The 127,703-nt window shown below is 36.8% G+C and overlaps 9 protein-coding genes across 20 annotated transcripts; 1 reads left to right on the top strand and 8 right to left on the bottom strand.

Annotated features, from left to right (window-relative positions):
* Window positions 1-1,436: 1,436 nt before the first annotated feature.
* On the bottom strand, window positions 1,437-12,360 carry impg2a (interphotoreceptor matrix proteoglycan 2a). The gene is made up of 15 exons (XM_051905756.1): window positions 11,927-12,360; window positions 11,181-11,311; window positions 10,825-10,989; window positions 10,680-10,738; window positions 9,781-9,801; window positions 9,299-9,489; window positions 9,156-9,214; window positions 8,535-8,721; window positions 7,278-8,317; window positions 6,021-6,240; window positions 5,693-5,903; window positions 5,327-5,515; window positions 3,700-3,901; window positions 3,279-3,521; window positions 1,437-3,115 (listed from the first exon to the last, which is right to left on the bottom strand). Exons 2-14 carry the CDS (start codon window positions 11,235-11,237, stop codon window positions 3,426-3,428), a joined length of 2,697 nt encoding a protein of 898 aa, XP_051761716.1. The 5' UTR covers window positions 11,238-11,311; window positions 11,927-12,360; the 3' UTR covers window positions 1,437-3,115; window positions 3,279-3,425.
* Window positions 12,361-20,487: 8,127 nt separating this feature from the next.
* On the bottom strand, window positions 20,488-31,942 carry senp7 (SUMO specific peptidase 7). Of its 5 annotated transcripts, none has more exons than XM_051905356.1 (21): window positions 31,915-31,942; window positions 31,297-31,405; window positions 30,915-31,010; window positions 30,391-30,494; window positions 28,684-29,242; window positions 27,790-28,078; window positions 25,398-25,570; window positions 25,155-25,232; window positions 24,947-24,980; window positions 24,521-24,718; window positions 24,156-24,406; window positions 23,783-23,919; window positions 22,962-23,078; window positions 22,670-22,789; window positions 22,464-22,556; window positions 22,025-22,194; window positions 21,889-21,926; window positions 21,713-21,756; window positions 21,196-21,264; window positions 20,903-21,053; window positions 20,488-20,806 (listed from the first exon to the last, which is right to left on the bottom strand). In XM_051905356.1, exons 2-21 carry the CDS (start codon window positions 31,402-31,404, stop codon window positions 20,627-20,629), a joined length of 3,009 nt encoding a protein of 1,002 aa, XP_051761316.1. In that variant the 5' UTR covers window position 31,405; window positions 31,915-31,942; the 3' UTR covers window positions 20,488-20,626. The 5 variants fall into 5 exon arrangements, with proteins under 5 accessions (XP_051761316.1, XP_051761318.1, XP_051761320.1 ...); XM_051905358.1 differs by having other exon boundaries at window positions 31,789-31,935; XM_051905360.1 differs by lacking the exon at window positions 31,915-31,942 and adding an exon at window positions 30,787-30,844 and having other exon boundaries at window positions 31,297-31,411.
* Window positions 31,943-33,402: 1,460 nt separating this feature from the next.
* On the bottom strand, window positions 33,403-41,586 carry si:dkey-100n23.5 (cyclic AMP receptor-like protein A). 2 transcript variants are annotated; one of them, XM_051905362.1, is made up of 15 exons: window positions 41,398-41,586; window positions 40,831-40,883; window positions 40,690-40,744; window positions 40,052-40,108; window positions 39,836-39,896; window positions 39,395-39,482; window positions 39,220-39,309; window positions 39,090-39,128; window positions 37,911-37,989; window positions 37,281-37,328; window positions 37,107-37,189; window positions 36,787-36,928; window positions 35,266-36,603; window positions 34,984-35,076; window positions 33,403-34,006 (listed from the first exon to the last, which is right to left on the bottom strand). In XM_051905362.1, exons 1-13 carry the CDS (start codon window positions 41,485-41,487, stop codon window positions 36,427-36,429), a joined length of 1,062 nt encoding a protein of 353 aa, XP_051761322.1. In that variant the 5' UTR covers window positions 41,488-41,586; the 3' UTR covers window positions 33,403-34,006; window positions 34,984-35,076; window positions 35,266-36,426. The 2 variants fall into 2 exon arrangements, with proteins under 2 accessions (XP_051761322.1, XP_051761323.1); XM_051905363.1 differs by lacking the exon at window positions 40,690-40,744 and having other exon boundaries at window positions 41,398-41,536.
* A 1,023-nt stretch (window positions 41,587-42,609) lies between these two features.
* mid1ip1a (MID1 interacting protein 1a) lies at window positions 42,610-44,130 on the bottom strand. The gene has a single exon (XM_051905695.1). The coding sequence runs from the start codon at window positions 43,791-43,793 to the stop codon at window positions 43,335-43,337; it is 459 nt and encodes a 152-aa protein (XP_051761655.1). The 5' UTR covers window positions 43,794-44,130; the 3' UTR covers window positions 42,610-43,334.
* Window positions 44,131-49,334: 5,204 nt separating this feature from the next.
* otc (ornithine transcarbamylase) lies at window positions 49,335-52,652 on the bottom strand. The gene is made up of 10 exons (XM_051906548.1): window positions 52,526-52,652; window positions 51,752-51,890; window positions 51,569-51,650; window positions 51,325-51,412; window positions 51,081-51,234; window positions 50,884-51,006; window positions 50,328-50,381; window positions 49,937-50,086; window positions 49,631-49,768; window positions 49,335-49,551 (listed from the first exon to the last, which is right to left on the bottom strand). The coding sequence occupies exons 1-10, from the start codon at window positions 52,615-52,617 to the stop codon at window positions 49,483-49,485; spliced, it is 1,089 nt and encodes a 362-aa protein (XP_051762508.1). The 5' UTR covers window positions 52,618-52,652; the 3' UTR covers window positions 49,335-49,482.
* Window positions 52,653-52,796: 144 nt separating this feature from the next.
* On the top strand, window positions 52,797-73,913 carry LOC127519094 (sushi repeat-containing protein SRPX-like). Of its 4 annotated transcripts, XM_051906545.1 has the most exons (20): window positions 52,952-53,091; window positions 53,424-53,549; window positions 53,646-53,738; window positions 53,821-53,883; window positions 54,450-54,608; window positions 54,712-54,861; window positions 54,942-55,097; window positions 55,434-55,589; window positions 56,425-56,549; window positions 56,656-56,913; window positions 57,275-57,467; window positions 68,014-68,061; window positions 68,432-68,623; window positions 69,786-69,962; window positions 70,067-70,193; window positions 70,358-70,479; window positions 72,081-72,260; window positions 72,554-72,687; window positions 73,132-73,253; window positions 73,433-73,913. In XM_051906545.1, the coding sequence occupies exons 1-20, from the start codon at window positions 53,061-53,063 to the stop codon at window positions 73,608-73,610; spliced, it is 2,790 nt and encodes a 929-aa protein (XP_051762505.1). In that variant the 5' UTR covers window positions 52,952-53,060; the 3' UTR covers window positions 73,611-73,913. The 4 variants fall into 4 exon arrangements, with proteins under 4 accessions (XP_051762503.1, XP_051762505.1, XP_051762506.1 ...); XM_051906543.1 differs by lacking the exons at window positions 68,014-68,061; window positions 68,432-68,623; window positions 69,786-69,962; ... (4 more) ...; window positions 73,132-73,253; window positions 73,433-73,913 and adding exons at window positions 57,658-57,728; window positions 57,823-62,207 and having other exon boundaries at window positions 52,797-53,091; XM_051906546.1 differs by lacking the exons at window positions 52,952-53,091; window positions 53,424-53,549; window positions 53,646-53,738; ... (6 more) ...; window positions 56,656-56,913; window positions 57,275-57,467 and adding an exon at window positions 62,841-63,017.
* Window positions 73,914-75,809: 1,896 nt separating this feature from the next.
* Window positions 75,810-104,389, bottom strand: sytl5 (synaptotagmin-like 5). 3 transcript variants are annotated; one of them, XM_051906768.1, is made up of 17 exons: window positions 104,189-104,389; window positions 94,771-95,143; window positions 93,239-93,445; window positions 92,892-93,007; window positions 90,967-91,075; window positions 90,407-90,521; window positions 90,179-90,308; window positions 88,108-88,208; window positions 87,822-87,899; window positions 86,098-86,163; window positions 85,754-85,932; window positions 83,692-83,794; window positions 83,420-83,581; window positions 83,208-83,316; window positions 82,162-82,294; window positions 81,876-82,084; window positions 75,810-78,137 (listed from the first exon to the last, which is right to left on the bottom strand). In XM_051906768.1, exons 2-17 carry the CDS (start codon window positions 94,893-94,895, stop codon window positions 77,995-77,997), a joined length of 2,085 nt encoding a protein of 694 aa, XP_051762728.1. In that variant the 5' UTR covers window positions 94,896-95,143; window positions 104,189-104,389; the 3' UTR covers window positions 75,810-77,994. The 3 variants fall into 3 exon arrangements, with proteins under 3 accessions (XP_051762728.1, XP_051762729.1, XP_051762730.1); XM_051906769.1 differs by having other exon boundaries at window positions 90,407-90,509; window positions 104,189-104,388; XM_051906770.1 differs by lacking the exon at window positions 86,098-86,163 and having other exon boundaries at window positions 104,189-104,388.
* A 762-nt stretch (window positions 104,390-105,151) lies between these two features.
* Window positions 105,152-109,061, bottom strand: asb11 (ankyrin repeat and SOCS box containing 11). Its single transcript, XM_051906466.1, has 7 exons — window positions 108,155-109,061; window positions 106,949-107,028; window positions 106,614-106,721; window positions 106,361-106,511; window positions 106,142-106,276; window positions 105,498-105,683; window positions 105,152-105,418 (listed from the first exon to the last, which is right to left on the bottom strand). The coding sequence occupies exons 1-7, from the start codon at window positions 108,249-108,251 to the stop codon at window positions 105,294-105,296; spliced, it is 882 nt and encodes a 293-aa protein (XP_051762426.1). The 5' UTR covers window positions 108,252-109,061; the 3' UTR covers window positions 105,152-105,293.
* A 129-nt stretch (window positions 109,062-109,190) lies between these two features.
* Window positions 109,191-115,766, bottom strand: piga (phosphatidylinositol glycan anchor biosynthesis, class A). 2 transcript variants are annotated; one of them, XM_051906465.1, is made up of 8 exons: window positions 115,514-115,766; window positions 114,929-115,248; window positions 113,530-113,962; window positions 112,978-113,110; window positions 112,761-112,893; window positions 110,767-110,973; window positions 109,930-110,228; window positions 109,191-109,837 (listed from the first exon to the last, which is right to left on the bottom strand). In XM_051906465.1, exons 2-7 carry the CDS (start codon window positions 115,223-115,225, stop codon window positions 109,965-109,967), a joined length of 1,467 nt encoding a protein of 488 aa, XP_051762425.1. In that variant the 5' UTR covers window positions 115,226-115,248; window positions 115,514-115,766; the 3' UTR covers window positions 109,191-109,837; window positions 109,930-109,964. The 2 variants fall into 2 exon arrangements, with proteins under 2 accessions (XP_051762425.1, XP_051762424.1); XM_051906464.1 differs by having other exon boundaries at window positions 109,191-110,228.
* Between the last annotated feature and the right edge of the window lie 11,937 nt (window positions 115,767-127,703).

Raw genomic sequence — 127,703 nt, 5'->3', positions numbered from 1 at the left:
CCTCACCAAAGTTTCTTACATATATTGGACAAAGTGTGTCAAAGATAATGACCTCATTTGTGTAAAGAACAGAATACTATGTTTGGATGCTGCTAGAATGATCTGTACTGTTAGAACCTGTAGAAATGACATCAACTGATTATCCATTAGACTATCTGTAAGTAATAGTGTTTCTGTATCCAAAGTTAATTCAAGGCTGGATCCTCTTACTCATTCTCTACAGCCTCTGGAAGTGTGAAGAAATTTGTCTTCAATAAAAACTCTCTTACAACTGACTGAACTACAACTTTGACTCCTGGTCATCATTGAGCATACTGTTCTCTTTATGTCCATATTTAAAACTTTATAAAGTAAAATAACTAGCTTCCGGCAGACAGCCAGTGAAGAAGAGTGAACTCTGACCTGATGCATGAATATTTTTTAATAAATCTCCAACTGTGTTTATCTGAAAGAAGATATTCATATACACCTAGAATGGCTTGAGGGTGAGTAAGGCTTGGGATAATTTTCATTTTTGGGTGAACTATCACTTTAAACATAATCAGCCGAACAGGTAAATTTATCTAGTCACTAGTCCTCTTTCACAGCCTTTTGGAGTTTATAATTACACTTTTGTAAACTATTATAACTCGATCTTTCCGGGAAAATATTTAAAAAACAAAAACTGAAAAAGTTTTCAGAAGCAAAAGTTTTCTTACACAAAACGTGTAAGAATCATGAGCTTTTGTTTGTCACAGACCTTATTTTCTGCACTAATCCAAATGCCAATGGAAAAATCCTTTTAGGTTTTTGTTGAGGGAACCAGGGTGATGCTAACTTCCAGGTTGTTGGCCTACAAAAATAAAAATACATCATCCTTGCACCACTCTATTGGTTCAACTGAATTAGAGATTCGAAAAGCTTTGTTTCTCCCATCACTACTTACAAGAACTGTAGCAACATTAAGAGAGAGTGCAACTGTCTCATAGCCAATGCAGAACCTAAAAAAGAAAAGCATAGGAATTTTACACCAGCCACTTGATCAAATAGAGTGTGATGCATTGAGCACACTTTGAAATAGGCCTAGTAAAAACAGAAACAACGCCCTCTAGAGTTTAAATTGTGAGGTGTAACTTTAAGTTGTTCAATTAAACTTGACATGTTGACAAAATCACTGGACCATCAGTTCTCTTTCACTACTGATATTGTAGAGAGAGAAAAACTGCCCATTTCTTTGCGGCTCAAGCACCCAGTCTGGTTCTAATTGTAGCCCTTTCTGGTTATAACACTAGCAATCAAATGATGCATGTCAAATGATTTCATGTTACAAGTCTCCACGTTGGTCTCCATTTAGTTCTCATAAAATCAACAAAATCAAGTATGTGACTTAGATCTTTTCATTGCCATTAAACGATCAATTCACCAAAATATGAAAACATTTTACTCAACCTCATGCCATCAAAACCCACATGATGTATTATTGCACATATGCAGTATGTCTCAGATTGGACCTCACTATGTAGTACTACATATATTAGCCATTTACATGTAAGCATTTTCATGGTATAAAAGACAAACACACATAGTCACATCTCCATGCTTTCAGCATAGGCTGCAGGTACAGTAATTCCCTGTAATCTGGGCTGTAATCTCAGCTTTGACTAATTGTAGTGAGCTCTCTGTACTCCTAAATTAGCTGTGATACATGGAAGACGAGCAGCACAACTCAGGAAAAGACATCATATCATCCACACAATACACACTAAATTAACACACATAGACAAAACTGCAATAAACCATATACTGTAAACAGCACCTGTACCTTAGCACCTATAATAAAACTTGTAAATAAAAGTCTTTAATATAACATTTTATTCTCACAAAAATTCTTAAAGGCATAATTCACACAAATATGACAATTCTGTCAAATCATTTACTCACATGAGTAATGGTGTATTTAAAAGATGACAGTATTTTTATGTGAACTATCCTTACTGACACAACTTTAAATACAGTAAATGTTTTTTAAAAAAATACATACAAATGTCAATTATTGCAACAGCCATTATTGCAAGGTGGTGACAGACCATTCACTGAAAAATGAAAGGGAGAAATTGCAACACCTAAATAGGATAGCTGTAGGAATAGAAGTCTAGACTTTTTGTCAAAAGAAAAGAGCTAATTACCTATTTCATTATTTGAGCTTAAGCAGCAAGATTTATGATACCACAGCTGTATCTTATTGCTGATTTGAAATATGTTTTTAAAACAAATGTGTTTAGAGATTTTGGTCTTCTTCATTCAAGTATATAGGAACTGTACTTATATGACTATTGCACACTGTACATAGAAAATAGCTGCCCGAGGATGTTTGCTAGATGGCTGCCAAGTGAAGTGACTAGCCTTAAAGGGATTTTGGCTGAAAGGAGCCACTCCATTAAGGGCAGTTAAAACAATGACAATATATATTATCATTACATATTATTACTATAACCCCTGTTAATACATTCTTCACATTCTTCATTCAACACTTGAAGACACAAATCTACTTTACAAATAACATTTTAGTGTTTGGAACGTTATTAGAGGCCACTTTTTATAGCTTTGTAAGTTTACAATTAATTTTCAAACATTTTTGATATTCAATAAAATAAACATTAAAATTATCTGTTTGTTTTGTCTTTTTGAACAGCAGTGAAACTATAAAAGGTACCAAAGAATAAAACATACATATAATGTACTAAAAGTAATAGAATATTAATGGTCAGTGATTCAAGTAACTTTCAAGAATAATGCATCAGGGATCTCTGAAGATCTCTGAACACTAAAGATTGTTTGGCTGAGAGACGGACCACAGCTATAAGAATAGAAGGCACTAACAAAACATTTCAATCAATGACATAGATATTGTCTGTGACCATGATCTTCAACTAATACAGACAAAAAGTGAAACGGTCTTTAACAGTAGGGGGAAAAAAAAAGGAACAAAATAGCTTTTTCTTTTTTAAAACTTATTTTAAGAAAGATCCATAGTTATCCATTTTAATTTGTGATGGCGAATTCTCTAAGAGAAAAAGAGAGGCTGAAGAAAAATTGCTCCAGGAGCAGGTCATTTTCCAAAAGACAAGACAAGTTTCTGAAAGAGGAACACATCAAGCAAATCAATACAAACACTGTTTTAGAATAAAAAAAATAAAAGCTGAAAAGCCCTAAAGTTCCATTTATATTTACACCAGAAGCAACATTGGGGACACAAAACATACTGTTAAAGTATAACATGCCGTTCTCATAACATTCACCTTCAACGTCATGCACCCAGCAGGATACTGGACATATTTCCTATGTGGAGGAGCTTTCTCTTCGATTATCCATTGTTCTGATTAAATAAAAATAAATTAATGTGAGGGGTGAAAATATGCAAAGCTATATGCTATGAATAAGACATCTTAAAAAAATACTTGCATTTGATGCTGCCGCAAAAAATCTGCAAACTGACGATCTCTCGTGTAGAGTTCAAGGATGCGTATGCGATCTTGAATCTCCTACGGAATGGACAGGAAGAGAAAATCCCAGAAACATGTATCACACACTTGCTCATATACAATTTTCAAATCAATAAATAAATAAATAAAATAAAAAATTCACTTGCTCACCTAAATGGGTATACAAAGTAATTTGTTGTCAACATATTACTCTATTTTTGTGCACACAGACCCATACCTCCTTGGTGAGTTCGCTGTTCTCATAAATATGCTGTATCTCTTCACTGCTGAAGTCAGTGGATGCTTCAGCACTGGTGCTGCTGTGGACTGGGGGCTCTGGGTACCGCTGGTAGTAATGGCTGTAGCCTGTTGTTAAATCGCTCTCGAACATGGGGTTGTACTTAGTGGCTCTGTCTATAAACGGTGGACTGTCGTCGCTCCTTCATACAAACATGTAAACACACAAAGTTGCAACAGTCATTGTTACATCCACAGGGGTAAAGAAGTCATGATCTAAAGAGGGTCATGGGATCAAAGATCAGCCTTGTTGATGAAGTAATACAAATCTCATAATGGCATTACTGGAGATGTAAGCTTCTTCCTAGGTACTGCACATGCAGAGAGAAAAAAGAACATTAAACTGCCCCTATTATGCTATTTTAAAGGTTCCTAATTTTGTTTTGGAGGTCTCCTACAATAAACTTACATGCATCTAAGGTCAAAAAGCACAAATTTTCTCATTAAATACATTGCACATTATCTAATTTCTCAAACACTCTGAAAACGGTTCATTCAAACATTGTCTTTCTAAACCCCTCCTTTCCGCGAGCCTACTCTACCCTAATTGGTCAGATGGCCCAGTTTGTTGTAAATGGTCAACGGCTTACAGGACGTGACGGAAACGAAATAGCCATAACCATTACCGGATTTTTAGCTCCTAAGCACTTGTATACACAGTGATACAAACAGTAAAGATGCCGTTGTTTTGTTCCGCACGAGTCCTCATCCTTTTGAAGTGCATGCAAAGAGGAGGTACAGTGCTGAAAACAGCGTCTTCTTGACATGTCGACAATACAATCCAAACTCTTCCAGGTCTCAGCTACAACTACAGTGTTTGAGAGTGGACCAAAGTAGATGTTGTTCGTGGGCAGCCAATAAAGACCATAGACCATGGCATATTGCAAATTTGTTACATTGCTACATAGGTATGTAACAGGAAGTGAGACTGGAATTGCTGGTAGTTTAGAATTGATTCTTTCTTTTAAGAGACTATATTTGTCGTCCACTTTGATCTTTATAACTTTGCAGACCTTTTACATTCACAAAAACAGCTATATTACATACTGCATGAAAGGTAGTACTCGAAAAAGCTTAAACGGGGCACTTTAAATGTAAATGTAACTGATCATTATAATTTCAATAAATAATTGATTTCAAGATTTGACTTGGTTTAGTGTGTAATGCAAAAGGAAAGTTTTATTTTAAAATATTTTTTTTAATAAACAATTTGCAAGTTTGCATTTATCACCATTACAATTTAATGGTTTAATTTTGCTTTTATTGAAATATCATATCTCTTAAAATATCATACTTCCATTGTGATTTTTTTTGTGAAGTTTTAGTTATATAGCACCTTTCTAGAAGCTCAAGGCTACTTTACTCAAGGTCAAACTCTTATCAAGAGTTCATAGCAGGTGATCGGCTCTAAAAGCTCAGGCTTCTGAGGTAAAGCTTTCATGTACTGAAGTTCACTTACATAAGACAAAGTCCATATTAGAAAGAATATTATAATGAACAGTTAAAGTATGCGGGTTGGGATGATGGTATGATTTACCAGATTGACTGTGATAGAGAATGTGTCTTACCGTACTGGGTCTTCTGTCTCGTCCTTGTCATACTGGTCTCTCAGAGTTCTTGCTAAGAAGAAGATTACTCCCGATGCCACCAGCAGGAACCCAGCAACAGATGCTATGGCAATGCCAACTACGAGTGGCTCAGAAACATATTCTTCACAATGTTCTCCTCTGTACCACCAGTTTTCCCCCACACGGCATCTACAGAGCAGACACAAACATAAACGCCTTAAGAAAATGCCAGCCTAGCAGCTACGTACTTGTTCTCCAGGTAATACAGACCTCGCTGTACAGTATATGATCTGTATTCAGGCTTTCTTAAAAGTGCACAAATTCATTCAAAATTTCCTGAGCATTATATAATCGAAATAAACATACCTGCAAATGGCTCCTTGTCCTGGAATGACATCACATTTCCCATCATTCAGGCAGAAGTCATGCTGAAGGTCACAGATGCTCTGGCAGGGTAGTCCGTCCACGCTGAAGTAACCAGCATTACACACACATTCAGCCTCACCTGACCAGCGGTTCACTGTACATTCTGCAAACTCATTACATGCCTGAAACTTGCACGGGTCTGCATGTTCCCCTGAAAACAAACCACCATACATACACATTGAATAGCTGCAGCATAAAGGTGGCATGTGATGAGGTACCTGAACACAGACAGATTACCAAAGTGAGAGGTTTTCTGAATTTGTCTTACCTGATTCGACATCCAATGAATATTTGTCAATGGCAAGGTTCATGGTCTGGTAAGCAGTGTTGCAAAAGTCCTCAAGAATGAGGTAAACAGCAGTATTGATTACACGAGGAACGGGCTTCCCAAACTTCATACGGCTATTCACCACAATACTTCCATTTCTAAAGTTTAAGATCTCCAGGTTCTCAAAGTGACTGAGGTTTGACTGCAGATATGGCACCAACTGTGTGACATACAACCCAATGATGAGTTCATAATCTCACAAACATAAAAAGCAAATAACAGGCCTTTTCAACTCCAGTCCTGGAGGGCCAGTGTCCTGCAGACTTTAGTACCAATCCCAGTCTAACCCACCTGTCTGTAATTTGCAAGCAATTCTGGACACCTTGGCTGTGTCCGAAATCACCCCCTATTCACTATTTCCTACATTGGTCCACTAATATGGTTCACTTGAGGGTGTGAATGAAAACAAGGCAGTGAATTCGCATACTGAGTGTGCCAGAAATGCTTGCTGGCAGCTCCAGTAGTAAGATGATAAGATTTATCTTGAACTCTGCCATGGAAACTCTGTATAAACCTTAATTAAACAATTTAATAAATCATGTATACTTGTATCATATTGCGCTGTAGCTAAATGGAAGATTCAGCTGCGTGTGCCATCTTCTTGTCAGACGCGAGAATTAATTTGGCGCACAACTCTAAAGGTGCATTAAGGGTATTCTGTAGCCGTTGAGCGTACATTGGTTGTACACTCGTTATCGCAGTGCATTATGGGATTGAATGAGTGCACTCGATAACGTCCACTATGGTTTCGGACACTACAAATGGCTGTCCCCTCAAATAGGGGGCGATTTCGGACACAGCCTCAGATTAGCTTGTTTGGGTGTGTTTGGTTAGGGTTAAAGCAAAACTCAGCAGGAAACTGGCCCTCCAAGACTGGAGTTATTGAGCCCTATAAATTAGAGAATAATTTAATCTGAATTAGGAATGTCCATTTCTGCTCCTGGAGGGCCACCTTCGTGCAGAGTTTAACTCCAATACACCGTTTCTAGAAATCCTGAAGGGTTTATATGGTAATGGTTCAGGTGTGTTTTATTGTGGCTGCAGCTACAGTAAACTCAGCTGGAAGGTGGCCCTCCAGGAGCAGGATTGGACACTCTTGATTTGGATTGATAAGTGAAAATTTCAAAGAGGAAGAAGTGATAGTAGGAAAAGGAAAGAAAAAAGAGGCACAAATATATTTTGGAGGAAATACACTACCAGTTCAAGGAACCGTTGCTCCAAGGCTTTGTACTCTGCAGAGCTCTTATTGAACAGATCGTCAGAAAACATCATGTTAGTTACACGAAGACTGAAAAACACTATCAAAGACCTCCCAGGGTTAGTTGGCAAGGCAATGCTGGAAACTCCATCACCCTGAATGACACTAGGGAAACCACTACCCTCTTCCTCTCTGTAATCAATCACATCCAGAGATGTAGTCATGACTTCTGAATTTAAGGTATGCCCCAACTCAACCTCTTCTGGGGTCTTCATGGTCATGAGGGAGAAGGGTTGTTCTATCTCAGGTGAAAGTGGTGTTGGGTAGACTGGGCTTGCTGGTTCAATTGTGACCAATAGGATCTCATCCTCTTTTAGAATTTCCTCTGAAAACTGTATAACTGAAGTATCTGTTAGCACAAAATCTTTGTTCTCCTGTGGCATTGTGGTAATGTCAACATATTCTTCCTCTTCTTCAGCCTCCTCTGATTTCTCCTTTGTGATTACAGCAACTTCACTATCCTCATCCTTTTGTGTTTCTGTTAGAATACTTTCTTCCTTGTTGTCTTCCTCTTGCCCCTCTTCTTCTGCAGGTAATATGAGCTCTTTCTCAGGTTCTGGGGTAGATTCTACCTCAGCCACCTTGACTGATGGCACTGCGGGCGCATCACTAATATGTTGTAGGTTTTTATCTTCTCCAGCTTCAACAGTAATCAATTCTGTGGTTTCCTCAGGCAAGATCTGGTCTTCTTCAACCACTGTTGTAATTGTGGAGAATTCATAGTTATCTATCTGTGGCATGTCTACGTTAATCAAAAACTCTTCATCAACCTCTGTCTCTCCAGCTGGCTCTTGAGCCTCAGTAGGAAGGACAGTTACCCAATTGTATTCTATTGCACCAGATCCTGAGGCGGGATCAAGGTCATACATTGTAATGTCACTGTCTTGCTTGGCATCGATAATGGAACCAACAGTTTCACCTTCCACAGCAGGGGTCTGGCTAGGAGGAAACAGTAATGCCATGTCCTTGTCTTGAAGGTCTGAAAGGAGGAATAAACAAGCATCTTGACACAAGTCTTTCACCACCATATTGGTTTAAATCAGGGGTGTCAATCCTTCTCTTAGAGGACCACCGTCCTGCAGAATTTAGAAGAAGTTGGACAGGTTGAAGCTAAACCCTGCAGTCCACTGACCCTCCAGGTACAGGATTGGACACCCCTGCTGTAAATCATTGTACATGTGAATGTTGGTTCTTACCCTCTGAGAAACTACCGCTGGGATGGTCTATAAGGGGTGGTGTGTTCTCATCTAAATGTATGACATCTTGCTCTCCCATACCTTCCTCTTCAGACATTGTAGGATCCAAATGGTCATTAATGGTAAAGACCTCCTTTGCCACTTCTCCAGGCAGCTCAGACGGTTTTTCTACCGATAAAATATCATCCTAGACAATAAAAAAAATAAAACAGCTGGTTCTCAGACTATGTGAAAGTTATTGGTGGTGTTTGCTAAGGCTATCATTAATATTAATACTGTTTCTGCTATTCCATTCTTAGAGTTAGGGCTTTGTTGAAAATAATACCTCAATTAGTGTGCATTGTTAAGTAAAGGTAAAGTCTGGAGTGATAGATTTATATTAAAGGATTTTACATCTACAGACCAGAATATCACATATACTTGCACTTTTGTAATCACCTTACAATACCCTAGAAACCACCCAGATCACCAAAACCTAGCCTAGCAATATCCTGTAAACAACCCTAGCAATGTGCTGGTGAGTTGTATACTAGGAATCAGCATTTAGATTTTAAGAATATATAAATATCTTGATGGTATACTGGAAACTTCCCTGTCACCTTGACAGAAATCTTAATTCACCTTGTGGTCAGGGTCTGGGAACTCCTCGGCAGGATGGGTTTCCTCTGGAGATGTTTCCTCTGACAAAAAGAAAATATTATACCATTACAGACTGCTGAGATGTACCATAGAGGACTAGTAGCTACAAGCAGGTAGAGCCGTACCATGCAGAGCCTCAGTGATGTCAGGGTGGAGGTCAATAATGGTGTACTGGACTGTGGGCCCCTCTGAGTAACTAAAGGTGCCCTCTACCATGTTGGATTGAAGATTAATGAAGTCTAGCGTCTCACTGCTGATCACTTCACTGTTGCTCTGGAGGGACACAACATATTCCACCAGTACAGCCTTATCACCACTGCAGAGAGAAAACACCAACCAGACAGCTGAACATGATCATGACAGGAGTTGAAAAATGGGATAACTTTGCAATAGTCTCAGATCATTAAATGTAATGTTTAAGTCTTGTGGCTATATTTTCAAAACACTGGATATTTTAATGTTTGTATAAGAACAATGTGTTGCTCCATAGTTTTCCATTGTGATTGCATGACTAGATTCTTGCTTGTTTATACAAGGAAAGACTGCAAAAAAATGCATTCTCTCACTCACTAACCTGCATTCATGCACACAATGAAGTGCAATTTACCTTGAGGGATCCACCTGTGGCCTACAGAAAAGATAAAGTTCATATTTTTAGTAAAATAGTCTTACCACTATAGCAGGTGAAAGGCTAATGCTGCATATTGTCTATGAACATGCCATTCCCTCGCTAACTTCCCTCTGTCTCGTTCACTCAGATGTACGTCATTGCTTACGTTACTCACTACTGCCAGAACCCTTGCAATGGGTTTAAAAGGAACACCCTAAGCCCTTGATTACTTGTGAGTAAATTAAGTGACACTGCGAGTTGCTGTTGGGTCAAGGGTCTGTCCCAAGTGTGCCATACAAGTCCTGAAAAGTGAAGCCAAAGAATTTCAATCACCCCCTGGTGGCTGGTTGCAGTATAGATCATAAACCCCGCCCTCTCCATGTAATCGAATGGGACGTGAGCCAAACTAAAAATCCAACTACACTTTCAAATATTTTTTTCCAAAGACGGTTTGTGTCATTTTATGTAGTTCTTAACAAGCAGTTAAGCAATTTGTTCAAGTATTCATTATTCCAATAAGTCTGGTTTTAGTTAGTTATTTGATGCTGTAAAAATGGGGCGTAACACGGCTGCTCGCACTGTGTAGTCAACTTCATTATCAGATATGACTATGAGCCAGTTCTTTTAGGTGAGTCATAAACACACAGCACAACCAGTGTAGTAGCCCAATTCACAAACAAATGGACTGTTTCCCATTATTTAAATGTTTAAATTTATTATTCTTTCTGTAAAAAAACCTTTTGCTTGAAAAGTGTGCTTGATCGGTCTTAAAATGCCATCATATGTTCTAATCTAATGCAATGATATTCATACATTTTTAAGTGTGAACTAAGTGTCTAAATACTTTTTGGAGCCACTTTATAGTAACTAGCAAAATTAAACATGAACTAACACACCTGATGTTCAATACTGAAACACTCTTGAATTCTGTTAGTTTCTCCAAAGCAGCGGAAATCTGTAACAATGACATATAACGTAAAAATTTGCAGCAGTGCAAACATAACATTAGTGTAAAAAAGCAAGTAAATGTGTGTGTTGTACCTTCTCTGTGATCCGCTGAGTGAGTCTGCCATGCTCACTGCTGGTGGAGTTGAGCAGCGCTTCACTCCATGGTTCTCCACTCAGTAACATAGCCAGCTCTACCCTCTGCTCAACCAGAGGACGTGTAGGCAAAGCAGCTGCCTCCTGCTCAATCTCATTAGTGATCTACCACAGACAACACACACACAAACTTTGTTTAGCAGGTGTTCAGTATTTAAAATTCGTTTATATGTATATTTTTTCAATGTATCATTCATGACTCATGAGTGCATCAGATTAGAACCAGACCTCACTCTTACATTTTGAGTATATCTTCACCAATGATCACAGTATGTTTCAGCCTATCAGCTATCTACCTCAGTATCCAGCTCCATTGTCACGACAGCAGATGGTGCTTCTGCAGTAACTTCCATCACGCTCTCAGAGATAACCTCATCTGGAACCGCTGTGGTCACCAACACAGTGGTCTCTGCTGGAAACTCATCACCTACCAAGTTTTAAAGACATTTTTTTGTCTCTTGGTGTTCAGGCACATGTTATAAGATCTCTTTAGGTTTATTTCATGCCATTTCCAATTACAACATCTGAATTGCAAACAAAGTTTGGATCAAAATCCTGTACAAACTCAGAGAAAATGTATAAGTGTTAACTGAAATTCAAACCAAATACTAAATGCCAAGAATTTTATCTTGCTTATTTTAAAGCCATTTGATTTTTTATATTCTGCCACAATAAATGTGCATCAGCACTAACTCGTTTAACAGCGGCTAGTTGCTGAACATCTAGAAATTGCTGTTGATTGTTTAGAAGCAAATGTCTCTCCATACAGGACTGAAACCAGGAGGGTCAGTGCCAAAAATATGGTCCAGAACATGCCAAATTTATACAGTATTTCACCCCAAGATATTATAGTCCATAAATAATTTTGACATGTTGTTTAAATTATGGCTCAATACAAAAAACTGAATGGTCTTACAATATTATTTTCCTTTTGATTTTCAAAATCAATGTCAAATATGATCCAGACATATCCTTAACAGGTAAGGGTTTTATACACTTTATATAAGATACTGTATAAGTAACACAATCATAACAGACAGACCTGGTGGCACACTGTCTTGCTCTTGGGAAGTATCCTCTGGTCTGTTTAAAAAAAAAAGAGAGAAGAAAAAGGAAAAAGACAGTTAGAAATGACACACAGACCTTCAAATGTAAGAGTTAACCCTTCAACCACAAACACAAGATCTCTAATGCACAGTCTGTTTAATAAAAATTGAGTCTCTAATGCACAGTCCATTTAAATAAAAAAAAGGGTGTAATACCTGCATACTGAGTATGTAGGTATCTTACTGAGAAAAAAAGAGGAAGACGAAAGGTGAGGAGAAAATCAGAGACTAATAACAATGAATAAATGGCTGGGAGAAAATGGGGTATTTGTAAAAGTATGGGTTGAGGGTAAAAATGTTTAACTGCACCTTTTCAGTATCGTCTGTGCAAGTCTCTGCAATGGACCATAAAGATTCAAAAGACTCAATATGTAAGACATTCTGATATGCACATGCACCACTGACCCATAATACTTTATTCATATAGAAGTATCAGCTAACATAAATAGTACAAAGTTAATTATACATGTCTTATGCTACATACTCTGTGGACAAGTGCCAAGTGTTCCTCTGATTGGCTAAAATAAGTGCCAATCTCCCGTATGGAGACTCTATCTGTCTGGCATTGGCTCATCCAGTTCTGGTACTCTTCCTGACTGGGGAGGCGCTCCAAGAAGATTTTGAAGGCCTCCCACACAACTTCCTGACACACTGTAAAACAACAACAGGATCATATTAGTGCAACAAAACAATCAGAACAGTAGGAAATACAATCAGACTGCTCACTTTTTTTGCTTGAGTAACACTGAGTTTCTTGTCTGGGCAGTTTAATGGAAAAGTTTTTAATCTCAAAAGATACAACTCTTTTGCATTTATTATGATACAAGCTTTGGTATTGTCTTATGTAGTGATATCACAGGATTGACCACTTAAGTAGGGATTGGACACTCACATGTTTGGGTCTAACTAGGAGGTTGGAACTTACCACAACAAACATACGGCTCATGACACTAACATTTAGCCTAACACTTCACATAATCCTTTAGTCAGCTGGTATATCAAATGTATTAAATGACATAATGGAATTACCATGTTTTTGACTTGAAAAAAATGAACATTAATAATACTGTCATAGTCCTTAAAAGTGAAAATGTTAATTAATCAGTACCACACTATATATCAAAGTGCCACAGTTATACCATCTTATACCATTGCAATGATGCATGCATTTAGCCCAAATAACCTGCTAGGATCTTTTCGTAATTTTAATTTCTAAGGTCAAAAACGCTGAAATTGGATTTCTGCGTCACAGTTGTTTTGACGGTAATACTTTTTAATACTGTTCTGTCATTAATTAATAACTACACAAGAACAAATGAGTAACACACTATTAACATTCTTGTAACCGCTATTAACTAACAAGAAACTCTGATTAATGAGTTAGTAAGTAATAGAGCTCAGATGAATGACGGTATTCACCATAATCTAATCCATAACTACTATTTTTTATACCTCCCAGAGGCCTACTAAAAACTACTATACAGGTTCATAATTAATGTGAATAATTCATAATGTAATTAATTCTGAAGATCATGGTAACTTACTAGTAATGACTCAAGTATTACCAAATCCTTCTGAAGGAATTACTAATTATTTGAAACAGTATTCTAAAGAGAAAGTCAATGTAAGCTTTTGAGGTTTTTGTAAGGTTTTGTACAGTTATTCCTTTTGAAGAATTTGGTAACACTTGAGTCATTACTAGTGGGTTACCATCAGTGTTGGGTAAGTTACTTCAAAAAAGTAATTAATTACTAATTACATCATCAATGTAGTATTTAAAATACTTTTCTAATTACTCTGTCTGAAAAGTAATTTAATTACTCAGTAAGTAACTTATTACTAATTACTTCTTAAAATCCCTATAAACCTTGACTGGATAGACAATAGAAAGGAAACTCTTTTAATAATTTAGTCAAACATGGAATAGTTTAGCCTTTTATAGCTTTTTAAAACATTTTAACTTTATTAAAACATATACTATAATACTTTTATTTACTTTAGTAACAAATAGGGATGTCACTATACCAAAGATCTAGTAGTCGGTACCGATACCACCAAAAGTGCACAATACTCAATACCAAAGTCGATACCACGGTAAAAATATATAAAAATACAAATAAAACAATGCTATATATTTTTTTCCAGGTAGGTCTAATAGTAGTAAGTAAAAATACCACAGAAATTGTATAATCAAATATAAAATAACTCTGCATAGTCATAACTGTATAAATTATATATAGATTTATCCTTATTAAAGCTTTTCTTTTGTTGTTTGATTATCATTTATAATACAGACAGCCAATAGTAGACAGTAGCATGTTTTAAAGACTGCTGTCACTAAGACCTAATGGACGGAGACAATATGCTGTTACACATGCTGTTCACATTCACATAACCAACATGAATATACGCCAAGACGGGAATTTTGACATAACTGTGTGTGTATTTGAACGTTTATATGTAATAAACCGGGAAAAGAGAGGCGGCTATGTGTGTGCGCTTTGGCTGAGAGCTCACTGACTGAAGACTGTCTCTCAGAGAGCGCGCGCAGTTTTTTCTCTCTAGGACATAGCTTACATTTTACCGTAATGTTCTTGCCTAACGTTACCTGTGTCAAAAAAGTGAAGTGATTGGAATATTTCCATTCTGCAAAACAGTTTCTGCCGACATCTTCAGACAGCGACTACACAGCCAAATGGTGCGAAGTTGCGAACTCACGCGCAACTGCACTACAGCTAACGATTTTAAAGAGGCAGCGTTCACTTTTACCTTTAGACGACAAATTTAGATTTTAAATTCAATATTGATTTAAACAGAACTAATTTACAGTAGGCCTATGTAACGCAAGTACATTATAAGTAACTGTAATTAAATTCCCTTTTTCAATAAAATTACTTTTTCAGTGGATAAGTAATTTAATTACAGTAAGGCGTTACACCCAACACTGGTTACCATGATCTTCACTTTAGAATACTGTTCCAAATAAATAGTAATTCTTTTAGAAGGATGTAGTAACACTTGAGTCATTACAATCCAAAACCTTATAGACCTCAAAAGCTTACGGTGACTTCAGTCAATATTAGGGAGTATTCATTCTTTTCACTTTAGAATACTGATCAAAATAATTAATAATTCCTTCTGAAAGATGTGGTAATACTTGAGTCATTAGTGGATTAACCTGAGCTTTACTGTAGAATTATACAATATGCATTATTTGCATCAATTATGAACCTGTATATAGTTAGTAGTTCACTGGGAGATATGAAAAAATCGTAGTTATTGATTAGATAATAGAAAACTACCTCACTGAACTAAGCTCTATTACTTACCAATTCCTTAATCAGAGTTTCTTGTTAGTTAATTGTAGTTACTAAAATGTTAACATTGCGTTACACATTTGTTCCTGTGTAGTTATTTATTAATGATGGAATTCTAAAGTGTTACCGTTTTGACATATGGTTGTATTTTTTTGACGGACAGCAATTACCTGTCCAGATGACATTGTGGTTCAATCCCAATTTTGCAATTAGTGTCTCAATGGTATGCTTAGACAAGATTGCTGACACCCTCATTCTCAGCCATGGATATAAAAGTTTACCTTTGACCTTATTGGCTCCAATCCAATGTGTTAACTGACTATTAACCTCACCATACTGCCGTCTAATTTGTTTAGGGAGAAATCACACGTGAACTGTGAAAGATTGTCTTGGTGTCTCTCAACACTAACCCGAGACCTCTGAGTGGATCTAACTGCCAAACGCTGATGAGATCCCATTGTTATACTTAACTGTCAGCTTTACAAAACTGCATGCCAGTTGATGAATTTAACGGTAACCTTTGTTGAGTCTTAATCTTGTGTCCTTAACATAAATATGGCTTTGATTTGAGTCTTCTTACTTGGGTCAAGTTAGTACTAGTAATTTCTTGTCCAGTTTAAAGTGAGCCTTTTCTCATGTCAGAACACTTTTTCAGCCAGTACTTTAATTGCTGCAAGTCCAGATTCACTTCTTGGCTTTGAGTACTTGGGTCATTCCTATTATGCAGTATCTTTTGAGATCAACCTGCTGTGTTGTAATTTAAGGAAAAATTTCTATAAAAGGGCATACCAGAATCTTAGAAATATGACCTGGCCATGCTCAGGCACTAAATCTTTATTAATTATAGCTTAAGACAGAGATACCATGAGACGATCAACAATTCTCATGTTTGTTTTCCCACCAAAATGATGTAAATTCCTGTAGGATATTGTCATTAAGGGCCAACAGGACGGAAAAATTCATTCAAACCTGAGTAGTTAAATTATTTCAAATTCACCCCAGTTCACTTTATTGTAATTGTGTGACAAAATTTTATATGATTTATCTTTACAAATAATCTCACTAAAAATGGATTTTTAGAGGATTTTTTTTTTATCATTTTAGAATGTTACAAAAAATGGAGCAGCAGATACAAATTCTACTTTCAGTTCTTCAATATATTATATATATATGATTAAACAGAGTTATTCAATATATAAGCAATTTTAACCGTATTAATAGTAATAGTATTGCAATAGTGTCTCACCTCTGAGTTGGTAGTATTTGAGATGGTTCGTGATGGCTTGCTGCACTGTTTCTTGATAGCAAAGGCGTACTCCACTGGACAAAAAAACATTACGCTTATGTCTTGGCAAGTGTTCTTGGCCTCCAAGCTTTTCCACAAACATTCGAAACAATCTTTGCGAGCGCTTATTTGTGTTCATGAGCGTGGGAATCCGTTCAGCTTCCTCTGAAACATAAATACACATAAACGTATTATAACCATCATCCTCTCATCACACTCCGACCTAATATATACACAAAGATACATACCTGCAGTAGTATCCAATTGGCCTACTGCAAAAATGCAGCCTAACCACAAGGTGCAGGTCCATATGAGCTTCCACATAGTGACTTCCTGTGGCTTTAAAATTAAGCTGTTGTGCAATAGTTGCTGCTTCACTTCGTACGATGTGACCAAAGCTTCCAACACCTGTGCATACCTGTTACACAGTATCCACTGATAGTTATGACAGTATATTATTGTTGTTATAAAGTGCTGTCCAGGTCGTCAAAGATAAGTGCAGGTGAATAAGGCGATCCTGTGGCAGGTAGGCAGATGGAAAGGGATTTTTCTTTTTTTTCTTCTAATCTTGTTTGGTAATCCTGTAGAGCAGCTCATCAAGAAGTAACTGGAGGAACTGGAGTTAACCAAGACTGCTAAGCAAAAATACATGTGCAGGGAATGAGTGATAGGTAGTGAAGGAGAAAACGAGGAAAAGGTGATTTGCCAGATATCCATAAACCAAAATAATCTGAACCCAATAGGATCCAAAAAGTTGGAGGCATACTAATTTGGCGCTTACATCATAATTTCTCAGCTGAATACTTGACCACCTGTAAGGTTAAGGACTGGTAATGGTTTGACCCTTAAAGTCTGCAACAACTGTAAAAGAACTGGAATCAAGTAGCTTAAGTCACATTATTAAGACTGAGAGCAGGTGTGAGACAGAGAGAAGTCTTCGTTGTTTCACTGGAAGATTGAGTTCTGACATTTTGATTAAACATTTCAAGGTCAAAAAAAAAAATTAGAAACTGAAACATACATTATAATCGTTCTAGAAAATAGATGTGGGTGAATTTTCATGCTGACTTTAAAGCTGTAATAGATATTCTAACGTCTCTCAAGCTGCTCCCTAGTTAGCAACACTTATCAGGGGATCAGCCATTTCCATGACAGTACTATTGTAATTCCTGTATCCAGTTCTCAGAAACCTTTGCAAGACGAAACCAAAAGAATAACGATAGAATGTCATACAACTATGTTACTGAAAATTATCTGCTACATTTAAATGCGCAATCTCGCAATACTGTTACAATGTTTAGCAGCTCAAGGCCCTTGCTAGTATCCAAATTTGTATTTACAAAATTGATTCATGGCATAGAGAGCAAGGGAATGGAATTAGACCTGCAATCACATGCCCTTTCACCAAAAGACTTGACTGACAGGGCTGTCATAAAGACCGGTGTGATTTCTCAGATACTATTTAGAGAAACAATTAATTCTAAATAAGATTTTGTTTTAGATGTGGGTCTTTTGAGGAGATGGGGCCGTGCGTGTCTTGCATGGCTAAGGCAAAGACAGGATTTTGTAGTTTTAATAACCCCCTGTGCTCTCTAATTTATCAGCCACAATACAATTACTGTCCAGGTGGTTTAGTGTCAGTGTCCTTAGAAATTAACCACCACAAATAGCATACAAATAGCTTTTTCTATTTGTGTAAAAAAAAAAAAAAAAATCCCTTTCCCTCTGGTAATTTGATCAAATAGTGTGGTAAAGAACCAGATTTTGTTGACAACAATTGTTCTTTACTTGATATATTCTAAATATTTAGAATATATATTTGCTGTATAATACAGCAAATATAGCAGAAATAGTAATAGTATGGTAGTATGCAGTTCCAAAAATAGACTTCTTGTGGCATGACTCAAAGGGGTTAAGGTTTGTTAGGAAATGGTACAAACCCGATTCCAAAAAAGTTGGGACACTGTACAAATTGTGAATAAAAAAGGAATGCAATAATTTACAAATCTCATAAACTTATATTTTATTCACAATAGAATATAGATAACATATCAAATGTTGAAAGTGAGACATTTTGAAATGTCATGCCAAATATTGGCTCATTTTAGATTTCATGAGAGCTACACATTCCAAAAAAGTTGGGACAGGTAGCAATAAGAGGCCGGAAAAGTTAAATGTACATATAAGGAACAGCTGGAGGACCAATTTGCAACTTATTAGGTCAATTGGCAACATGATTGGGTATAAAAAGAGCCTCTCAGTGTGGCAGTGTCTCTCAGAAGTCAAGATGGGCAGAGGATCACCAATTCCCCCAATGCTGCGGCGAAAAATAGTGGAGCAATATCAGAAAGGAGTTTCTCAGAGAATGCTAATGAACTGTAATGGAAATCACAACATGGGCTCAGGAATACTTCCAGAAAACGTTGTCGGTGAAGACAATCCACCGTGCCATTCACCGTTGCCGGCTAAAACTCTATAGGTCAAAAAAGAAGCCATATCTAAACATGATCCAGAAGCGCAGGCATTTTCTCTGGGCCAAGGCTCATTTAAAATGGACTGTGGCAAAGTTGAAAACTGTTCTGTGGTCAGACGAATCAAAATTTGAAGTTCTTTTTGGAAAACTGGGACGCCATGTCATCTGGACTAAAGAGGACAAGGACAACCCAAGTTGTTATCAGCGCTCAGTTCAGAAGCCTGCATCTCTGATGGTATGGGGTTGCATGAGTGCGTGTGGCATGGGCAGCTTACACATCTGGAAAGGCACCATCAATGCTGAAAGGTATATTCAAGTTCTAGAACAACATGCTCCCATCCCGACGTTGTCTCATTCAGGGAAGACCTTGCATTTTCCAACATGACAATGCCAGACCACATACTGCATCAATTACAACATCATGGCTGCGTAGAAGGAGGATCTGGGTACTGAAATGGCCAGCCTGAAGTCCAGATCTTTCACCCATAGAAAACATTTGGCGCATCATAAAGAGGAAGATGCGACAAAGAAGACCTAAGACAGTTGAGCAACTAGAAGCCTGTATTAGACAAGAATGGGACAACATTCTTATTCCTAAACTTGAGCAACTTGTCTCCTCAGTCCCCAGACGTTTGCAGACTGTTATAAAAAGAAGAGGGGATGCCACACAGTTGTAAACATGGCCTTGTCCCAACTTTTTTGAGATGTGTTGATGCCATGAAATTTAAAATCAACTTATTTTTCCCTTAAAATGATACATTTTCTCAGTTTAAACATTTGATATGTCATCTATGTTGTATTCTGAATAAAATATTGAAATTTGAAACTTCCATATCATTGCATTCCTTTTTTATTCACATTTTGTACAGTGTCCCAACTTTTTTGGAATCGGGTTTGTATTATAGACCTCCTTGGTACACACACAGAGAAAGATTAAAAATCACTAGGTTTACTGACTTTATACTAGATTTTTAAGTAAACAGACACAGACAAATATTGTACACAGGCTGCAATGCTGGGATTACTGGAAGAAGGTGGGTGGTCTGTAAATCGGTCTAATCTCTGTCTGATTAGCATTAAACCATACATCCCTGCACGCACACGCCCTTCTGATGCTCTCCTTGACAACAATTAATGAGCTGGCCAATCAGAAAACTGGCCTAAGCCACACCCGACTGCTTAACCAATCATGCTTAACCAGCTGACTTCTCCTACATTCATTCATCACAACCAAAGCCACTGAGAGGGACTACAATCACATGTACAGAGCACAAATATCCATGTTTAAAAGGGTCTTATTTGTTGCTTAAAAGATCAAGGAAAATTTATTTCTTGCAGTATAAGCCCTTTAAAGAAAGCTACTTACTTATATACACATATACATACAGAAAATGTGAGATTAAAAAGAGCAAAACTGTTCAATTTCATTTGATCAACATTTATTTCTTTCTAAAGTTTTTCCAACAATGTATACAAAAGCATAAAATATAAAAGTTTCAAAATCAGCTAAAATATAAATACATCCAAAGTAAAATAATAATGTGTTCCTAAAAGCTTTACATCACTGAGTGACATTTCCATGATCTGTTCCATCTTCTAGAGCTTCATTTCCCAAAGAGCCTTTCTGAAATCTGTACAGGTTTAGAATGAGGTCTCGAATCTCCTCCCGTTTGCCTCGCACCTGTTGCCGTGGAAACCAGCGCTCCAATCTCAACGGCAAGTCAAAGTGTAGTACAGGGTCCTGAAAGATACACAAACATCATTGCGGTTGCCTTTGAGGTCAAAACAAAAACATACTTACACACATTTTTGTATTTGAAATAAAGAATAAGTCTACCTGTAAAAAACTTTCAGCATATTGTAGCAGGTAAAGGCCACAGTCACTGCTGTTGTCCTGTAGGGGGACCTTACAGTGGGAACCTACCATGTGGTCAACACTAAAGTCACGATAACCACCTCTCTTTACCTCCCACTCCACCTGAAGGTATCTTAAAAAAAACAAAACTCAAAATTAATCACATCATGTAAAATATCTATATCTCTCTCTCTCCATATATATATAATACAATTATAATAACACTTAACATAAATGTGCTACAGTTGGACTGCTGTCAGAGTGCAAACACTCACTCGCGCAAGAGTTTGAAGATACGTTCATGAACCGACAACTTCAGGGAATCCATTATGAGAATACATGGTCTGAAAAAAAATAGAGTAAAATAATCCTCAACATTAAAAATGTTACTTCTGTCACTGTTCTGCCCATTAAAAGGCAAAAGCCAATAAATTAAATATTTAAATTAATTTGTTAAATTAAAATTTAATACATTAGCAGTGAAATCCCTTTCCTGAAAGTCTGCCTAATAAAAAAATATATAGTAAAATGTTTAAAGTGGACCATCGAAATAAAGTGTTACTTGTAAGAAACTCTGCAATGATATGTCAACTAACTCTTATTAGAGTATTAGTAGAATGTCTGCTTAATATCTGATGACACATAAATTAAACATACCAAAAGCTAATATTATTGTAACATATGCACTATATAATTTAATTGGAAAACCTAAAATATCTTTTCTCCCACAAAATTCACTCCTTTATGAAACAAAAAAAATTAATTTGAGTTCATTTAAAAACACACACATACCTTTTACACACAGTGTGTCTCTTGCAGGTATTTTCCGTACAGTTCTACAGAAAAAGAAGCACAAGGTTCTGCTGTTGCTGTGCATGTGCACATTATCTATCCACATCGCATTATATCAAATCAAATGCAAACCAATCGAGATTTCTGATCGTTATTTAACATTTATTTTGACTTACGAGAGTATGAGACGTGCTTGACTTTATATGACTGTCATCTAGATTAAGAACAAAATTTGTCTAGAATCAAGAAATAATTCTTAAAGTAGTAAGCATGAGTAAATTAGTAGTAAAGCATTAGAATTAAATTTTTTACCTGTATTTTTGTCGTCATCACTGTTGGATCTATTCTCTCCCTGCATCTCCCCCTCAGACTCACCCAAACCTTCACTTCCATCGCTCTGCACAGAGCCTCTGCCGTCCCTCTTCACATACTGCGGCTCTTCTAACCCGGGGAAACAGATCACCACGAGGTACCAGTGAGCTCTAGAACAAACACCAGACTTGATATAAAATACTTATAAAAACAACATGATGTACACTGGTACATTCACAGCACATTAAATCTCACAAGTTGCATAATACGCATAAAGCCTAGTCAGTGAAAAAAGTCCATAATATACAATATGTCCATATGAACACAAACTAATGAACAGAAACTAGTGATCTAAAGTAAAAAAAAAAAAGAAAACTGGCCCACAAAAGTAAATACAACTTAAGTATCCAAACACTGTATTTATATAGCTAATACTTACTCTTGATTGACAGGCACAAACAGGAAGTCTTTGTCAAAGATGTCTACATGACGGGTCCATGTCCTCACACGCTGATGCCTTCTGACCTGAGCTCTGATGGCACATATCCATCATAAAAAATATACTGTTGTATCGTTGTGTAACAAAAACCATTTGTAACAATAAGCATGAGAGCTATACATGAACTCTGTGTGACAAATACTCACGGTGTGCTTGTACTGTCTTCATTAGCATTGTCTCTGCGTGTGAGCTGCTTATAGAAAAAACTGCTGAAAACATGGGATCTGTTTACAGATGCCTGTGGGGCCTTTCGCACCATGAGATACCTGAAACACATGTATAAAATACAACATCAGTTTGCAAGTTTTGTGGTTGATATTGAAAAGAGTATTGGTTGACACTTGGTAGCACGTAAAAAAACCCTTTCCTCCCCAAATGACTGTGAAGGAGTGGCTTTGAGTCAACTCCTCCCACTGAAACATTGTGTCTTAGTCTTACTTGAGGTAGAAGTCGATGATGACGTCATTAAGAAACTCGCCGCTGTCTAAACATTCCAGGTCCTCTGTCGTCACGGTGATGGCTCCTTTCGAGGGTGGAGGAGGGAACAGAATCAACCTAAACAGAGATGAATAGTGGTAAATTAGTACTGAGGTGCAGAGAATGTGTGTAAATATGGGGTTATGTAAAACCCTTTAAGGCTGCGCATTACTTTTATTAATATTATTTAAAGTGGAGTATGCAACCGTTCAAAATTCAGTCTTTTATTTTTTTTTTAAAGAAATTAATACTTGTTAATGCATTAAATTGATCCAAAGTGACAAATTCCAAAGAATGAAATTCTTTGTGAAAATTCCAAAGAATTTTATAGTTTATAGTGAAATTCCAAAGAATTTTATAGTTTCAAATAAATGCTGTTCTTCTGAACTTTCTATTCATCAAAGAATCTTGAAAAAAAGTATCTCAGTATTCACAAAAAAATTAAGCAGCACAACTGTTTCCAACATTGATAATGATAAGAAATGTTTCTTGAACACCAAATCAGCATATCAGAATGATTTCTGAAGGATCATGTGACACTGAAGACTGGAGTAATGACTGCTGAAATTCAGCTTGGCCATTGCAGGATATTAAAATATATTCAAATAGAAAGAGTTATTTTAAATTGTAGCATTATTTCATTATATAACCGTTTTAACTGTATTTCTGATCAAATAAACAGCCTTGTCGAGCATAAGAGAACAAAAAAAATCTTACTGACTCCAAACTTTTAAATGAGTGTGTAAATCCCCTTTGAACATGGTAAAACTTGTAATTTTCACCTGCGTGCTGGAACACAGTGTCGGTACGGTGTCCATTCTGCCCCGAGGGTAGATGCCAAGGAAACACTGTATGAACCCTGAGCTCTTTTATGGCACAGTGTGTAGACTGGCTTCAAATGAACATCAGAATCCTGAGACTGGAGACACACATCCATAAAATGGCTTTATAACGGGAAACAGGATTTTTTCCCCTTCCTATAATCAATAATTCCCTTTCCATTCTGCCCACATCAAACTAAGCTCGAAAACAGATCATTCAAAAACCACCTTGGCTATGAGCATGGTAACAAAATTACTAACATTAAAAGTGAACTTCAGGGAAGAACTTGCAAACAAGGAAAAAAGATACATAGATACAATATTTTGTCTGAACCTTCACAGCAGATACAGCTGCATGCGCAGCAGTGCTAGTTTGGGCTTCAATTTTGGGCGTCAGCAGCTGGAGCAGGTGTGTTTCCTGGGAGCTCTGCAGCAGTTTCAGGCTGTCTGGCTGTGTGAGGGGGCACAAGAGGTCGGAGCTGCTCTGCTTCAAACCCACTAAGTCCATTAAAGAGGCCAAGACCGCACTCTCAACACCACTTACAGGTTCAGCCAAACACAGCAACACACATGTACTGCCTTCAGCTGTACACACACAGCAAAACAAATGTAAAAGGAGAGAGAATAAAAGAAAGTACGGTTACTACTTTCAAAAAATAATAACAATACAGTAATCTATAAACAAGTCAGTAATCTGACCTGGACGTGTGCCTGACTCGATGACAGACAGGTCATCGCGTAGCTTTTGTGCCTGAGCATCAGACAGCCAAAGCAGGAGCAGAGAAGGGGGCGGGACCTCATTGTCCTTAACCAGGCCACACCCCCTCAATGTAGGCACCTCCCACAAACTGTATTTGCGCACACTAGCCGTCAATATAGAAATTTTCACTGAAGAATCTGAGTAAACAAAGAGAAAAAAAGATCTTTACAACAATTAAGGTATATCTTAAACATACATGGTCTTGATCTAATCTATCTAACCTATATTATAATATAAAAAAATTAAATAATTAAAGTTATAGTTATTTTACAGTTAAATAATATTAAAAAGTAAATGCTTAAAAATAATTAATTTACACTTCACGAGAATATTTCTAATCATTTTTGTTCTTAAAACATGTTTACCTTTCAACGAAAAGGTGATCTTGTCTGTACTGATCTGAAAAAATATTATATTAAAAATCAGTGACGCACTAAGACGGACACAGATTCAAAAACATTCCTCATACACCTATTTTATTATGTAAACAATAGCTATATGACTTTGATCAGAATGAATCAGACATATTTAATCACTCCAACCAAACCCATCACATCAACATATCGTTCTCACCTCCATACTCTCACCGGATGTGACATTAACTCCACCCATGTGAAGAGAAGACAGCTGTAGCTCCATCACAGCAGAACTCTGATGACGAAAACATACGAACACTCATCAGTAAACCAGTTCCCAGTTGTAACAGACCCCTTATGTTAAGCTAGATGTTTGCTATATACAGATGAGCTATGTTTAATAATTATTTAGTAAACTAACTATATTCTTTTAGTCCAGTATTTAGATTATCATACAAACCTGGGCATCCATCTCCATGATGTCAGAGTGACACTCAGGTGTATTTTCCTGCTCATAAACTCTTGCTGATTTATCTACTTTATTCATGACTTTTGCACACTCCGGTGGCTGGATGTTTAAAGCAGAGGATTCCTCCTCTTCTCTTTCCTCTTCCTCTTCACTGGAGAGAACAACTAAACGAGGTAATGATAGAATTGTTGTTTTTAAATAATAAACATACAAAGTTTGGAAGCAAAACAAGAGGTGGACAACTTTAGAAAAAATGCTTTGTTATATCTGTGTAGCATGTAAATATCAAATGATTAAAATGGGTTTGATATTTTATTAGTTAAATGTAATTTATCAATTACATACACTACCGTTCAAAAGTTTGGTGTGGGTTTGATTTTTAAAGATGTTTTTTTTTTTTTTTTATTGCATGTACTGAAAAAAAAAAAAAAAAAGATTTTTTGTTTATTAAGATATAATGTTTCTGACACAGGGATTAGGGAAGGAGGGCAAAAGTAATTTTTCAAAAGAGTGTAAACTTGTTAAGAATGTAAGGGGATGAACCGAAGGTTCAAAGCAAGGTGCTGCCCAACAGAAGTTATGCAATACATACAGTATAAGGGTTAAATTTTGACTGATAAGCATGGAGATGTTGTAAGTTATCTGAGGCACTCAAATGCAAGGCCTCAGATAACTACTGAGCACTGGCCCCTCTTACTGTCACACACTTGGTAAAGGACTCAGATATATTGCTTTTTTATTTTTTCTCCCTCTCTCTCTGATGTTTCAAGTCTAATCTACAAATGCTGTGAGAAGCAACTTGTAAATAATGCCTTTTTCTACAGTCAGCAGGCCTGGGGAGAGTCTAGTTAATCTGATAAAATGTTTCCAATTAAAAAATATTTATGCACGTCAGTTGGGCATATTATGGGATGTTGAGGAAGACCAATGTGGATGAAGATGAACTGGAAAGTGTACATATATGACAAAAGGAAGTAGGAATCCTTATGAAAATCTGTTCATTTTCTTATCCAATCAACTTTGAAAGTATTTGTTCAATGATAAATAAATATGTATGATTTTACTGAATAAATACTTAGAGCTCATTTTGTAGCTCTCTGGGATATGTTTGTTTATATGTTGTAAGAGAGACTACTCTGGATAGTTCAGAAAAATATATTTTATTTATTTTTTTTTTTTTACCATGGAGTGGCCTGACTTTAATTTTATTGGTGAATTTCCACTACAACAAAGTTCAATTTTTCCTCACTATTTAGTCCTAACTGGATATATGAACTAATTTCTTTAAAAAAATAAAATAAAAATTCATACTGACAAACTTTTGAATGGCAGTGTAAGTTATAATGCGTAGCAAGTTATTTGCTTTAAAATGTTTTATTACAACATATATGTTGCTAAAAACTGTTGTTTATTACTATGTACTCTTATTGGGGTGTGACGATACACTGAACTCAAGATAAGATACTTGGTATTTTAAGTCAAAATAAAGAAGAGGGTTTTTTTATTATTATTACTTCTAAGACATGGTAAAAAGATAACAAAAAAATGAACTGTTCATTAAAATGCAACATTTGGTATGCACTGGAATAGACTTGAACTTGGTCCTGGACCCCAACGCACAGGGCAATGGTGACACTAGAATAAAAATCTCTCTCTCCCTCTATTAATGCACTTACATGGTAAGAACAATCCATCTAAAATGATTTGACCCATCACACTACTAAAACTAAATGCGATACGGTGATTAAAATGATGTTTGCGATTTCAGCTCCAGCACGTATGTGCTTCAGATTATCAATGCAATCAATAACAGTTCTAATCGAAAAGTGTGTCAAAATGACTACTCCCAAACTTTAAAGGGTTAGTTCATCCAAAAATTAAATTTCTGTCTCCATTTACTCACTCTCATGTTGTTCTCACCCATCAAGCATGCATTTGAACATCTGTGTTTACTAAAGTATGCGCGTTGTAAATCTGTTGACCATATAAAGCCATCATGTCTCTTCAGAAGACATGGATTTGGATTAGACCACTTGACTAATAATTTTTACGATGCCTTTATGACCTTTTTGGGATATTTTAAGTGTTAGGGGAATGGACTTTAAATGGAGGGACAATGAAATCTCTCAGGTTTCATAAAAAATATCTTCATTTGTGCTTGGAAGATAAACGAAAATCTTATAGGCCTAAATACAGTAAGCTGAGTCTTAGATAAAACTAACTCTATATCATGAATCACATCGTTTACATCACCGATACATATCACATTTTTATATCACGATTTATTGATAGAACAATATATCGTTACACCCCCTGGACCTAACTGTTATATTGGTACATATTAATGAAAATGATTGCTGAACATTGGATACTAATCACTTACTAGTTTCAGATAGGTTGAGCTTAGAGGATTCTATGATGAAGCTCCGCCCCTCTGTACTCCCAGAGGTGAGGTCTGAGTTGGGAACCTGTTCAGCTGAGAAGCCATCCATACGACATCTTTTGACTGGGATTTGCCCGTCGGCCCCGACTGAGAGGCGTAACACACTTCCTCTCATCCCTTCCACTTCCTGCACCACCTCTCCATTCCTGCACAAGTGATTTTCCTTATCTCCTGCAGAATCCTTTGGAGACTCTTGTGTTTCTCTCCTTTCTTTCTTATTGGGTAGATGCTGTAAAATCAAAGGCAGAATCAAAAATAATCATCTACAATAAAATAATAACGTTTCTAAGTGAATCCTAAACAGATGTAATTAAAAAGGTTCAATGGGGAACCTTATATTATTCTTTGCTAAACCTATATAATAATTGTGATTAATCTTAAGATTACTAATTATGAGATAAGATAATACAATTATTTTATTTTAAAATGTAATTTATTCCTGTGATGGCAAAGGAATTTTCTAGCAGCCATTACCCCAGACTTCAGAGTCACTTGATCCTTCAGAAATGACTGATTTGGTGCTCAAGTAACATTTCTTATTATTATTACCAATGTTGAAAACAGTTGTGCTGCCTAATATTTATGTGAAAACCATCCATAATACATTTTTTTTTTAATAAAAAGCTCAAAAGAACAGCATTTATTTGAAATAGAAATCTTTTGTAACATTATAAATGTCTTTACTGTCACTTTTCATCAAATTATTGCATCCTTGCTTAAAGTAATTATTTCTTTTTTCCTTTAAAAAAAAAAATAAAATACTGACCCCAAACTTTTGAATGGCAGTGCACATTAAGTGTTCCAACTGCTTTTGCCAAGGTGTACAGGTCTTACCTCACTTGCAGATTTTTTCTCTCTCAGGCAACCCTGCGTTGCTAATGGTGACGAGGGACTGCATGCAATTTCAAAACCAGAGGAAAGTGCTTCCTCATCCTGTGAAGAACCTTCAAAAAGTGATGCTTCATTCTCTTCAAAAGTAGATGGTTTGGTCTGTTTTGGCAACTGTTCACTAATCTGAACAGCCTGTGGTAAGTCACTTTCCCTGGCTGAACAAGAGTTACTTGATACTTCAGATGACTCCGATAGTTTCAGTGACGAGTTCATTTGTTTGGAAAGCAGATTTTTGATTTCCTTGTGTGGACATGATTCATTTTCAGTGTATGACTCAGTCTGATTATGGGATGGTGAAGTATCTTTTGGTTCAGTAGAGTCTGTTCCTCCTCTTGTTGTTAAACTGGTCCTCCTCTCGTCTTTAAGCGCAGCTGTTGAGGTGGGAACACTCCGTCTTTTGCTCTCTGATGGGTCTGTCTTTTTGCAACTCTGCCCACTACATTTTAGTCTCTGTCCGATTTCTGTCTGAAGGACATCTTCTAAGACCACCCTGACCTGACGCCTGTAGGAAATAAATAAATAAATAATCAACAATCAAATTGATACTGCTCAAACATACACACATATACATATATAATAAGTAAATATAATCAAACATATCAATCAAATGACTGCCACATAAATATCCCAAAATATTAACTAAAATACAGCATAAAAACACTGTAGCTCCTTAACTACCAGACAGACAGTTTAAACACATTTGGTACATGTTGCACAGCTGTTTATTGACTTATCATTCTAACGAATGGTACATTAGCCATTTTAACATATTAGCAGGGTGCACATGGAATGAGATGGGTCAACATGCACAGATGGTGCACGAATGATAAGCAAAAAACTTCAGTGGGAGATTGTAGATGTGCACCATATCAGGCAAAACAGGATTTCCCTCTGCTCTTTTGAAATAAGAGTCTGATACATTATATTCTAACATTTCCAAGGCAAAACTCCCTCCCTAGGTTTAACTTTAATGAAACTAAGTATCAAAAACAGCCAACAATTATGTGCTCAACAACACAACAACAGCAATTTAGTATTCTTTTTAGTATTCTTTTTTACAACTTTATCCAACAAGCCTATTTTAAGAATCAGAGAGAGGGTGGAAAATTACAAAAATTAACTTGATTAAAATTATAAGTCGACATAAGGGAAAAATAATACAAAAACTGCCCAAGGTCCCACATTTCACAGGAATTTGTTAAAGCCAGGTAAGAGAAACCACTTCAGTTCTAGCAGTACAGTCTTACTGTAACCCAAAAAAACAAAACTGGCTCCAAACATTGCAATGTTGAAGTAGGCAAAATGTGCTCAATGCATCACTTCCTGTCAGGAAACAGGTGTCGGGTAATCAAGAATGTAAAGAAAATTCAGTTTAAAACCACTGATATTTGAATTCTTGTCACAATACATGCAATGTTGAGTCACACAATAATTTATAATCATTTCAATGATAATTTCACATTAAACATTTAGTCATTCGGTAAACATTTGTGTGGTTCAAAACTACATAGTTCAAGTAATGCAATGTAAACAATATTATTCTTTGACACAAAATGTGTTCATACAACTAAATAACTAACTGTTTACAGTGAGTGAGGAAGAACAGGCTTCGGCATTAGGATCTGACTATTAATGTTTTCAGAAAGTTACCTTTGGATTTCCTGCCATACTGGATATTTTTTAATGCTGTTTTTTTGTGATTTGGGATCTGACTGGGAGGATGTACCATTTGAGGCCAGCTGTGTCCAGTGGATCTAACAGTAGAAAAGAAAACAAAGCCAATCACAAACTCCAAAACATTAGGAGATCTCAGGTTGAACTATTGACAGATGTAGTTTACTAGATCAGTAGAACATCAAAAAACAGATAAACACAAATTCTATATTAATTTGCCAAAAGAATTCAGTGCTTTGCTACCATATAGTTAGGCTAATAAACTATATAACTTGGTGAAATAACATAATTCATTGAACACTGGTGAGTTTTATCATATTGCTGTAGTTTATAAAAGCAGTAACACACAAAAGAATTATAATTATATTTTACTTCCACTGGCGAAATGTCCATAATGTCTTAGAGGTCCAAATGTAGTTCTTTACTAGAACTTGAGAAAAAAAATTGTCAACAAATACACAAACACCTATCATGCATCATTTCCTGTCCATCTCAGTCACCTTGGAGTGGCTCTTTTTCCGATCTTTAAACATCTCTGTATCTACACACACATCCTCAGCTGTAGAAACTCTGGGGATCTTTAGGGGACTCTCAGTCTGAGACACATGAAAAGATGGATTACACTTTATTTTATGGTGTCCTTGTTATATTATATTAGTACTAAGTAATATTAATTAACAGCCAGTACTTTATGGTTAGGATTAGGTTTAGTTGCATGTAATTATGCATAAGTTACTGTTGTTACTACAATAAATACATGCAACATATGTAACAAGGACACTGTAAAACAAAGTGTTACAGAAAGATGTTTTGGATTTAGGTGAAAGCACTGAAACACTGTAAACACCACAATCCCCAATGTTGTTTAATTCATGGACATACCTGACAGTTGTCACGTTTGATCCCTGGTGACAGAGTCAGAGCTCTCCTCCGGTCCAGCGTAAAGTTACAGGAATCAGAAAGGCTGTTGCGGCTTTCTTCATGTGGCATTCTGCAAACAGATGTTTCATTGCCTCTTTGAGATCACAGATAAAGCATTGAGAAGAAGTACACAGTCAGGACATCATAAGAACCTTAATATACTACTTTGTAGATTGTTTGCTTCAGTTTTAAGTCGCTCTGGATAAAAACGTCTGCTAACATTCAAATGTACTGCTAAAACCAGTCCTAGAATAGAGGAATCAGATTATTTTATCATTAGATGATTTTAACCGATAGCCTGAGTCAGAATCTGCAAGTTGTAACTTTTCACATCTGTCAGTGCAGTAAAATTTTACACACATGCACAATAAAAGTGATCTTAACTGGCCTGTAGCTAAACACAATGTCCTATAATACCTTCATCTGGTTTCAGTGTTTATACAGTACACCTACTTTTTAAGTCCAGGAGTCAATTTAAGCTGTAGAACATGATTGATGAAGTTAATTTAGTTGATGAACAGAAAATGAACACATGAATATTAGGATTATATCCCTCGATTGAAAACTTCCGCCACTCACAGGAAACCGAGTGCTCTTCTTCTCTTCTCTCCTTCCTTCTCTCTGCGAGGTATTATTGTGCTCCATCTAGCGGCATAGAGCTGAGTTAAAAACTAAGCTCCTGTTTTCACAGAGGTTGAATACAATGTATGGATACAATGAATACAATGCATGCGGGCAATTAAACACCACACCAATATGTATTTGTTGAGCATTTATTTAAAACAAAACAAACAACAACAACAAAACATAGGCGTATAGGGAGTTGGTTCTCTCTAAATGCATTATCTCTTCATGAAAAGCTTTCATTGTGTTTTGGAACTAACAGTAGGGATTTGGTCCCATTCAGACATAAGATCATCAGTGAGGTCAGGCACTGCCGGAGTTTCACAGTCAGCAATCCAATTCATCCCATAGATGTTCAATATGGGTTCAGGGCTAGGCTTTGTTCAGGTTTACGTTTTCACACCAGGGTCAAATCCTCAAATTGATAATATATAATATAATATAATATAATATAATATAATATAATATAATATAATACGCATTTTTGCTTATTTTTTCTTCTAGTTTTGTTTATATTTCTTTTTATAATTTACATTATGTGATGCAAAATCATTTCCCTCAGTATTTTTTACCATGACCATTAGTATTTATCAAAATCTAAACCACTTCCTTTTCTTAATCAGTTTATAATGGCATAAAATACATAATAAACTGCATATATTTTCAACTGCATATGATTATTTGATTATAACCAAAGTCCCTTTAAGACAAGTCATTTCACTCGGCGGCCATCTTTGAAACGCCTCTCGGGCATGCAAGTGCAGCTCCTATCTCTTTGAATGGGGTAACATCAAATTCTCTAAAGCGGTTTGCCAAGCTTTCGATTACATTTAATATTTGAAATCATCAATGAAATCTGACAACAACTGTCTCATAAATTTTGTTTGTGAACGCTTGAATCATGACAAAAAAAGGGCATTTTTTCAGGCTAGATCAAGCTAATGCGCATGCGCAGTCCTAACTGCGCGTCTCTATAGACCTTATGTAGCCCCGCCCCTTTTTAGCGCTGCGCTCGTTGTCTTTTGTCTTCCGGTTTGTATTGCCACAGCGAACTTACGTATTTATGAATGAACTGCTCGTTTTAAAATCTTACTGTTTGACTGATATTTGTTAAGACATCTGCTTTAAACATTACAAAGCTCAGGATAACTTTCATTAACTCTACAAGTAAATCTTCTTCACCAGCTAATTATTCTATGACAGCGATGCCATATAGAAATATACAGAGCTACCGCGAAAACGGAAGTTCAAAGACAATATTATAAAGATAGCGGTGCACTTGTTTATCTGGCGCATAAGGTCTATAAGACCTTATTTACAGAAATATACAGAGCTGTGTTTATCTTATGAAAGAATAGAGGTTCAGGTGAGAAGACATGTTTATTACAAAAAAAAAAAAAAAATGATGTTGAGATGTTTAGAAAGAATGTGAGCAAACAAAGATTGGAGTTTCACAATTTTATTAGTTGTTTTTGTCATAACAAACATGACATGATGTTATAAATATCATCAGTTATTTTTAGTGACAGTGATATGTGTTTAGTCTGTTTGTTGGTGAGTATAAATGTAAAAGCTGCAGGTAAACATCAGATCTGAACTGTCCCTGAAGCAGAGGTTGATGAACAGACCTTCACATACTACAGCTGATGGGAAAAAGAAAAAGAGAAAGAGCTAGGAGAAAGAGAGCAAGTTAGTGTCGGCACGTGAGAATAAAGGTCACGCAGAGCAAAACTGGTCTGATATCAGGTCTTTGTGATACAATCTAACTTCTGCTACTGTCAAGTCTCTGCTGAAAAGACCAGCTTAGATGGCCTTGTTGGAACTCCAGCATGCAAAACACAACATATACACAAGACAGTTTTTTTTTTTTTTTTTTTTTTTTAGCAGGGATGGCCTCCATTGTGTCCAGATTTGCTTCTGCGTGACCTTTAACCTCAGGAACCACATTTCTGTATAGCTGTCTCTGTAGGTGCAGATGACCCAGCAGCACCCTCTGGCTCTGGAGCTGCCATTAATGCACTGTCTGATGCATTTCTCTTCTTTTTACCTGGAAACACACAAACAAGACCAGCAACTTCAGTGACATTTGAAAACACCCTCTGTACATAGTGGAATGGACTGATGTACTCTGATGTACTCTGATGCCTTATTCAGATAAGGCTATAGAGTAATAAATCACTGACATACACTTTCACCCTGTAGTGCAACAGCTGGGTTCAGAAGTTAAAACTCCCTTCATTTTCTCCACAAGGAAATTGATTTTGAACGATAACATAAACCTTTAAAGAAAGACCTACTGTGAGCTAGGAGGTTGTTAATTCATGGAAGCTGCCAGCCCACATTATTTCAGTTTATTTTTTTTAAATAATCGTGTTTAACAATGAAATTCCTGGTGGAAAAACTACATTACTCATGATGCTGTACAGAAAATTACACCACAAAATACTGAAATGTTTGTATGTATATATATATATATATATATATATATATTGCAATAAAAATATATTGTTTTTATACAGATAATCAATATTTGTAAATTATTAGTTTTATATTTGTTTTTAATTCGATTATGCTGTTCGCAATGCTTCATGGGATTGTAGTTCTTTCCCTCAAAAAGTACACAGTCTGTACCTTCGTCTTTTTGTCGATTTTCAAAAACTTTTTTGCTTCAAATCAAAGTTTTATAGTGTTATGTTTTTACACCGTAGCTGATTGGCTTGGTTCATGGCTTATAACTCTTGAACAAAGACTATTTTAAAATTCCTATCGAGAAAAAAAAAAAAAAAAAACTTCCGGAACCAGCGCCACTGAAAGGGGCGGAAACTGTTGCACTCTACATGTTTCTGGTTATGGTTTCTGGTCTTGCTGTGAATGACACATCGATGCTGTTCCAAATTTAGAATTCTCTTATTTCATTAAGAATTTTACATTTCGTAATATGTAATCACAATTTGATAACTTGCTATTCCTGTGAATTGACTACTTTAAATAACAAATATCTATTTATTTATAATATAAACTCACCTTTAGCCAGGCTACATGGTGTGAGAACAGGTTGTTCTGTTTGCTCTCCCTCTTTAAGAGCAGCTCTGATCTTGCGCACCACATAGACGCTGGCTGTAGAGGAAAGGATACAAGTCATCATACAAAACACAAATCACTACACTGCTACATGTCAAGAAAGGTAATGCCTTTTTGTTAATGTTTGTTAATAAAAAACTAATATTATTTAACTAAACTACTAAACTAAATGTTTTGAATCTTATTTCTAATGTTAAAGGCTTATAAAGAAGTAATAAGTCTTACCTTTTATTAGAAGTCATACCATGATGTAGGCTACAGAATGTACAGTTTCTACTGTATTCCGTTTCCTAACTAACAATTTGACTTGAAACACAAGCGTTTACAGGTTATGAATGTTACCGTTGTCTTTACGGATGCGCCCTGACTGTCCAGTTCGCCAGCTGCTGTTATGAAAATATGTTACGTATGGTTACTGTTGCATTTATCATCAATTTAACAACGCACTCTTTACTGATTGGCTCCTTCGTCACTTATGATGAGTTGTTCACCAATCGCTATTAAACGCGCTTAGATGATATAACAAACCACAGCCAATCAGAAAAACAGAAACAGCGAAATAACAGGTCTTCTTTTGCTCATTTTTTTTTTTTTTTAAACACTTTAAATTATGTTTAAATACTTTTAGAATCAACTTTTTTGGATTTTTATTCCATAAAGCTATATACAGAGCGATAAATATGGTCTATTTCTGACGAGAATAAGCAGTGTTCACACTTCTGTCCACTCGGTGTCAGTATTGTTTAAATTAGCTTTCGTAAGACAAAGTTACACAAACAGACACCAGTTCATATCACTGGCTTATTCCGAGAAGCTTTTATAACCCTCTTATTAGGCAGTTCATGGGAATCATGTCTTACTCCACAGGACTTTCTCATTAAAACATCCTGATTTAAGTGCTGAGACTCAATATCTAGAACTTAAAGTTAATTCTAAAGTTAGAGTGCTACCTCATTCTACAAGACAAGACACAAACACGAGAGAAATATATTTGTATTTAAAAATTGTTGAATCCGTAAACAATACAAAAATATAGCATACATTTTCATAAATATAATAGTAAAACATGCTCAAATTTTCTCAAAGTATATCATATGTCTGAAATATTCAGCTGAATGAAATACAAAAGGCAGTCTTTAATTCCATTATATGCAACAAAATCTATTAGAGGTGGTAAATAGCTTGAATGAAAGCTTTCCCACATTAATACAGTACAAACAAACGTTATGATACTACCCGTCATTAAAGGCAAAGGAAGACGTTCTATCAACCATTTTCTTTTCTGTTTTCCAACTATAATAATACATATTTTAATTGAACATAAAAGCTGCAACACAGAAACACTGAATGAAATTCTTTAAAGGCACACACAGACACACTTCTTTTCTAAACATTTTCCAAGGGTCCCCTGTCTTTTAAGATCATGTTCGGACTGTAAAAGATGACGTTGTTGTCCTCATCATCAGAATCGGAGTGTGTATCAAGGTCATGTGTGTATCTTACATTCGTGGCATGGTACTCTCCAATCCTTGTGCTGTCACACAGTCGAGACTGGACCGCCATCTGAGGAAAACACATATGTTGCGTGAATGAGAGATTAAAATCAAACAGCAAAAATGTGTCTGGTCTGCATTGCTGCTTATGTTGCCCAGTAACCATAATGATACAGGAAGGGACCGTCTCACTGACATACAAGGAGACGAGTCACAGCCATCCATGGCTGAGTTTGGTAAGTGTGAACTGTACCTTTATTCCTGTTGAACTCAGTTGACTCCAGGTGTCCTTACCGAAGACGAGAGCATTTGCAAGTCCATGCAATGGTGCACTGAGCACGTGCAGTAATGTCAGAGAAAACACAGGGTCCTCTGGGTAAGCAGCATTATGCAGTCTGCAGAAATACACATACATATCAGACACACGTACAATGATTACAATTCTCATTACAAATTTGCATTTACGCAATTCATGTGGGACATACATCAGGTCAGAAAATGCAGAAATTCATATAAATACAGAAGATCACACCCCTGAGGTTCAGTATGTAAAATGTGAAAAAACACAGTTACCGATTAATGAGGGGGAAGATGGAGACGAGCAGATAGACAGAGGGATACCACTTCAACGGTCTGATCTCTTCAGCTAGAGAGATCTGCAGGAAGGAGTAATGATACATTATTGATGTATAAACTAGTGGATGGCAGGACTGTCATATCTGCACATGCACTAATACACACACTTACCTTCCTCCGCTCTCTTTCAGGATTAAAGGTGCCTAACCAGGAACGCATCTGAAATAAAGACAGTAACTTTAAACATGCATTTACACTCCTGGTACATGGATCATAATGTGGTGTGTGGCTGAACAAAGCACTGCTCCACCACCATAGCACAAAACTCATCATCTCATCAGTGATATTTTACTGTACAATGCTGAAAGAAATCCCATAATTTGTTTAATAAAACAAGCTTCAATATAAAGAGTTTTGACAGAAAGAACATTTTGGTGGAACTTCTCCTAGTAAACTTGTGTGTCCTCCTGCAATGGCCTATTCTGCAATGGGTGTAAACAATCTGGTAAGAAACCACGTAAAACCTGTGCAGAGTACACGGATGTCTGCACGTACATGAGCATGTGTGGCCTGTTTTATTGCGTCAATGTCTAAGAATCTGCCAGTCGTGCAAAAATTTCACTTTCAGCCTTACCGCGGCACGTCAACGTTACAGAGAACAGGGAAGAGATAAGCAAAGTGCTTTTTTTCAAGATAAATTTGAATCACACACCTAAGTTAGACCTAACATTGCCATGCAATCAAATTTTCAAAGTAGTGATACAATTTTTTAGCAGATTTTTGTAAGCTACATTCACTCACCCTCTCGTTGGCCACACAGATGATTCGAGCATAACAGCAGATCATGAGGATAATAAGGCTAAACAGTGGGATGTACCATCTGCAAAAAATAAACAAAGAAATACTTTACACCTCAAACAAGACAATACACACAAACAGAGGCCTCTAAAAGTATTTGTACACGTTCACTTGATAGTGTGCTTGTTGTATTATTCTTTAAAATAAATACCAAGGGATTCTGGCTGATAACGATAAGACGATAACTATTTTCATGTTATGGCCAATAATATATAATGTAATAATTAAATTTAAAATATATGATGTAATATATATTTTTATAACTTGTCTAAAGTTTGAAATAAATCACTAAAAACTAAAATAATTTTTTATAATATAATAATTTTCTTTACATTTGTCTAAATGAGTTTAAAACACTAAGGGCTGGTTTCACAGACAGTGCTTAGATTAAGCCTGGATTAGGCTTTAGTTCAATTAGGACGTTTAAGTAGTTTTTATAAATGCGCTTTAGAAAAAACATTACTGATGTGCATCTTGAGACAAAACAATGGCACTGACATATTTTAAGAGATGTCAGTACAAGTTGCTTTCAGTTAAAACAGCTCAAACATGCATTTTAGTCTGGGACTAGGCCTAAGCCTTGTCTCTGAAACCAGGGGTAAAAAGTAAAATCAAGAATTTAAATGCTACAAGTGAATTTAAGTATCACAACATTTTAAAATAATTTTGAAGTATGAAAAATGTATATTCATTTTTAGATTTGCTAAAGTTTAACATTATTAATAAGTTAGAATTTTTAAAGATTACTTTTAAGTGATATTTGGATTATGGCAAAGGTAATGCAAATGTAAATGTATGGGAAATTAACATGACCAATTAAATATTCAATATCGACCAATAACTTTAGGTGTCCAAATATATTTGTGGCCAGTGTTTACCAGTGTGATATAACACAGCAATAATAACTATAACTGTACATAATTAGTAGAGTGAAAAATATTCTAAGCAGCTCCAGCATGCACAAAAACCTGTCAGAACAAGAACGGAAATTCCTGAGATTCAAATAGCATGAGCTACGTAAACCTCATAACATAGTTACATTACTCCGACCCAGATTCATCCCTAGAAACAACATGCATTTCCGCAAAACACTCATACACATGCTGAACATTACAAACTTACATGCCAAACCTCCACCCAACATGATTATCTGTGATCCAACTGCAGGACAAGAATGAGACAAAAAGGACTGATGACTAAAGTAGTGTTGCAACTGCAATTAAAAATATATCAAAAATGAAAGGTCATATACCACCAGGCTCCAGCAGGACCGTAGTATCCAGCCATCAGGGGGAGGGTGGACATGAACAGAGGAACCCCCCATGCCACCACATGGTACGGTCTGAGAAACACATGCAGATGTTAGGAACACTTTATATGTATGTGTACACAACTAAACATGTGTTTGTTTGTGTATAATGACTCACATCTCATAATGTTCAGTTCTGATTTCTTTCACCAGGTTCAGGTAGAGATTGAAAGTAATAAGACACACCCACACCAGTGCAGTCCAGTCTGAAACAAACAGCCAAAAACTAGAACAACAACAGCAATCTATCATGACATCAGTCTACAAAGGATGTCTTCTTTCTATTTTGATGCACTGCAGTTACTAGAGATACTGCATATTCACACTTGTCTGTAATATTTAATTTTATTCACAAATATCATACTGTATGTGTTTTTTGTTGTTGTTGTTTTTTTGTGGTGTGAATTTTATTTCTGTATTTAAATGTCTTCTGCAAGTTACATCAAAGACAAAATTAAATAATCTTATTATACCCGGTTAGAATTGATGATCTGTTACTTTACATTAACATGACTGTACACAAATAAACACACATCTTTTAATAAGTTGACAAATTTACCAAAATATGTGAGCCACCAGGCTTGAAAATTACACAGAGAGCCCACTGGATGAGACTCTCCCTGCAGATGAGAGGAAAGGAAAAGATGAAATAAAGTTATTAAAGAGGGTTTAAAAACTCCATTTTCAACATACATTAGCTTGAATAATTACTCTCTGCCTACATATGTCTCTCTCTCTTAGGCATACATACAAATTTATACTCAACACAACTTACCATAACATATGCAACACTGTCAAAAAAAGCAGCTACTGTCAAACTGACTACCATTTTCTGAAAAACAAAGGAAAAGATAGAAATACAATTATAAAATACAGATAGAAAAAGATGCAATATTCCAAATAATTAATAATAATCAACAATATAACTGAATATGTAATCAGAATTTTACTGAATTTTAAATTATGTTGGGAAATTACACTACTGTTCAAAAGTTTGGGGTTGGTAAGAGTTGTTTATGTTTTTGAATGAAATCTTGAACAAGACTGCACTTTTAATTTAAAAAAAAACAGTTTACTATTTTAATACATTGTAAGAAGTTGTTTATTCCTGTGATGGCAAAGCTGAATTTTCAGCATCATTACTCCAGTCTTCAGTGTCACATGATCCTTCATAAATCATTCTTATATGCTGATTTGTTGTACAAGAAACATTTATTATTATTATCAATGTTGAAAACATCTATATATATATATGTAACAAAACATCTTTACTATCACTTTTGATTAATATAATGCATCCTTGCTGAATAAAAGTATTCATTTCTTTTAAATAAAAAATAAAAAAGATCTTACTACCACCAAACAGTTGAACAGTAGTGCATGTATCTTGGCAATTCAAATGAAACACTGTACCTGAGCCAAAGAGTTATATCTGCGCAGCAGCCATATTACAAAGAGCATGAAAAAGCTACAGATAGGAAATTTTAAGATGGTTAAGAATCCTCAAAAGTCACTTTAAAACAAAGCAGCAATATGCCAAATGAATTGACTCACCATGCCACTAATGAAAATGTCCCTGTAGCTCTTTTCACTTTAAGAATCACATCCTGAGGATTAAAATACATATACACATCTAATGAAAACTAAAATGACAAATCAGGAAAGAAAAGATCTATGACATTAGGCTAAAGAACGCTTACAACAGCATTTTCACATATTTTACTTTTCATTTTAAATACACGTCTTTTCCCCCTATATTTCTTTACATTTTTATCATTATACAGTTCTTTTAGACACTTTGCAACCATTTACCAAAGAAATGTAAACCGTTTTCCTACTCCTCGTGTGTTGGGTGGTTCATCCCACCACAGATCAATAAGTAATTCATTTCCAACTGAACTCACCTCACCGTGAGCCATCTTATATACTTTCCACAAGAATGTTTAAATGTTTAACTGAAATTAATTGATTATCAATCATAATACTTTCTTACTTTCACGTCTAAGAGTTAAACTAGTGAACACCATCATCCCTACCTGGAACCGATGATGTCATGCTGTGATTAGCATGAGTGCTAACAGTTAAGCATTACAGTAATTTTTAAAACAAGTTTATACTTACACATCGATAGTCGTCAGGCGCTGCTTTGAAGAAAGTACAGCGGGAGCTGCTGCTAGCGTTGTTAACCTGGAATGGATGGTCATCTCCCATTTTTATTGTTTCTTTTTACCAACTAATATTTTGATGTGGACAACACACATCATGAGAACGCCACAGCCACATTGACACGTAAGGCAGGCGCACTGGGACAAACAACACAACAATACGAAACGCGGTGACGTTTTTCCTTCGCAAAAAGTTACTGCCAGTATTTTTCATATAAAACATTATATTTTCTACAGACTTAGCTGTTGTTTATACAGGGAGGTCATGTTATTATATTACTTTCATTTAAATTTTATTTGAATTAAAATAGGTTAAATGGATAAGACTAGCATGTCTGTTACATTTGATCAAGATTTGTTTATTCATTTTTTATGTAGTGTCTTATGTTATGTTTTCATAATATGGTATGAAACATTTAGAAGAGTGAAAGCAAGATTCATTCAAGGAACATAGTGTGCCAGTTCACTTTGTCAAAATGTTTGTTGAGGTTTAGGTCCAAAAAAATAAGAATCTTTGGTATCTTTGAACAATAAGTCATTGTGCAATAAAAAGCATTTACATTTAAATATATTATAAAATACTTTACTTCTATTATTCAAATTATTGTATTTTAGCAACATCATGTGAATTCTGATCACTTATTCACACGTTTAAATTTGGTCAGTCCAATCAAGCCATACCTTCCAAGGATTTGAACCCAGTTTTATAAACAAAAACAGTACCACAAATCCAACAATTCTTGTATGTACCTAAAGGTGTTTTTGTTTTTTCCTCATGTCTGCTCATGGGCAAAAGTAACCTCACTGATGACCCTTCAAAATATGTGTATTATTTATAGACCTTTTACATATTTTTATTATGATCATAATAAGATTCATTGCATAGGTCTCACTTAACGTACATGTAGCCTACTTGCATGCACATTCAAGAAATTGAAATGGTAAATGGGAATTATATTGCAGAATATTAGATTAAATTACAGTAGAACTGATTATTATTTTGTCATTATGTCTAATCTATCAGTATCAAAAAGCTATTTAAATTATAGACTTTTGTAATAACTAAGGAATGAGGAGTTTGTACACTGTGACACAGGTGCAGGGTGTGTGTGAGCCTGTTAATTATGCATTGTTGAGCAGGATGAATAATAACCACAGATAAGACATATTCAATTTACAAAAGTTTATTTTGTTATAAAAATCAATTCAATACAAAACAAAGCAAATGTTTTTAACAATCATATTGGCCTTTAGGCACCATTTAACCCAGAATCTCATGGAACTCATCATGACACACACGCAGTGATTTTCAGAGTTGTCCACGTCATTGATTCACAGGATGATTCACAGATAGTTTCAGGTCATTAACAGGAAATGTTTCCATGGGTTTTCTACAGAGTTTCTGCTTCATCTAAAGGGGTTTTCACATAAGCAAACTATCATACGTTTAGTTCTTAAAGTCATCAGTCCTCAGGAACACACAGCGACGTCATAGGACAACAACTTTGAAGAAGAATGGAAAAAATAAAAGCTTTCAATTATACATAATACATAAATAGATTTAAATATCAAGGTAAGGCATGGCAGCCAGCCATTTAAACGGAGAATTTGTTTTGTTTTTGTTTGTTTTTTTTAAAAAAGGAAACTGTCAGTGCAAATAAAATAGGCTACCATAAGACAGGAAGCAGCCCTTACAATACGTCAGTGATCAACACCAAAACCAGTACTAGAACAAACCCACTTTCCCCTCTCGGTTTGCCTTGCAATCTTAACTTTTGACAGTTTAGGCTTCTGTTCGGTCAGTTCCTTTTGGCTCTTCCACAAATGCAGAATAGATCATATTAGATCAGAATAGTTCATCATATCCAAATAGACGTGTCCTTATGATGCAGGTCACTGTCCCCAGCCAGCAATGCCAATTTCCTGCTTGTATCGGTTTGTCAGGTTGTTAGCTTGGCTTGTGAGTTTGGACAGCACCCCATGCAAGCCCTTCAGATGGAACTGCAGGAGCTGCTCCAGATCCATGTCGCTCTCCGGTTCTGTGCGCACTGTCTCCGGCGCAGGAGTGTCTTTCTTGCGCCTCTGCTCCTCTGCGCGCATGACGCCCCATTCGATGTTGTTCCGGATGGACTTGAGCTGGCTGTAATAGCTGTACATGTCTTCCTCAGCATCCCGCAGATAGCTACCCGGGTCATTGGTTAGCTTCTGCACCTCTTTCTCTTGGTCCAGCGGCACATCTCTCAGCAGACTTGGCACCATGACCGTCTGATCCATGTTGTTGACGGCGCCGATGAAGCGGTTCATTGCCGTGAAGAGAGAGTTCTTCTGGCTGAGGGGTTCGGACATCTGCATTTTGGTGGATTATGAGGGTTAATTCGAGAGTGGTTTACTCTGTATGTTTCTCTCTCGTGTTCTGCGCTTCCTTCTGGAAATCTGCATTCCTTAATGTCTTTTATACACCGCTTTTCTTGCCCCTGGGCGTGACCGAAACCTGTTGGTCTGGTCTGGGATGTCAGGTCGGCCAAAAACCAGATTCCAACAGCAAGATACAAACCTCCGCACGGCCCATAGATACACAGGGAGCGGCACGAAAGTGCATGGATCAACTTGTTGCATAATTATTTAAGCAACATACAAACTTAATAAAAAATTCTGTTGTGAGGGCAGCAAATTCGACTTTGATTTTCAAGTACGTTTTACACATGACGCAAATTAGTAATGCCAGTAGGCCTAGTCCTGTAGGCTATAGGCCTATAAATGAACGGTCACAGGCTAACATTAATAAGGGTTAAAAGAGGGACAGGGAAAATCTAATCTTTAAATTATTTTCTGATTAGTAACATTGAAGCCAAAAGTTGCGTGCTTGATAGTTCACACAAAAATGAAAATTCTGTCATTTATTCACCCTCAAGTTGTTCCAAACCTTTCTTCTGCTGAACACAAAAGAATATATTTTGAAGAATATGGGTAACCAAACAGCTGATGGACCAAACTGACTTCCATAGTTTTCTTCTTCTTCTTCTTCTTCTTCTTCTTTTCATACAATGGAAGTCAATAAAGCCCATCAACTGTTTGGTACCAACATTCTTCAAAATATTTATTTGTGTTCAGCAGAAGAAAGAAATTCATACAGGTTTGGAATAACTTGAGGGTGAGTAAATGATGACAGAATTTTTGGGTATACTCTCTTTAAGTTATGAATAGGCCTATTAATGTTTGAAAAAATCATACCACATAAGCAAAAAAGAATGAACCCAACAGGAAGGAAAAGACACACATAAGATATGAGATACTATCTCAGTTGTGTCTTTGAGATGGCAATGAGATCAAATACAGAGAGAACGAGACTTTTGTTTTAGTCTACTGCTTTTTACGGAGTCTAAGAGTTTTAGAAGAGTTCTCAACAATGTCTCAAACTTTGCTCAGATTTGCCAAGATACCTGATGTGTCTCAATATTAGAACATTTTGGTATGCACTATTTAAACATTTCTCAACAGATTTTTAAGAGACTAAATGATCTGATGTTATCCACATTCATTTTATAGCTCTATACTTTTCACATGTGTCTATATTAATTTATCCAAAGGAATATCTGAGACAAAGCTGATACTGATGCAACATAATTGAGAACTCATTGAATGTCTCCTGAACTAAGAAAGACCAATCTAATAATGATTTTCACTGAAAAAAAACTGCTTTATAAGTCAACAAGATGTCAATTTGTTTCCTTAAAATGGGTTTTGGGGGCATGTTTCTGTCTTTCCTTGTATGGACTTCCAAAGCTTTTAAAGTGCTTATGTTAAATGCTCTGAAACTGTCCCTTCTGGCCTGTCAAATTAATCTGAATGCCCAGAAGGGATTTGGTTTGTTGTCCAATTCAACAAATTAACATAGGAGAAGTATTCAAGTGTAAATGAAACAATTGGGATGCTACTATGTGATTATAAAGGGTTCTCTTTGCACATATAATTGTAAGAATTCGCAAGGTCTTATTTCTATATTTGGCTTTCTTGAAATCATGTATGATATACAATACATCCAGAAACTAAAACACACACTCAGGCCTAATAAGGTCACAACTGAATGGTCAAACAATGTTTAGATGAGATAAGATCACAGCAAGGTTTCATTTAAAATAATTTTGCATACCAAGTCATAGAAAGGAAATCTGAGAAACCTTTGCAATGACTAGAATGCCTCGGATGATTTAGAAACCTGTTCTTCTGCTCTGACTCTCATCTCCACCCTTGTTCTAGGTCCATCTATGCCTCACCCCGAGAATCACTAAGAATTTTACCATTGTAAATGTATGATTTGCAAAAGTATACCATAGCATCGTCTCTTTTTCATGCAGCGCGTATCTTCACTTAACTTCACTGTTGATAGTTTCACTCACAGTCTAGACGTCCCCTAAACATCTTTTCACTATTATGCATATCCAGAGATGGACATAAATACATGAAAATGTATTTAAAATAAAAATACAAAATACCTCAGTTGAAATGTATCAAAATACAAATTTGTATTTAAATACAAATACAGTATTTTAAAAACACAAAATGTGAAATATCACTATTAGGCTTAAATCTGTCTAGATCTATTCTGAAGGCAAAGAACATTTTGGTGGGTACAACTGCTTAGAAACTTTTGTTTTCATTTCACTTACCCTTACCACCAACTTCTCAAAAAGACTGGGTTTAAGGTGTCATCTGTGCGCCATTTTCTATACTTATTTCTGACAAGGTTACACTGCCACCTATTAATTGTGGTGAACACTATTAAATAAAACATGTAAAACTGTGGTAACATTTACCACTATCTAGCAAGGAGTAGGGATGGATGACCAAAATCTTTAATCACAATATGAGTAATGTTCACAGTAACAATATATATAATGATATGGTCTATTTTTTCTGGAAAAAAAAGGTTGTCACAATACCAAAATTTTAGATACCAGTGAAATTCCACTATTCTCAATACCAGTTTTGATACTGAAGGGGTGGATTCTGGAATCCACTGCCGCTTCAATATATATCTTTTAAGTTATTAACCAACATTTATCTTTCTGTTAAATTATTTGAATTACTTCTTCAACATATGTTAAAGCATTTCTTTTCCTTTTCAAACACTAGAAAATACTTTTGAATATTGTCTGTACCTCTCACTGAGAGAAAAGAACATGTTTGTCAGAATGTTTTGGGAAAGTTTCCTGCTCAGAGCAGAGATCAGATCAACTTCAACCTTGACAAAGCTTTGAATCATGTGTAACTGTGTATGTGCGCTAAGTGTTCTGTGCAGGTCCTTTGTACTGGTGGACAACTGGCACTCTGCTTGAGACCAGCAGACGCCATGTCATGAACCCAAAAGGACATCCGGTACCTAAATCCAGGGTCCTCTCGTCAGCATCGTGACGAATGGCGATATGCCTCTGACTATCTGTCCATGTGTGGAAGATTACCAAATTTGTCTATTTTTCTTAGCCAATCAGAATCATTCAACCTGAAGTAATGACGTAGTCAGTGGACTCTGTTAAGAGTATAATTGTTGTGGAAATGTGAATGTACGAGAGCGGCCTACGAACTCCTTGTGAGACCTAAAGCTGGCTTCTGCTGATGAAACTGCAAACTATTCTTCAGTAAAATTCTCTTCAATTTATTATTTTTTTTAAACTTTGACTCCGGGTCTTTATTCAACATATCTGGTCTTTTGGGTCTTTAACTGTAAAATTCCCCTACAATATCAAAGCAAAAAAATTTATATGTAAGCAATTATTGAAGACAAATGACAAGTAATAGGACAAATAAATAGAGAACAAAGATATTAAATAAAGAGTGCTAAGTAAGAAATACTACAGAAATGTAATAATCTAATGTAAAATAAAACATTGTATAGTCTTCACTGTATTAATTAAATATAAATTAATTCGTATTAAAGTTACAAAAGTTATTCAGTTAAGATCAGTGATTTTGACATATTTTTGTGTGTATTTGACGGTTTAGCGGTGCACAGAAAGCTGCCTGTCAGTGTGCAAATACTGAAATGAGTTCTCGGGATGAGTTCTCTTTTGCGGGATGAGTTCTCTTTTACGGGACGAGTTTTCTTTTGCGGGATGACTTTTCTTTTGCGGGATGAGTTCTCTTTTGCGGGACGAGTTTTCTTTTGCGGGATGACTTTTCTTTTGCAGGATGAGATCTCTTTTGCGGGATGAGTTCTCTTTTGCGGGATGAGCTCTCTTTTGCGGAATGAGTTTTCTTTTGCGGGATGAGTTCTCTTTTGCGGAATGAGCTCTCTTTTGCGGAATGAGTTTTCTTTTGCGGGATGAGTTCTCTTTTGCGGGATGAGATCTCTTTTGCGGGATGAGTTCTCTTTTGTGGGACGAGTTTTCTTTTGCGGGATGAGTTCTCTTTTGCAGGATGAGATCTCTTTTGCGGGATGAGTTCTCTTTTGCGGGATGAGATCTCTTTTGTGGGATGAGTTCTCTTTTGCGGGACGAGTTTTCTTTTGCGGGATGACTTTTCTTTTGCGGGATGAGATCTCTTTTGCGGGATAAGTTCTCTTTTGCGGGATGAGATCTCTTTTGCGGAATGAGTTTTCTTTTGCGGGATGAGTTCTCTTTTGCGGGATGAGTTCTCTTTTGCGGGACGAGTTTTCTTTTGCGGGATGAGTTCTCTTTTGCGGGACGAGTTCTCTTTTGCGGGACGAGTTTTCTTTTGCGGGATGAGTTCTCTTTTGCGGGACGAGTTCTCTTTTGCGAGATGAGTTCTCTTTTGCGGGACGAGTTCTCTTTTGCGGGACGAGTTTTCTTTTGCGGGATGAGTTCTCTTTTGCAGGACAAGTTTTCTTTTGCGGGATGATTTTTTTTTTGCGGGATGAGTTCTCTTTTGCAGGACAAGTTTTCTTTTGCGGGATGGGTTTTCTTTTGCGGGATGAGATCTCTTTTGCGGGATGAGATCTCTTTTGCGGGATGAGTTTTCTTTTGCGAGATGAGTTCTCTTTTGCGGGATGAGATCTCTTTTGCGGGATGAGTTCTCTTTTGCGGGATGAGTTTTCTTTTGCGGGATGTGTTTTCTTTTGCAGGATGAGTTCTCTTTTGTGGGATAAGTTCTCTTTTGCGCTCACCCAATGCTAGATGGAGTCGTAGAGCTGCAGCTCACATGCATGAAAGTTGCGGTTGGGAGCCTGAACTAGTTGATAGAGGAATTCAGCAGCCTAATAAAGAGGATGACTGGCATAACGTATTTATGTATTTTGAAAATACAAAACTACTCAACTTAAATGTATTTAAATAACATTTGATGTTTTTTTCAAAGGCTTTAAAATACAAAATACAAAATCGTATCTAATACTGCCCATATAGTCTGATTCCACTCTGATCTGATACTGCAGGGCAGATGCCAGTAAAAAGTCATGGTGAAACTAAAAAAACAACAACTAAAGCATGCCCAATGACCCCACATTCATGATAAAACACACGCTTTTCTTTTTATGATAAGATCAGTACACTTAACATAAAAATACCACAGTGGTTTTAAATGCATTCCCATACTCTGAATCATGTCGCTGCTGGACTGTATTGTATTTCTGTCCTGTGCAGAATAAGACATGCAAGGGATGACCTGAGAGTTTATCTGTTATGTAAAATGTTTCTAAGCAATTTCACATGATTATACAGAAACCTACAATGATGGCCATTATAGTAAATGAAAATGAATTGGATTATTGTTTTTTCACTGAGTGCATTTTTCAACCTCTTTCTGTTGTTAAAAAAAAAAAAAAAATAGAATCATCAAATGTCAAATGTTTTATAATGCATACCATTTCACACAATGTCAGAGCCCCCTCTATAGGTCATACTGGTATTTGCACAACTAAAATACTTGAATAATACAATGTTGTGAAAAGTATTTAATTTATTTAAATTAATTGTTTATTTCTCCTTTAAAACCCCCATTTTCAAAGTTTGTTGAGACATATGATTACTAATTTTATGATACAAAAGCAGATGATGACAGTATTCTGTTTGTTTAGGTTTTTTGTTTTTCAATTTTTTTTAAATTTGAGTTTGGGAATTTGCGGCCTATAGTCTGTCAGGATGCACACCATCAAACCCTGAAGAAAACAAATAGAAACATTACTTAACAAACACAAAGGCATTATTAATGCTCACATCTTGACATATACACTTTACCATAATGGTCCACTTGCGGTTCTCGGCTTCTTTAAACACGAGGGAACGTGGTGAGTAGAAAACTTCATCATCTACTTCCTCTGCTTTACGTGGGAGACAGTGTAGAAATGTCCAGTCTGGTGCAGCCACACTTCCTGTCTGTCAGCAATTCAACAGAAACATGAAAAAAACTTCATAACACTATTCAGAAGCATTTTTTTTATTTCCACAATAAGGCTGCATATAAATGCATTATAATCATAATGGAATAAAAAAGTCTAGACTAGTCTAGATCAAACTAGACAAAGTTGATAGATGTTTGTCTACCTGCATGGTGATCTGGTAACCATGGAAATCTTTCAGTCTCTTCTTCTTCTCCTCCTCTTGGCCCATGCTCACCCAAGTGTCAGTAACCAGCACACTACTGTCCCGTGCTGCCTCCACTGGATCCGTCAGGAATTGCAACTTGGTACCAAACTATAGCATGAATATCATAATTAGCTAATCATTGCATACTATACACACGTTGGTGAACGTTAAAAACTCTATAAAACACTTTTACACAGACTTATTCAGTTCTTAAAGACAATTATTAAAGAATCATTTCACATACATAGACAAACACATAGGCCTAATGCAAATGCATGGTATAGAGCATACATTATAAAGATAAAGCAGACATTATAAAAAGACAGTTGCATTGTAGGGCAGTCTATACCTGCTTAGATAAACGCTGAGCCTCTTGAGTGACGTTAGCATCTGGCTCATAACCCTAAAGATAAGAGGTTAAATTTAGGTAAAATCATTTCAGAGATAAACATAAATATATGTATATAGCCGTTCAAAAGTAGGTACAATTTTTAATGTTTTTGAAAGAAATCTCTTATGCTCACCAAGGCTGCATTTATTTCATGAGCAATACAGTAAAAACAGTTATACTGTTAAATAATATTACAATTTAAATACACTGTTTTCTATTTTAATATATTTCAAAATGTAATTTATTACTGTGATGGCAAAGTTGATTTTTCAGTACTCCAGTCTTCAGCGTCACATGATCCTTCAGAAATCATTCTAATATGCTGATTCTCAAGTAAAATTTCTTATTATTATCAATGTTAAAAACAGTCGTGCTTTTTAATATTTTTGTGGAATCCGTGATATATATATATATATATTTTTCAATTTAATGTCCTTGCTGAATAATTAACAAAAAAAAAAAAAAAAAACATTTGAATGGAAATGTATGCATAACAGCTCTGAAAGGGGCAGACCTTGGGTGTGGCCACTTTTAGATTGACACCTAGTTTAGCCAATGACATCATGAAGGAGTGAAGAACGTTGTTTCCATCACCTATCCAAGCCAAAGTGAGGCCTTTTAATGAGCCGTAGTGCTCCTGTAAGAGTGAAAACGAACACATGAGTGAAGGTACTTCAGTTTATGTATGTGTAAGTGTCGGTGAATTTGTACCTGCAGTGTCATTAGATCAGCCAGAATCTGTATAGGGTGGTAGAGGTCAGACAGGCCATTGATGATTGGTATAGAAGCGTCTTTATCCAGGTGCTCCAGAGATGAGTGACTATACACCCGAGCTAACACGATATCAGCTAAACCAGAAAGCACCCTGCCATACATACACACTCACATATAAGACCATGTCAAGACCTCACAGTATTGAGTCTAAACAGTGTTTACAATGTGTTTAAATTCAGACCTGGCCGTGTCTGTGGTGCTTTCATTGACGCCTAGATGGATATCCTGGGGTGTGAGAAAACATGGATGGCCACCCAACAGAGAGAACCCTAGTGAAAGAGAGAGAGAGAGAGAGAGAGAGAGAGAGAGAGAAGCTGTCTATGCATCAGATCCTTTGTGCTGTATCCACCCCTATTCATTCATTTTGTTCAGAGACCGCACTGATAAATTTAAGCCCTTTCACAAGCTCAAACTCTGAATGACACCTGTTTCAGTGGACATGCGGGTCCTAGTGCTCCTCTTTTCAAATATCATGGCAATAGATTTGCCTTGAAGTAATGGGACATACTGTGCATAGAAAGAGAAATAAATTAACATTGTTTATCAGTCCTGAAAATGGTGAGATTTCCAATCAGTAAGTTCAATAGTTGCAGTATATTTTGCAGTACCTCGCCCCTGTGCTTTATTCGATGCTTTAGGTCAGCAGAAACCCAGAGGATATGTTTAATTTCCTCTGCATTAAAGTCCTTTAGTGTTAGAAAGCTGCTGCCCTTCAGCTTAACACTCTCCAGAGTTGCTTTTCCCACTCTGTGGACGTACAGATGCATGCACATGATACAGATGGAAAACTGCTTGAATATTAAAAAGAGAATAGAAAACTCAAACACACTTTATAAAAACAGTTCATGTAAAACAACATTTTAAATAACATTTTCAAATTGCTATCTAGAATATTGTGTTGGCTATTTATATTAATTTTTTGCCATACATAGCATTTAAATGAGGTGCACAAAAGCTAGTGATTTTAAAAAAGTGACATTTTTTAAAATGGTTAAAAACTCAAAAAGTATCAGAATCTAAAGGATACATGTTCCTTTATAAAATATATAAATTCAGCAAAAATGTTAAATGTTAATGTTATGTTAAAATATCCACGTTATTAGCCAACTACACATTAATTAAATGTATTAATTAAAAAGGTATTAAAATAATTTTTTTTATGCTTAACAGATCAGCTTTTTCCTATACATTAAAAAGAGAACATTAATCAAACTTTCACGACACTCATGACTACTTAATATTTAAATGAACTGTTGTTGAGTATTATGTACTGTAATAATATTTGTTAATATATTATTAATCAAAGTTATTATACAATGTCATTCAAAATTGCAGACAGCAGCAAACCATATTTCTTGTTTATGGCAAACTTTGAGACTCACCTAAAGTTCCTGCTTTGGCAACATTTTGCAAATTTCAGACTATAATATATTCTGTTTTTGAGAGCAAACATTTTACTGACATATGTAAACATGAAGCTCAAAACTGGCGCAACCAAATCAATGCATTTCCACGCGTTCCCTGTCATGCAGCATTAGGGGCGTGGCTAACGGTGCGGAAAGGGGGCGGGACAAATAACTGGGTGTGGTGAGTGACAGCTCTTGTGCATGTGCTCATTTGTCCCACCCACTCCCACACACACGGTCGTTAGATGCTAAACTCTCTCTCTCTCTCTGTTAAAATGCCCACTGAATATAGTTTCTTTTCTTAATTAACTAATTAATTAATTATATATACAAATATATATACAATTTAATCAAGAAAAACTGTACAGTTACAATAAAGTGCGAACTCTTGATTATATTTTTTCGCATCGGTTGCCAAGGTAACGTTTACTTCCGGTTCAACTGTTACTCTTCATCAGGGAACAGCTGAAGGTTCAGGAATGTCATCTGTAGAACGGAGGTGTAGGAGGTAATGACAGGAGAAACAGACACAGAAATACCAGGTAAGATCTATCTATCTATCTATCTATCTATCTATCTATCTATCTATCTATCTATCTGTCTGTCTGTCTGTGTGTCTGTGTAGGTGTATGTGTGTTTTAGCATGTGCTTGTAGGACTCTCTGTGTGACACCATAATCATGCCTTTGAGCTCCTAGAGCATTACCCACACAGGCTATTCTGGGAAGCTGGAAGCTTTCTAAGGATTTAAATGGACCGTCTTGCTGAGCATGGGGAGGTTTGCTCTTTGCTCTGTATGTGAACAATTGTGACTGAGAGCTGTTGTACTGAAGAGCTGTTATACTGAACTGAACATCTGTGTTTCCTTATTGCAGATACAGGTGCTGTATTTACCTTTGGAAAGAGTAAAATATCAAACAATGTACCCAGCAGGTTATGGTTGAAGAATGATATACCTGTGCACATCTCATGTGGACAGTCACACTCAGCCTTTGTAACAGGTTGTAATCTCTCTATACTCTCCTTGTAATTTTGTAACTATGGCTATATTTTGCAACATGTACTATATTTTTGTCTCTTTAATTACCTCTTTTCAGAGCAGGGCCGTTTGTTTGTGTTTGGAAGTAATAACAGCGGTCAGCTTGGTCTACAAACCAAAGGACCGGTTACTAAACCAATCTGTGTCAAAGGTTAGACATAAAGGTGCAGTACATGTTGTTTTATAATGATCTCGCTCTGTTTTCTTATTTATCTTCTTATTCTTCCACACAGTTCTTAAAGGGGAGAGAGTTCAGTTTGTTGCCTGTGGGACTGATCACACACTTGTAAGCACCTGTAAGTAAGGCCTTTTATTCAGAGGCAGTTTCATACTGTATTTTTATACTACGATATACACTATCGTTCAAAAGATTGGCGTGGAAATGTTTTTGGAAGAAGTGTAATATTATTACAATTTACACTGGTAATATTTTGAAATATAATAAAAATGCTGTTTATTCCTGTGATGGCAAAGCTGAATTTTCAGCATCATTACTCCAGACTTCAATGTCACATGATCCTTCAGAAATCATTCTAATATGCTGATTTGCTGCTCGAGAAACATTTCTTATTATTATCAATGTTGAAAACAGTTGTGCTGCTTAATATTTTTGTGGAAACCGTGATTTACGGTTCTTTAATTAATAGAATGTTAGAAAGAAAAGCATTTATTTGAAATAAAAATCTCTTTACTGTCACTTTTGATCAATTTAATGTGTCCTTGCTGAATAAAAGCATTAGTTTTTCAAAAAAAAAAAAAAAATCTTACTGTTCCCAAACTTTTAAACAGTAGTGTATATTTAAAAAAGAGAATTGTGAGTAAAATGAAGAGAGTAAGTAAAAGTGTCTTTGGTTTTTTCCAGCACAAGGGGAGTTTTTTGCGGCTGGAGGAAACAGTGATGGACAGTTGGGACTGGGCCACCGTAATGACAGCATCTCTTTCCAGCGCCTCCGCCCCTTTTGTGACTATGCTCCAATCAAATTGCTCTCTGCAGGTGGCCACACCTCTGCTGCACTTACAGGTAACATTGATATGCAACAGATTCTCCATCATAGTAGATATAAACCTACTATTATAAATGCAAATGCATTTATACAATTAAATAATAAATCTGCATATTTCAGAGGATGGCAGGCTGTTTCTTTGGGGTGATAACTCTGTTGGTCAGCTTGGTTTGGGGAATGACAGTCATGCCTTATTGCCTGAAGAGATAAAATTGGGACAACCCATTCAGTGGGTCTCATGTGGATTCAGGCACTCAGCTCTGGTCACAGGTGAGGAACCTGTCAATCAATACTATTCATAAGCATGAACAAGAAGACCATGCTGTTGTTGTGAATTTGGTATGTTTCAGATAATGGGGATGTTTTCACTTTCGGGGAAAGTGCAGACGAACGACTGGGTCTTTCTGCTCATCAGCTGGCCAATCACAATTGTCCCCAGCGAGTAGAATCTCTGCATGGGGTTCTGCAGGTGGCATGTGGAGGCAAGCACACGCTCGCCCTCACAGGTGATGGAGATCTCATACAGTGCCCTAAAAACTATGAATGTATATTAATAAATGTATATATTATTGTATGAATGTTTATTATATTAAATGTTCCATTAGATAAAATATTAAATCAAATGGCATTTAAAGTTGAAATGCCACTTGGTTTGATATGTTGTTATCTAAAGAAGTGACATTAATACATTTTTTAAGTGTGGCTTAATTGTCCTGTTACCTATTGAGACCACTGAATGCACACCATATGAAATTATACACATACAATTCTCTTGTTATTTGTCTTAAACATTAAATGTTCATGTGGTTTTTAACTGAATGTTATTGCTCCCTTTTCTGTAGAGGATGAGTTATATTCTTTTGGCCGTGGGGAGTTTGGGCAGTTGGGGTTGGGGACGCAAATGTTTGTAACAGACGCACCTGTTGCTGTCGGCCACTTCAGGAAAGGCAGGGTCACTCATGTCACATGTGGTGAAAACCACAGTGCACTTATAACAGGTAAGATATACACACTGTTAAATTAGAACTGTTAGAGGATTAAAATAATTAACTGCACTTAATGATTTAGGTCAGTGGTTCCCAAACCTGTCCTGGAGGACCCCCAGCCCTGCACATTTTGTATGCAAAATGTGCAGGTCTGGGGGTCCTCCAGGACAGGTTTGGGAACCACTGATTTAGGTTGTTAATGTGATTCTCAAGTATTGTATTTGCTAAAATTTGCAATCAAAAATGTTTTTGTCATTTTAAAAATGTGGTGCATTCAGTTAAATTCATGTTTCAGTTCTTCTCATTAATGTTTGCAATACCGACAGTGTGTTTCACTTCTGAGTGTTATTTCACAGTTGTTGTGCTTTGATAATAATTAACTTCCACTGTACAAAGATTGCAATAACTTTTATTAAAAGTCAGAATAGATTTGATTTAGCTATAAATAAATCAACCAAAAAATATTTATTATAATATATAAAGATTTATTTATTTATCATAAAAAAACATCAGTGTCATTTACTAACAAACATGTATTGAGCAACATGGGTAACATTTACACATTTTTTTCCAAAGCGACTGGGAGTCGAACCCATGATCTTAATGTTTCTAGTTTAATTCTCTACCGGAAGAGCTACAGGACCGTGGGCACCTGTGCTGCTGCTCTTATTCTGATCAGTCTTTAACAATGAAACAGTTGTAATGTAATAATAGATAAATGTGTTCATTGCAATAATTACATATACATTCCACATTTGACTTCACATTTACCAGTTCCAAAATCATGTATTTATAGTTTAGTTACACTTCTCATTTAAATGCGCACTTTCTCTGTTTTTGGCTTTAGATAGTGGTCTCCTGTACACATTTGGAGATGGGCGTCATGGGAAGTTAGGCCTCGGAGATGAGAACTTCACCAATCAGTTCAGTCCAACTGTGTGCCAGAGGTTCTTTGATTACTCTGTCATGACTGTAAGTTTTTCTGATAATTCCTTATCATGTTCTTGTTTTCTTATGTATGTAGAACTAAGGAAATATCACATGTATTATTCATTGTATTTGTGCTTATGTGTTGTAGGTGGCATGTGGTTCCAGTCACATGCTGGTGTTCGCACGGCCACGGCAACAGGACAGTGAAGAAGTTTGTTTAGAGGATGAAGACGTTACCTACTCTTACCTGGACAGGTGTTATACCTCAATGTTACAGGGGCAACCATTAGAACATATTCCAGAACCAGTACCTGCTTTCCTCTCACAATTGATCTTTCTCCCCTCATCTCTTCCAACCTCTCACCGCTGGAGCCTATCAACAACACGGGCCAGACGGAGACAGAGGGTAAGAAACTGATCACTTGGGTTAAGACTCCTTGTGTTCTATGAAGGTTCTATGACCATCTATAAACTGCAAAAGGGAGATGTATGGAGGTGTTTCTTCAACTAAGCACTTTAGGGGTTGATTTTTATTGAAGGTAACAAAGCTCAACTCTTTTTTTTCTTTTTATAATGTGAAGGTCACATTAAAACTGACTTTTTCTATGCCTTTAATGAATAGATTTTTTTTTTTTTTACCCTTGTCCCTGACCTTAAATCCATAATAAAAGTATGAATTATGTTTGAAACTATGATCATCCAAACAAAGAGTAAAATAAAATGAAAAAGTGAAAATATTTGTGTGTGTGTGTGTGTGTGTGTTTCAGGAGAGCTCATCTGCACAGTTTGGTCCAGAATTTTGCAATCTTCCTCCCCTTACAACTGGCTTTACTGCACTGGCCCTGACAGGCAACATCCTACAACCCAGATCTCCAACAGACATTCCTAAACGCTTCAAAACTGATGCCCCTGTGGAATCTCCTTCTACCTCAATCACACTGCCTGCCAGGACACCTCCACGTAAATCTTTTTCTATGTTCTCCCAAGACCCCTCTTTCCAGCCATCCATCTACCATTTATCCATCTATGATCCCAATATCTCTTTCCGCAATTATATAATCACTAAATATAGTCATTCTAAATTAACAAAAACACTAGCAAGAAACAAACACTTGATTATCAGTATTGATTAGCTTTATTGTGAATACAGTCACACCCATCACTAAGAGCACAGAGGACTGCCATAGTGTTGGAACATCTGAAAACAGCATGTCAGACAAGGTGAGCTAAAGCTGTGTCATTGTGCTCAAGATGACAAAATTATTGATTGGAAAACTGTTAATATAACTTAAGCATGTAATGTTTGATTTGACAGACACATGAACAGCATAAGAATAAGATGGCAAGAGCCTCTTCTATTGGGAAGGAAGAGAATGTTTCTCAGGAGGCTCCGTCCACTGAAGTACAGGCTGGTTCTGTTTCTCATCCATCAATGACAGAATCTCTACCACCAAGCAATCTTAAACACAAGAAGCCCAGGTCTGGAAATCCAAAGAACCCTGCTACGCAGGAGAAATGTTTTTCTACTACAGCATCACAAAGCAAAATACAATCCAAAACATACCAAAAACCTATCCAGAGTACAAATAATAAATCAAAAGTTCAAGCATTAGAGGTCAGATTATCTCCAGAGAGAATGTCAGCTAACGAAAGAGAGGGATGCAGTGAAACACGCAGTACTAATACTGATTCAAGGCACAAAATTTCAAAAGTAGATAAAAATAGTAAAGTTCAACAAGCCTTTCCCAGAGGTCAAGAGGTTACAACTCTTGCTGAGATGGAGCAAGAGACCAAGTCAGGTTCACTTAAAATTCAAAATACAAGTTCTCCAGGTCAGGAAGTCAAACAAGTTAGAACAATGCCTACAAAAGTTCAAGAGGTGAAATCTCATAAAATCAAAGAGGAGGGTATTCCAGTAAGAGTTACAAAAAGGGTCAAGTCTTCAGCCCAGGTTCAAGAAGTGCCCTCTGGCAGGATGGAAGTTAGTGTGGTTGAATCAACCCTTCAGGCAGATCCTGCTCAAAAAGACATAAAGCTGTCCATTGGAAAGGCTCAAGAGATCAGATCAACACTGATCGACACACAAGAACAGGGAAACCCAACATCAGACAAAAAACCCAACACTTCAAAAAAAGGAAATGAAAAGATTCAAGTTGACGCAGAAGAAAATCCTGGTGAACTTACACCAAAGAAAGCAAAGAAGAAGAGATCAGATGTGCAAAGAGCTCCAATGGAGGAAACAACACCCAAAACACCTAGTCCTCCATCAGTTTCCATACCCACACGAATGTCTAAAGCAAAAAAGAGAAAACCTGTAGAGGCTGAAAACTCAAACGTCCAGCTTGGAACTAAAATGCTAGCACAAGTCAAAAGGGAAAACGATAGTAAAACACCTCAGAACTCCAATATATCATTTCCCCCTATAGAGAACAGAAAATCAGGAGGAGCTGCTGAAATAAGCCAATCCACTTCAAACTTGCAGTCTGAGCATAAAAATAGCCAGTCACCCACTGATAAAGCACTTACTGAACAGAAATATGAATTTCCATCAATTAAAAGCTTAACTCCAGAAAGAGGCCCCTCATTTTCCAGTTTGTGGTCCAATAACAAATCAGCAACCAGTAAATCTTCTGCCACAAAAGAAACTGAATCATCATCTGGTAATTTGTTAAGTCCATCACGACAACACAGGCGGTCACCACTAAATGAAATAAAATTAGATGCCAAATCAGTTGAAGAGCCAGACAGGAAGCCACAGGCTGAACAGAGCATTATGGGTAGTGTAGTTTCATCACTACCAGCCATGGCTATTGCTAGTGCTGCACCACTCCTAATAAAAGCCGCTGAAGTTCTTTCTGAAACTTCACCAGAACAAAGTAATGATATGTCCTTGTGTGCATCAGTGTCTCAGGAAATGGCAGGAAACAATATCCTGACAGAACAGGAAGTGGACCAGGACAGCACAGTTCAGGACGTATCAGCAATCGAGGAAACAGATGATAGCAGCACCAAAAAGCAGAGTGCACAAGATGTACAAAACAAGCTAGTTTTAGATGAAAATGGAAAAATGGTGGAAGAAGAAGATGTGAGGGATAGTGAAACAGAGAGAGAGGAAGAGAGAGGTGAAGAAGAGAGTCTCGCTGAGGAAGAAGATGAAAGTGAGGGAGTTGGGCAGAAAGAAGAGGGCAGTACTGTTGAAGATGAAGAAAGAGAGAGCGATAATGATGAAGAGAGTGACAGTGCTCAAAAAGGAGAGGAGGACGGTGAGGAAGAGGAGGGAGAAGAAGAGGAAAGTGAGGCAGCAGGAGAGGAAGAGGATGACAGCAATAGCAGACAAAGCGGTAAAAGTGAAGGAGAAGGAAGAGGAGATGAGACTGAAAGAGAAGAAGAGGAGAGTGAGGGACAAGTGAAAGAGGAGGGCGAGGATGGAGAAATGGAGGAAGAGGAGAATAAAGACGAAGAGAGCGGTGGTGAAGATGAGGAAGAAGAGAGTGAGAGCTGGGATGAAGGGAGTGAGGGAGAGGTGGAAGACGAGGAGAAAACCGATGCAGAAGAGGAGCAGGAAGGAGAGAGCAGTAACGAGGAGAAAATGGAAGTAGGTGAACAATCTGACAGTGAGGATGAAAATAAAAATGTGAGATCCGATGAAGAGGAAGGAGAGAGTGAAGAAAAGGATGGGAGTGAAGAAGAAGAAGAGGAAGAGAATGAAACAGCGGAAGGAGAGGGAGAACAGGAAGAAAAGGAAGATGAAGAGAGTGAGGAAGAAGATGAGGTAGGAAATGAAGATGAGGAGGAAAATCAAGATGAAGAGACTGACCATGAAGAAGAGGAGGGAAACAGAGACCAGGAGGAGGAAGAAGAAGAGAATGACGAACAGGAAGAGGATGAAGAAGACAAGGAGGAGGAAGTGGATGAAGAGGAAAATAATGAAGAACTGAAATACAAAAAAGATGGAGCCATAAACAGTGAAGAAGAGGAGGGAGAGGAAAGTGTGAGAGAGAAAGAAGAACAACAGAATGAGGTGGAAGCAGATGCAGATGAAGATAGAGAAAGACAAGAAGGGAGTGAACAGATTGAGGAAGAGGATGAAGAAAAAGAAGAGGGAGAGAAAGAAGGGGAAATGGATACAAGTGAAGTGAAATTTAGAGAAGAAGAGAATCTGGATATCTCAGAGACACAGGAAGAGGACAGAGGAGATGAAGACGATGAGGTGAACAAGCCGAATGAAATAATGGAAGAAAATAACGAGGAAGAGTGTGGAAGTGAGAAAGAAGCAGAAACAGAAGAAGAAGAAACAGACAAGAAGGAAGAGAACAAAAAAACAGACAGAGGTGGGGAGAAACAGACAGAAACTAATGAGGAAGAAGAGGAGGATGGTGAAGAAGAGGAGGAAGAAACAGAGCAGACAGAAAATAATATAAAATCAGAGATAAACCGGAAACAGAAAGAATCTAGTGAAGAGGAAGAAGAACATGAAGAGAGTGAGGAAGAAGAGGAGGAGAAGGAGGAGGAAGCAGAGCAGAAAGAAATAAAACAGAGAGAAACTAGTGAAGAAGAACAGGAAGAAGAGAGTGAGGAAGAGGAGGAGGAGGAAGCAGAGTGGAAAGACATGAATATAAAAACTGAGAAAAACAGGATAAAGCAGCGAGAAACAAGTGAAGAAGAAGAACAGGAAGAAGAGAGTGAGGAAGAGGAGGAGGAGGAGGAAGCAGAGCAGAAAGAAATGAATATAAAAACAGAGAAAAACAGGATGAAACAGAGAGAAACAAGTGAAGAAGAAGAACAGGAAGAAGAAGGTGATGAAGATGAGGAGGAAGAGGAGGAAGAAGAAATAGAGAAGAAAGATAAAATTGGGAGGAAACAGACAGAAACTACTGAAGGAGAAGAAGAAGAAGAAGAGGAAGAAGAAGGTGATGAAGATGAGGAGGAAGAGGGGGAGGAGGAAGAAATAGAGAAGAAAGATAAAATTGTGAGGAAACAGACAGAAACTACTGAAGGAGAAGAAGAAGAAGAAGAAGAACAGGAAGAAGAAGGTGAGGAGGAAGGTGAGGAAGAAGAGGAAGAAGAAGGTGAAGAAGAAGAAGAAGAAGGTGAGGAAGAAAAGACCAAAAAAGTACCAAAACAGAGAGCCAAACTGAACGTGTTACCTGCCCACAGACAGACAAATGCACAGAGAGACGGACAGAAGACTAGACAAAGAGATCAACAGAATGTTAAAGGGAAGAAGCAAGCAGATAGTGGTGCTCAGGACCCTCAGTTCTGGAACAGTGTCCTACCACAGTATCTAAACCTTAAATGATCCCAAAGTCTGCACAGTACAAGCACAGAGACCCCAAACATCTGCCTGTATACTTACAGTTCACAGGACTTCACATTTCAAAAGTGCTGTGAATCACAGTCCTTTAAACGGTGAAACTTAAAATGGTGGATGGGTGTTGAAGATGGAGCTAAACATTAACATAAAAGATGGTTTGTGTTATGGTTTAGGATGACATATGGCTCTAAAAGGGCTGGATGTTTCTCACTTCTATATGAGGATTCTTGATTATCAAGTGCCTTGACTAAAATTATTCCATACATATTCTGTTACAGTATATATTGTCATAGTGTTTATATGAATGTTAATTTTTAAGCACAGATGTGTAAAGTATTTCTTTCTGCGTACATGGAAAATAAACCAGACAACTACTTTGGTGAAAATTTTCATGTTTCTGTTCTACTGACATTCCTTTTCCAAGACGTAGTCTGTCATCAGCAGCATACCAGACATTACTGTAAATGATAACTGCAATTTAAAAGTGCAGTTGCAAACCTATGATTTGACTGTGAAGTTAATAAGATTTTGCTATCAAGTGCTGTTGCTGAAGAAAAGAGAATGTGTGATATGTGATTTATTCGCTCTCAGTTTTAATTTTTGAGATGTTTAGCTGTATATATAAGGAGCCTGGCAATTGAATTTCCCTTTTATGATGGTTCATACTAACCCAGACTCCACTTTTCAGAACTTCTGTATTCCGTAGTCTAAAATCCTAAAGGAATCCTATTGGAATTCCTCCTATGTAATGTCTATGTAGACCAAAAATAATTTGAAGTAAATCTCATCAACTCCTTTAACTGTTCAGTACATCCAATATTTTTTCCAATACAATACAAGAAGTGTTATAAAAAAGTTCAATAGGACTCCAGTAATAAATGACAATAATAATAATAATTTAACTGTTACTTAAGTGTCCCAATAGCCTACTTTTTAGGGTCACTGCAGTACTAATAACAGTTCACATTTTATACTTGTATGCCAAAAGTCCACGCGCCGCTCTGTGCGCGCGCTCTTGCTGGATGAAGAGCTCTCGTATTTCTATTGAGGAGGCGGGATCGGGCTTGTGCTCTGGTTCTATCGTTGGAATGTAATCGAGGTCTCCCAACAGCTCCTGGACTTCCTAAAGATGGACACCTGGATGTGTGTGTATATGATAGTGGGACTTCAGCTGTCCGGGAGCTTTGCGTATGACGGTAAGAGACCCATCCAAACTGATTCTGTTGAGTCTCGCGCTGTGAGCTTTGATCAATCAAAATGTGTTGATCATTAGGCTACTTATCAAACTAATGCAAAGTTGTGCAAAAATCAGAGGGAATAGAGTATTTGTGAATTTGAGAGTTTTCCCGTGCTGTTTCTGCTAGCTTTACTCTGTTAGGGACAGTATATTTCAACAGAGCTCAGAGTGTTTACGTGGACGCTTTTGGGGCTGTTTGGGGGGAAAGAACGGGGGTAAGTTCCATAAATCCAGGGAAAAGACACTGAACTCTTTCATATGAAAACGCACTGATGATTTGTCACCAGTAGGACACTGCGCGCCCGGTCGATCTGCTCAATACTGCTGGGACGTCTTTTGAGTGCTTTGCCTTTTTTGTGGTTAGTGACATACAGTATAATAATGTCATGTCTTCTGGACAGTGAGTTGGCAGTGTGTCCTAAGAGTCAGCAAAGATTTATTAGGATCATTGTCAGCATTTACAATATTTCCAAGCATACAAAGCAGACATGTTCAACGGTCTTTTGTCTCAAGTCTTAAAAATCCTTTTTTGGACTTGTAGCAGGACAATGAATATATTAATACCATGCAGTTTTAATATTAAGTTTGTTCATTATCCTTCATTATCCATTTACTACAATTTTAGGCAGGTTTTTTTCAAGTGCCTACTCAATAAGGTAGTATTTGTTTTTGCAGATCTAAAAAGATTGTGTTATTCATCATGAGTCATTTGGAGTCCAAGTCACATCTCTTCTCTCAAATAGATTGCTTATTTAAGTCTCAAGTTAATAGAATAAAATAGTAATCATATGATACAATGACTGAATTTACAATAATTGAATTTATGTAAGAAATTCTACATGCAAAATATCGAACAACTAGTAATAAATCATCACTGGAGGTGCATATTAATATGCTGGTGTTGTGCTACTCACTGTCCTTCAGGATATGACATGCTGATACATAACTAGCTGCCAAAGGGGCTGTGTTTACCTCTTGCAGAATGATTTATATTTTTTCATCATCTGTTAGCATGGGGTCTGGGACTGTTTTTTGGAAATGCGACTGATTTTTTAAATATATTTTTCAAATTTAATGAAAAAAAAAAAAAAAAAAAAATTTTTTCAGGATTTTTTTGTGTATCCAGAGCTAGAGACTCTGTCCACTTTTCCATGACTAAAAGTATGGCTGCTAAGTCTGTACCTGATGTACATATTCAGCAAATTTTTATGATCATTTTAATAATCTGTATAGCATTTTAATCTATTTGTATTTTGGTTTATGTTAGATCCATTAGTATTGTTTGTATCAGGTTGGTTGTCTAAGGAGACTCTTTTGGGGTGTTTGCTGTACATTATGCATTTCGCTTCCAGAAAACATTGTGATGAAGTAATGTGTTTATATTTCAGCAGAAGCAGTACACACTTGCTTACATTCACCTTATGCACCACGGTCCCTTTAAACCTTTCTCAAGCCAAGATTTTATTTGTTTAGAGAATGAATTAAAAAGGAGTCTTGCTTGGACTCGCTTAAACATGCAAATTTCCTGTGCTGCTGGAAACACAATTGAAGAAGCTGAAGAGATGCATGTGTTGCGGTGGTAGAACTAATTGCTCTAAATTACCAATCTCTATTTCAAGCACAATTAGAGTGAGACCACGGCTGGAAATAATTCTGTAAAGTGTTGACTGTGTGAGGTTTTTGTCCTGTCATTGGGTTTTAAGGTTGTGGTTGTGGTCCAGGCTACAGTTTGTAAATGCATGAGAGGTCCAATTTACAAGTACAACAGACCATCAGTCTCGCATATTGGCTTTATTTGCATGTGTAAAGTAAACGCTAGTAAAATAAATGATGCATTTGCTGAATTTCCTCAAATGCTGTACATTGTTTATTCACAAAAACTGGGTGGCTGTTTGTGTTTGTGTATTTTATGGCCTTGTGAACGCAAACACAGACTCATGCTGGCTAAAACATGAACACATGTTACAAGATTAAGACAGAACAGAGACAGGCTGTCCACATAACACTGTCCTGACTTGAGCTAGTATGAGTGAATCATTAAGTGAATGCATGTGGTTTTACATCCACATGCCCAAACTCGATTGAATTTAACATTCTGAGCTATTTTTTGTAATGTGAATCAATAGCTCCCAGTGATTAACTCTTTTTGATGAGCAAGCTTGTTGCATATATGAGAGAGAGAGAAAAATCAAATGAGAATTTTTGACACTGTTGTTGTTGCTTTATTTACATATTGACAATAGTTTCAAACTAAAAAAAATCATCAAGACAAACTTAAAAGATTTTTAAAAGTCCAAAGGCTGTTTAGAGTGTGTAGTTTGAATATTTGGGCAGACTGAAAAAAGTTTCTGAATTTTAAAATGTATGTAAGTATAAGCCTTTGACTATATTGACAGTTTGAGAGATTTGAAGGTTAAAATGTATGCTGAGCTGTTGTTAGGCAGTTAAGGTGCTTTGGGTGGCTGCTAGGGCGTTGCTATGGTGTATTAAGTTGTAAAAGCAGTTGCACATTAGTGGCTAGGGTGCCCTGGATGGTTTCTAGGGTGTTGCTATGGGGTTTTAAGTAGTTACAAGCAGTTGCACAGTCATTGCTAAGGTGCTATGGGTGGTTGCTAGAGCATTGGTATGTTTTAAGTGGTTACAAACAGTTAATGGTCTATAATGTGCTCTGGGTGGTTGCTAACTTGCTACTAGGGCATTGCTAAGAGTTTGGGGCTACAAGCAATTGCTCAATAATTCTCTGGGTGGTTGCTAGTGTTTTGCTGAGGTGTTTTTAATGGTTCCAAGCAGTCGCACAATGGTTGCTAGGGTACTCTTGGTGGACAGAGAGTTGCTAAGATTTTTTAAATGCTTACAAGCAGTTGCTCAGTGGTTGCCAAGGTGTTTTGGGTGGTTGCTAGGTCAATGTGTGGTGGCTGATAGATTGACATAAACAAAATTAAACTGTACTTTACCGTCAGACTGTAGAATAAGGTAAACTAACCTCCATACACATACATCTGGGAGACTAGAACTGTTGCAGACACCGAACATGGGGAGCCTGAGGGATCTTGCTTTCTTCTGACTAATGACTGTAAAACATTTATCCGAGTGTAAGCAGTTTTTAAGCTAAACATTGTAGAAGCTGTGAAATCTTTTCAACAGAAGCTACATGGTTTAGTTAACAAAGTTTTCTCTAAGTGGAAACTCCCTCCATGCAAAGTATATATACGTGTGTGTGTGTGTGTGTGTGAGAGAGAGAGAGAGAGAGAGAGAGAGAGAGAGAAAAGGAAAAGAGAGCAAAACTTAGCCAAGTCAGTGAGTATTCTGGGTTACACAACGTTCTGCTGAGCTTAACAGAATGGAACAGGAAAACTCATCTGCCAAATGGAGCACACACCTACACACATGATCCCTGTAGAGTGTTTTCCATGATAGAAGTTGGAAAACTGTGGTCCTGTCATGACTCATCTCTAGCTCTGCATTAACATTGTGTGAGTGTGTGTGTGTGTGTGTGTGTGTGTGTGTGTGTGCTACTCCGTCTCCCTTGAGTTCTTGTTACTGCATCAGAGGGAGCTTTCATCTAACTTGCTGTGTGATCTGCCATCCACTCACTTACACACACACACAAGAGACAAAAGAACAGAGCTAGAGGGAATAAAAAAAGCGAATCAGCGTCAATTTATATGCAGGCTCGTGTTTTTTGTGTTTGATCCCAATCTAAGAGGGCGATCTGTGGGTAATGGAGTTTTCCATAATTTCTTGAAGCAGGTCGTGTTTTAAGTTTCATTGATGCATGGATCACTTACTTTTATATTACAGTAAGTACAAGTCACCGAATTAGATGGAATAGAACACCGAAACCTGTTTCTGTTGGAGAACATTAATGTTTTTCCTGCAGCATGGTAGAGGATGAAATTACACGTTGACTGTTGTGAAGGAGTTTCTGTCATGACATTCAATGTAAATAAGCTAGTAAAATTGGCAGCTACTAGTCTGACCTCTAAATGAAGCCATGCCAACATCTATTCCATCTAATCATATTCCCTGTAGAGCATGTAATCCTAATATAGTGTCGTATATTATTTTAAGTTGCTGCCATTTTCACTGCATCGCCCTCTGTAATTCACGTCATTACCTGCAGGGGTCATTGTTGCATTTCATGCCATGTCAAAAAATACAACAAGCCCATTTCAGTGTTAGCTATGTAAGCCTGTTTAAAAATATAAATACAAGAAAGTAAAAAAAAAAAAAAAATACAGTCACGTTGATAAAGATAAAAATGTCACATTGTGCGATTGTGAATAAATGCAGTACCATTCAAAAGTTTGGGGTCAGTAAGATTTTTTTTAATGTTTTTGTCTTTGTCTTTTTAATGTACCCGTTTTCATCTCATGCTCACCAAGGCTGCATTTATTTGATACAGTAAAAATAAAAACAGTAATATTGTGAAATATTATTACAATTTAAAATCATTTTCAGCATCATTACTCCAGTCTTCAGTGTCACATGATCCTTCAGAAATCATTCTAATATGCTGATTTGGTGCTCAAAATATTTCTTCTTATTATACAATGTTGAAAGCAGTTGTGCTGCTTAATATTTTTGTGGAAACCGTGATACATTTTTTCCAGGATTTTTTGATGAATGGGAAGTTGTTCATTATAAATGTCATTAGTCAGTTTTGATAAATTTAATGAGTCCTTGCTGAATAAAAAAACATTAATTTCTTTAAAAAAATTCTTATTGACCCAAAATGTTTGAATGATAGTATACACAATTACCTTTTTTATTCTGAGGCTTCCATAGTTAGCAGACTGAACATAAAAATATTACAACATGATATTACAACAAAAACCAAACTGTGGTTTGCTTTGTTCTAATATAGTCACACAGTGATTCTAGCTGAGCTGAATCTGAAGTTCTGCGGTCATGCCAACTCTTTCTTGCTTGTGCTGTCCTAAACTGTTTTGCAGGCTCTGGATACTGGCCATACACTGATGATGAAGATGTGCGATACACAGGTGAAAACACGCAAGGACATACTATATTAAATGCACATATTGATCCCAAAAATCCATTACACAGAACTTAAAATCATCTTCTCCTCAGTAAAACACTCTTACCACATCTTAACTCATGAGTGCTGCTGTCAGAACACATACACTCACAACACAGAGGACACTACATCTCTGACTGCCTGCTTAGCTTCAGGCCTCTGATTGCTTCTTCTTCTTCTGTGGCTGTGCTACTTTATCTTTGTTCTCGTTTTCTCCATGCATGTCTGGATGATGCCAGTTGTCAGGTAAGTTTTGATGACCGTGTTTTGGTATGACTCAGTGTCTTTCTTCAGTGTATTTGCGTACGTGCGTGATAACGTATGTCTCTTTCTAGGCGTGCCGTGGTGTGCCCCGGTGAAAGTCAAACATGGTCACGTCAGCTGCCAGACACCACGCGGAGAGCGTTATAAGAACGTTCTGGGAACCCGTTGCAAGATCCGCTGTAAGACGGGCTACGAGTTGCACGGCAGCAGTGAGATTCTCTGTATGGCCAGCAAACAGTGGTCAGGAAACTACGCCTGCAGAGGTCAACATTCACAGAACTCAATTATAAGATCATATTGCCTATAAATGCTGATGTGTTAACTCACTTCAATGATTAAGAAGAATTTGTGCATAATCAGTTCTATATTTTAATGCATTTATCAATCAATTGATAATCATAAACTATTTGTTATTTTTTATTTACTTTTTCGTTTATTTACACTACCGTTCAAAGATCTGGGGTCAGTAAGATTAGGAAGAAGTCTCTTATGCTCACCAATGCTGCATTTATTTGATCAAAAATATAGTAAAAACAGTAAAACGGGAAAACAATATTGTAAAATTTAAATATTATTAAATTTCAAAATATTTTTTTCTATTTTAATATATTTTAAAGTATCTTATGCTCACCAAGAGTGCATTTATTTGATCAAAAATACAGAGGAAAACAGTAATGTTGTGAAATATTTTGTATATTGCAGTATATTTTACAAATAACTTTGTGCTGTGTGATGGCAACGCTGAATTTTCAGCATCATTACTCCAGTCTTCAGTGTCACATGATTCTTCAGAAATCATTCTGATAAACTGATTTGGTGCTCATGTAACATTTCTTATTATTATCAATGTTGAAAACTGTTGTGCTGATTAATATTTTTATGGAAACTATGAATTCTTTTTTCAGGATCTTTAATGAATAGAAAGTGCAAAAGAACAACATTTATTTAAAATAGAAATCTTTTGTAAATGTCTTTACTTTCATCCTTGCTAAATAGGTATTAATTTCTTTAAAAAAAAAAAAAAAAATTACTGACCCCAAACCTGACTTTCAATGGTAATGCCTTTTTTATAAAACATGTTTTCTATATTAATAATTGATAAACATAAAATTGTTTTCAGTTTGCTTTATTATCTGTATTTATTTATTTATTGATTATTTTTGATGACCAAACTTTAAATTCATTAATCTTTTATGCCACATGCTGAAAGTTTGATTATAATTTGAATAATTTATTGATTTCTCAGTTGATTTTTTTTAGTGTTCAATTTCTCAAATGACTGATACCTGAATGTATCTTCAGACACACATTAATACTAGCCACATGTCAGTCAGCAGTTGAATGACACATGGATTTATTTGGATTGACAGCAGTGATTGTCCATTGCAAATCCATTTTCACCAGGGTATGAAATTATGTTTACAGAAGTCCGCTGTCCTAAACTGAACATGCCATCTAACGGAGGTTTTAAGTGTTCAGACGGGTCCTACTTTAACTCCCGCTGCCAGTTTTTCTGCTCACCGGGATACACACTCCGTGGAGACCACAGCGCCACCTGCCAAAGCAGCAGAACGTGGAGCGGGGGCAATAGTGTGTGTCTGGGTGAGTAAAACAGTCATTGAGCACTAACTAATATTTATTTATGGATTTGGGTTTATGAAATAGTATTTAGGTGGTGAGGCATGTAAAGGTGTTTTCTGTCTCAGATGTGGATCCTCCAGTTATTAAGTGTCCTAATATAAAGGAGAAGACCGCTGAACCAGGAAAACTCACTGCCAAAGTGACATGGGACACACCAGAGGGCAAAGACACAGCGGACGGCATCCTAACAGAGTCAGTGTGTAAAATGTTTAAAATTCAGTTCAGTGGTTTTTCTGCAAAAATATTTGACCACTCAATGCCATTGAGAATCACTGAATTCACATTTAATTTACATCTAATCACTGTCTAGATTCTTGTTGTGAGAAAGACACTATTTTTTGTTGTTATTGTTCTAGTGTTATACTGAAAGGAAAGCCACCAGGCTCGCACTTCCCAGAAGGGAATCATAAATTATCATACACTGTGTTTGACCGTGCTGAGAACAAGGCGACCTGCAGGTTTAATGTTCGAGTGAGAGGTAATTTCTTTAGTTTCTCATGATTTAAAGTAGTTAAAATACAGTCAAGCTATTCTTTAAAATTGCTTAGCTAAAAATGTAGCTACAAAATCTACACTGAAGCATTTTAAGAAGGCAAGATCTATTTAAATATATACACTACTGTTCAAAAGTTTGGGGTTGGTAATATTTTTTAAAATGTTTTTCAAAGAAGTCTCTTATGCTCAGCTAGGCTGCATAAATTTGATCAAAAATACAATAATACACTATTATTGTGAAATATTACTCTTAAATGTTTTCTATTTTAATACATTTTAAAATGTAATTTATTCCTGTGATGGCAAAGCTGAATATTCATCATTACTTCAGAAATCATTCTAATATGCTGATTTGCTGATCAGGTAACGTTTCCCATTTTTTTATCAATATTAAAAATAGTTGTGCTGATTCTGGAAATCTTAATACATATTTTTTCAGGATTCTTTGAATACAAAGATCAAATGAACAGCACTTACATGTAATATAAATCTTGTTTTAAATTCAAATGTTTTTAGTGTCACTTTTAATCAGTTTAATACATCCTTGCTGAATAAAAGTATTAATTCCTTTAAAGGGGACTTATAATGCCTCTGTTACAAGATGTAATATAAGTCTCTGGTGTCCCCAAAATGTGTCTGTGAAGTTTCAGCTCAAAATACCCCACAGATCATTTATTATAGCTTGTCAAATTTGCCCCTATTTGGGTGTGAGCAAAAACACGCCGTTTTTGTGTGCAAATGCAAATGAGCTGCTGCTCCCGGCCCCTCTCCAGAAGAGGGCGGAGCTTTAACAGCTCGCGCTTCGGTTGCTCAACAACGCTTCGGTTGCTCAACAACAACAAAGCTGGAGAATCTCACGCAGCCAAAATGACGATTGTCAGTTAACGGTGTTCAGCCTTACATTGTTCAAATCAGAGTCGGACACTGATGGAGACACTCAGGAAGAAGTTACAACCGTTAGAATGCAACTGGATGTTTCTGAATGGTTAGTGGATAAATTTATGTAGTTGCTGTGGAGTTGGTTCAACTCATCAACTAGCATGTGCCATCATGTTAATCTTTTGTGCAAATCCAGCATTGAATTGACCCTCGTTTATGAAGCAGTCCGGCATAAAATGACGGCATGGTAACAACACTCTAACAACATGGCCTCATCCCCTTTGTTGCTTGTTCTCGGGGGGAGGGTTAATATAAATTTTAGGGTTAGTGATGTCACTAACCCAGGAAGAAGCTCGTTGTTGTAGTCCCTACCAGCCATTTGTTGTAGTCCTTAAACAGAGAATTCTTTTAAAGGAAATATCTCCCTTTGCATTGAACTTTGAGCGTCATAACTTTGCAGATACTGTTTATGCTCTAACAGCAACATTACACACTAACTAAAGTTAAAAAAGTGAAATCATATTCAACCACCCCTTTAAAAAAATACTGACCACAAACTTTTGAACAGCAGTGTGTTACTGAAAAAGCTAAACTGTAGTTGGTAGCATCCTTACTTTTATTTAGTTGCACAACTTAGCATAAAGTGTTGCTATTGTGATATATGAATGTGTGTAAGGTAATAAGTGTGTTATGTACACATTGCAGTGCGTCGCTGTACTCCTCTCTCTGTCCCTGACAATGGCTGGATGAAATGTGACAGTGCGGGTGATAATTACGGGGCCACGTGTGAATTCCGCTGTCTGGGTGGCTACGAGCTGAAGGGCAGCGCTGCCAGAGTCTGCCAGTTTAACATGGAATGGTCTGGCCTGGAGACTTCCTGTACCCGTACGGAACACACATTAACACCTCACAAACACCAGAAGCTTATACAATATATGCCCTTACATGTAAGATTGCATAGCATTCCTAAATAATAATAATGCTGCTTATTCAGGCAGAGTATTTGTATTTAATATTGTAAGGCAGAATGCTAGAGTAATTGATGACAATTTTCATGACAGAATTATTCACATTATTCTTATGAGATCACACCTCACAATTCATGTAAAATTCATTATCTTATTCTTACTTTCCTGCCCTCTGGCGAATAACATCCTAATGATTTGTTTTATTAAAAGCCATGAATATTAATGTTGGTGTGCGATCCGCTGCTGCATTGCTGGACCAGTTCTATGAGAAACGGCGGATTTTGATCATCTCAGCCCCCTCGGCTGCCAATCACTACTACAGATTCCAGATGACTAATTTACAGGTACAGGATGAACATCTGCCTCTTTATTCAATTTATTCTTCAAACTAAATCCTAGCCAGAAAGTTTTAAGTAGTGTGTGTGTACTTGTACAACTATCTTTGTGAGGACTGGTTTGAGTTTTAGACCATTGGAGTGAGGACAAAGAGGGAGTAAAGTGAGGACATTTTGGCCTGAGACCCCTTTAAAGGCCTGTTTGAGGGTCAAGATTTGGTTTTAGGGATAAGGTTATAATTAGGTTAAGGTTTAATTAGGTTTAGGGTAAGGGTTAGGCACTTAGTTGTGATGTGTATGCTTTGGGTAAGGAGCTAGAGATTGCATTGTGTCAATGAATGTCCTCACAAAGATAGATGTACAAGAATATGTGTGTATTAAAATGTAAAAATGATGGTATAATAATTATATACATACATATTGCAACTAAACTGTATGATCTGTATTGTGCAGCATGCTCAGTGTGGTCTGGACTTAAGGCATGTGACGGTGATTGAGCTGGTGGGGGTGTATCCAGCTCAGCTCGGCCGCATCAGACACAGACTCATCCCTCCAGGGTTGGCTCTACAACTCAGGTACTTAATTACTCTATTTCAGTAACTTGATTACAGTACTTGCAAGAAAGCTCTAAATCCGCTGTTTTGTATATAAGAACTTGCGAGAAACTTGTGAATTGCTCCCAACAGAAAGCACATGATGGTACACATCATTCTACTGAAAATGAAGTAAATATGCGTGTGTTTGTGTGGGGCAGGTTGCTGCTGCAGCTGTCTCAGAACTCATTTAGCATGGTGTTGCTGGACAAACAGGGTGTGGATAAGCAACGCTACACTTTCCCCATCACAGCAGCAGAGATCTTTACCACCATTGACACATTTCCCCTCCGCACCGAGGAGGCCATACTACAGAAAGAGGCTGGACAGAGCTGCTAGATGTATATATACACAGTGCACACATTTACACATCATTTTCTACTGGGTATAAAGCTAGCCAAACTACAAGAGAGAGTCTGGATAGAGCTGCTACATCTTATCATATATTGAAAACATACACACATGCACACACATCTCTGAATATGAATGCATGAGTGAGTCTTTGTTGTTTGTCTTTTTATGATGCTCTACTCTATTTTATTTGTCTGGTGTCTCTATTTATGTCAGAGTGGATGGTCTACTTTTCTTAAGAAATACTACCAAAGCAATATTAATTGAATAAAAGCCTGTTTCAGAACATGAGATGAGTCAGATTTCTTAAAAGGCCAGCTTGGGTCGGTGGTTTGGTAAATAAATATGATCAAATTGAATGTTATAAGTATGTTTTCAATTTCTGAATTAAAATTGATTTATTTCGTAGGGAGTAATGTATTTAAAAAATTCTCAGTATAAGGCTAATTTCTTAGTGAAATAGTGAATCTTAAAATATACAGTTGCAAAAAAAATTTGTGAACCACTTGCAGAATCTGTGAAAATGTGAATAATTTTAACAAAATAAGAGGGATCATACAAAATGCATGTTATTTTTTATTTAGTACTGTCCTGAGTAAGATATTTTACATAAAAGATGTTTACATATAATCAACAAGACAAAAAAAATAGCTGAATTTATTAAAATGACCCAGTTCAAAAGTTTGTGAACCATTGATTCTTAATACTGTGTGTGGTTACCTGGATGATCTACGACTGTTTTTTGTTGTGTGATGGTTGTTCATGAGTCTCTTGTTTGTTGAACAGTTAAACACAGTTACAGTGTCTTGAACAGTTAAACTGAGCTCTGTTCTTCAGAAAAATCATCCAGGTCCTGCAGATGGGGTTTTGAATGGGGTAATTTTAATAAACTCAGCTATTTTTTTGTCTTATGGATTATATGTAAACATCTTTTATGTAAAATATCTTACTCGGGACAGTACTAAATGAAAAATATTTGTAAAACATTTTGTATGATCTCTCTTGTTTTGTTAACATTTTTCACATTTTCACAAATTCTGCAAGTGGTTCACATAGTTTTCTTGCAACTGTATATAAAATATATTTGTAATTTTTTTTTTTTTGTGAAAGTCAGTGGATGCCATGTAAAAAATGTTCATGTAAAAAATTATCACAAAGAAATTATTACAAAGACTTGTGTCAAGTCAAGAGAGCAATATTGTGACCTTTTTAACCAGAAAGTTGGGCCATTTTGTCACAAAATAATATTTGTAAAAAAAAACAAAAACAAAAAAAAAAAACCCACCAAATGTGAGTACAGACATTTGTTACAAGACTTCTATTTCAAATAAATGCTGTTCTTTTGAACTTTCTATTCATCAAAGAATCCTGAAAAAGTTTTCTATGAATATTAAAGCAGCACAACTGTTTTCAACATTGATAATAACAAGAAATATTTCTTTAACACCAAATCAGCATATTAGAATAATTTCTGAAGGATCGACACTTTAATGATGCTAAAAATTCAGCTTTGCCATCACAGAAATAAATTTCTTTTTAAAATATTTCACAATTCTGTTTTTACTGAATGTTTGATCAAATAAATGCAGCCTTGGTGAGCAGAAAACTTTTTTCAAATAATATATAAATACAGCTATGTATGTAGAGAGAGAGAGTGAGAGAACGGTTAAGAATAGCGATTAAGATATTGAAAAAGGAGAAATGAAGCAGCAAAAGTTGCTTAATAATAGTTTATTCTCTTTCTGAACATGATAAAGTACAGTACAGAACAGTCCTAAACACTGTCTTCCTGATGAGAGAGTGGAAACAGCACACGTACACTGAACATGCTGTGAATCAAACAGCTTCAGACAATATCAGACATGTGAACACTTGGATGTCAAACATCAACATTGATAAAGCCTTATACATGCCACAAAATCTCTCATTTATTATAAGGTGTGATATAAGGTCTATGCACTTGACTGATGCTAACAAGAGTATTAGATATAAAGAGGGTGTACACATTCATGGAGACCTCACAGTGACATGACGGGTCAAATGGATCAACTGGGGAATTAAACTAGCCTCAAAACTCAATATAGGGGCTGTAGGCATTGTGCTTATACAATATGTTTGTATATGTATGTGTTTTTAGTGACATTTTGTGTATTACAATCCCTCTTTTTTCTTTTTCTATCCAAATAGATCCAAATAGAACCTCAAACCACTTACATTTTTATAGAAAATTATATTCTTAGGGTTTCTTTGTATTTTTGGTTATGATAAACATCATGCATTTGTGCAGTGTGTAATTTCTTTAATGCTAAACTACTTTCTCCTTTGGGATGAGTCGTTCCTGTGCGATACAACAGTGACGGGGGGAATCTACCTAACAACATTGATGTCATTGTATTATTTGCATGCTGAATTGTGACTAGTCTTTAGAAAACAGGCTTAATGATGTCTTAATAGAATTGTAATCTACTTTATCTACTTTACATTTGGGTTTATAACTATCATTTTACCAAAAACACTGGAATTTTTTAGAGGAACTGTAAATCTAGTTGAAGGTAATGAACCACATTGTTCCCAGATATTCTTCATGTCACACACCTATTTTCACATTCTAACTGTGGTAAAACTAGCTATGAAATTTAACTGACAGCATCAGTCTCTCTTAAGCCAAAATTTGTGTAATACAGTCTTGACAGATCTGACATGATTATCGTAATATCTTTTGTGCATGTCTATATTAATGTGCTCATAGAAAGGATTGATCACATTGTTCTCAATTAGTCTGCCACGTGTGCAAGCATTATGTGCAGGTGATATTTGTGCAAATTGGATTCATTTTTTTCTTGTGTGTGTGTGTGTGTGTGTGTGTGTGTGTGTGTGTGTGTGTGTGTGTGTGTATGGAGGAAGTGCTTTGTGCTTTGTTCTTTTAAGGACAGCTGTGACCTTTGATTTTTGATAATGTTCACTGTGCTCTTTTTAAAATAGTACTCATGTGCGATTCACAGTTATGACCAATGTGAGTGTTTTGAAATATAAGGTTATACTTTAGTTCAAGGTGTCCTTGTTACAATGTCATTTTACATTTAAAGGGTTAGTTCACCCAAAAATGAAAATAATGTCATTTATTACTCACCCTCATGCCGTTCCACACCCGTAAAACCTTGGCTTGAAATCCGATGGCTCAGTGAGGCCTCTATAGCCAGCAATGACATTTCCTCTCTCAAGATCCATTAATGTACTAAAAACATATTTAAATCAGTTCATGTGAGTACAGTGGCTCAATATTAATATTATAAAGCGACGAGAATATTTTTGGTGCACCAAAAAAACAAAACGACTTATATAGTGATTTAAGTATGTTTTTATTACATTAATGGATCTTGAGAGAGGAAATGTCGTTGCTGTGAATGCAGGCCACACTGAGCCATCGGATTTCATCAAAAATATCTTAATTTGTGTTCCGAAGATGAATGAAGGTCTTACGGGTGTGGAACGACATGAAGGTGATAAATAAATTACATTATTTTCATTTTTTGATGAACTAACCCTTTTAGTACTGGGTAATTTTATCACACTTACTATAGGTTTAGGTTAGTTGCATGTAACACATAATTTACTGTTATTACTACAGTAAATACATGTAACGTGTAATAAGGACACTGTAAAATGAAATGTTACATAAATATAATTACACCTGGGTTGGTGTCCTAGTGTGTCGCAAAATTTACACCTGGTTTGTCTCTGCTGTTCAATCACATTCAATGGTAAATGAAGTCAGGTCAGCGAAAGACCACCTATACCTGCCAATGTTCTTCTGCTGCAAAAAAGTAAAACTTTATGCAGCTTAAAAATTAACTGTCCAAATAAAAAAATTCTTCAGTAAGCCTGATATTAAGATGATTTGAAGCACACTCTTAAGAGGTTTGCTTAATACAGTTACTCAACTAAGATAACTGTGAATGCCATTTGAAACTTTACTTTTAAATTTCATACATTTTTAAAATGCTTAGATTAAAATTTAAATATATTTGGGAGAGACTGTGTACCATTTTTTGCTCTTCCCTTCCTTATCAACTTGAAGTACCGCACTGACATAAGTGATATATATGTAGTCATAAAATTAGAGTTCCTGCTAATCCCATGCGATCACAATTGAGAAACATGTTAATACCAGGTGTAAATGGGACCATAGAGGCCTATATGTGTGTGCATATGTATGCCATAGATGTGTTTTGAGGATTTAGAGAGCATGTGCACATTGGAATGAGAATCTGGGTAGTTGCGAGTACTGCAAAAGAACATAAAGAGCACTTTAAAGTGTCTAGAGGTGATCAGATTTGATGCGTATTGCCAAGGAAACTGTCCCGCATTCTCTCTATGTCTTCCTCTTGGCCATGCTGGATCGCAGCATCAGTGTGCACTCTTGTGGGACTTCAGGGTTGTCAATCATGCGTTGCCATAGCCGCTGCTCCTCACCGTAGGAATCATTCCAATCTACTTCTTTTCCATAACTCAGACCTACAGGACACAAACAGGTCATTTAATTGCTCTGTATGTAAGATCAAAACAGAGAGATCTTAGCTGTGCTGCTCAACTCTCAGACACCCACAGTGGAATAATTTCAAAGGTTGTTTAAAGAAATGAAATGTACTATTATTTTAGCTAGCTAGGTGACAATTTTTTGGCTGTTAGTGGTCAACATTTTTTTTTTTTTTTCAGGTAATTCACACCAAAGAGCCCATTTAGTATATAACAGAAAATAATTAAAATAAAATGCATTTTTGAAACATTTTACAAAACAAAATATCTCTTCAAAAACAAAATGAATGAATAAATTTACACTAGTTGGGAAGTTTTTTAGTGTTTGAAATGAGTCTGTTATGTTCACCAAGCCTGCATTTATTTGATCAAAAATACATTTCAAAAGAACAACATTTATTTGAAATAGTAAAGACTTTTATATTGCTCCAAAAATTGGAGCACATCCTTGATAAAGAAAAGTATCCTTATAATACAAGTGTGTATATAGCTAAGCTGCAAATACAGAACATGTCACAGTTATGTTTGAACTATTAGCACAAGAAACATATCATTGTCCACATTTACATATCAGTGCTTTGTCAGCAATTTAGTAGGGGTGCTGTTAGTCATTTTACATGTGACAAGAATAGCCAATCCTAATAGGGGTCATTTACTTATAAAAGTCTTAAAGGTACAGCAGAAAAAAAAAACAAGGGTCACAGAGGGTGGAAATTAGTCATGTAAACTGATTTTAGTGCAAGAAACCTTTAGTAATATTTCGAATTATAAATATTGGAAAAGGCCCCTTTAACACAATCATCAATGAGAATCAAATGACTTAATCATGAGTGAGTGAAGATATGAATAAAACATTTGTAACAGTACATTAGTTTAGCATGAATACAAAATGTGTTGCACGAAGTAATGCTTCATGCATCATTGATGATTGATTTAGGAGACATTTAGAAAGAACATTACAGTGGAAATTATATTCAAGAACATTTGGGACTGAATGATTATCTTAATTTGAGTAAGAGAACATTGCACAGTAAAGCGCTATATCAAATCTGTACAAATCTGTCCTACTAATGTGGGAAATATAATTTGAAATATATAATTATCAGCAAGCATCCAGCGGGGATAGAATGCTATGGTAGACGAAATGGACTTCCATTAGTGAATGAAAAATCATGTTTCAGGTTGTGCTTTGATTCGTTCGACTCTTATTCCTGAGAGAACTTGAGTATTTTGTGACTGACTTTCCAGTGTTGTTATTGTTAACTAAAACTATTGAATAAAGCTAAAATACAATAAAATATAGATATTAAATCAGGGTATCTTCTGTTCATTCGTTTTTTGATTTAATATTGAAATCAGAAAACGGTACTTTTTTTCGTTTTTCATGTTTAAAAAGAAAACGAAAAAACAAAAAAAAATTGGCTTGATTTTTCGTTTTTTCGTTCTGGGGTTGGAAACGAATGATCAGTTTGAATATTCAATCTCTACATGTGGGCGGGAATGAAACACCTCTTTCCACTGATTGGTCAACCAGACATCAAACCATGTCGTCATCAGTTCTTCATCGGTTCCGCTCAACAGAATAAAAGTCCCTCGCTCTACAGCTGTACGGATTCTTAACACATTTATTGCAACTACATTTGATCTCTTTCTCATAAATATCAGTTTACTTTGCAGCTGGACATAAACTACCCCCTAGCCTACAACGTTGGCACACTGCCTGTTTTATTTAACTGACCAACTATAAAAATCTGTGTGGCAAAGCTGCTCGACGCACTGGGCAGCGCGGAGCGAATGTACATAAAGCGCAATTTAAGTGTAAATATGCAGCAGTCAAAACTTTTGTTTTGGACATGGGATGAATTTGAAATGAGACAGATATGAAAAGATATTACATGTTATTAGTTCCTTGAAGCAGTGCTATTAGTTCAGAGATTGGACATCATGATTTGATGACAGAGGTGGACTCGTTTGAGATGCCAATTTGAAATAGGCTATCACACATTTAAAAAAAAAAAAAAATAAAAAAATAAAAAAAACTTAGCCGAATTCAATTTTAGGGGTAATGTTAAATAAATATAGTGTTATAGCCATATAGTTATAGCCATTATAGTGCTCTCTCAGTTATAAGATATCAAAACCCTGAAATAACACTAACAATAAAGAGATGAAGAGTATTTTTATAGCCTATTTTTTTTTGCCATCTGTCAGTGTCAGAAATTAACTTTACCATAAGGTGCAATTGATTTTCAGGGGATTTTTTTTTTTTTTTATATTTATATAGGATTTTTTCCTAATTTTAGGTATGCTATCTTTAATATTAAATTCTTAAATTTAGTCAATTAAATTAGAATAATATGACGCTATAGGTTGTTACCAATTAAATCAGTATCAACCAAAGGCTCGCGGAGGTGTCAAAGAAGCAGCATCTGAAGTTGCTTTTAGATCTATGAGATGTTTGATAGTGTTGCTCAGAGAGGGCAGTAAATGCGTAGCAATTACAATTGCATAATGTAATGAGATTAATGTTTTAAACAACATTTTGAATACAGAAATATTAAATTAATAATAAAATGAAACGATATTTGGATTATGAAATTAATGTCGCCAGTAGGTGGCAGCAAGTCACTGTGTTAATGAATGAGTCATTTATTCAACCGATTCTTTCAAAACACTGATTCATTCAGGAATAAATATCAAGTGGATCTCTATAACCTATTTAACCTATAACCTGTCTAAAACAAAAGTTATGACTGCTGCATATTTACACTTAAATCGATACTGGTACTTTGCGCTTTACTTCAATGTATTGTACATTCGCTCTGTGCTGCCCAGTGCGTCGAGCAGCTTCGCTACGCAGATTTCTATAGTTGGCCAGTTAAATAAAACAGACAGTGTGCCGACGTTGTAGGCTAGGGGGTAGTTGTGTGCAGCTGCAAAGTAAATTAATATTTATGAGAGAAACTAATATTGCACGTGTAGATGAATTTATGTCTACACATAATTAAGCCCTGACTCTGCACCAGTACGATCTGTGTCAAGCCATTCACTAGTCTGGTTGTTTGATGAGAAAGAGATTAAATGTAGCATAAACGCGTTAAGAATCCGTACAGCTGTAGAGCGAGGGACTTTTATTCTGTTGAGCGGAACCGATGAACAACTGATGACGACATGGTTTGATGTCTGGTTGACCAATCAGCGGAAAGATGCGTTTTATTCCCGCCCACATGTAGAGATTGAATATTCAAGCTGATTATTCGTTTCCAACCCCAGAACGAAAAAACGAAAAATCAAGCCAATTTTTTGTTTTTTCGTTTTCTTTTTGAAAATGAAAAACGTACCGTTTTCTCATTTTTCTGATTTCAATATTAAATCAAAAAACGAATGAACGGAAGATACCCTGATTATATTAGATATTAGTACAAGTTGAAGTACTAAAATTACTAAAATTGAGCTATACTGAAGAAATATTAAAAAAAAAAAAAAAAAACTGAGAAAAGCATGACGAAATGACAATCTTTTATTAGAAGGAAAACTGAAAATATAAAAATAAAAGCTAATTCAAAATTTTAATAATTCAAAACACTATTTAATATACCCATTGTTTGCATAAAATACTGAATTTAGCATGTATGCAAATCTTGAAATACATACTCTGGATTTCTGATACAAAAGTAGAGATTGAACTGAAAAAGGATAAGCTAAAGAAAGACGGACCTGTCCCTGCCCCGAGCCGCACACCACCCAGGAAGACGTTGCTGGCGAGCGGTTCTCTGTCCCACACCGTCAGCTCCAGACACACGCTGTCCAAATCGCTGTGCTGCAGGCCGCAGTATGTGAAGGTGTGATTCCAGCGTGGGCTTACGGTACGTTTCACCACCGCGGTCTTGTGCTTTGTGCTTTTCTTGTCATCAGGCAGTAGGTATCTGATACACAAGCAGAAAACCAGGAGTGTGAGTCTGCGAAGTGTATATGAAAGATAAATCAGAGGAAGTCAGCTCACCCTTTGACGAATGGGTCAGAGGACCCTCCTTTGACGGCCGTCAGGTTTTTTGCCTCTTTAACCAGCAGCTCCACCATTCCTCCTTTAGGAAGTGTGATGGTCTTCTTCTTTCCCTTCAGAAATCCTTTTTTCACTAAAAAAAACAGAAGAGAGCTTGATTAAACACTCCAGTAATATATACAGAGAGCTTCTTGGAGCTCAAACAAAAGCTTTGTTGATGGCACGTTAAACAAATGGGTCCCGTTACAATGTTTAAAGCATTAGAGCATTTTTTTTTTTTTTTTTTTTTGCTGTACAAATATACTTTTTTTAATAGAATTTATGGTATGACACAAAGTGTTTTACAGGCAGCAAAGCAATGTGATAGAAGACACAAATTTTCAATAAATAATTAAATATAATACTATTAATAATCGCAATAATTACTTTTTCCACTTAGTAATATAGTTTATTGTAACCTAACCTAACTAGGCTGTTTGTGGTTTTGAGGCAACAATAATTCAAGACCATTCCATAAAAATTATTGACACTTTAATATTAAATTCATAAGTGATGTCCAGCCTAGGAAAATTGACATCTTCACCCTTTATTCAAATATTATTCAAAAAGTGTTAAAGATTTTGTAAGCATATTGCGTAGTTGTGCTTAGAGATATTTGTTTTATTTGTGATAACACAATTAAACATGGCAAATTGTGCAGAAATAATTTTTTTGCCATACTGTCATAAAAATAAATTATGAACACATACAAAAACAAAAGTCAACAAAATACTAATAACTAATTATGTTGTAGTCAGTGTTTGCTTTTTTTTCCTGTGTGTTTTTTGTTTTTCTATTCAGTAATTTGCCTTTTTCAGCCATTTGTTTTGTTCTTCCCACATATTTAAAATATTTAGAAAATATAAAATATTTTCCTCGTAATTTGATGGTTTAATCAAACTTTAGGGTCATTAAAAACAAATATCCCCACTTTTGGTCATTACAGTAGGTCATAGGTTTTAACAACAATGAAAAGGTGAAGAAATTATATAATTTCTAAATCATACCTTGCACTTGGTCCAGAGGCAGTGAGACATTTCTCTCTGCAGGAATGTACTTCAAAACCACTGTAAGTTCCCCTTTATAGTGCATCACTGAGTCCACATAAGACTCACTCTGACAGAGGCACACACACATTTCAGTATCACACTTATCCATGTCAACACATTTCATTTTCTCCCTCACTGTGTCTGTTTGTGTGTGTGTGTGTTCAGCTCACCCTAGGCTGTAGAGCGAACCACTCCTCTATCTGCGTGTCAAACTCCCAGGAGTCAAAGGTCAGCTCCGTCTCCCCCAGGAAGTTGTTGTGTCCAAAACGATCATGATGCCACACAGAAACCTGCAGTGTGCGAGTCTCCAGCTGAGAGTGACTGACTACATACTATTCAAAGGGACAGAAACAGAAAAGAGCCTTTAAATCAATATCTCATTTGCGATATCTCATAAATCTCAATGCGAAACCTTGTAAGGCAGACAGGAACCTCCTCTTACCCTCAGATTTTCATTGAACACTGGGTTAGTGGTGTTGCTTTTGATGCTGGTTTTCCGCTTGCTTTGACGGGACTTGTCTGGCAGAAGATATGTTTTAACATAGCTGCAAACACACACACACACACACACACAAAATACCAATTTTTTTACTTGATATCTTAGACAACAAATAAACAACTTAAAGGGTTAGTTCACCAAAAAATGAAAATAATGTCATTTATTACTCATCCTCATGTCGTTTCACACCCATAAGGCCTTCATTCATCTTCGGAACACAAATTAAGATATTTTTAAATAAATCTGATGGCTCAGTGAGGCCTGCATTCACAGCAATGACATTTCCTCTCTCAAGATCCATAAAGGTACTAAAAACATATTTAAAACAGTTCAGTGGTTCTACCTTAATATTATAAAGCAACGAGAATATTTTTGTGCGCCAAAAAAACAAAATAACGACTTTTCAACAATATGATGGGCCGATTTCAAAACACTGCTTCGGAGCTTTGCGAATCGAATCAGTGGTTCGGAGTGCCAAAGTCACGTGATTTCAGCAGTTTAGCCATTTGATAGGAGATCCGAGTCACTGATTCGATTCGTAAAGCTCCGTAGAACTACTGAACTCGCATGAACTGTTTTAAATATGTTTTTAGTAGTTTTATGGATCTTGAGAGAGGAAATGTCATTGCAGTGAATGCAGGCCTCACTGAGCCATCGGATTTAATCAAAAATATCTTAATTTGTGTTCTGAAGATGAACGAAGGTCTTACGGGTGTAGAATGACATGAGGGTAAGCAATAAATGACATTATTATCATTTTTGGGTCAATTAACCCTTTAAGACAATTGATGAAATGAAATTAGAGCTGCCAATTGGTTCAATATTTAAACATCTACAATTTGTGATTAAGCTCATAGTTATTGAGTTAATTCATTTGGTTCATTATTAATTAAAAAAAAAGAGAAAAAAGTTTTGGGCTCGGCAATTTATTTAGAAGAGAATATATGTGGATGCTGGACAGAGTTAGATTTCTGTACCATTCAACACCTTCAATGGTGTTGGTCAATAGACATTGATAACATCTTTGGTACATATACACTTTTTATTAGTTAAACAAGGACCTGCTTAGCATAACGCATTTTGGGGGGAAAAAAAATTATAATACATATTTTCTAAAGCCATGCAATAGACTAAAAATTAAATTATTGAAAATCATCCTGAAAATCAACTATTAAAAATTGAAATAAAAGTTTAAATAAAATAAAATAATTATTTGATGAAAAACTGACAATTAGACTGAAATAAAATGTTGAGTACTAAAATTACTAAATAAAAAATAAATTATAGCCAAAAAATAAATATTTATAAAACTAGTAAAAAATTTTAAAAAGCACAAAATGATTATAACAAACTAAAATGAAAATGAAAACTAAAAATATAAAAATAAAAACTAATTCAAAATATTAATAAATATAACAATATTGTATAAACAATACTAACATGCAGTAAAAAAAAAAAAAAAAAAAAAAAAAAAAAAGACAGAATTTATGGTCCCACTTTATATTAGGTCACCTTAACTACTATGTACTTACATCAAAAAATAAGTACAACGTACTTATTGGGTTCATATTGAATTGCAAAACACTTTTGCTGCTATTGAAGTGGGATATGGGTAAGGTTAGGGACAGATTTGGTTGTGTGGGTAGGTTTAAGGGTAGGGGTAAGGTGTAAGGGATAGGTCAACAATGTTATTATAAATGTAATTACAGAAATTAATTACAGATGTAATTACATGCAGGTTTTTTTAAAATATAAGTACAATGTAAAAACATGTATGTACACAATAAGTGCATTGTATCAAATGATTAATTTAAATGTAAGTACATAGTAGTTAAGGCCACTTAATATAAAGTGGGACCGAATTTACATTTAACATTATTACATTGAACAATCCCTTTAAATACAACAACAACAACAACAACAACAAACAAATACATGCAGCACAGGGATGCTCTACCAGGGCTCGAAGTGAAGTGTATAGCTGTGTATGTGTGTGTGCCCTTACGCATCCGTGCGCTGTCTCCTCTCATCCCCGGTTGCTAGGCAGCGGCACTCGCGGACGAGCACGTTGAGTGCCCCTGTTTTATAGCTGTAAGAGATGTTGAGCAGGATCTCCCCGGAAACCCGCACATTGCCATAGTCCCCCGTCTCACTGTACACGCTCATCATACTGTTGATGCTGGTCTGGAAACAATATAGGGAGAGTCTTTGGGTGTGCATCTTTCACAAGCTTGTGTTAAAGTGCATGTATATCTCTTCACTAATACAGAAAGGCAAGAGAGAGAAACTGAAGCGAACACAGCAACAGACAGACACACATCTGTACTCAAACACACACTGAACACTCACAGTGTCAGCATCTGAGTCAGGTACATTAAGGAAACCCCACTTTCTCTCCGAGGCAGGTGTGGAAGACTAGAATAAGACAGGAGAAAGACAGAGAGGAGAGAAGATTGCCAGCATCAAGGCAAGCCAGGAAAAAAACAGAGAGCAGAGAAGTAGAATAAGAACCTACTATATATAAGGTGACAGAACACAGACTGCTAGAGCCAAGATGGAACTTTTTCACATTTGATTATTTGTAGCTGTTTAAATTGACAGTTCTCCCAAAAATGAACATTGTGTCATATTTGCTAACCCTTATGTCATTTCAAACCCTTTTGTTCTTCTTTCTTCCATAAAAATAGATGTTTAGCAGAACATTCACACAGCTATTTTCTAGCGATGCACGTTTCGGCAACCAAAAATATTCAGCTGAATTTTTGGTATCGGCGGTAATAGTTTTGAGGCGACAAAACTGAAAAACAGCATTTAATTAGCATTTCTCAGTCACCGAATAGGGTGACTGAAATATTGAGAGCTTTACTATGACTGGTCTAATTTATCACCTGAGAACATAAATCCCCAAACAGCATACCATATTCAATTGCCCAGTTTCCAAAATTTATTTACCCAAACATAATTTTTAGTTTCGGTTTCGGGCTAAATGAAAACTTTGGTTTAGTTTGAAACCAATGAAATCAAAAATGAAAACCAAAATGAAATTTTGGTTTAGTTTAGTTAAAAATTCATTCAGTGCATTGCTTCTCTTTCCCATATAATGACACTGAATGTGTACTGGAGTTTTTTGGCCCCAAAAATGACGAACAAAAAAACAAAAAAAAACCCCACCTTAATAGTAGTATATAGGTTTTTTAAAGCCATACATTAGATGTAAAATGTTGCACAATACATCTTGACAAGGCATATTTGAATTTACATAAGATAACATAAGAAAGAGTAGCATGAACATTCTTCAAAACATCTTCTTTTGTGTTCTACAGAAGAACATCATTCAGATTTTGAATGACATGAGGGTGAGTAAATGATGACAACCTTTGAAAACTCTGTGAAAACTTGACTGTTTTGTTGTCAGTGAAAGCCGGGCTAGTTTTTTCTCTTTGCTTATGAAGAGTGCTAAATGAAGAAGAAACACATCTGACTCATCTAGCTATTAGAGACTGTGTGTGAGCTATGAGTTATGTCAGCGGTTTTGAAAGAGGCCACTTGTCTTCATGTTTGCCTGAATTATTTCTCTTTGTTGTGTCTTAATGCACCACCTGCGTCTGTATGTGTGGCCAAGAACCGGGAAATACGACAATGATGCATTTTCAGTAGTTATTGCGTGTTTTATCTAAGCTAATTTGTGTGTACATGAGATTGTGTGATAAAACATGCATGCGTGGGTCTGCCAGGTGAGTCAACATATTAAGTGATCTCATGTAACTGGATATTTTGCCAGAAGGAGAAAATGCTAATATTCATAAGGCAGAAAAGCTGGAACGAGTTTTAGAGGGTAGGGCGTACTTAATATCTGAAAAAGAGGGTAAAAATGTTGGGTTTATGGCCCCCCGATATAAGGCACACATATATAAGTCTAAACATACAGTACAAACATGCAAAACACAGAAAAAGGAACAGATATATATTTTGTTTCAGTCAGACATTTGCACAAAGCCAGCAAAAACACGTTGCAGCAAAGCACTTGTGATTATGTTGTTTGTGTGTGCATGTGTCTGTCTAAATCATCATACCATTGATTGCGCACTGCAGACGCTCCGGTTGGTTTTATAGTGTGCTGATAACACCGCATCAATGTCCTCATCCGAGTCCTAGAGCACAAACACTGCCTTCAACAATATCACACTGAGAACAGCGCTGGTTCACTCAGTGATATGATATCATAAAAATCACATTACAGAAGGCTGTCTCTTATCATTTTAACTTCCTATCCGGAAATCTCATATCCTGCACACAGGAAAAAAATATGAACAAAATTGCAAGTGAGAAGTGGTTTAGGAGACTGTGGCTGAAATCTACCCCATCGTTCAGTCCTGGAACTGAGCGGCATCGACTAATCAGGGGATCTTCACTGAAGCCCTCTCCAGGATTACTGAGGTCCACCTCAGAGCGACTGCGATCTGTGAAAGCAGAGAAAATGAGATGCTGCTCTTATCCAAGGTTCTGACTATTTTATATTTTGTAATACTTCTAAGGACATAGAGTGAGCCTAAGACCACAACTGAACATTTTTCTAAATAAACTTTTTACTTTTTTCATTACAAATTATATCATTACCATCATTTAAACAAAGAGTTGAATTGAAACACCTAACATGAATTTCAGAATGTTTTGGTATTTGGCATGTTTCTGTAAACCCTGAAGGTCATGTTCTCCAGCATGATTTAGAAAGATCCAAAGAGCATCTTGTGCTTTAAATGGAAGCAAGAACATCTGACAGTCTATACAACAATGTTAACACAGCCTTAAGCCCGGGATACACTGCAGTGCACGATTTTAGCAATCCTGTAAGATCATTACTTTATCACACTGTGCGACATGGATCTATTAATGGATCTATTGGGTACGACATGCATGTAGACTGTACGATGATGACACCTATTGACTCGTAGGCTACGATGCAAGTTTCTATAGAAGAATAAAACGTCATCAGCATGCGGTAGTAGTTAACAAAAAGACAATGTTGAATCACACTTTGGCAGTTGTAGTTATGTGTGATGAAAAAAAAAACGAAGCGGCAAAAAAGAAAGGAAAAGAGCTTGAGGTAAGCAGTTTTAAGTTTTAGCGCCATGTCGCGTTGATTTCATTACGCATTTTTATTGGCTGGTCAGTAGACGTAGGTCGTAGCAGCAAACACACTGTGCGTTGATCATGCTGAATTTCTGACACTGTCAGAAAATGATACGATGATACTATCTTTGGTCGCAAGACCAGGAAAACAGCCGTCTGTGAACCTCTCTCACTGCACGACATAGGACCACAGATTAAGAGCCACGATCGCAGAAATCGCCAAGATTGTTTCACGATGGCAATCTTTCGTCTGGGACAGCCAAAAATCGTGCAGTGTATCCCAGGCTTAAAATAGTGGTTCTCAACTGGGGATTGGGCCCTCAAGATTACTTAAAATTATTTAAAATAAGACAAAACAAGTATAAAATAAGTTAAAGCAAGTAAAGGCAAAAATATCAACATATTTCATTATATTTTATACTTCAGAAAAAAACAATGTCAATTACCACTGGTCTAAAAATGCTTATTTGTGACCCTGGACCACAAAACCAGTCATAAGTCGCACAGGTATATTTGTAGCAATGGCAAACAATACATTGTATGGGTCAAAATTATCGATTTTTCTTTTATGCCAAAAATCATTAGGATATTACATAAAAGATCATGTTCAATGAAGATATTTTGTAAATTTCATACTGTAAATATATCAAAAAAATATTTTTTGTAAGTAATATGCATTGCTAAGGACTAAATTTGGACAACTTTAAAAGGCGATTTTCTCAATATTTTGATTTTTTTTGCACCCTCAGATTCCAGATTTTCAAACAGTTTTATCTCAGCCAAATATTGTCCTAACAAACTATACATCAATGGAAAGCTTATTTATTCAGCTTTCAGATGATGTATAAATCTCAATTTAAAAAAATTGACCCTTATGACCTAGGTCCTGGGTCACATTTTAGTTAGTGTCATAGAAACAGTGCAGAATCTTGAATATTTCTACATATATTTCTTTTACTTTCTTTTTTATTGGTTTTTCAAGAAAATGTTTTACATAGTATAACAAATAAAACATTAAAAAAGTGGTAGACATTCTGTTTTTGAGCTAAGTATAAGTTTACAAATTCATAGACACTGATTATTGTTTACATTACAGTATTTCCATTTCTTCTACATATAGTTTAAATTAGATTCTGAAGCACACATTTTCAGTGTGGTCTCAGACTTTTGAATCCCACTTAATGCTTTTAGGTTTTTAATATTAGAGTGAACTGATATAAGGACAGTTTCACAGGAAAATGTTGTTACTGGTGTCATTGGCAGCAACAGTACATATGTCAAGTTGTTGCCATGGTGATACCTGATGAGAGGGAGGCTCTGGATATGGCAATAGAGGGTGTGCTGCAATCTATTTGTCTCCGCCCATCCGCCATCTTTTCAGAAACGCTGTCACTGCTTTGTATACTAGACACGCTCTCTGCCCCATCCGGCTGAACAAACACACACACACACACACAGACAGTAAACACAGCTTTCTTCTCATGCACGTTAATCTGTATATAGGAATGGAATTGTTATCGTGTGTTACCCTGTTTCTTGCCTCTGTCTGGGTTGGTGTTTTGACCATTTGTGTTCTCATGTTATTGGGCACTGTTGGTAACCCTGATGGTTCCACTGCAACCGTTCTCTTCCTAAAACAGACACTTAATGAGAGTGAGACACAGACTGTCTTAATGAGAAGACACAGGCTTGAGCAGAATGAAATACTAGCTTACTGCACTAAAGAATATACATACATTTTATGTGAATATTTAATATGTGAAACAGTATGCAATCATCTCAAACAGTGGTATGCTACATTGTTGTTGACCTCATTACAATGCGTGTTTAATTATTGTTCAAAATTATTGCTAATATTACTCCTGGTTCATTTGTCACATTGCTAATGGTCAAGCATTGTTTTATCGGATACGGTGTTTACAGTGTTACATTTTAGCAATTATAGTAGGTCATCCCATTATTCCATGCATAAAGAAAAAAGCATACGTTGCACAGCATAAATACTATTAACTGCAGGAAATGTATCACAGTAAGTGATTCTAAGCATAGCCAAGTCAAGTTCAATGGACTGTAAATGATGCCCCTCACCCTTTCCTGTTTTTCCCTGCGCCTTTCTGGAATTGAGGAGTAGGCGATCTCTCATACTGTGGTGTGGATGATCTCTCCATCTCTGATGGTCTGTGAGCAGAGCCTCCATCTCCATAAATAAAAACAAATATTCATAATAAGAAATGAATTTAAGCCGTTAAGCTAAATACACACAGTTCTTTGACCATGTTGGAAAATTTGAGGGACAAAATCTGTGTATTACTCAATAGTGATGCATCAAAAAATACAATTTTTTTACTGAAACCAAATTAAAGTTTTCATTTAGCTGAAAACCAAAATATTTAGGTAATTCAATTTGGGTATTTGAACACAGCATTATTTATTTAGCAGAAATAAAGCCAAGATGGAAAAACCATGTGTTACAAAGTTAGGACACCCTGATTCAATTGCCTGTAGATCCACTTTTAGCAGCAATAACTTGAAGTAATCATTTTCTGTATGACTTCATCAGTCTCTCACATTATTCTGGAGGAATTTTGGCCCATTCTTCTTTACAATGTTGCTCCAGTTTATTGAGATTTGTGGACATTTGTTAATGCACAGCTCTCGCCACAGCTTTCCAGTCGGGTTGAGGTCTGGACTTCGACAGGGCCATTGCAACACCTTGATTCTTTTCTTTTTCAGCCATTCTGTTGTAGATTTGCTGGTAATCTTCAGATCATTGTCCAGTTGCATGACCCAGTTTTGGCCAAGCTTTAGCTGTCGGATGGATGGCCTCACATTTGGGCCCATGGCTACAAAACAAGCCCAAAATCATCAGCCCTATACCCACATGCTTGACTTTTGTTATGAGGTGTTTGTGCTGATATGCTCTTTTGATTTTCACTAAACTTGGCGCTGTACATTATGGCCAAACATCTCCACTTTGGTCTCATCTGTCCAAAGGACATTGTTCTGGAAGCCTTATGGTTTGTTCAGAAGCAACTTTGCAAACCTAAGCCATGCTGCCATGTTTTTTTTTTTTAGAGAGTTTGGGAGGCTTTCTCCTGGAAACCCTTCCAAACATGCCATACTTGACCCGTCTTTTTCTAATGGTACTGTCTTAATCTTTATCATTTAACATGTTACCTGAGACCTGTAGAGTCTGAGGTGTAGCTCTTGGGCTGTCTGCAATTTCTCTGAGCATTACACTGTCTGATCTTGGGGTGAATTTGCTGGGACATCCACTCATGGGAAGATTGGTGTCTGTTTTGAATGTCTTCCCCTTGTGAATAATCTTCCTCACTGTAAATGATGGACTTGTATTGAAATGGCCTTGTAACTGTTCCCAGATTGATGGCATTGTTTTAACACACATCTGAAGGCTCCAGACACACAAACTGCTAGAACTTCAGCTTTTATAGAGGTAATCACACTTGCTGGTGATCAGTTAATCCAAGACATTTGATTAGCAGTGCCTGACTGTTACTTACCCTCTTAAATTCCTATGTTAACAGTAAGGGTGTCTTACGTTTGTCACCCATGGCTTTTCCATTTTGGCTTTATTTTTGCTAAGCAAATAATGACACGGTGTGATATGTCATGTGTTGTTGTTAATCTGAGGTTTTATTTTACAAATATTAAGACCTGCCAAGGACCAGATGATTTTTTATTATGCCCTGATACAGAAAACCATGGAATTCAATAGGGTGTCCTAACTTTTTCACATGACTGTATATACTGCGGTAACTTAGCCAATAAAACTTTTAAATTTATTATCGACAATGCTGCTGTTCAGCTGGACAAACAATGATAATATATTTCATTTGTATACACTGAAACGTGTAACTATTCTAGTTTTCAAATCATTAAATAGAGTCTGGAGAGGAAAACTTTCCATTATGTCAGGGTTCACATTGTGTAAAATGTATGACAATATTTACAGGCATTGGTTGGTGGATGTTTGTGTTGACAGTTGGTCTCACCTGGAGGACTGCTGAGGATTGACTGTTTGACTACATCACTGCTGGGTACACTGGCATGTTGAAACCTCTTGGATCTCTCTTCCAGAAACCATTCTCCTGTAACCACCTTCAGCTCCCTATAACAGCCAGTCACACACAGACAACACTGTGTAAGCCCCAATTATAGAAGTGACAAGCATAGCTTAATTGGTTCACCTATTTAAGAGCCTATAAACTGCATTTTTTCCCTATACTCCATTGACATTTCCTATTGAAACAAGTTGGTGCAGAACATTTATTAAAAGCCAAAAAAATCATCTTTTTAGCATTACAGACCAGATTGTGTATGGATGTTCTGTGTGACTCACGCAGTCTTTGCACACACGGTGCATTTGCAGTTGCTGCCTGGAGGCGTAGCAGTGCAGAAGTTGCAGATGCGCCGATGACAATTGGTACACACATTACCCCTCTGCAGGATGAGACCCAGAGCACGCAGACATACGGCACACTCACGCTGATCAGCTGAACTACGCCGCCCGGCTCGCTTCAGTTCCAGAAGTTCATTTTTCAGCTTCCTGTAGAGGCACAACCGGCATCATTGTTGGGGAGCAACTAAACATAACAACCCTATAAATTAGCTACAGGAGGTGTGTTCCTTTTAAAGGGTTAGTTCACCCAAAAATGAAAATTCTGTCATTTATTACTCACCCTCGTTCCACATCCGTAAGACCTTCGTTCATCTTCGGAACACAAATTAAGATCTTTTTGATGAAGTCTAAGTGGTTTCTGTCTCTCCATAGAGATCCAACGCAACGACCACTCCAAGGTCCAGAAAGGTAGGAAAAAAGACTCCATTAAATCATTAAAGTACTCCATGTGACTCCAGTGGCTTAAACTCAATTTTATGAAGTTATGAAGTATTTACCACTTTATTGTCCAAAGCGTGTTCACACAACAACGCCAGCTCTCACGTGAACACAAAATGCATGCGTCGTGCTGCTCTCGTGAACACAAGTTGCAGATCAATATTTTTTTAAAGTGGTAAATTAATGTTTTTTTTTTGCAAACAAAGCACTTGCGTCGCTTCATAAAATTGAGATTAAACCACTGGAGTCACATGGAGTACTTTTTCCGACCTTTCTGGACCTTGGAGTTGTAGTTGCGTTGGATCTCTATGGAGAAACAGAAACCTCTCAGGGAGTAATAAATGACAGAATTTTCATTTTTGGGTGAACTAACCCTTTAACATAGTTTATCTATTCCAAAAAGAAGCTACATTTCCTCCCAAACAATTCACAGATTTGAGTCGCAACATTTTAAGTATTTTATCAGAATATTTAGTTCATTATTATGTGTTTGAGTCAGTTATATAAATTAGTTATGTGAGCATTCAATTTTTTCTTTTGTATTTACTATCATTTTTCAGTTCAAGTTTGATTCAACCTAATTGGGATTGTTCATCCATTTATAAACCCTCATTGTTTTTGTGTTATACCATGTCTACAACGAATACAACAGTTGTCAAGTCATGCCATGCCGCAACAGCTTGAGGCGGTCTACATTGGACGTGACAAAGCAACCATTGCAAATCTAATTGTTCATGTCAGAAGTAGCGCAAGCGCTTGGAGTACATCAGAAATAGAACGGGGAATTGCTGTGTCACCACGCTGCATCGCACCCAGTGTAGACAGCATCACTGATTATAATGAGTACTATTTGCTTTTGTTGTTCTGCAATTACATTATAAATGATCTAATTGGAAAGTTGTTTACCTATTTTAATTAGCTTCAGTGTGGTTAGCTGTTTTTTTTTTTTAGAAATTGATAGAATAGCTAACTACTTTTGCAGAAGAAAGAAAGAAAATGTCTGCTTGTGATTATGTGCAAGTGGAAGATGCTACCTGATGCGTTTCTCCTCTCGTTTCCTGAGCTTCTCGTCTTTCTGGAGAACACTGAGGATCATCTGTCTTTCGTGCTCCAGGAGGAAGGACAGATTAAGGGACTCGGTTGTCTTCGCCATGACCATTTAAAGAACTGCTCACAGAGCTCAAGGAAAACTTAGCCAATCAAACTGGCCACAAACCAATCACAAATATACTTCATGAATGCAGCTAGAATCCTCATGAATGAATGAAGGACTGCTTTAGTTCATCTATATATCCCAACAAAGGTCATCTGCCCTCTCCTTCAGACGATAACATTCATCTCTCAGTAATTGTGGCAGGTCTTCTGATCCTATTGGTCAGTGCATTAACCTTTTCAGCTGCTGAATGCCTGAAAGCATAACATCCATATAAAAACAATCAGTGATTATTCAGGGTATTTCAGGTGTAATACTTACAATATAAATGTGAATCATGAATCATGATTCATGTATTCTGACCTGTTAAAGTCAAATTTAATTGTTCTTGATCTTTTAAAATAATAAAAGAGTTGAATATAATATAAAACATCCAACAACGTTCAGAAATAAAAAATATAATAAAAAACTTCTATTGAAACTAAGTTAAAAAACACTGATTGTTCTCTATATTTCCATCAGTCTGTTTGTAAGGGTCAGAGAGAGAGAGAGTGAAAGTCATAATGAAAAATATAATGAAATTATTACTCTTTTCAGAGCAAAAAAAGAAAATCACCTTGGCTTACAAATAACCTCAAGGAGGAAAAACTGATTAATATTTGACATGACCACTTTAAAACCATAATGATTATGCCTCTCATAACAAACATTAAACACAAAACAGTATCTAAATGTACGAATTAAAACCAAATTTAATAGAGCACATACAGTATATGTAAAGCAATCCAATATAATTTATTATGTTTGGATTGCTTTACATATACTGTATGTGCTCTATTAAATTTGGTTTTAATTCGTACATTTAGATACTGTTTTGTGTTTAATGCATATCCTTATACATATGCGTATCCTTATATATAACAATAATTTAGAGACAAACTTAAGCCATTTTTATCTGGTTCAGCATGACAGACTAGCTTATAGATTATGATGGTCTTTATTATCTGATTTGTGAATAGACTGACAGTTCAGATGTCAGTGTGACAGCCCAGCCAAACCGATATAGCTACAGCTACTAGTCACCATTTAGGTTTTTATCTAAAGCGACAATACACTAATTGCAGTGGCAGTCTGCCAACGGCAATCTGGGGTGAAGTGACTTGCTCGAGAGCACAAGAATAATAGAACAGGGCAGTAATCACTGCACATCATGCATACTTGGGACTGAACCTACAACCTCTGCATTAATAGATGGCACTTTCCACAAGATAATAGGGCTTGGAACTGATAAAAATGTAAAGCAAATTAAATAATGAAATCCTACATTAAGAGCTCTCAAATAAAAAGACACCAGAATTCCATACATCAAAGAATTGTTTTCCTACAATAACAATGGTAATAAGAGTTGAATGAGTCTGCAGAACAAATGCATTCAACACTACAAAAATGTAAAATAAGAAAATTAAATAAGAATATTTACTTCTCTTACTACCATACTAGAAGAAAAAAGGTTCAAATGATATTACATCCTTGTTTTAACAGTTTTATGTTTTATTTTCTTTTTATTTGGAATCCACTACAATTCAATACTGCAAACTGTGCATTACATTTTTGGTAATTCAAATGAGTTAATAATTAAAAATGTGATATTCACATCACAAACCATTCTAGAATGTACGGTCAAACCAAAAATTATTCAGACATTTTTTATATTTTTGATATATTTTTTCTAGTGGGTGCAAGACATTATAGTTCATTTATGTAAGTGAGGATAGCAAAATAAAGTAAACTGTGACATATTATACCCAAAAATTCTACATAGTGGACTACCAGTAAAATTTGGAACCAAAAATTATTCAGACACTTTGACCTGACCATGTTTTGCTAAAGTGTTATCTGACATAATTAAGATTAATTTTTTTCTGACACAGTTTAACTCTGAGATCTTGTCATATTTTATTACCATTTTTTAAACTATAGTGAATAAACTGAATTAATGAATGAAATGTTCAAGGTGTCTGAATACATTTTAGTTTGACTATATATATAATTTTATTTAATTTTATTCAATACTACTATTAATAATTTATATTATGACATTTTAATGATTATTATAATATCATTATAATAATCATTATTATTATTATATATGGGTTAAAAGGTTACATTTCATCCTATGTTGATTTTATGTAAGACAATCGTTTGTCTAACATATATTTTTTTTCTCTCTCAAAAGGACATGGGAATTATTTAGCTTTTATTACTTAAAAAAAAAACAAAAAAAAAAAAACAACAATTTGTATTCTTAGAAAGTGCCAACTCCAAACCATAACCATTTCAATCATGTTCAGTTGTCTTTGCTAGAAGCCCCATCAAGACTGAAGCATTTTACTGGCCTGGATCTGTGGAGGACTTGTTAATTTCCTGTTTGAAACACTGATTTATGGGTCATATTCAACTCCCAGCACTGTCTGTTTGCATGAACTGGGTTAATATGTAGCATTTACTGCATGTGTGTGTATATGTCATCTCATCTTTGTTGCAGGTTTGTTTGAAATTAATAGTGAGTGACAAATGGTGAGGACAGAAAATGTGTGTGTCTGTGTGTGTGTGTGTGTGCCTGTGTGGACACGATTTGGTTTCTTTTATGTTGTCTGACAGAATCTGATACACCATGTCTAACAGGCCAGCCTACATAATCAGAACCTTCAAAAGCTGTTTTTCACACCATCATTTACACTTAGAAAGGCGTCTGCCACTGGTGACACAACCACACACGTACACCTATGTGTCACACACAGGTGGTAAATTATTTGTAATGTCGCAACAAAAAATTGCTTTAGACTGAATTGCATCCGTGTATGTTTGTGTATTTGTGTGTAACTGAGGTTCTTGTTCCATTAAGTGTCTGACTCAACAGGAAGACGTGGAGCAAAATAACTTCAAATTTCTCATGCGAGAACTGATTACACGGACACACAAATGTGCGCAAATTGAAAGTGTAGCTTCAGTATCTCCGCCGAGGAGTAGGACAGCATGAGCCAGCAATGTCTAGCAGCACTATACTAATAAAAAAAATAAATAAATAAAAAAAAATCACTTCTGAATCTTACTGCCATCATCGTCAGGCAGATGTTAGTATGTGTTTGAGTCTGAATGTTGGAGTGTTTATTATACACTCCTGAGCAAGGTATATACCGCTGAGCTGCTTCAATAAAAACTGCAGGGTTACAAAAGGTGTGGTATCTCCCTCGATCCCACCCTAAGTACACACATTAGTGTACACAAAGCCCTGTATCAACACACTAACACGCAGTTCTCTTACGTTGTTAAACAATACCGTTCAAAAGTTTAGGGTCAGTAATATTTTTAATGTTTTACAAAGAAGTCTCACCAAGGCTGTATTTATTACAGTTTAAAATAACTGAATATACAGCAGCCATGATTCTAGTCTTCAGTGTCACATGATCCTTGAGAAATCATTCTTATATGCTGATTTGGTGCTCAAGAAACATTTCTTTTTATTATCAATGTTAAAAACAGTTGTGCTACTAAAGGGTTAGTTCACCCCAAAATAAAAAAATTCTGTCATTAATTACTCCCCCTCCAAACCCCTTAGACTTTAGTTCATCTTCAGAACACAAATGAAGACATTTTTTATGAAATCTGAGCGATTTCTGTCCCTCCATTGACAGCTACACAACTACCACTTTGATACTTCAAAAAGTTCATAAAGAGATCGTAAAACTAATCCATTTGAATTGAGCGGTTTAGTCAAAATTGTCTGATGAGACACAATCGCTTTATATGATGAACAGATATAATTTAGGCTTTTATTCACATATAAACATTCATCAACTCACATCAGTTATGGTAAACTGAACCTCAAGCATGTTTGCTTGACATGCAAGAAACAATGAGGTTCATTCTCATGTGTTATGCAGTATGTTTGAGCTTCCACAAGAACCAATGAGGTTTGTTCTTGCATGTCAAGTAGGTTCGATTGAGCTTCTGTTCATGTTCGCTGATCAATGTTTATATGTGAATGAAAGCCTAAATTTAATCTGTTCATCATATAAAGCCTGTCTCTTCAGAAAATTACCATGAATTAGCTAGTTTTACCTTTTCTTTATGAACTTTCTGAAGCGTCAAATTGGTAGTCGCATAGACTGTCAATGGAGGGACAGAAATCTCAGATTTCATTAAAAATATCTTCATTTGTGTCCAGAAGATGAACGAAAGTTTAGAACGATATGAAGGTTAGTAAATTAAGACAAAATTTTCATTTTGGGGTGAACTAACACTTTAATATTTTGTGGAAATTGAGATTTTTCAGGATTCTTTGATGAACAGAAAATTCAAAAGAACAGCATTTATTTTGTTTGTAACAATGTCTATTGTCACTTTTGATCAATTTAATTGCTCAAATATACAAGTATTAATTTCTTAAAAAAAAAAAAATAAATAAAAAAAAAAAAAAAGCACCTGTGTGACTGACTCTTCCTTTGAACACAAAAACATCGGTCTCCATTTTTTGTAATGAAAGTCACAAGGATTTGAAATAACAAGTACATGATTTTATAAACAAATGTTTTAATTTGAAATTTTCATGAACTAACTCTTAAACAGCATAAAATAGTATAGTCCACACCTGCATATACCTGGACTAATTAAGACACAAAACAATAATGAAACTTTCAATGATACCTGCGAGCACTGTTCATTCATTGGTACCTCAGGCCCTAGTGCACATGAAGACAGCAGGCAGGAATAATGCTGCCTTCAAGTCCTCCTGGGAAATTCATATTTACCAGCTCAGAAGTCATCATCACAATGTGAAAATTTCAAAAGATTTTGGTGGGGAAAAAGGATTTCATATTTCTTCATCTCTTTTTCACTTATTGACAAAAGAGGATGCATTTCAGCCCTAGGGCAACATAATGAAAAGCAATGGATGCGCATGTAATTGGTTATTCTTCTATGTATTTTAGCTTTCTCATGCTGAAATGCAGTTGCACAAGCCTGTCACTTCATAACAGCCAAATGAGCAGTATTTTCTGGCAAGCCTTATTTGTATTATTCATCAAGAGTACGCTGAATGCACGCAAAATAAACAGTGTTGAGCATGTTTTAATTATGCCTCACAATCCTGAATTTCCCACTGCTAATTAAGACACTGTGGTGCTGTTCATGTGTAAATATGATCATCCCTACATGACCTGAAAGTAGCATTACAGATGACAAGCATGCTACAGGAACCTTGGGAAATGTAGTTCAGTGCATAAATCTCAAGAGAACAAGTCAACAAGCTGCCAGTCCAGCTCTCAGCTCACAGTAATTACTCCTCTAATGATGGAGACACATTCACCAACAACACCTGGCTTAATAGAGATTAGATTCATGCATGTTTTATGCCTTTCAGAGAGGCTGCATTAGCATAATAAAAAAGGGGCACAGAGCTATGAAATGCAGATTAGCAAGACAAAAATGAGTCTTGGGTAGTAAGCATGGTAGTGGAAGACCAGTAAGAGATTTTCAGCAGCCAATGGCAATATTAAAATGTAGAGAACAGGGTGGCAAATGGTCAGTATAATGCCAATGCACATGAATATTGTAATTTAATGGCAGAAATTAGATTAGTTTACAAAATTTTTACTCAACTTTGTGTAAAGAACACAAAGGGGAACAACTTATCACCAAACAAACATGGTACATCTCAAATTCATGTATAAATATATGGTTCACATACTTTTAAAATGAATTTAAGTGGCAGATGAAGGAAATTATGTTGTTTTCAGCCCTCCACACACATTCAGATAGCGTATGAAGTATACCACGGACTAATGGACTAATAGCATGCAATGTAATGTAATGTAGTCCTTCTCTCCAGCTGTGCCCTGTTGAATCTTTAATGCGTGCCTCTTTTTTAAACACACATACACACAAATCAATACAAAATGTCAGTTATGGGAAGTAAATTGTTAGTGTTAAAGTATATCAGTAGAATGATCTGGGCAGTATGTCTCAGTCAATCATATTATATTGAAGTGTATTGTCTGAACATGACAGATTTTGGTCCTTCTATCTGTGACGCCTATTACACTTTTCAACCCGCTTTCTCTTTTTTCAAGACCAGTGCACATTAAAATTAGAAAAAGGCCTTAAAAATTTAATGAGTTTGCTTTCAGTCTTTTTTATAAAATTGATTTAGTTTTTATGATCTTGCTGCCACTAACATCCCTGTCTGAATATCTAATTATGTAAATATTTCTGTCCTGCTCATAATGAAGATAATACATTTTCTTTGCGAGTATCACATATATCAGTCACTCTTTTACAAATAATACGGACATTCAGTGATTTTGTAGGGGTGAAATTGTGCCTCAAATACACAAACCATGTCCACAGAGCCAATTTTTGTTTGTTTGTTTGTTTTTTATGCTTGAAATTTGTTGCAAGAGCCACATGTGAAAGGACACCCAAAGAAATACAGAAATGCAAATTCTTTTATATCTTCATCGTTTCTTTTAGACTACAATTTTAACAGTCTCTGAAACATTCACCCTTTCTGTTCCTCTCTGGTAGAATGAGCTGCCAACCACGGCTGAGATTTTTTTTCATGATTTATGGATTTTTCACGATTTGATTCATAAACTTGCAATTCAATCTAATCTTAATTTAATGTGGATAAATATCAGCTACAGTACATGTTCATTTTTCTCAAGGAAAAAAATCTCTCTCAACTAATGCTGTAAACAGGTCAGCTGGTACCATAATATTTAAGGTTAAAATGAACAACTTGTATACAATTAACATAAGGCAGTTTTTTAATAATAACATTATAATATTTTTAATGATATAAGAGTAAAAAAAAATGAATATGTAATATAGTACGCATATATTTAGCAAAATGCTCCTCTGTAGAGTTAATTTTTCTAGCCAAATAACATGCTATGGTCATTGAATGGCTTTCCTGAGGCAAATGTAATGTTACATGACATATTGTTCACAAGCTGTTTATTTACATCTGTCCGCGGTTTGAACACCGATTGAACAATTATATGAGAAATTATACATTTCAGCAAGTTGTACTGTATCTTTACCCTCGTATGTTCATTCATGTTTATTTCATGCTATAAGTAGTAGCAAAGAGGAAGAGATGATCGGTTCAGCTTGAACTGAGGCGCTATGGCCAAAACGGTATTGTTTGAATTTTGTAATAAAACTGAAAAAATTTGAAAGCTGAGATTTTTTTTAATATCAAAAGTAACCTGCTCTGTCTTGTCTGTCGGTGCATTGTCAGTGTCCTCTCTGCTTTGTGATGTTTTTTCACTGCACGAGAGAATGGACGTGTGGCGTGAGAACAGTGTCAATTGCTGAATGTGTGAGAGTTGGCAGCCCACTCCACTCCAATCTAAAACCAAGCCACTTGCACTTAAACACACAAAAGTTTGTTCCTAGTCTAACTTTCTAATAAACAAGGCATTGTGCACTCTGAATATTGTTTGGCTCTATAATGAATTGCTTCTGTTCTTCTGTTCTAAGTAGCTTTAGATAAAAGTGTCTAAAATGCAAAAATGTAAATATTAAATTGCTTGAGTCTCCTTTTTTTTTAACTTAGATTTTACTCCCTCCAGTAATCTTACATCTCCACATATTTTCAAAAGAGATCTCAACAATGTTAAAAACTCTGTTCAGATCTTTAGATCTGCTATAAAGTCAGATTTCAATAAAAAACTTAAACATTTGTTCAAATTCTTTCAAAAAAATAATTATTTGAACTATGCATCCCACATTCACTTCATATCTTTATACACTTACCATATGTGAACAATTGTCACATTAGTGTCTACTTTTATTTCTTCTAAGGAGTTTTAGAAGAAACATCTGATACTTAAATTAAACATTATTAAACATCCTGAGCTATGAAAGAGTATGAACATCTGAGCAATACAATGTTCTCCTGGCCAGTCAAACTGATTTGCTGTTCATCAGCTGCCTTTTATCTTGATTATGCCTCACTTGGGTATAAATAGCTAATGCTTCTGAAAACAGAAGTGATTTACTGTATGTTGTTGCCCATAGTACACAAAAGATGACATACCACACCTTAAACCGTTACCTACCAGTATGTGTCAAGAGTCTAACACACTTAAAGGGATTTTATCCGTCACTGCTTATGTCACCTCTGTGATAAGACAAATAATTAGGGCTCGAATATGCGTGTATAACTTAGTTCAATCTGTACACCAGTAGGAAGTCTGTTCTGGTTCTCAATGTGATTATCACTGTAACAGCATTAATAAAAGACAGATTAGACAGCTAATACTTAGGCAACAACATACAGTACTAATGGGGCGGTTTGGCATTCATGACATCATAATAGCCCTGGACAGCTTTCCGCTTGGTATCAAACTAAAGGATAAACACAGTGCGCTGGCACGTGCTTAAAGGTGTAATCATGTGGAAAAGTGCATACATACACACATACATACATACATAGCAAAGGCTGAGGCACGTTGTCACAAATAAGTCTCAACTCAGTAAATATTGCATAAATTACTTGATTTCTCTAGCAGTGGTTTGGTATGTTGATTTCAAACAACTAGTTCAAAACTAAATTAGGTAAAATAATAAATTAGATAATCTAATTTTGTGAATTATATCCTACAAAAATATCAATACCATCATATTTTTTAAATAGTCAAGTGGACACAAATAGAGCCACAATGGAAGACATTAAGATATCTTGTCCCCAAGACTTTAAGGCATGTGTCTACAGAAATTCACTTTCAAAATATCCATACCCTAATTCATTTTCACTGGAGTAAAAAGTAGGACATCCAGCCTCGTATAATATGTGCAATGAACACCACCGATTAGACTGTAGTGGCACTTTTGAACTTTAACAAAAAAAAAAAAAAAAAAAAATCCTATACAAAATATGAAAACGACTTCAGGCTACCTCAAAAAAAAAAAAAAAAAAAAAACACAACAACAACAATTAAAAAAAACGCTCTGCTGCATTGCACCTGTTCAAACACCTGGTGAGACGACATTATATGTAATGACACACAACAGCGTTAAAACAGGCTTGTTTGTCAAGTGATATCTTCTGATACTGACTTTTGTGGGGTTTAGACTGTTTTAAGATGATGTAACCGATGTCTAAAGAAGATACAGACTGTTAAACATGAGACAGGAGCATTTAAGTTCCTGCGTCCATCTCACCTTAAAGCTGCGTCTATGCCCTCAACCCGCATACATGAAACACACCAGGATATAAACTGTTGTCCTACCTGCCGCAGCGTTCGTACATGAATATCCCCTGAACTGCAGTGCTGTTACATGGTCAAGAGCAGTTTTGTAGTGGCGTGTTCATTGCAGCCCGAGCTCCGAGCGCGAGGCAAACCCCCCCACGCACTCGCCGCTGGAGATGTTCATAGCGTGGGCGGAGTTTGCGCTCCCACGGATTCCCCGTGACCGTGTACACACACACACACACACACACACACACGAGCGCGCAAACACACACACATACGTCGTCTTCTACGTGTCTGCTTCATAGGAGTGCCATATACTCTCTCAGTCTCTCAAACGTTGTGCAACTGAGACTAGAGAGGGAATAACCTCAGCATATTTGTCAGCATATGTTGAATCAGACAGACAGACAGATAGATAGATAGATATAGATAGATAGATAGATAGATAGATAGATGGATAGATAGAAAGATAGATCTTAATCTTCATTAATGTTTTTAATCTTGATATTAAATGATGATATTAAATTATTTTATTTTAATGTGTAATATATTTTGTTATTAGACTATTAACCTATTATCCAAATCTACCCTATAAAATAATGGGTTTGGGAAAAAAAATCCATTATCTTACTTATGTTACAAAGTTGCCATCTACTGGATAGTTCAGGTAATGTTTGTCTAAAAAGTTAATTAAGATTTAAAAAAAGAAAAGAAAAAATAAATATCTACATTTAATACTCACATTTGTTTTCACTCGGTCTGAACTAGTAAACACAATGAGTGTTAAAGGGTTAGTTCAACCAAAACTGAAAATAATGTCATTTATTACTCACCCTCATGTCGTTCGAACGACATGAGGGTGAGTAATAAATGACATTATTTTCATTTTTGGGTGAACTAACCTTTTAATGTGCTCATGTAGACTGTGTGTGTGTGTGTGTGTGTGTGTGCGTGTGTGTGTGTGTGTGTGTGTAGTCATTCATTTCAACAAACAGCCAGTGAATGTATAAAAATATTTATTACAAAAAAAAACAAAGATTAAGGCCACACTTATACAAAGATTATTTACAGATAAAAATGTGCACATAATGTTAAAAAAGAACAAGTTTACTGAAGAGTGTTTGGAGAATATTTGTGTGTTTTAATGATAGAGAAGATAATTGTTCAGGGTATGTGGTAAGCAAAGCATCTTGATTTTGTGTAGTCCTTTTTGTCCTAGCGAACGTCGAATACACCATCTGCACAGTTGAGACAGAGAGCAAGGACCTGCAGAACCAATCACAAGCCAGAATCAGTATTGCAGCTTACAGGGGCATATTGAGTGTTTATTTGTGTTTATATTTACCTGCAGTCTGCAAGAGATGTTTGATACTCTGATCTGTAGTCAGTTCCAGAGGTTTCTTTCCTTCAGAGTTCCTTGATGACCGATCAGCTCCATGCTCTAACAGTAGCTCCACCTCCTTTGCCCCGCCCACTCTGGTTGCAGCATGTAAAGGTGTGTCAAGACCCCGCCCACATTGCACATCAGCGCCTGGAGAGACAAGGAGCAATTTTCTTTACTGTAATGCAAGAAATTATTAACAGTGTTGTTATTGTTGACTAAACTTATTGGAAATCGTTTGGTAATTGAAATAAAGCTGAAATAAAATTATTAATAATATAATATTTAGTTAGTATTTTTAAAATTTTTAAATATTTAATCAATTCTATTACAAAATACTACTATAACAGTAAATAAACCTAAATCTAATGTATTAAGTATTTACATATATGCATGATTTAGCCTGGATTAGAGTTTACATGTTCTCTAATTGAGTACTTGCTATTTAATCTATTTAGTTGAAGCTAAAAAAAAAAGAGAAAACATGATCCGGATAGGAGACTTTTGTTACTACAGTAATGTGAATGTGAGAATCACCTTTGATATAATACAAAATAAAACAAAAATGAATTTATTAACTCATGAAGGGTAGTGTGTGTGATTCTGACCTGAGATCAGCAGGCTCTGTACACATTCTGTGCTTTTGGATTCACATGCACAGTATAGCGGTGTTCCTATGCTGGGCACCTCCATGTCCACATTCACACCATGAGACAGCAGCAGTTCAACGCATGCTGTGTGACCTAAAACATGTATACACAGACATCCGGTTTACTGAAATCCCAATGTTTACAGTGCACTGTAAATTCACAAGAATCATCACATACCTCTCTTTGCTGCTTCATGAAGAGGTGAGCTCAGCAGATGAGCCGGGTGGTGGGCAGAGCTGTACATCAGAATGAGGCTGACGAGGGCAGGGTTTCCACTACAGCATGCACTGAAGAGAGGAGTGGCTCCATCAAAGGAGACAGCATTCGCCTGGATGCATACATATTGTAGCCATTAATGCATGTTTATGCAGAGAAAAGGAGCAAAATAAAGGCATAAATACTGTAATTAAAGAGAAAGTTATATACATACATCAGCGCCATGTTCCAGGAGAAGTTTAGCACAGGTAAAATGGCCTCCAACACATGCTTCATGCAGTGGTGTGATTCCATCTAATGTAGCCATGCCCACATTGTATCCCTATAAACATGGACAATTCATTTCCTTCATTCATAATAGGAAGCGTTTGTTTTAATACATAAAAACCTTAATATGTAATAGCAGCCCCAGAAAGTACCAATCTGCCTGATTAGTGTTATCTAGTGCAATGACATTCTTATTTCAGTGTAGATTAAGTGTCCAAATACTTTTTGTGAACTTTAAGTATTTAGCTATCCAGTTTGAGTTAGTGTTCCTCCCATTAGTACCTGTGAAAGGAGTCTTCGCAGTGGCAGCAATCTTCCTTGCAAAGCAGCATCGTGTAGAGGTGTCCTGTCATCCCAGGAACCTAATAAAGAAGAAACACAGACATTACATGGATATTTAAATGAGGATGCGGCATTTAAACTTTTGTTGTTTTGATATTGATAAGAAGAAGTTAATAATAATCAGTGTTGGGGTAACGCAGTGCAAGAAGCACTACTAAATCTTAAAGTTATGTAATCAGATTACTTTTTTCAAGTTACTAGTAAAGTAACACATTACTTTTAAAATTACAACAAAATATCTTACTTTTTTAAATAAATAACGCAAGTTACTTTGTTTTCCTATTTATAGACTGACAATTCCATGCATTTACTCATCTCACTTGCACAAAAACAGATTAATTATTCCTCAAAATGAATAAAAACAGTGAAATGCAAACCCAGAATTGTTTTTAGAGACAGGAAAACGAGGGGGGCAGGGATCGGGAAACGACCCAGGGCCAGATTCAAAATTTGAAAGCCAATGTCTTATAGACGTTTTGAGGGTGTGCACAGCTCACTAAGCCACAACGCTGGCCTCGAAGAGAGGTCAAAATAACAAATATCTAGCCAGGGACAATTTCATCCTCTAAGTATAGCCAAGTAAACCCACACACAATCCCTTCTTTTTAAATAAGTTTTATCACTTAAAAGCTCTTTAAACAAACTATTCAAAACCAGTCTGGCTGTAAAGTCAGATAGGCTTATCTAGACCATCATTCCAAGCCAAAGTCAATTTCCTTTTTCTATTTACATATAATTGTCTAATTGAATAGTCTGGAACTGATGCTATAGTATGTTACTATCATGGTACATGTTTCATGGTGAAAAATTAGTTAAACTCTCAAAAGCTGTCACTGGGGTGGTACCTTTTCAAAAGGTACACCTTTGTACATTATTTACCCCTACAGGTACATATTAATACCTTAAAGGTACATATAGTACTTAAAAAGTGCATATTAATACCTTAATAGTACATATTAGTAACTTTTGAAATGTTACCGCCCTAGTGACAGATTTTGTACCTTTTTTTTGAGAGTGTAGGTAATAAAATTGTAAAACAAGTTGTGAAAACAGAGAGAGCTTGGTCCTTGTTGTAAATGTGTGGTTGACTACTGAAAATGTTCAAGAAGAGTGAGAGAATAACAGATGTGGAGGAGGAAAACTCACCTGCCATTAGGGTATTACACACTTGCCCTCCATACATGTGAAACCTGTGATCCCACGGCTTACTCCAGATGCTCACTTCAGCATGAACCACAGCCATCGCTAAACTTCACAAGAAGACAGACCTCGCAGGAAGAACAAATGAGATAGTGGTGGACAGAGAAACTCTTCAGAGGAGTTTAAATGGCCTTCAAAGAAACAAGAACCCCCCTTGGCAAGAATGCACCTCCCACCGTTATCAGTGTTTTGTGCTTACACCCCCACCTCCCCAAACTCCAGAGGTGAGCATCCCCCACATAAACAAATCTCCTCAAAATGAGTCGAAGGAGCAGAGGAGCTAAAACATAGATTCAAAAACATGCATATAGCAAGCACCTTTATCCAGTTTCAGAGAACAAATGAAAGTCAGTACGTAAAGAGAAGTCCCTATGAAAAGTAACTAAGCAAAACTTTGATCTACAACCTCAAAATAGATATGATTTTGTATATACAGAAAGTGAAATAGCTAAAGCTTGAAAAAAGATAATGGACCATGAACCAAAGCCAAAGTAACTGCAAATGTAATTGTTGATACAGTATCTGGTTCTCCAGAAAAACATGATTTGCATCCAGTGTTATGCAGGAACAGGATCGTTCTAGCTGGATAGGGCGGCTATTAAATGCGCATGTGTGTGAAAGGAGTCAGAAAGGGCGATAAGCGTTTGTTAACGACTCCTGGTTTTAGCCTTGAATGGTTGAGGGTGTGTTTTATCAGGCCTGTTTGGGTGTTAGCATAAGATTCCTGATCCAGAGAGACCCTGACGGTTATCTACAACAAAAACAAAGTGCCTCATTTTTATACTCAACAGTCGTATATTTAAAGTAAAATTCCACATATTGACTTCATACATTCTTTAGTTTGAATTTTAAATCAAACTCGTGATATTTCAAATTAAATTCTTCCATTTATTTTATGTTATTGTGTGGACAAAATCTTAAAAGTACAAACAAATACATTCATATCAAAGTTAAAACAGAAAAAATAAAAAACAATGTATACTTGTTGTATGTTAATAAAGTTTATTTTAGATTGTGTCAACAAAAATAATTCAAGTTAACACCACTTTCAGGTAGTACGAACATTTGTGCATTATAACCATGATCATCATACTCACAGAGAAGATCAATATAAAATAGGTGTAACATAAAAGAAAGCAAGTATGAAAAGTGAAGTACAGTGCCCTAAAATGAGTGCGCTGCAAGTGAAGTCAAAAGAAAATAGTGTGTTCGGGTTTAAATAAATATGTTCATGTCACTATCCATCATTAGCCAATAAAAGCAGCAAAAGAAATCAAAAAGTACCATCAGATCAAAGAAATGAACAGATATGATCCATTTGACATTTCATAGCTCCACTAAAGCTCAAAAACTGTGTTTGGCATTTAACATTTCACTTCAGTTCATATATGTCAATTTAAAATCACATCTAAAATATACAGATATGCTGTGAGATGAAAAATATAAAGGTGATACAGGAAAAGCTGGCCATGTTTGTCATTTATTTATCTTAAATCTAGATGTTCAAAGGGTGTTTGTACAACAATTTCAGCCAGCGTATACTATCTTCTGATAGGGGTTCAGTTAAAGGCAGCTTTTTATTGTGCAAAAGCAGGCGCTGGACTCTCTCTTTCTCTACACCTGAGGTCACTGTTTTATATGGGAATGTAAACAGAAATAGTTAGTACATGTTTTGATGTACCACAGTACATCAGTACTACAATTTCAGTTCAGTTCATTACCTAACATCCTTCTCCTGCTAAATAAACTCGTATAGTCATGTTAGATCAACAGCCGGGTTTGGTGTTTTAATTTTCTTCTTACTAACATGCTGCCCGAAGCGGCTGTGAGGGCCTGATGCATCTATAGCAACATCAATCAGATGATCTGGGCGGAGCCACTGCAGGAAAAGCAGGAAGAGGAAGTTAATAACAGCAACAAAGGAGAAAATAGAGCCTGCCACAGTACCACAGTGAGAGCTCAGTCTATGCAGTCTTGCAGACAATGGCAAAACGGACTCCCTGCACACCCGATTATACACCTGAAACAAACACAGAAAGAGTGGGCAAATTTTACAATGATGGTGATAACATTTCAAAATAAAATTTTGAACATTACAAATCTGAAGATTTGGTTCAGTATTTTTTTTTTTTTTTTAATTAATAATTTATTTAGCAAGGAAACATTACATTGATTAAAAAAGTGACAATAAAAACATTTATAATGTTACATAAGATTTCTATTTTAAATAAATGCTGTTGAAAATAAAAAAATGCATCACAAATATTACAATGATTTTTGAAGGATGGTGTGACATTAAAGACTGGAGTAATGGCTGCTGAAAATTCAGCTTTACCACCATAGGAATAAATTACATTTTAAAATACAGTAAAATAGGAATTTTAAATTATCATATTTCACAATATAACTGTTTTACTGTATTTTTGATCAAATAAATGCAGCCTTTGTGATCATAAGGGACTTTAAAACATTAAAAAATCTTACTGACTCCAAACTTTTAAACAGTTGTGTACATCCAACAAATAATTATTTAATTCAAGCATGTTCTTAAAACTCACCTTTTCTGTGCGCTCGGCAACGTTTCTCCAAGTATACAGTGTTCGGACCTTGCGGTGGATGGTGGCAGGAGACGCCACATTTCCTGTGCGTATTCTTGCAATTACTGCTTCTAAGCCATCACAAAGTGACTGAACTGATGGTTCACACAGAGTCACCAACTCATCAGGCAAGACTTCAGGTATACCTCCAACACGAGTGCTCACCACCTACACACACACACACACACACACACACAGTGGTATATCATTTAGATATACCCATAAATCAGGGCAAAACAAAAAAGATGGCAGGGGTTTCTTTTCTTTTTGTAAAGGAAAAAAATGTGAAAAATATATTTAATGAAAATGTTGCTCCAAACCTCTACCTTCGTTCATCTTTGGAACACAAACTAAGATATTTTTGATGAAATCCTAAGGTTTCTCAATCACACATACACTACTGGTCAAAAGTTTGGAAACATTACTATTTTTAATGTTTTTGAACGAAGTCTCTTATGCTTATTAAGGCTGCATTTATTTCATAATAAATACAGAAAAAACAATAATATTGTGAAATATTATTACAATTTAAAATTATGGTTTTCTATTTTAATATACTTTAAAATATAATTTATTTCTGTGATGCAAAGCTGAATTTTCAGCATCATTACTCCAGTCTTCAGTGTCACATGATCTTTCAGAAATCATTCTAATATGCTGATTTGATACTCAGTTATTATCAATGTTGAAAACAGTAATATTTTTTTGGAACCTGTGATACTTTTTTCAGGATTCATTGATGAATAAAAGGTTAAAAAGAACAGCAATTATACAGCAATATAAATCTTTACTATCACTTTTTATCAATTTAACACATCCATGCTGAATAAAAGTATTAATTTCTTTCAAAAAAAAGAAAGAAAAAAAATTACTGACCCCAAACTTTTGAACGGTAGTGTATATTGTTACAAAAGATTTCTATTTTAAATAAATGCTGATATTTTTTAACTTTTTATTCATCAAAGAATCCTGAAAAAGTATCACAGGTTATAAAATAATATTAAGCAGCACAACTGTTTCCAACACTGATAATAAATCAGCATATTACAATGATTTCTGAAGGATCATGTGACACTGAAGACTGGAGTGATGATGCTGAAAATTCAGCTTTGCATCACAGAAATAAATTATATTTTAAAGTCTATTAAAATAGAAAACCATAATTTTAAATTGTAAAAATATTTCACAATATTATTGTTTTTTTCTGTATTTATTATGAAATAAATGGAGCCTTAATGAGCATAAGAGACTTTGTTCAAAAACATTAAAAATAGTAATGTTTCCAAACTTTTGACCGGTAGTGTAGGCAGCAACGTCATTGCACTTTTCAAGGTCCAGAAAGACAGCAAAGACATTGTTAAAATAGTCCACGTGACTACAGTGGTTCAACCTTAATGTTATGAAGCGACGAGAATACTTTTTGTGTGCAAAAAACAACTAAAAAAACCAAACCAAAAAACCCTGACTTTATTCAACAATTTCTTCTCTTCCATGTCATTCTCTTATGCTGTTTACATTGTAAACACAGTGCAGGCTTCCGGGTTTCTACGTCAGAACGCCGGCTCATTATTGGTTCACTAGGTCAACAACGTTATTTTTCTTTGTTTTTTGTGCACAAAAAGTATTCTAGTAGCTTCATAACATTAAGGTTAAACCACTACTAGTCACACGGACTATTTTAACGATGTCTTTACTACCTTTCTGGGCTTTGAAAGTGGTCATTGTGTTGCAGTCTATCGGAGACCAGATAGTTCACGGATTTCATCAAAAATATCTTAATTTGTGTTCCGAAGAGAAAACGAAGGTTTGGAACGACATGAGGGTGAGTAATTAATGAAAGAAATTTCATTTTTGGGTGAACTAACCCTTTAAAGTCAACATGAATTGTCATTTTGCAACCCATTTTACTTGCATAATGTGACTCCACTCATACATATTCATAGAAAAACACATACATGCAGCCCACAGCTGGCTCCCTCCACGATGGCCATACAGAAGGCCTCAGTGAGAGAAGTGTTGAGAAAGACATGACCCTGAACAAGAACATCCCTCACATCCTTATGATCCAGAGCTCCCAGCAGACGAACCCTTTAAATACATGAAAAATTAAGGTAAGTAAAGAAATTATACACAAACTCGCAACTAATTTCTCAAGCCCGCTGGCTTTCTTACCTGTCATGAAGCTGATATTTCTCTCTAACCTCTTCCAAAACGATTCTTTTGGGTCCCTCTCCACCAATCAGAAAGCAGAGATCTGGATGCTTTCCACACAGTTCAGGAATGATTCCACTTAGTAAATCAATCCCTGCAAAATAACAGATTCTGTTAAGAGCATATTTTTAATTTCTGATTTGAAATTCATTCAGATATTTTTAGAGCACATAAAGTCAAAACTGTCCTGACATCACATTGAATAAAATGCCTCCTTAAAAAATTCAATTCTTGACAAGAAAACCTTATTAAGTTGCTTTATATAAGCTTTTATATTATTTTATATTAAATTATGAATGTAAAAATGCAAAATTATTATGAAAAAAATGCATTATGAATAATTAACTTTCAAAATTGTATATTTAATTTTTTGGAAAATAATGATTGAATGATTTTAGAGTCCTGTATACTCTTTAAGAAAATGCTAGTAAAGCTTTTTAAAACATGTCACACAACCTAAATATATCATTACTTTATTTTGTAATACAAATGAAAACACCATGCTCTCCTAACCTTTCCTGTAAACCAGTCGACTGATGACCACAATGGTGATCTTGCTGTTGTCACGACGACAGGGATCAGGGGTGAAGTCAGTGGGGTCAACAGCATTAGGGATGACCGAGACGATCTCTGGGTCCAGTGCGGCTCGCAGTACAGTGTTCTCTTTACTAGTGTACGACACACACACGATGTGATTCGTGTCACACAGAGAGACAGTCAGCAGCTTATTTGTCAGTACAGAGCTCAGGTCCGCAAATCCAAAGAGAGAGTGGTCTGTGAATACGGTGTTGAGCCCCATAGTCTTGGCGTGGAACAGAGCATCATGGGCCATCGCGGAGAAGGAGCTGTGGGCGTGCACTATTGTGATGCGCTCACGCACAAACACGCATCGGAGTAGCGGCAAACTGTGAAAGCAGGTGGTGGCTGTGGACTGATTATACATGACCTGAAAGGAAGGGATGTGAGTGAGAAGTTGGATATGTACACTGCTGGTCAAAAGTTTGGAATAATTAAGATTTTTTTTAATGTTTTTTTTTTAAAGAACTCTCTTATGCTCACAAGACTGTATCAAAAATACAGTAGATACAGTAATACTGTGAAATATTATTACAATTTAAAATAACTGTTTTCTATTTGAATATATTAAAATGTAATTTATTTCTGTGATGCAAAGCTGAATTTTCAGCATCATTACTCCAGTCTTTAGTGTCACATGATCCTTCAGAAATCATTCTAATATGCAGATTTGCTGTTAAAATAGTATTAATTATTATTGGTGCTCAATTATTAATAATGGTTCTTATTATCGATGTTTAAAAAAGTTTTTGATGCTTAATATTTCTGTAGAAATATTCATCAGGATCTTCTGATGAATAGAAAGTTCAATGAAATACACATCTTTTGTAACATTAAATAAATGTATTTACTGATCAATTACTGATCAACAATTTTAATCAATTTAACAGAGCTTTTTTTTTTTTTTTTGTACTTAACCCAAACTTTTGAATAATATTGTATCATGGTTTCCACAAAAACATTAAGCAGCTGCTGATAATTATAAAAAGAGATTTTTCTTGAGCACCAAATCTGCATATTAGAATGATTTCTGAAGGATCATGTGACACTGAAGACTGGAGTAATGATGCTGAAAATTCAGCTTTGCCATCAAAGGAATACATTACATTTTAATGTATATTCAAAAAGAAAACAGTTGTTTTAAATTGTAATAGAATTTTACAATATTACTGTTTTTTACTGTATTTTGATCAAATAAACACAGCCATGATTAGCATAAAGACTTCTTTCAAAAACATTCAAAAAAAAAAAAAAAAAAAAAAAAACTTAATTATTCCAAACTTTTGGCCGGCAATGTACGATAAGAGCTTTTAAACTAATATATTGCAAAACAAACCTGCAGTGGTAGGTAATACACCTTCAGACCGTTGGTCAGGTACCGAATCCCACGGCGGTCTCCATACGCATGCGTAGCTATCACAACCTTGTGGCCCTTCTCTATGAGGCACTGTGAGAGCTGGTAGATGTGACTCTCCACACCACCCATGTTTGGGTAGAAGAAGTCTGACACCATACATATCCTGTGCTTCACGCCCTGCTCATGGTCAGAGTGCCGGAGTGTGTTGGAGGAGTGTGTGTCCAGGGATGGAGGTGTTTTAGGTGCATGAGTGTGACCTCTCCTCCTGTTGCCCATGGTGTTGTGAAACCCTCAGTGCTCTGCCATACAAAAGAAGAGATGTACCTCTGCACAACACAGTCACACAAGCTATAGATTGCAGTATATTGTGGCTGAACGTCACTACAGCACTGCAAGACTTGCACCCATTTGATTTAATAGACGAAAACTTACTAAACACACCGCCAGACAGATGTATGAATTAAAGAGTCTCCAGTTACACGAATTTAACACACTTTATGTACATTAACATTACGTCACATTTACATAAATGTAAATTAATTAAACAGATAGTGAAACACTCACCCAGTCAATCACTGGCTGATAAAAAACGAAACTGAATCCTGAGCAAATGAACAAAGACTGATTTAAGATGTGTGCTCGATCTAGTTACATCTTTAGCACGTTTTAAATCCATCGTTAATTCATAGAAATTAAAAGGTTTCAATTGTGTTTCTCTGGAATAAAATACAAGTAAAACAGTAGACCATCACGTCTATTTCCGTGATGTTTGGATTCTTTTCTTCGTGGTGTAAAATAAAATAATGGGACGGTAGGTGCTGCCCTCTAGAGGACATATACAGGACACAGCACAATGAGACACAGCACATTTACCGGAAAGAGTTCGATTTCAGTCAGACTAAAACAATATTTTTTTTTCTTTTCTTTCTCTATTACTTCTGTTAACTTTAATGTCCAACTATAATATTTTCATCTGAATTTAGTTTATAATGTGTTATTTGCAAGGTATATATCAATAAACATTTTGAGATCTTGCACTCCAGACAAATCTCTTTTAAGGTAAAGTGGGCCATCAGTGATTTATAATAATAATAGGCCTAATAATAATAAAAATCTTGTGTCTTATTTAGAAATTATAAAAACACATTGTTTATTAACACATATTATCAAACCAACATATTCAACAAACCATAACATAGCCAAGCTGTGAGTAAAATTCATCATGTAAAAATTCAAAACAAGTGATACATGTTGTGTTGACATTACAGTTAATTAAAGCTGAATATCAGAATATTCAGAAATCAGAATATTGATGAAAATGAACTCTACAACATATTTAAAATTTGGCTATAACACACGCAACAACAAATAGGCTAAAAAAAGAACTGAATTAGGGTTCTGTCTCTAAAAAAGTAAACATGTCAACTAAATAACAAGTAAATGTCAAATTATTTAATGAATTTGAGTATAATTTCTGAAGGTTAAAGGTGGCTCACTTTACCTGAATCAGCCATTTTTAAACACCTACAAGAAAATGATCAAACCTATTGAGCACAGTACAATCAAGATTAAACACTTTACTTGAATTCACCCTACAATTTGATAAAATGACATCAGATCAGTGGTTGTGACAACTTCATAGAAAATACCGTTGTAATGTATAGTTTTTTTTTTTTTTCATATTCATGTTTCATGTCCCATCGTCATGTTTCCAAGACTGCATCTCAATGTGCATACTATCCATCCTAAATAGTATGTGACATTAGTAATATTCAATACTATTTAGGGCAGATAGTATATGCACATTGGGATCCAGGCCTGGTTTGCCATGTGCTCCTCTTTGCCATATGATTCCCTTGTCCTCATGTGATCATATAAGGCTTGTTCGAGATTAGGCTTGTTTGACTTCATGCAGCGTTGCACAGACTGATCGGCGGCTGACTTTAAGCAGTGCATGGCGGTAAGAAATTTTGTCTGACTTGAGCCAGCGCCGACGGCATGTGACTGTGGGGTGTTCAGCCCCGACAAAACGTTGCAAAACATTTTTTAAATGGAAACGGTGGTGCGTTGAACACCCTGTTCTGCAACTATAGCAGCTAAGAAGGCCATTCATTGTGTTCTTTTTGAAGAGCTGACGTGCTGTATTTTTTCTAAAACACCCACCAAAAAAGAGAAAACATATCTCAAACCGTTCTCTTAGGTTCACTCAATGCTGCGTAGCTATGATGCAATGGGATTGTCTGAAGCCCGTATAGAATCACGCCAATTCATTGGCTGATGGCGCGGGCGCCGCCCCGACGCTCTTACGTCGCCATCCTATATTGACGAATGTGCCATCTGCTCCTCAGATTTCTCTGCCTTCACGAAGCGGCCATTTTTGCCCTTCTGCTACGGTTTATCTGACCCGAATTTTGGATTATTATTCGAGTGTTTCTTCATCTGCACTTCAGCGACTGTGATAGTGGAACTCAGTTCTCCTTGTGGTGAAGTGCCATGGAGTTTTGTCGTTGTATTCCGCCATGTTCTCGCTTTATTGCGAGCGACGACCCACACAGTAAGTGTGTTAAATGTTTGGGTTTTTCGCACGCGCGTGAGGCCGTTCATGGCGCTTCTGCTTGTAAATTCTGTGAAAATCTCAGTGCGGAGAAAGCTGCCCTTTTTCAGTGACCCTCACGTCAGAAAGAGGAGAGCTTCCCCTGCCTTCTGAGGTTGGGTCAGACCGTGCAAGCTTTTCTGCCCACCTCTCACTCGCTCTCCTCATCCAGCTCTGTCACATCCGCCGCCCAGCACGTTTCGGTGTACAGTGTTCGATCAGCCTCACCCCTTTTTCGTATTATTTCGTATTATTAATTCTCGCATGATTATCTGTGCCCTAGCCTGGAGGCACGCGAGACGGTTTCCTTCAGGCTAGATGATGTTATTTACACCGCAGCGTCTGACTCTGAGGATTTCGGGCCTGCTTCAGCTGACACTCTCCCGCCTGGCGGCCAGGAAGCGCGGCCTATTCAGAGCTTATCGACGTGCTTTCGCACGCTACAGAGAAGCTCGTTATTGATTGGCCCGACGAGCCCCGCGAATCTCAGTCGTCTAAACTAGATGAGAGGTTTTTGAGCGGCCCCAATTTTAGGTCAGTGCGGAGAAAGCTGCCCTTTTTCAGTGACCCTCACGTCAGAAAGAGGAGAGCTTCCCCTGCCTTCCGAGGTTGGGTCAGACCGTGCAAGCTTTTCTGCCCACCTCTCACTCGCTCTCCTCATCCAGCTCTGTCACATCCGCCGCCCAGCACGTTTCGGTGTACAGTGTTCGATCAGCCTCACCCCTTTTTCGTCACGGGAGATAGGAGACGCACTAAGCTTTCTCCCCTCACCACCGATTTGTGTGTCACCTGCTGTTCGCGTAATCGGAGACACGTGCAGTTTTCTCCAGGAGCCGGCAGACCCCATATCGCTCACACAGGCTGTGGGCCCTCTCATCCCACGTCAGGACGCCGGGCGTTCTCCTTCATGGTCAACGATGCTACCCTGCAAGGACCAATTTGACACTCTAATGCAAGTATGTCCTCTACATTGCAACACACTGCTTCCTCTATCTCATTTCTTTCACGAATGGAGGCGTCTGCCAGGGGTATCGCCTTGGATTCTAAGAACAGTGCAGTTCGGTTACACACTCCAGTTCTGTCGCAATCCCCCCCGTTTCAACGGGGTTCTTCTGACTCTAGTGAACAGCGTGTCAGAGGCTTCTGTGCTACAGCGGGAGCTATCTTCCCTCCTCCTCAAGGGGGCAATAGAAGAAGTTCCTCCAGTGGAAGTGGAACGCGGCTTTTTCAGCCGCTACTTTCTAGTTCTGAAGAAGGACGGCGGTCTGCGCCCTATACTAGACCTCCATTGTCTGAACTTCTCCCTTTACAAAGGGAAGTTCAGAATGTTGACGCTGAAGACTATCATGTCTCAAATTCGTGCAGAGGATTGGTTTGTCACTATAGACCTGAAGGATGCATATTTTCATTTTCAGGTTGTCCGACAGCACAGGAAGTTCCTCAGATTCGCCTTCGGAGGAAAGGTTTATCAGTACAAGGTTCTTCCCTTTGGCCTGGCCTTGGCACCCAGGACATTCACGAAGTGTATGGATGCTGCTCTGGCCCCGTTGAGGCTCAAGGGCATTTGTATACTCAATTACCTGGACGATTGGCTCATTTTAGCCCACTCCAGGGAATTAGTGACTCGCCACAGAGACGTCGTTCTTCACCACATCCGGTCTCTCGGCCTCAGACTGAACACCGAAAAAAGTGTTCTCGACCCATCCTAACAGACTGTGTTCTTAGGGGTTCACCTGGATTCTGTTCAGATGCAGGCCCGTCTAGCTCCTGCCCAGATTTCCAGTCTTGTTACATGTTTGGCCCGCTTCAGGCTAGGCCATCATGTCTCTGTAAGCACCTGTCACAGGCTCCTGGGCCTCATGGCCGCAGCATCCCCTGTGCTGCCCCTAGGATTGCTTCACATGAGACCGTTTCTTTGGTGGATGAAGCTCTTAGGGGTCTGATCGACAGGACCGGCCTTTCACCTGTTGAAAGTGTTGCGCGTTTGTTTCCGCGCCCTTGCGATGTGGCAGGACCCACTCTTTCTTCAAAAAGGAGTCAACATGGGTGCTGTTTTCAGTCAGCAAATGATCACAACGGACGCCTCTCTGACCGGCTGGGGCGCAGTCTTCGAGGGCAGGCCGGCGTGTGGAGTGTGGACAGGAGAGTTCCTCTCTTGGCACATAAACAGCTTGGAGCTCAGGGCTGTATCCCTGGCCCTGCTGCACTTTCTCCCCTTTCTCAGGGGACGCCACGTCATTGTCAGGACGGACAACATGGCGGTGGTATCTCATATAAATCGTCAAGGGGGCTCACGATCACGCACCCTGGACAGGCATGCGCGTCGTCTCGTCCTTTGGGCTCAGAACAAACTCCTCTCCCTGAGAGCGGTTCATGTACCCGGGACCCTAAACCTCGTGGCAGATTTTCTGTAGAGGCAGAAACTCAGATCGGGAGAATGGATGCTACACCCTCAAACAGTAGCCCAGATTTGGGAAGTGTTTGGCAGAGAGGAAGTGGACCTCTTTGCGTCGCAGGAGTCATCTCAGTGCCTGCTTTGGTTCTCCCTGAGCTCCCTAGTGCCTCTGGGCATAGATGCGTTCGCTCACCCATGGCCGAGATTGAAACTCTATGCGTTCCCACCTGTCAAGCTGATCCCGGCTGTTCTGTGCAGGGTGAGGGAGAGCAGGATCCGTCTCCTACTTTTAGCCCCATTCTGGCCGTCCCAGACATGGTTCTCGGAGCTGATTCTTCTTCTGGTCTCAGCTTCAGGGCAAGATATGGCATCCTCGTCCCGAGATTTGGAAGCTGTGGGTATGGCCCATCAAAGGCCGCCAGCTTTAATCTCTAGTCTTCCTGTCGACATCCAGGAGACCATCGCGAATGCGAGAGCTTTGACCACAAGAAAGCTGTATTCCTCTAAGTGAAGGGTTTTTGAGTCTTGGTGTTCAGCTCATGCTGTGGATCCAGTCAACTGCCCTGTGGGTTCAGTGCTGGAGTTCCTACAAGAAAAATTTGCTGCAGGGGCAGCTGCAACTACTCTGAGAGTTTATGTTGCAGCCGTTGCTGCTCAAAGGGAGTCAGATGAAATTCCCCTGGGCAAACATAGGTTGGTCTCAGCGTTTATGCGTGGGGTTCGGCACCTGAAGCCAGCACGCCCCCTGGAATTCCCTCTTGGGATCTGTCAGTCGTCCTGAAGGGCTTAATGAGCCCTTTTGAGGCCTTGGAGTCAGCTCCAGAACGGATTCTGACTCTTAAGGTTGCTCTTTTGTTGGCTCTAACTTCTTTAAAGCGAGTGGGGGATTTGCAAGCTCTCTCTGTTAGCGAGGCGTGTATGGACTTCGCCCCTGGTCTAGTTAAGGTAACCTTCAGACCCAGGCCAGGATATGTGCCCAAAGTCTTGTCTACACCATTTCTCTCTCAAGTTATCACCTTTCACTCATTCCATCCTCCTCCTTTCGCCTCTGACGAGGATGAAAAACTTCACTTGCTCTGCCCTGTCCAAGCTCTGAAGTCTTACGTAGATCGCTTTAGCGGTTGGAGAAGAACGAATCAGCTTTTGGTATGTTTTGGTGCTGGCCGCTGCGGGCTTGCCACATCAAAGCAGAGAATTTCTCACTGGGTTACGGAGGCTATTTCGCTGGCATATGAGGTGCGTGGTCTGTCTTCACCTCTCAGCGTTCGGGCACATTCCACCAGTGTGGCTTCCTCTCAAGCTCTTTTTAGAGGGGTCCTCCTGGAGGACAACTGTGTAGCGGCAGGATGGTCCTCCCCGCACACGTTTGTTAAATTTTATAGTTTGGATCTTGATATGGCTCCGGGTTCCCAGGTTCTGTCTGTTTGAACCGACCATGGTTGCTATCTGGTTTTTCATTGTGCCAGATACGGCAGTGCTTTAGCTTGGCGTGTTTGGTATATCGTTCCCACTGCGTCATAGCTATGCAGCGTCGAGTGAACCTATGAAAGAGAACATCTCGGGTTACTGGCGTAACCTATGTAGCGAATTAACTCAAAGGGGGGAATATTAATAATTATTCATAACTCATTATGATTATTAATTATGATTAATTATGAATATGTGAATCAGTTAATCGGATAAACTTGATGTAGCTACATTAAAATTAAAATTACAATCAATTAACCTGTTCGTCCAGTGAACACTCAGTGTTAATTGTTTATTAACTCTAAGAAATGTTCATTTCCAGGTTATGGAAAGCAACATTCTTATTGTACTGTACTACTCAGAGCATGTAGTCAAGATCTAAATCATTTAAGAGGCCATTTATTAGCAGACGGAGTCAGAACCAAACATGTATTGTGCACAATCTTTATTAACTAACTCACAAACACATAACTAAACTAACAAACACATAACATACACGCAGGTCACACACATACATAGGTAAGAATGAGCAATGATAGAGTTGAACCGGAAGTGGGACCGGAAATGGAGCTATAGGAAAAAGTCAAAGACAATCTGGAAAAGAATCATCAGTTTCCTCAGTAATAAAACACCCTTTGCTGACAAAGGTGGTTTACAAATCAATACTAAATCGCTGTTTAGTGTTCAAATGTACAATACTTGCAAGATGACTTTAGGCTGAGGAGCATCGGATCTGCAGGCTGAGGAGAAATCTTGATGATTCGGTCCGAAGTTGTTGCCAGTATCTTCTGCGTCGGATGAAGTACTATGAAACAACTTAAGCTGTTAATTTGACTCTTAGTGGGGAACAAAGTTCTTTCTCTCTCTCATAGATGAGCACATGGCTGGGTTGTAGGCCGAGGCCTGGAGGCTTACAGGCCTTGGCCTGAAGAGGCCTGCAGCCAAAAAGGGGTCTCTTCAGTCGTCCAAGAAGCAAGGAAAAAAAAGAGAGGGAGGGGCGTTGTGCACTGGCTTTTAACCTCTGGTCAAAGTCGCACCTCTTAGGGTTGACCTGACCAATGAAGATGTTGTATTTCTGGGTAACAACACGCCTCCTGTCAGGGCTTTTATGACTGAGCAAAATTAACTGGCTTTTTTGAAGAAGAACTATTAAAGATTCTTGTAATACTGATGTGTTGCGCATGCATGGACATACCGCATACACAAGCATTTAAATCTTCTCGATACGAACCTATAGAAACTAAACATGGCATAATTGAAGTTACGTTAAATTTATCATAAAACAATGTGAACACACTGTGAGTACATTACAACAAGGGGTAATAATGGATACCATTTCCTGGGGATATGCATGTTCATTTATAGAACAGTCTGTCTATAAATTCATGCAGGAAAGTCTGTGTTCTGTGGGAAAAATGCAGGAAAGATGCAGGTTTTCTGTGTCTCTTCTCTGCTCTTCCATGTGGCAACCACATTCTTTAGAGCAATAAAACTTGTAACTGAGAACTTCTCAAGGGGATGGGGGACAGACCCCAGAGTGAGCTTTAACCAATTATTGGTTAACTATAACAAATAATTGTGTCTGATTTGTCTCAGTCGTTACACCTATGTTCTCTGAATAGGGAACGAGTCGCTGCGTCCGCTGCCAAGCTCCTCGCGCTGCCGACAAGTGGCCTTTTGCGGCAGAGAATTCTGAGGAGCAGATGGCGCGTTCGTCAGTATAGGATGGCGACGTAAGAGAGTCGGGGCGGCGCCTGCGCCATCAGCCAATGAATTGGCCTGATTCTATACGGGCTTGAGACAATCGGCACACCCAGAGGGAGTTCCCATTGTGTCATAGCTACGCAGCATCTCGTTCCCTATTCAGAGAACATAGGTTATGCCAGTAACCCGAGACGTTTCCAGGAAACAGCCCATTCAGCCTGGAAACCGTAGCAAAACACTGTGCACCAGTTTGAGCTTGAGCTTCAAAGTACTGCGAAAGCGATTCGAGAGCAGCCACCTGAGTCAGCCAGTGCAGTTTCTCAAGAGCAGCTGCATTCAGCCCTGACAAAATGTTGCAAAATGTTTTTTAAACAGAAACGGTGGTGCATTGAACACCCTGTTCTGATGACGCAAGAGTTGCAACTATGGCTGAGAAGGCCATTCTTTGTGTTTTTTTGTGAAGAATTTTCGGAGCCTGATGAAATCGATATAAATACGTGTTTAATACTGCAAAATACGCTCAATGTTACAGTCACTGCCCTTGCTGTCCAGAATAAAAGTGAACACCCCAATCAAGTGAAGGGATTTGTGGAAACTTCTAATTATTGTGATCCAACATTTGCCTCGCATTTCAGGATGAAAAGAGACAAGCATTTCAGGTGAAGGATAATCCCCTTCCTACCTCTGAGACTGTGTTATGATCTATATGACCTTATTATTTTTATTGTGAGTATTAGGCTTATCATTATTGCTGATCACTGTTGTTGTGCTATGATATTGTAATATTTACCATTATATAATCAGAGGAGTATAGTAAAGTTTATGAAAGTGTCACTTCACAATACAATAGCAAAATATGTTGCCGCTGATTGGGCTGACATTTCTGACACACCCACCAAACAAGAAAAAACAGGCTTGCTCGACTTGATGCAGCGCCGCACAGAGCGATCGGCGGCTGACTTGAAGCAGTGCATGCCGGTAAGAAATTTTGTCCGACTTGAGACAGCGCCGACGCCAAGTTGCTGTGACGTGTGGCATCAAAGTACCGCGAGAGAGATTCGAGATCAGCCGCCTGAGTCAGCCAGCGCAGTTTCTCAAGAGGAGCTGCACGAGCTCTGATGACGACACAGCTGTTTCATGATTGGCCGGATTCACCGCACGTTTTAACGATCACGTGTGTTTCGTGTTTATGGTTTATGGTATATTTTCACGCCTTCAGTTCCACTAATGCTCACAAATCTGTATTTTTATAACAGTTAAAGCTCTTTTCATGTAGTCGCGATGTTAACTCATATTGTGTCATGTTTATCAAAATAAAACTGATAAACTTAGACCCCACTACATTAGTTTTTAATACTTATATTGAACTTTATTATAAAAACAGACAAGCAGTACATAAAGTATTGAATGAAAATGTCTCTGAAACATCGGTGTAGTCAAATATTGTATTTATTTCACTTCAGCTGTGATAAAGTATGCAAACGCAGCGCGAGCGTCACTACGAGAAGCAGAAAGAGTCCGACTTCACGTCTCCGTTTTCAGCTCCTCCCCGCCTGCACGCGGCTACTCTCGCTGATCGGTTACATCAGGGGCGCAACTGCACATTTGCTGAAGGTTATGCAAGATCATGGAACTTTTTTTAATGCCTTTATTGAACAGAACTTGTGACTTTTTTTTTTTTTTTTTTTTTTTTTTACCAGGATGACCCACATGTTTTTTTTTTTTTTGTGTTGTGGTTGTTGTTCATGAGTCCTTGTTTGTCTTGAGCAGTTAAACTGCCCAATCTAAACTTTTCACTTAGGCCTACTTTTTTCAAAAGATTAATGGGATTTTAAATAAAGACATAATTTTATTTTTGTATGTTATGTTATCTACATTGTGTTTTGGCTACTTGTGACTTTAATGAATATGACATTGATCAATTGATATGATCAGTTAATCCGGAAAATCCAAAGGATTCACATTTTCTCACATTTTTCAATATTCTTGCCACTCTATATCCCCTGTCTTGCCCCGCCCCAAACCTATGTAGGTCATCTGATGGAATATAAGGAATATAATGCAGGGCAACAACTCACTATGCGATGCATAGAGCTTACAGAATGCAGTTAGAATGTCTATAAAACTCAAGATATTGGAGCAAAAATGCCCCTTATTGAGTTTTTGTCTCATATTTATCATATGAGTTAAGTAGTATCACAAAAGTAACGGATTTCAATATTACACGAGTGCTGTTTTTGTCCCAAATAAAATGAGTGCAAAATGCAATACTTATTTTATACGTGTTTAAAATAAGTTTATATTGTGTTATTTTAGACAACATATTGTCTGTTTTGTTCAAACTTGCCAATGAAACTATAAAGACAAAGCAGAACTGTTCGTCTCCACGCAATACACGGCAGTGTTTCATTTCTGAATCTGCGTTTTGAACGTAACAAAAGTGATTCAGCGGACCATTCATAAAAGACTTGAAGCGGCGCTACACACAGACAGATCGTATGACATGGTATGACAAAGACTTACAGTGATATAGGTTACGCTTACCAATTTCTTGTTATCCACATGGACATCGATGTCCTCATTTTAAGACACTGTTTTTCAATTTCTTTTTTTACGTTTTCTGTTCTGTGTCCCAAACCGCTTCCCTCCTCTGTCCATTTTGGACATGTGACTGTCCGTAACAGAGCAACTGCTCTTGTCGAAATGGTGAGCAGTTGATATCACTTAATATAATAAAATATATATATTTTTACAAATTTAAAATGCTAAACAAACATTATTTTTCAACAAACATAATTTTTAAGTTTATTTTAAACGTTTTATTCAAAAAGATTTTCATAGAAGTTTTGGCACAATGGCGCCCCCCTCCGCGCGGCGCCCCTATGCACTGCATATACTGCATACCCCATTTTTGCGCCACTGGGTTACATCCTATGGGAAGCCAAACGCACCAAATGTAGGATGAGACAGCGCGGTTTTACAGAGCTCGCGCCGCGCCGAAATGTCATCTGCGCGGTTCAATGGACCGAGCCGCGCGACCGACTTGTAAGCGCAGCGCGGACGTGCTTGCTTGCGCCACCGAACGGACAGCGCGGCGCGAACTAATCTCACCAGCGGGGCTGGTGAGCTACTGTAGGCCTAGTATACTATAGTTTTTACTACAGTAAACTGTAGTGTATATTATAGTATAATATACCCTATTGTAGAAAACTGTACAGTATTGGGTAAAGTAATTTGTTTATATTACTAGTTGTTAGGTTTCAGCAACTATAGAATTACCACAACAAATGAATTCAAGTTTATTTAGTTACAATAAATTTCTATAGTATTTTTTTCACCTGGGTATACACCATGCATATACACACACCTCCGTTCTAGTTTAAATTTTTTTTTTTTTAAATGTTTTTAAAAGAAGTCTCTTCTGCTCACCAAGGCTGCATTTATTTGATCAAAAATACAGAAAAAAACAGTAATAATGTGAAATATTTTTTCATTTTAAAATAGGCCTGTTTTCTATTTGAGTAGCCTATATTTTAAAATATTAATTGTGATCAAAGCTGAATTTTCAGCATCATTACTCCAGTCACATGATCCTTCAGAAATCATTATAATATGATGATTTGCTGCTCAAGAAATATTAATTTTGAAAACAGATGTGTGCAATTTTTTTCAGGATACTTTTTTGATTCTTTGATTCTTTTGATAGAAAGTTCAAAAGAACAGCATTTATCTGAAATATAAAGCTTTTGTAACATTATAAATATCTGCTGTAACTTGATCAATTTAATGCATCCTTGCCGAATAAAAGTATTCTTTAATCCCCCCCCCCCCCCCCCCCCCCCCCCCAAAAAAAAATCTTACTGCCCCAAAACTTTTGAACTGTAGCCATAATGTTACAAAAGTTTTCTATTGAATGCTGTTCTTTTGAACTTTCTATTCATCAAAAAATCCTGAAAATCGTAGTCTAAGGAACAATACAGTTTGTGTACATGTAGTCTACTACTAATATGTAAGATAATAAGCAACAGAAATGTATAATTTCATTCTCTTTATCTTCATTATCTTGAAATGGGAAAACCAGCTGAACTACTGCAGAGCAGTAATATGATTTGCGCTGCGCTGTTTTAATTGGTCAGCACCGCGCTGGTGAGATTAGTTCGCGCCGCGCTGTCCGCAAACAAGCACGTCCGCGCTGCGCTGACAAATCGGTCGCGCGGCTCGGTCCATTGAACCGCGCAGATGACATGTCAGCGCGGCGCGAACTCTGTAAAACCGCGCTATCTCGTCCTGCTATTGGTTTGTTTGGCTTCCGATACGGAAAGCATGAAGTGTTCGACCTGACGGCAGTCTCTGTACTCCTCCCCCGCCTGCAACCAGCAGATTGTTTGTTTTCCACTTTTGATGTAATTTCTAGCGAGAAATTACTATTGCAATACTTAAATGTTTGCTTATAGTTGTCACCAAACCTTGAGCTATTTTGCTGTAGATCATTAAACAGTGAGGTGCCTTCCTACACAAAAGCTACCTGCAAGTCATTGCCTGATAGAGCAGTGAGGCAACAAGTCAGCTGCCTGTTTTCGGATGCAGCCACAGTT

This window comes from Ctenopharyngodon idella, chromosome 9, assembly GCF_019924925.1.
Source record: "Ctenopharyngodon idella isolate HZGC_01 chromosome 9, HZGC01, whole genome shotgun sequence".
Lineage (NCBI taxonomy): Eukaryota > Metazoa > Chordata > Actinopteri > Cypriniformes > Xenocyprididae > Ctenopharyngodon > Ctenopharyngodon idella.
Note: the sequence above shows the minus strand (reverse complement) of the source record. Positions and strands in the feature narration are given on the sequence as shown.

Coding starts and splice junctions, on each gene's coding strand:
- impg2a (XM_051905756.1), bottom strand. CDS start 11,237: ATGGAAGTTACTGCAGAAGCACCATCTGCTGTCGTGACAATGGAGCTG. Junction 10,739..10,824: donor CTCAGCGGATCACAGAGAAG/GTACAACACACA, acceptor TCATTGTTACAG/ATTTCCGCTGCTTTGGAGAA. Junction 5,904..6,020: donor TTCATTGGATGTCGAATCAG/GTAAGACAAATT, acceptor GTTTGTTTTCAG/GGGAACATGCAGACCCGTGC.
- senp7 (XM_051905356.1), bottom strand. CDS start 31,404: ATGCCACATGAAGAAAGCCGCAACAGCCTTTCTGATTCCTGTAACTTT. Junction 30,495..30,914: donor GGAAAAAGAGCCACTCCAAG/GTGACTGAGATG, acceptor TTCTACTGTTAG/ATCCACTGGACACAGCTGGC. Junction 21,054..21,195: donor ATCTTCAAACTCTTGCGCGA/GTGAGTGTTTGC, acceptor GTTTTTTTTAAG/ATACCTTCAGGTGGAGTGGG.
- si:dkey-100n23.5 (XM_051905362.1), bottom strand. CDS start 41,487: ATGGGAGATGACCATCCATTCCAGGTTAACAACGCTAGCAGCAGCTCC. Junction 40,884..41,397: donor CGCCTGACGACTATCGATGT/GTAAGTATAAAC, acceptor TTTAATCCTCAG/GATGTGATTCTTAAAGTGAA. Junction 40,109..40,689: donor GATATAACTCTTTGGCTCAG/GTACAGTGTTTC, acceptor TTTGTTTTTCAG/AAAATGGTAGTCAGTTTGAC.
- mid1ip1a (XM_051905695.1), bottom strand. CDS start 43,793: ATGCAGATGTCCGAACCCCTCAGCCAGAAGAACTCTCTCTTCACGGCA.
- otc (XM_051906548.1), bottom strand. CDS start 52,617: ATGTTTACATATGTCAGTAAAATGTTTGCTCTCAAAAACAGAATATAT. Junction 51,413..51,568: donor CCGCATGTCCACTGAAACAG/GTGTCATTCAGA, acceptor CTCTTTCACTAG/GGTTCTCTCTGTTGGGTGGC. Junction 49,769..49,936: donor GTTACCAGATCACCATGCAG/GTAGACAAACAT, acceptor AATTGCTGACAG/ACAGGAAGTGTGGCTGCACC.
- LOC127519094 (XM_051906543.1), top strand. CDS start 53,061: ATGACAGGAGAAACAGACACAGAAATACCAG. Junction 53,884..54,449: donor TCACACACTTGTAAGCACCT/GTAAGTAAGGCC, acceptor GGTTTTTTCCAG/CACAAGGGGAGTTTTTTGCG. Junction 56,914..57,274: donor GGGCCAGACGGAGACAGAGG/GTAAGAAACTGA, acceptor TGTGTGTTTCAG/GAGAGCTCATCTGCACAGTT.
- sytl5 (XM_051906768.1), bottom strand. CDS start 94,895: ATGGTCATGGCGAAGACAACCGAGTCCCTTAATCTGTCCTTCCTCCTG. Junction 86,164..87,821: donor TCTGCAGTGCGCAATCAATG/GTATGATGATTT, acceptor GTCTTATTCTAG/TCTTCCACACCTGCCTCGGA. Junction 82,085..82,161: donor TCTGACCCATTCGTCAAAGG/GTGAGCTGACTT, acceptor CTTGTGTATCAG/ATACCTACTGCCTGATGACA.
- asb11 (XM_051906466.1), bottom strand. CDS start 108,251: ATGGCTGTGGTTCATGCTGAAGTGAGCATCTGGAGTAAGCCGTGGGAT. Junction 106,512..106,613: donor TCCTGGAACATGGCGCTGAT/GTATGTATATAA, acceptor GTATGCATCCAG/GCGAATGCTGTCTCCTTTGA. Junction 105,419..105,497: donor ACATCTCTTGCAGACTGCAG/GTAAATATAAAC, acceptor TTGGTTCTGCAG/GTCCTTGCTCTCTGTCTCAA.
- piga (XM_051906464.1), bottom strand. CDS start 115,225: ATGGGCAACAGGAGGAGAGGTCACACTCATGCACCTAAAACACCTCCA. Junction 110,974..112,760: donor GAGCCAGCTGTGGGCTGCAT/GTATGTGTTTTT, acceptor GTGTGTGTGTAG/GTGGTGAGCACTCGTGTTGG. Junction 110,229..110,766: donor TTGCCGAGCGCACAGAAAAG/GTGAGTTTTAAG, acceptor TGTTTGTTTCAG/GTGTATAATCGGGTGTGCAG.